Source organism: Schistocerca cancellata, chromosome 8, assembly GCF_023864275.1.
Source record: "Schistocerca cancellata isolate TAMUIC-IGC-003103 chromosome 8, iqSchCanc2.1, whole genome shotgun sequence".
NCBI classification, from domain to species: domain Eukaryota; kingdom Metazoa; phylum Arthropoda; class Insecta; order Orthoptera; family Acrididae; genus Schistocerca; species Schistocerca cancellata.
Window position 1 is genome coordinate 171,549,874 of NC_064633.1, and position 144,179 is coordinate 171,694,052.

The following is a 144,179-nucleotide window of genomic DNA, read 5'->3' on the forward strand; positions in this document are numbered from 1 at the left end:
CAAACAATCTAACACTTGACCAGCAAAGAATTTTAAATCGACTGAGGGCCCATGACTTAAAATAACACTAAAAACAATTCAACTTTAATTCAAAACCATCGACTATGAGCCATACAAATACACACAACAGGAAATAAGAAAAGGCAGTGCAGCTAACGGTTCTCAGAAGTTTCGGGGGTCGGCCAGCACTTGAAATACTACTGTTCACTTAGGTGAGACAGGAAGTCGGCCCAACCATTCTCGATCCGACGACAACTCAACCAACAGACAGTCAACGGCCTCATCGACAAGGTAACTTGCGCTCCACTCGATCAGTAGTCAACCGGGAGTTCAATGCAAAACGTAAAAGGCATGGACGCGCACAACCAAGCATACATTAAGCACACCGTGCTGGACAGCGACAACACGGTGAGGAAGGGACATTTACGTCTACGGACAGGGCAGGTAACCGGAACGTTAACTGGCCACGAGGCAGAAATTTCCGCTAGTGCACTTCAATTGCAAATAACCAAATACATTTAGACTCCACCGAACGTTGGCTAAACCTTAACCAACTCGAACACACACGTTGTTGCTCGTGGGAACGTCCCAACAGCCAACAATGAGGACCAGACGTCACAATGTGAACAGTCTTGAATTGCTGATAAATTAAATCCAAACTGTACTTTCGGGTCGGTGAGCCACGGACCTCGTAGCAATGGGAACAACCCCACACACTCCGACACTGCGTAGAGACCCACAGCGGGCCCGCCCAAACTATGCCCCGTGGAGATCTCGCTGCTCCACGCCAGCCGACCGACTGCCACACATCAGCACGGAGACAGCACTACAGTAACTGAGCAGTCGTCATCACAAACTACACACAGTTTCACGAACACTTGTACAAAGGATTAGACAATACTAACGGCGGCGACTGTGCAATAACAAGGACGAATCACGAGTCGGTACATGCAGGCTACCCATAAGCCATCACCGGTCAACATACACGTCGTCTGACAAGACGACAGACCGACAACAAACCAAAGTGGTCCGCAATCACGTGATATGTATCGGCAACCATCGTGCGAGACATGGCTGTCCAGACCTCACTCAGGCACGCCCCGACTGAACTACTGCCGCGTCAAATTCCGCCAGGTCCGAACTGCACTGCTAGCGCCTCCTAACTCATTGGCAGATCGGAATGCACCCTGAACAAACGACAACCGGGAAGTAATAGCAGTCAGCAAAATAATATGCCAGGGCTTATATCGATAAGCGCCGCAGCTGCCGCTCACGTGCAGAGAGGGTGGCAACTCAGTGACACCAGTAATTGAAATTAACATAACGAGGTGGCCGTAAGTCCATTTACGAAAATTTTCAGGCACCGTACGTGGCCAGATCAACGAGACTGATGGATCTACAGGTACCAGTGTTCGAATGCTGGTCCTTTTTTTGAGGAAAACCGAGGTGTGATCTTCATAGAGGTAGGTCAGGGGCCTGAAGGTGGCGTAGGGAGTCTAGTCAAATAAAATACGTTTGGAAACTAGACGGCTAAAAGGTGTTTGATTTGACACCATGTATCGAACAGCTGAGTCCCGCAAACATCACTTAAGAGATGGACACACAGAAACAAGATGGAAAGTTAGGAGGTGCCTCATATGCCCATAAATGTTCTGTACAGTCCTGTGGGCAATTTAGAATTAGATGATTTCCTTCTTTTTACTGTTAGTGGTAGGCTCCAGATATTTTCTTCTATTCTATCGATAAAATTAGATAATAACTTCAAAAAAAGTTAGCCAGAAAGCTATATAACTAAAGAAATCCTAATGGTAAGTTTGTGTCCAATGATCTTGCAGAATCTGCAACCTTGTTACTATCTTTGTTAGAAATTCGTCTTATTTTAGCCAATATCTGCTGTGGAATAGAACGAATCCTATACTACATAAAATGAATGAATAATATTGTAAGGTATTTCTTATGCTTTTGATCAACTACATCTACATCTACATCTACATCTACATCTACATGATTGCTCTGCTATTCACAATAAAGTGCCTAACTTTTCATTTGCCTTTAGAAAGTGATATCTCACATATCAGACTAAAATTTGTTCAGAAGCTAACCGAGTTAACGCTTAACACAAATTTCGTGCAACAGAACTGAAATTTATATTATAAGGGATCATTTGCTAACACATGTCACACAGCCGAGTTAGTAACTCGTATCTGAAGAACTTAAGAGTTCGAATTGGATTACACTTAAGTTTATCCATAGGGATGTTTAAGAATCCGTGAATATTTGTTCAATATAAATACAGATAACTGCAACCAGTCATTTTGCTAAATGTTCGTGTATTCCAGGAACCGTTCTTCGAATATTTCCAGATTCATCTTCGGGTGATGTACATGCGAGTTGCAAGACTGTTTCATAGCGTGAAGCGGAGTATTGGCTCTTTGAAAAGACAATAGAAAAATTCTTTGATGTATCAATATCAGTATGTTGCCATTTGTATGTTCAAACGAAGTTTATTGTTTCTACGACAGCATAGGCGGTCTTGTAATTACAATCGATCTAGCAGCTACCACTGAGACCGCCAGTAGTTACACATCACGTAGTTCCCACTGGACATAGATAAATACACCAACCGACGCGGCAGACTGCCAGCATCCAGTTTGTGCGGTACAACTCGTGCTTCTTACAAAGATGTTTAGGCAATGAGATGACATACTTCTCTCAGAGACGTTATTGCTTTTGTGTGAATGTGTGAGCAAATATTTTGATCAGATCGACGTTAAAAAAAAAATGGTTCAAATGGCTCTGAGCACTATGGGACTTAACATCTATGGTCATCAGTCCCCTAGAACATAGAACTACTTAAACTTAACAAACCTAAGGACAGAACACAACACCCAGCCATCACGAGGCAGAGAAAATCCCTGACCCCGGCGGGAATCGAACCCGGGAACCCAGGCGCGGGAAGCGAGAACGCTACCGCACGACCACGACATGCGGGCTTCGACGTTCATATTGATGCCCGAAAATAAAGTGAAGCCTTAATATTAACAGGTATTTGCTACTGTTTACATCTACATGAAAATCTCTTTTAAAACAAAATCAAAACTTCAAAGTGAACTGCTGCCTTACCTCCATTCTTACACTGTAATGAAATGATCGTAGGGCACTGCTGACCGGGAGGCCCCATGCGCCGCCGCATTGCAAGTCCTTTTTAGATGACGCCACGTCGGCGACCTGCGAGTCATTGATGATGATGAAGGACACACAACATCCAGTCATCACGAGGCGAAGAAAATCCTCGACCCCGGCGGGAATCGAACCCGGGATCCCGTGTGCGGGAAACGAGAATGCTACCGCAAGACCACGTACTTTACATTAATCTGGTTAGAGCAGCTGACATGATAGTATGTAGATGAGTAATAAGTTACTTCAACAAGAGAAGGCTTGGATAATTGACAGCATAGTGCGAGATTAATTATGTGGTATAAAGGTGGCCAAAATGTAGAGAGAGTGATAGATGAGAAGTTTGGGGGGGTGGGGGGTGTTTGTTGGCTGGTTAGCTGTTTTGAGCTGATAATTCTTCGAAATTCTCAAGGAAAAATCTGTATCTGGTTTAAGTCTCGACACTGAGTGGGTGGTCTAGTGTTCTATCTGTGTTGACATAAAGATTTTAATTTCTTAAAGATGACCAATATGTATATCCTTGTTAGCAGAATGATGTTCTTGGAGGTTATATTCTGTGCTGTTTCTGAAGTACAGAATGCCCATAATTAAAGGTTCAGTTTAAAAGCGCATTAGAAATAGAACCACTGCTCGGAATCAGGTCACATTTCAACAGCATAATTTTGACAGACGGGAAGACGTTATGGAAAAAGAACAACGAAAACCTGACCAGCGGTTTGGCACTGTAAGCGTCAGAAGAAGCACAACAATTGACGCGCGACGCCCGGATGTTCCTCAGTTCGTTTAAAGTGCAGTTTGGCAGGTAGAGGAAAGCAGTTGATCCGACGTCTGTAGAAGAAGCAGCCACAGCACTGGAGAAGGAGTTGAGTCATGGTGTACAAACACGCAGTGAAAGGGGAATTCCCGAACGTTGGACATGCTTGCGAGCACGACGCATAAAATCCTGCGAAACATCCTGTGTTGCTATCGGCACAAAATCACACATATTCAGCAGTTGCTTCCTGCTGACCTGCCAGCGGGAAAACTTTTGTTCTGGAATTTCTTGCTTGCATGTAAGTGAACAGTAAATGGCCGTGGAACAATCTCTGGACAGACGAAGACTCCAAGGACATGTAAATATGCAGAAATGTGGAATATGAGCAACGGAAAATCAGCACACACATCAACCAATGGCACCTCATCCTGCAAAGGTTACTGTGCGGTGCGGGTTTTCGACATCATTTATAGTAGGGCCGCAATTCTTTCGAGGAGATGAGTCCTTTCGATCTTTTACCTGTACCGTCACTCGTAGATGGTATGAGAATCTGTTGCGCACCAGCGTCAATCCAATGCTTCAACAGTGTGGATGTATGGATAGAATCATTTTAATGCTATATGGTGCTCCTTCGCACGTTGCTAAGCCAGTGAAGCAGATGCTGCAGGGGCATTTCGGGAATGCTAGGAATATCAGCTGACATTTCTTTACAGCTTGGCCGTCCGGCTAATCTATTCGTAGTCCGTGTGCCCTCTGGCTGTCTGGTTATCTAAATGATCTTGTGTTCAGTGCTCCAATTACGAACATAGCTGAAATGAAGACATGCATTGCGCAACGCCTCCTGAACCCTGTCCCCGATACACCCCAGTCTGTTGTGGAATATGGTGTATCTAGATTTCAGACCGTGGCAGGAAACGGTGGACTGTATACTGAAATTGCCTTGCACCAATCTCACAACACTTAAAAAGCCATATCATTTAGCGTTCTATGCGATTTTGGCCCCATGACATTTAAAAACCGATGTCTTTCGCTTTTTATGATGTTCTCGGCCCCAGGACAATCAAAAACCGACGTCACTTTGATTTTTGTAGAGTCTTTGGTCTCAGGGCAATTAAAACAATTTCTTCTCTTTCCATGTTGTGGACGGGCGTACTTAACTAGCTGTGCCACAACTTTTGAAGACCGAACTTGCGCAGTCATGCACATTGAACAGTAAGAACAATGTGATTTACAACCATAGCCGTCTTATTGCTATCATTTCTAGCCGACCTCATTTACGTTAAGATGCTTACAGTGTCGTCTGTTGGTAAAATTGTCGTTACATTGTTTTTGTTCCATGCCGTTTTCCCCTTCGTCAATAATATGCTGCACAAAGTTGACGTCACTTTGAGAAATGGTTCTCCTTCTGCGTCGCTTTAAAACTGGAACTTTAATTATAAACACGCTGTGTGTCATATCTTTGTGCGAAGATCTTTGTAAAAAACCACCAGTTCTACGGCACATTCTGCATGCCGACAGGATACCATAACTCTCGGTATTTATATTTACATCCGGCGAAAAATGATTGATCTATAATAAGTTGGCGATCGAAGTGGAGACTGTTAGATGAATAATAATTACAAAACCGCCCTTACTGTCGCAGTATGCCATTTAACCGTTACCCAATTCGATAGATTTAACTATTTTTTAATCTTCTTGTCACAGAGTAAGTTCTCAGCATCGCGCTATGAAATAGTCATGTAATCTTTTGCTACCACACTAGGTAATTATATCACTAGGTGTATTTCGGAAGTGCAGACTTAAATGTAGGAAGACTATCCTCACAGTGATATTAAACAACATGCGTCTCTCTGACAACGAGATTACAAAGTATGTTAGTCTAAAACACACAAGTGAAAGCATATCATCCAAGAAGGCAAAAGCACATTGTGAAATTACTTGGTTACATCCGAAATTTAACCTATTTTCCAGAAGAAAGCTCTACTCAGTTAACAACTGTACAATAATCTTCTAGAACTAAGCCATAAACTTATTCCCCATGCGTTCATGTTCCTTCTAGATTATGCCAATATTTATGTCATTGAGGGATAGACATAATACATTAAAGTCGTCCATGCGTTTATCACAACCAGATTATAAGGTTTTGATCAAAGTGGTAAATACTAAAGACACCTGCTTCAACGATAATCCCCTACGCGCTAAACAGATGCTCTAAGCATAATAGCCCCTCAAAGCAAATAAATAAGTATTAAATCTCAAATAGTGAGCATAAAATTAGTATGCACAGCTGCCAAACACAATAAAAAAAATTATTGCCCATAAGTTAAACAACATGATTATGATTAAAATAGACCAGAAAAAATTGCAATAGGATGAACAAGTGAAATAAAAAAGAAAGTTTCAACCAATAGTGTCCCCGTTGTTAAAAAAGACAAGGGTAGCGCACCATTTATCATGTAAGTATGAGTTTAAACTAACGAAACTAATGCATTCTGCAGGAAAGTAACACTAAAGATTTGGAATAAGACCCATCCCCCTATTCCAAGGTATAATTAAAAAGCATCTTTAACACTGCATCTTACAGTGACATTTAACAATATGCATCTCTCTGAAAAAGTTATTCCGAAGTATATTAGTCTAAAACAAACAAGTGAAAGCATATCACCCAAGACAACAAAAGCACATTGATACCAATAGAAGGAAGCATTGGATATTGCTGTATACCACAACCTAAAAACCACAAACTAGTATGTCCCATGCAGGCCATTGTGAATTCCATCAATAATCCAAGTTATTAAATGAACAGTAATCGTAATGATACTATCCATAATGCATACATATTTGAAAATAACTTCTCACTCAAAAATAGTTATGAGTTCATCAATACCATAAAAGATGTCGCCCTCACAGTCACAGTTAAATATGCTACTCACCTTACATCCAAAAATTCCTGACAAGGAAACAATCGATATAATAAAAAGCAACATACTTATGCATACAGCAATCGGTACAGCAGAAACCTATGAACTGGTTGAGATTCTGCAACTTATATAGGCGCGCAACTAATTTTAATTTAACCACAAGTTTATAATCAGGGATATGGCTGGCAACCGCAAGTATTTTTGCCAGCTTGGTAGCAGACATACATAGCAACAGTCTTGGAAACAACATTTTTAGATCTTAAATACATCTCTCTTTCAGAGTTACTTTTTTAAATACAGAATTACAGAATTCAGTTCTGAATACAACTCGTCATGTAACCATCACTCATAGGCCTACATTATTTTCCTTTGTTCACAGAGACATTACCCAGCATCATGTCATGAACTAGTCATGTACCGTTCACGTACTCCAGCTAACGATGAATCTGAAAATATGAAAATCTTGTTTATGTGGTGTCTAAAAGAAGTGACAGCATGCATTATTCTACACTTACATTGAATTAAAATCGAAGTTTCGTTCCTTCCAGCCAACGATGTCTAATCGTTCAGTTGTTGCATAGTTCGACTTCGAGACTATTTTTCTTAAGTGGAAAATTTGTTTAAAAGAAGAACATAGAAATCTTATTTCGAGCAGTCTGTCCAAATGCCGACTGAAATATTCCGATGGATACTTGTGCTTTCATAAAAAGCTTGATTTTAAATTTGGGACTATTATCTCTTCATACCAAATTTAGAGTGATAGCTGCCAACACAGGTTGTACGAGGTGCATTCAAGCTCTAAGGCCTCCGATTTCTTTTCCCCAGACTGGAAAGAGACAGAAACATGCGCATTGTTTTAAAATGAGGCCATGTTCATTGTCAATACGTCCTAGAGATGGCAGCACCGTACAGCAGATGGAATTTTACCGCCAGCGGCGAGAATGAGAACTGTTTTAAATACTTAATACGGCGACGTTTTCCTTACTTGAACAGCGTGCAATCATTCGTTTTCTGAATTTGCCTGGTGTGAAACCAATTGAAATTCATCGACAGTTGAAGGAGACATGTGGTGATGGAGTTAAGGATGGCCAGCTGCGGTGGTCTAGCGGTTCTGGCGCTGCAGTCCGGAACTGCGGGACTGCTATGGTCGCAGGTTAGAATCCTGCCTCGGGCATGGGTGTGTGTGATGTCGTTAGGTTAGTTAGGTTTAAGTAGTTCTAAGTTCTAGGGGACTTATGACCTAAGATATTGAGTCCCATAGTGCTCAGAGCCATTTGAACCATTGTGTTAAGGATGTGTCGAAAGTGCGTTCGTGGGTGCGACAGTTTAATGAAGGCAGAACATCGTGTGACAACAAACCGAAACAACCTCGGGCTCGTACAATCCGGTCTGACGACATGATCGAGAAAGTGGAGAGAATTGTTTTGGGGGATCGCCGAATGACTGTTGAACAGATCGCCTTCAGAGTTGGCATTTCTTTCGGTTCTGTGCACACAATCCAGAATGACGACCTGAAAATGCGAAAAGTGTCATCCAGGTGGGTGCCACGAATGCTGACGGACGACCACATGGCTGCCCGTGTGGCATGTTGCCAAGCAATGTTCACGCGCAACGACAGCATGAATGGGACTTTCTTTTCGTCGGTTGTGACCTGGATGCCATTTTTCAATCCAGAAACAAAGCGCCAGTCAGCTCAATTGAAGCACACAGATTCACCGCCACCAAAAAAATTTCGGGTAACCGCCAGTGCTGAAAAAATGATGGTGTCCATGTTCTGGGACAGCGAGGGAGTAATCCTTACCCATTGCGTTCCAAAGGGCACTACGGTAATAGGTGCATCCTTCGAAATTGTTTTGAAGAACAAATTCAATCCTGCACTGCAACAAAAACGTCCAGAAAGGGCTGCGCGTGTGCTGTTTCACCAAGACAACGCACCCGCACATCGAGCTAACGTTACGCAACAGTTTCTTCGTGATAACAACTTTGAAGTGATTCCTCATGCTCCCTACTCACCTGACCTGGCTCCTAGTGACTTTTGGTTTTTTCCAACAATGAAAGACATTCTCCGTGGCCGCACATTCACCAGCCGTGCTATTATTGCCTCAGCGATTTTCCAGTGGTCAAAACAGACTCCTAAAGAAGCCTTCGCCGCTGCCATGGAATCACGGCGTCAGCGTTGTGATAAATGTGTACATCTGCAGGGCGATTACGTCGAGAAGTAACGCCAGTTTCATCGATGTCGGGTGAGTAGTTAATTAGACAAATAATCGGAGGCCATAGAACTTGAATGCACCTCGTAGTATACAATCCTAACAAACCACTATTCGAATGCTGAGGAAACTATCCCGTAATGTAGTCTCTTTACCTATAGCGTTCTGCGTCAGAGGACTGAGAACGTGGAAAAGTAATCGTTAATATTTGCTACTATTTCCTATGTTTTCTTCAAGAATGTCACTGTATATAAATCTTAAGCTAGTCGTGTCAGTGCGCAAAGCACCAGTGGCATTCTATGACTAATTCTGCGGACTGTGTTTATCTGTGAGATAATTTAAAAAATGCATTAATGCTGCACCAGAAATTTCCACTGACTCCCGTTTATTAATAGCGTCGGACAGACCAACAGACAACGTAATTGCGCATACATAATCGGAACTTCTGATTAGACTTTAATATAGATTTACTGTGTTTTATACTCACATTATAAAATGAACCTCTAAAGCACTTTCTGAGTCTGTTTAGGTTACACGAACATGCTCAGACAATGTGGGGTTGACCACAACTCTATTGGTAAATTACGGATGCATAATTTTTATAATTATTGGCAGTCAAGACTTTGACTATAATTCTTTCGGTGGAATCACCATCACAGAAGTTGCCTCGGAAATTTTGACAGTTAGGATGGTATTTGCTGCAACACGATTTATGTAGAAGCTGCCTACGGAAGCACATTCTCTAAGAAATCAACTTAACAGTGAGTACACAGCTTGATTGTAAGTATTACTCTCAACAGAATATCTATCGAGTACTATACTAAATTTAGATCCTCCACAAAATGCTTCACAGTATCATGTGACATATAACCGAATCTTTCTTTTTGCACTAGAAAACATACTGTAACAAAGAATCCAGATAAATAAAAACTGTACACCTAAGTGGAAGCGGAACCTGAACCATTACTTGATATGTCACTTTGCTTGCTTCTGCCAGGGCCTCTTTTGCACTCACATAAGCCCTGTACTACTTCTCCTAACCTTTACTTGGGAAGTCGCTATCGAGGTCCTGCACAGTTTACCGTCTTGAAGTGTTCCATTTGATACCCCAGCACTTTGTCTAGTCTTTTCTAAGTGCCCGTCTAGTTATTTACAGTGGTGTTTTGTATCAATAAATTACAATATTTTCCCAGTCAGCTTCCAGTTTATTCATAACTGTGAATATTTGCACTCGACTACTGTCTTTTATTAAAACAGAAGTTAGGACACACACCTGTGATTGTGATAACGTTTGTATGCTCCTGCGAGAGCTTCTGTTAAGTTTGGAAGGTAGGAGACGAGGTACTGGCAGAAGTAAAGCTGTGATGACGGGGCGTGAGTCGTGCTTGGGTAACTCAGTTGGTAGAGCACTTGCCCGCGAAAGGCAAAGGTCCCGAGTTCGAGTCTCGGTCCTGCACACAGTTTTAATCTGCCAGGAAGTTTCATATGAAACAGATTCACAGGAATATCTGGCTGAGTGATCACTTACAAAAAAATGATGGTGATCCAGCCGTACTGATAACTCATTGAAAACGTCGCCCTATAAGTTTTAGGATACTAATCGGACATTTCACAGAACCTTTGTAAGTAGGCTGTTTAGATTTTTATATTGGTAATGCCACGTAGCGCTCTGTATGAAAATCACTGGCTGTGCTGCGTGCAGTATGTGGCTAGTTTGCATTGTTGTCTGCCATTGTAGTGTTGGGCAGCGGCAGCTGGATGTGAACAGCGCGTAGCGTTGCGCAGTTGGAGGTGAGCCGCCAGCAGTGGTGGATGTGGGGAGAGAGATGGCGGAGTTTTGAAAAATGTCATGAACTGCTGTATATATTATGAATATTGAGGTAAAAACATTGTTTGTTCTCTATTAGAATCTTTCATTTGCTAAGACTATCAGTAGTTAGTGCCTTCAGTAGTTTGAATCTTTTATTTAGCTGGCAGTAGTGGCGCTCGCTGTATTGCAGTAGCTTGAGTAACGAAGATTTTTGTGAGGTAAGTGATTTGTGAAAGGTATAGTTTAATGTTTGTCAGAGCCATTCTTTTGTAGGGATTTTTCATAGTCAGATTGCGTTGCGCTAAAAATATTGTGTGTCACTTTAGTGAATGTTTGAGTACGTTCAGTTTTGCTCAGCTGTTTGAAAAGCAAATAGTGTAAGAGGTTTATAAGGACAGTCTTGTATAAATTGTTCAAAGGGGACGTTTCACCTTTAAAGTCGTAATAGATATCTCTGATCGTCAGTTAAAATGCAGAGGAAATCTATCGACAATCATGCTGCAGCCATCAGGTCCGAAAATAAAACACGGTCTAGTAAATTATGGCGCACTATGATCAGTGCGCCACAAGCACTACAGATTGGAAAAACCTCACCCAAAAGCAGTATGCCATGCGTCATAGCGCTGTGGCCTATGCAAAGACGAGTAAGGAGGACTTGATCCTGCCCTCATGGCTGGAAGGAAATACGCCACGGCCACGTTGTGGACTTTACTAGACGCAGCTTATAATCTGTCACTTTCAGCCACTCTTTTCCCTAACGACAATTGTGCATCACGAGCGAGGAGATAGAATATAGTGGTATAGCGCATTGAAGTATCTGAAGATTTCCCCACTTCTCCTTGGCTGCTACTGCCGACCTTTCGTTCCCAACAGCAGAGAGACGCGTCGTTCCCCTCCCTTTATAAGTGGAGGAGGGCGTCCTGGATATACTGCACTACTCCGTCTGCTGGGTACTAACGTAGGAAGTGAAAGGCACTGAGGGAGTCGGAACAGATGAGGAATATAGCATTCGCAACTCATCTCATCTCCTCCAGTGACCACAAGCTCGCGTATAATTCCTCATCAAAGACAGTGAAGTCTTGAGGTACTCAGATCTCGAGGAAAAAATCAGGGAAAACTACAGAGGAACCAACGGATTGACCCTGCTTAGACCTTCAAAATGGCTCTGAGCATTATGGGACTTAACTTCTGAGGTCATCAGTCCCCCAGAACTTAGAAATACTTAAACCTAACTAACCTAACGACATCACACACATCCATGCCTGAGGCAGGATTCTAGCCTGCGACCGTAGCGGTAGCGCGGTTCCAGACTGTAGCGCCTAGAACCGCTCGGCCAACCCGGCCGGCCCTGCTTAGACCTATCGGTAAATAACGCTGCAGTGTTGTGGTTCTCATTCAAAACGGCGTTAAATAATGTATTGAAACGCATGCACGCTTTAGCCTCTCCTGCACTGCATAATATCTAAAAGTACTTTACGGCTCTCTGTAAAAAGGGTGGCAGGTGGTTAGAGCCATCAATTTGTGGTTGTACTGGCTCCACTCCAAGTGACTCGAGCTGACGCGGCACGCTGATCCTAAATGGCCTCGTTGTTAGCGAACGCTTAGATAAGGAGCGTCCCAGAACTGGATAAGCAGCAGCAAGTTATACTGATAAAATCGTAGCTTACATGCCTGATGCGTCATGAGGAGTTGCATAAAGATTGGTGCGGGGCAATTCCTGTAAGCAGACATGATCATACAAATCCACTAATCTAGGATAGCCTTAATGATCTTCAGATAAGAAGCTTCGCTCATCCATACACTGGGCACCTGTAGTCTAGCCACGATCGCTTGAAAACTTATAAAACGGAAGAGACTCTCCCTGCCCTCTCCCCAAGACCTGTGGTTGCGGCACATTATGATGATCGGTGATTTTTCGGTCCTGGCATTCAGCCCCATTGGGTGTGGAAACCATGGCAGTTTAAATAAAAAAAGGAGACCCAGAAACATCACCAAGTATTTAAAATGTAGTATGATGTCCATTATACGCAAGTAAGGTAAAGTAAAAATACTACGAGAACGATTAAAACAAACAAGCAGAAAATAATCGGCAGAAAACTGAAAACCAGCCTTTGAAGCCCATTCCTGTTGTAACCTCCCCCTCACTTGCCGACCTTAATGACAGTGAAAAATGAAACCGCGTGTACCTAATGGGAGTTTTGGGAAAGCAATCGTCACCGAAGTTAACCTGTCGGTAAAGAGGGAGGAAAGGGTTACATCTAAATGAAAGGAAATGTGCTAATGAAACTGGTGGAAATTAATTTTGAAAAGGGGTAAAGTTAATAAAGAAAGTAAATGTGCAGCCGTTACGTTAACAATTAACTAGCGGTAATTAGGTATTTGAGATTTGGGGGAAATCACGGTCGCCAGTCCTAAGGACAATTACTATAGTAACTGAAAAAGAAAGGTTATTACACATATAATTAACACTAGAAGCGTGGCAACTGAAGGTTGACACGCGTAGTGTGAAAACTGAAAGTTTGTCAGAAGTAATAAATTTCGCTACACCCAGACTTAATTTAGCAAAAGAATTAATAAAACCGGAAAATCGAAAGTTAATTTAGTGACTGAAGTTAATAGTGAGCTTTCTTTCTGAAGCACATCGAAATTCAGTAAAATACGGTTAGTCTTGGACTACCTCAACAATCATTTCAAAAGCTACTTGAATCTACGCAATTTAGAAAGAAGAGATTTAACTTTGAACTTGAATTAAATGATTCTGAACAATTAACAATAGTAAAATTTAGTACGTACCAAGCTGAGCTGCAGTCACAGGTAAGCTAAATATGCTAACAAAACTTGCACTCTTAATTCGTGCTTATGTAATCTGAATATTGTAGCCAGCTGACTTTGAAATTAAAGCAGTGAAATAGAATTAGCTATATTACTTTAGTGCTGGCGTTTAAATTTCAACGACACTCGGGTTCATTTCGGAAAAGGAAGGGACCCTGCTTGGTAATGCAATTGGGACAATGAGCAACAAAGGTTCATGCTAAGTTGCTGTAATTTTGCGAGGCAAATGGAACAAGATTAAAAGCTGAGGTCTGCCATACAGTTCTAAAACTTTACGTGCTTCCAGTCTTCCTTGTTGGTTGATTGAAGGTTCGAAGCCGTCGATCGAGGAGGTGGCGACAGTCCCTCATTGTCGGCCGTCGCTGTTGCAGAAGCTGGATGTTGGCGCGCCTTCTTCTCGACACGGTCACCAGGCGAAACGGGCTCTTGATGTGCGCTAGTTAATGTTTCCCATCCGCGACACCATGTCAGAAACTATCATCGCAAGTCGAGCGCAATTACATGCTGCCAAACCCCGAAAGCGCGGCAACTCGCGGGAGCGTCACACAACACACCTGCTCCACTCACTACTCCCGCCAGACTCCTTCTCTCAGCCCGCGCTCCACGCGGCAGAGTTAACACTACCAAAGATCCTACACACTTTGATTCTTCACACGACCTATCGACGTAATCGTTCGATAGCAGTTTTCCCTAGGCAAGACCCAGCGTAAAATTACAAATAATATTTACGAAACAAACCAATTATACATCGACATAAATGCATAAATATACAAATAGTAAAACAATTACAATATACAAAGAGACAGAAATGTCATATCTTGAGGTAACAAAGCAAGGAAAAAAATAGTACACTAGATGGAAATAAGAGGATATGCATTTCCAGCGTTACACGTGCCCCACATTGTCTGAGGATGTTCGTGCAACGTAAACAGACTCAGAAAATGTCCCAAAAAAAGAAACAGCGGAAATGCATATGCTCAAAACATAACAAAATTTAGCATTCGTCTAATTAATCGTAAACCAATTTTGAGACGATAATAATTGAGTGGAGACACTCCTAATCTTATTCCACTCTGTCATCTTGCACAAAATAAAACAGGTTGACAACATATCAAAATTCATAGAAATCATAGAAAATGGTTTAGCTATTCCAAAATCATTAAAATTCGTAACACTATAAGAAATGGAATACTATTTGCAAAATTAATCAGAGTACATGGTCATAAAAACAGGTATATCAAAATACGCAAACTAATAATTAATTACATAGAATAAACATTTTTATGTAACCTTTTCATAATTAATATTCTCGTCATGTCCAATTAACGCTAAACAAGAAAATAATATACAGCAGATCGAAAAAAACATAAATATTGACAGTAGAATTCTTTCAGCTGTCCAGGAAGAAAAACAGTTCCGCCTTCCGTACCCGCAAGTACAAAGAATGCCGACAGCGGCACAAGAGCCGACAGTGGCACAGAGCCGACAGCGGCTTCGCCTTGCAAGTATTGTGTTTGCCCGCCTGTGCGGCACGCTTGATCTCACCTGCCTGTGTGACGGCATTTCCAGAACGTCCGTTTCACCGAATTCTTTAGGAAAAACTCACTCCCGAGTAATCTCAAGGAGTCCATAAACACTATCACAGCGGATAACTCAACACTGTCTATCATGACATGCATGTACTAGCCTGAAACTTAGAACAGCGTCTAAGTACATCGGCAATGAATAATAAAAACACACATTCATGAAATATTACAGCAAGTTACAATATCATATTTACATTCCTTAATCTACTCTGACTCAGCTGAAAACTTAAACTAGCAGCTTGGATTTTTCAGATGATTACTAATCAGTTACTCTTAAATCATTTAGTCAAAATTAATTACTAATTAATTACAACTTCTTTAATGACCTCTAGGTCAGGCAAAAGCATCGTAACATGGCACATCCTTAAATCTTACACTCTATATTTACATAGTGTACAAATTACCCATTGTGTGGTATTAATCGATCCTAGGTTGGTACAATTTCAAGTCTACAATATTCCGTATACCTAATCGTTTTCCAGAGCTTGGATACTCTAAGCAATAAGCATTTGTGTGAGGTATACCGATGACTTTATATGGTCCATTATAAACAAACTTAAATTTAGAGATTTCATTGTCTATCTCGCTCGATTTCTCATGAGCTTTTACAAGTACTAAGTCTCCGATTGCAAACTTAGCAAAACGCGCTTTAGCGTCATGACGACGTATGCGAGCATCCGCTTTTAGCTTCATTACTTCTCGCAAACGATCCTTTTTCCACACCAATACTAATGTCAATCCGTGGAGGGAATTTGATTATCTCTTCCAATTCACTTTCTACACTATTGTCAATGCCGAGATTCCTCACATTACAGTAGTTCAAATTCATACCTACGTCAATAGCATCCGGCCAGTTAACAATGTGTATAGGCTGGTATTGCCTATGCACACCGTCTCCTGCCTCGTCAAAACTAACTACTAATTTTTTATCTTGTGACGTACATGTCAAAGTTTTACTTTCGCAATTAATCGCTGCACCGTACTTTAATAGCCAATGTAACCCGATAATTACTTCCGTAGTCAAGTCTGGCACGACGACAAACTCTTGTTGAAATCGTGCCCCACATATCTCGAAGTTGACAAAAATCTGTTTTGTGACCGGTTTTCTGGCCTTCCCAGTAGCACCAATAATTTTCACTCCTGTTACTGGCATAACTACGATGCCAGGTCTGTCTTTCAGTAACTCAAATATTTTCCCAGATACAGCACTCAATTCTGCACGGGTGTCAATCAACACGTTTAGTTGTAGGTCGTACATATTAACAGACACTACTATCTGTCTACACTTGTCCTCGACTGTTTCTTTATTTTCCCACAGTAAATCCTCGTCTGTATCCAGGTCATTCCAGAAAAAACCATCCAGCTTTGATCCTAAATCCGGCTTATCTGGCGGCTTTTTCAGCCTCTGTTCATATACAGTTTTAATTTCAACACGTTTGTCCTGAGGCTTAGTCTGTAGCTTCGCCTCAAATACCGAAACCTTTTCCCCTAACTCGTCAACTAGTGAGTGTTGCTTTGCTATCAATTCACTAATTGTCACCTTCGTTGATTCCACTTTGGTCAGATTGATCTCATCTGCCAATCTACCTGGAGGAATGTGCCCAGTAGTTTCTGCAATTACTTCCGCTAGATCTGCGCAACCCACACTGCTATCGTCTGACCGTATAATGCCAGCGCTAACCTCATACACGCAGTAATCTATGTGCTTTTCTACCAATCGTGTCCGGCTATCACTAAAATTTTCGCAGTCTTTCTCCTTAATACTCTCGCAATGTTTAAACTGGAGGTTTGCGTCGGATGGGTCGGTTACTTCTACCACTGAAACTTTCGGTAAGGTCTGCCGGTTAGGGCCAGAACTTTCCGTTACTACTTCAACATCTAACTCCTGCGGGACAAAACACGACGAATCTTGCTCGTGCTCCCCCTTAACATCAACTATTTCTGGTAAAGTCTGCCGGTTAGGGCCAGAACTTTCTATCACTTCACAAACACTATCTTCCTGCGGGACGAGACGCGGCAAATCCTGCACGTACTCCCCATAAACACTTCTCCCATACAGACCCCTATAATCTCTTAGTTCGTCGTATAAGCGACCGAACTGCCTTAACCAGACCTCATCCCTCTCTGCATCCCCTCGCTCGATGACGGACGTGTTATCCGACATCTGATCTTCTCTCAACAATTGCGAATCATTCTTAAACTTAATCTCCAGTTCCGCTGTGGGTATTACAGCTGCCACTTTATAATCGATTTCGGGAACACTACTTAAATTGTTCTCACTGACAGCGAATGTATTTTCTACTGCCGTGTATACAGCTGATCTACTACTTGTGGGCGCACTCTTTTCTCTTAACACTGGCACACTCTCCCGCCGTTGATTATTCCATACGGAATTTTCATAACGGCGACACCTGGGTTTTCTCTTGTTATTGGGCCGCCAAAATTTCTCCACGCCCGCTCGGCCCCTCACTGGCGCGGCTAATGGTTTCCCTGTCTCGTCCCAGCAGATACGCTCCCCTGATGCTGCTGAGGCGGCTGATCACACTCTCTGGCGTTATTACCATTCTGCGAAGCCCGTATCACGCTAGTGTGATACTGGTTTCCGTCATTCCTGTTATTATTTGCATTGTACCGATTGTCATTACGGCCCAACCACTATTGTTATTGCTGCCAAGATTGCGGTATGCATTATTCCCATAGTTATCATTGTTGTGGTTGCTGTGGTACTCGTTGTTGTTACCACGGCCTCTACCACTGTCGCGATTATTGCGCCAATTGTCCTCGTCCTCCACTCTTTCCAGGAAATCATTTATTGTCCTGTAATTGCTTCCTACGTAGCGTTTTGTATCATCTGGAAGCTTCTTGTGGAGTTCCCAGACTATTTCGGATTCCGTGCGGCGATCACGCAAATATTCCAACTTGCGGATCCAGCCCTCACAAAACTCCTTCATCGAACCGCGCGAATTCGCATCGAAAGGCCTCGATACGACAAATTCGCGCCAGACACTTTGCTGTTTTTGCTCTGACCAGTGTTCAGCCAGAAAGAAATTTTTAAACTCCTCAAAAGTCAGGTTCGTAATGTTGAGGTTTAAGCCCCAACGCTTGGCATCACCAGCCAGCACATCAATAACCGCATTAATTTTTCTCTCATTTGTCCATGATCTGGGTAAAACTCTTTCACAATTTTTAATGAAATCCGTCGCGTGTATACCGCCTTTTTTCAAGGGGTCGAACCGCTCCTCTTTCGTCAACAATTCCGAACTATGTGCACAGATTGGCACATAGCTCTGTTTTTCGTCAAGTTTCTTTTCTAATTCCGACACTCTCGTAATTACTTGGCAAGTGGTTGTCGCAAGCGTTTCCACTTCCCTCTTTTTCTCTTCGCAGGTATTACCTGCTCCCTCACTTTAGTGTCTACTTCGGACACTAAAGCCTTTAAAGTTTCCACCTTCTGTTGATCCTCTTTTTTCACTAATTGAATTTGTTCCGTCACCTTATTCTCGATGATCGGAGCAACTGCTTCTCCTACACTTTTCTCGATTCTGCTAATTTCCGAATCAAAACGAGTATTTATGCTCGCAATTTCCGCCTGAACGCCTATCATTTCCGGTTTAAGATTACCGATTTCGGTATTAATTACAACAATATCTTCTTTGATTTTATCAACTTTTGTATTAACAATTCCAACATTGTTGTTAACAACGTTAATAGCTTTGTTCTGATTGTCTAGCATCCGTTCAATTTTTTCAGACTGAGCTTCTTGCTTGGCAGCCTGAGCTTCTTGCTTGGCAGCCCGAGCCTCTTGCTTGACAGCCTGAGCTTCTTGCTTGGCAGCCTGAGCTTCTTGCTTGGCAGCCTGATCTTCTTGCTTGGCAGACAGAGCTTTAATTTCTGCCGATTGACTCTTGATTTCGTTAATCAAAACATTCAATAAATCAGTTAAATTCCCGGAAACTACCGGTTTTACTTCCGTAGCGGCTTCCTCTTTAATTGTCCCCCCGTATTCGTCATCAAGGGATTCACATTTGATTTTCACTTCCGATTCCGAAACATTTTCTAAAGTGTGGAATTCCATTTCTGCTCTTTGTTGCGTTTCGGCGGTCGCGTCTTTCATGCTAGCCGCCTGCCCCTGAACAATGGGTACCGCGGTGCGCGTTTCCCACTGTTCGACCGATTGTTCCGTATCCAAGTCTACCAAATTTTGGCAATTGTTGCCTTCACTCATTTTAATAATTTTCAATATAAATGCCAAACCTCAAATATAATTAGGATTACTCCCACTACTTATTCTCGCTGACGTAACGACCTGTACGTAACCAGTACTTTGTTACGAGATTTGCACAATGCAAAATTCGTGTCCAGAACAACCTCAAATCCAAAGATTGTCCTGTCACCAGGTCGCCACGTGTAACCTCCCCCTCACTTGCCGACCTTAATGACAGTGAGAAATGAAACCGCGTGTACCTAATGGGAGTTTTGGAAAAGCAATCGTCACCGAAGTTAACCTGTCGGTAAAGAGGGAGGAAAGGGTTACATCTAAATGAAAGGAAATGTGCTAATGAAACTGGTGGAAATTAATTTTGAAAAGGGGTAAAGTTAATAAAGAAAGTAAATGTGCAGCCGTTACGTTAACAATTAACTAGCGGTAATTAGGTATTTGAGATTTGGGGGAAATCACGGTCGCCAGTCCTAAGGACAATTACTATAGTAACTGAAAAAGAAAGGTTATTACACATATAATTAACACTAGAAGCGTGGCAACTGAAGGTTGACACGCGTAGTGTGAAAACTGAAAGTTTGTCAGAAGTAATAAATTTCACTACACCCGGACTTAATTTAGCAAAAGAATTAATAAAACCGGAAAATCGAAAGTTAATTTAGTGACTGAAGTTAATAGTGAGCTTTCTTTCTGAAGCACATCGAAATTCAGTAAAATACGGTTAGTCTTGGACTACCTCAACAATCATTTCAAAAGCTACTTGAATCTACACAATTTAGAAAGAAGAGATTTAACTTTGAACTTGAATTAAATGATTCTGAACAATTAACAATAGTAAAATTTAGTACGTACCAAGCTGAGCTGCAGTCACAGGTAAGCTAAATATGCTAACAAAACTCGCACTCTTAATTCGTGCTTATGTAATCTGAATATTGTAGCCAGCTGACTTTGAAATTAAAGCAGTGAAATAGAATTAGCTATATTACTTTAGTGCTGGCGTTTAAATTTCAACGACACTCGGGTTCATTTCGGAAAAGGAAGGGACCCTGCTTGGTAATGCAATTGGGACAATGAGCAACAAAGGTTCATGCTAAGTTGCTGTAATTTTGCGAGGCAAATGGAACAAGATTAAAAGCTGAGGTCTGCCATACAGTTCTAAAACTTTACGTGCTTCCAGTCTTCCTTGTTGGTTGATTGAAGGTTCGAAGCCGTCGATCGAGGAGGTGGCGACAGTCCCTCATTGTCGGCCGTCGCTGTTGCAGAAGCTGGATGTTGGCGCGCCTTCTTCTCGACACGGTCACCAGGCGAAACGGGCTCTTGATGTGCGCTAGTTAATGTTTCCCGTCCGCGACACCATGTCAGAAACTATCATCGCAAGTCGAGCGCAATTACATGCTGCCAAACCCCGAAAGCGCGGCAACTCGCGGGAGCGTCACACAACACACCTGCTCCACTCACTACTCCCGCCAGACTCCTTCTCTCAGCCCGCGCTCCACGCGGCAGAGTTAACACTACCAAAGATCCTACACACTTTGATTCTTCACACGACCTATCGACGTAATCGTTCGATAGCAGTTTTCCCTAGGCAAGACCCAGCGTAAAATTACAAATAATATTTACGAAACAAACCAATTATACATCGACATAAATGCATAAATATACAAATAGTAAAACAATTACAATATACAAAGAGACAGAAATGTCATATCTTGAGGTAACAAAGCAAGGAAAAAATAGTACACTTGATGGAAATAAGAGGATATGCATTTCCAGCGTTACACGTGCCCCACATTGTCTGAGGATGTTCGTGCAACGTAAACAGACTCAGAAAATGTCCCAAAAAAAGAAACAGCGGAAATGCATATGCTCAAAACATAACAAAATTTAGCATTCGTCTAATTAATCGTAAACCAATTTTGAGACGATAATAATTGAGTGGAGACACTCCTAATCTTATTCCACTCTGTCATCTTGCACAAAATAAAACAGGTTGACAACATATCAAAATTCATAGAAATCATAGAAAATGGTTTAGCTATTCCAAAATCATTAAAATTCGTAACACTATAAGAAATGGAATACTATTTGCAAAATTAATCAGAGTACATGGTCATAAAAACAGGTATATCAAAATACGCAAACTAATAATTAATTACATAGAATAAACATTTTTATGTAACCTTTTCATAATTAATATTCTCGTCATGTCCAATTAACGCTAAACAAGAAAATAATATACAGCAGATCGAAAAAAACATAAATATTGACAGTAGAATTCTTTCAGCTGTCCAGGAAGAAAAACAGTTCCGCCTTCCGTACCCGCAAGTACAAAGAATGCCGACAGCGGCACAAGAGCCGACAGTGGCACAGAGCCGACAGCGGCTTCGCCTTGCAAGTATTGTGTTTGCCCGCCTGTGCGGCACGCTTGATCTCACCTGCCTGTGTGACGGCATTTCCAGAACGTCCGTTTCACCGAATTCTTTAGGAAAAACTCACTCCCGAGTAATCTCAAGGAGTCCATAAACACTATCACAGCGGATAACTCAACACTGTCTATCATGACATGCATGTACTAGCCTGAAACTTAAAACAGCGTCTAAGTACATCGGCAATGAATAATAAAAACACACATTCATGAAATATTACAGCAAGTTACAATATCATATTTACATTCCTTAATCTACTCTGACTCAGCTGAAAACTTAAACTAGCAGCTTGGATTTTTCAGATGATTACTAATCAGTTACTCTTAAATCATTTAGTCAAAATTAATTACTAATTAATTACAACTTCTTTAATGACCTCTAGGTCAGGCAAAAGCATCGTAACATGGCACATCCTTAAATCTTACACTCTATATTTACATAGTGTACAAATTACCCATTGTGTGGTATTAATCGATCCTAGGTTGGTACAATTTCAAGTCTACAATATTCCGTATACCTAATCGTTTTCCAGAGCTTGGATACTCTAAGCAATAAGCATTTGTGTGAGGTATACCGATGACTTTATATGGTCCATTATAAACAAACTTAAATTTAGAGATTTCATTGTCTATCTCGCTCGATTTCTCATGAGCTTTTACAAGTACTAAGTCTCCGATTGCAAACTTAGCAAAACGCGCTTTAGCGTCATGACGACGTATGCGAGCATCCACTTTTAGCTTCATTACTTCTCGCAAACGATCCTTTTTCCAAACCAATACTAATGTCAATCCGTGGAGGGAATTTGATTATCTCTTCCAATTCACTTTCTACACTATTGTCAATGCCGAGATTCCTCACATTACAGTAGTTCAAATTCATACCTACGTCAATAGCATCCGGCCAGTTAACAATGTGTATAGGCTGGTATTGCCTATGCACACCGTCTCCTGCCTCGTCAAAACTAACTACTAATTTTTTATCTTGTGACGTACATGTCAAAGTTTTACTTTCGCAATTAATCACTGCACCGTACTTTAATAGCCAATGTAACCCGATAATTACTTCCGTAGTCAAGTCTGGCACGACGACAAACTCTTGTTGAAATCGTGCCCCACATATCTCGAAGTTGACAAAAATCTGTTTTGTGACCGGTTTACTGGCCTTCCCAGTAGCACCGATAATTTTCACTCCTGTTACTGGCATAACTACGATGCCAGGTCTGTCTTTCAGTAACTCAAATATTTTCCCAGATACAGCACTCAATTCTGCACGGGTGTCAATCAACACGTTTAGTTGTAGGTCGTACATATTAACAGACACTACTATCTGTCTACACTTGTCCTCGACTGTTTCTTCATTTTCCCACAGTAAATCCTCGTCTGTATCCAGGTCATTCCAGAAAAAACCATCCAGCTTTGATCCTAAATCCGGCTTATCTGGCGGCTTTTTCAGCCTCTGTTCATATACAGTTTTAATTTCAACACGTTTGTCCTGAGGCTTAGTCTGTAGCTTCGCCTCAAATACCGAAACCTTTTCCTCTAACTCGTCAACTAGTGAGTGTTGCTTTGCTATCAATTCACTAATTGTCACCTTCGTTGATTCCACTTTGGTCAGATTGATCTCATCTGCCAATCTACCTGGAGGAATGTGCCCAGTAGTTTCTGCAATTACTTCCGCTAGATCTGCACAACCCACACTGCTATCGTCTGACCGTATAATGTCAGCTCTAACCTCATACACGCAGTAATCTATGTGCATTTCTACCAATCGTGTCCGGCTATCACTAAAATTTTCGCAATCTTTCTCCTTAATACTCTCGCAATGTTTAAACTGGAGGTTTGCGTCGGATGGGTTGGTTACTTCTACCACTGAAACTTTCGGTAAGGTCTGCCGGTTAGGGCCAGAACTTTCCGTTACTACTTCAACATCTAACTCCTGCGGGACGAAACACGACGAATCTTGCTCGTGCTCCCCCTTAACATCAACTATTTCTGGTAAAGTCTGCCGGTTAGGGCCAGAACTTTCTATCACTTCACAAACACTATCTTCCTGCGGGACGAGACGCGGCAAATCCTGCACGCGCTCCCCATAAACACTTCTCCCATACAGACCCCCTATAATCTCTTAGTTCGTCGTATAAGCGACCGAACTGCCTTAACCAGACCTCATCCCTCTCTGCATCCCCTCGCTCGATGACGGACGTGTTATCCGACATCTGATCTTCTCTCAACAATTGCGAATCATTCTTAAACTTAATCTCCAGTTCCGCTGTGGGTATTACAGCTGCCACTTTATAATCGATTTCGGGAACACTACTTAAATTGTTCTCACTGACAGCGAATGTATTTTCTACTGCCGTGTATACAGCTGATCTACTACTTGTGGGCGCACTCTTTTCTCTTAACACTGGCACACTCTCCCGCCGTTGATTATTCCATACGGAATTTTCATAACGGCGACACCTGGGTTTTCTCTTGTTATTGGGCCGCCAAAATTTCTCCACGCCCGCTCGGCCCCTCACCGGCGCGGCTAATGGTTTCCCTGTCTCGTCCCAGCAGATACGCTCCCCTGATGCTGCTGAGGCGGCTGATCACACTCTCTGGCGTTATTACCATTCTGCGAAGCCCGTATCACGCTAGTGTGATACTGGTTTCCGTCATTCCTGTTATTATTTGCATTGTACCGATTGTCATTACGGCCCCAACCACTATTGTTATTGCTGCCAAGATTGCGGTATGCATTATTCCCATAGTTATCATTGTTGTGGTTGCTGTGGTACTCGTTGTTGTTACCACGGCCTCTACCACTGTCGCGATTATTGCGCCAATTGTCCTCGTCCTCCACTCTTTCCAGGAAATCATTTATTGTCCTGTAATTGCTTCCTACGTAGCGTTTTGTATCATCTGGAAGCTTCTTGTGGAGTTCCCAGACTATTTCGGATTCCGTGCGGCGATCACGCAAATATTCCAACTTGCGGATCCAGCCCTCACAAAACTCCTTCATCGAACCGCGCGAATTCGCATCGAAAGGCCTCGATACGACAAATTCGCGCCAGACACTTTGCTGTTTTTGCTCTGACCAGTATTCAGCCAGAAAGAAATTTTTAAACTCCTCAAAAGTCAGGTTCGTAATGTTGAGGTTTAAGCCCCAACGCTTGGCATCACCAGCCAGCACATCAATAACCGCATTAATTTTTCTCTCATTTGTCCATGATCTGGGTAAAACTCTTTCACAATTTTTAATGAAATCCGTCGCGTGTATACCGCCTTTTTTCAAGGGGTCGAACCGCTCCTCTTTCGTCAACAATTCCGAACTATGTGCACAGATTGGCACATAGCTCTGTTTTTCGTCAAGTTTCTTTTCTAATTCCGACACTCTCGTAATTACTTGGCAAGTGGTTGTCGCAAGCGTTTCCACTTCCCTCTTTTTCTCTTCGCAGGTATTACCTGCTCCCTCACTTTAGTGTCTACTTCGGACACTAAAGCCTTTAAAGTTTCCACCTTCTGTTGATCCTCTTTTTTCACTAATTGAATTTGTTCCGTCACCTTATTCTCGATGATCGGAGCAACTGCTTCTCCTACACTTTTCTCGATTCTGCTAATTTCCGAATCAAAACGAGTATTTAAGCTCGCAATTTCCGCCTGAACGCCTATCATTTCCTGTTTAAGATTACCGATTTCGGTATTAATTACAACAATATCTTCTTTGATTTTATCAACTTTTGTATTAACAACTCCAACATTGTTGTTAACAACGTTAATAGCTTTGTTCTGATTGTCTAGCATCCGTTCAATTTTTTCAGACTGAGCTTCTTGCTTGGCAGCCTGAGCTTCTTGCTTGGCAGCCCGAGCCTCTTGCTTGACAGCCTGAGCTTCTTGCTTGGCAGCCTGAGCTTCTTGCTTGGCAGCCTGATCTTCTTGCTTGGCAGACAGAGCTTTAATTTCTGCCGATTGACTCTTGATTTCGTTAATCAAAACATTCAATAAATCAGTTAAATTCCCGGAAACTACCGGTTTTACTTCCGTAGCGGCTTCCTCTTTAATTGTCCCCCCCGTATTCGTCATCAAGGGATTCACATTTGATTTTCACTTCCGATTCCGAAACACTTTCTAAAGTGTGAAATTCCATTTCTGCTCTTTGTTGCGTTTCGGCGGTCGCGTCTTTCATGCTAGCCGCCTGCCCCTGAACAATGGGTACCGCGGTGCGCGTTTCCCACTGTTCGACCGATTGTTCCGTATCCAAGTCTACCAAATTTTGGCAATTGTTGCCTTCACTCATTTTAATAATTTTCAATATAAATGCCAAACCTCAAATATAATTAGGATTACTCCCACTACTTATTCTCGCTGACGTAACGGCCTGTACGTAACCAGTACTTTGTTACGAGATTTGCACAATGCAAAATTCGTGTCCAGAACAACCTCAAATCCAAAGATTGTCCTGTCACCAGGTCGCCACGTGTAACCTCCCCCTCACTTGCCGACCTTAATGACAGTGAGAAATGAAACCGCGTGTACCTAATGGGAGTTTTGGAAAAGCAATCGTCACCGAAGTTAACCTGTCGGTAAAGAGGGAGGAAAGGGTTACATCTAAATGAAAGGAAATGTGCTAATGAAACTGGTGGAAATTAATTTTGAAAAGGGGTAAAGTTAATAAAGAAAGTAAATGTGCAGCCGTTACGTTAACAATTAACTAGCGGTAATTAGGTATTTGAGATTTGGGGGAAATAACGGTCGCCAGTCCTAAGGACAATTACTATAGTAACTGAAAAAGAAAGGTTATTACACATATAATTAACACTAGAAGCGTGGCAACTGAAGGTTGACACGCGTAGTGTGAAAACTGAAAGTTTGTCAGAAGTAATAAATTTCGCTACACCCAGACTTAATTTAGCAAAAGAATTAATAAAACCGGAAAATCGAAAGTTAATTTAGTGACTGAAGTTAATAGTGAGCTTTCTTTCTGAAGCACATCGAAATTCAGTAAAATACGGTTAGTCTTGGACTACCTCAACAATCATTTCAAAAGCTACTTGAATCTACGCAATTTAGAAAGAAGAGATTTAACTTTGAACTTGAATTAAATGATTCTGAACAATTAACAATAGTAAAATTTAGTACGTACCAAGCTGAACTGCAGTCACAGGTAAGCTAAATATGCTAACAAAACTCGCACTCTTAATTCGTGCTTATGTAATCTGAATATTGTAGCCAGCTGACTTTGAAATTAAAGCAGTGAAATAGAATTAGCTATATTACTTTAGTGCTGGCGTTTAAATTTCAACGACACTCGGGTTCATTTCGGAAAAGGAAGGGACCCTGCTTGGTAATGCAATTGGGACAATGAGCAACAAAGGTTCATGCTAAGTTGCTGTAATTTTGCGAGGCAAATGGAACAAGATTAAAAGCTGAGGTCTGCCATACAGTTCTAAAACTTTACGTGATTCCAGTCTTCCTTGTTGGTTGATTGAAGGTTCGAAGCCGTCGATCGAGGAGGTGGCGACAGTCCCTCAATGTCGGCCGTCGCTGTTGCAGAAGCTGGATGTTGGCGCGCCTTCTTCTCGACACGGTCACCAGGCGAAACGGGCTCTTGATGTGCGCTAGTTAATGTTTCCCGTCCGCGACACCATGTCAGAAACTATCATCGCAAGTCGAGCGCAATTACATGCTGCCAAACCCCGAAAGCGCGGCAACTCGCGGGAGCGTCACACAACACACCTGCTCCACTCGCTACTCCCGCCAGACTCCTTCTCTCAGCCCGCGCTCCACGCGGCAGAGTTAACACTACCAAAGATCCTACACACTTTGATTCTTCACACGACCTATCGACGTAATCGTTCGATAGCAGTTTTCCCTAGGCAAGACCCAGCGTAAAATTACAAATAATATTTACGAAACAAACCAATTATACATCGACATAAATGCATAAATATACAAATAGTAAAACAATTACAATATACAAAGAGACAGAAATGTCATATCTTGAGGTAACAAAGCAAGGAAAAAAATAGTACACTAGATGGAAATAAGAGGATATGCATTTCCAGCGTTACACTGTAACATCTGCAATCTTGTGGTTCTCGAGGACGAATCGAAAACTGCAAAATCGTCCACAAATAAGGACAATTACGCAGAGCCCTGCATCGAAAACGTGTTTGTGGCTAAGGCAAAGAGACTAACACTTAAAACACTGCGATGATGAAGATCGTTATCCAGTTCAAAACAATCCGTTAACATGACACCAACTCATGACCCAAAAAAGCGTTTAGATAGGTTGGACCGTAGGAAGGTGGAGAGGTGGCACGAGAGACCTACTGGACCCCACGTAGTGTCAAATACCTCCTGATGTCAAAGAATATACAAATACAGTGATGCTGGACAGCAACCTCTAACAGGGCCAAGTTTTCAGCAGTGGATCAGAATTTCCTGAATCCACACTGAGAGCGGCTAAGGACTTGCCTGGTCCCTAACACCCAGGCCAGACGACGTTTAACCATTCGTCGCATGCTATTCCCTACATTGCTAGTTACGGTGACTCTCTAGTAACTACTGGAGCAAATTCGATCAGTTTGTTGTTTGAGGAGAGATATCAAAATTTCCTCTCCCTGCGAGTTGGGAAAGTGGCCTGGCTGCCACAGCAAATTAAAACATTACAGGAGGATTTCCTTTCATGTTGTTTGCACATACCGAAGCGTGCAGTATTGTATTTGGTCGAGAGTATGACGAACCTCAGGCAGTGCCACATCCAGATCCCTTGCGGAGAAAGGGCGGTTGTAATGCTCGGAATTGTTGGCTCTGAAGTCCAACTTGCCCCTCTCCATGGTCCTACGTAGCGGCGGAAGGCTGGATCCTGGATGGCCTATGTTTCGGCACTTTTCCTGTTTGTAAATGACTGCAATTTCCCGAAATTTCCACATGGCTTCCCGTACATTTATAGAACAACTCATATTAGTTAAGCATCTAGACTTGGTCCTCACTACTCGAAAGGCTGGGAGTTTGTTTGCTTTTGGGCGGCGTTTAAACCTTCCTAGAAATGCACACCTGACATGAAACGCTAGCGGCACTCACCGGTTCACCAACGTTATAACGATGCCGTCGGGATTTACTATGAGAAATGAAAATTTATTGATAATATAACCGTGAAGACATCGGACTACACGGTGCCTAGATGTAACTAAATTCCGCTAAGCGCTGTAAAATTATTCCACTTTTATGCTGACGTATTGACGATAATTGGAGGCTGTTGTAAAACAAAATAGTTTTGACGAAAGACAGGTTGACATGGAGTAGCTAAGGATGTATAATACTGCAACACTGAACCACATAATAAATTAATAACTACAATAGATATTCACAACGTCATGTTCGCACGCTAAAATACTATTTGAGGATTCATCAAAATAACAACTTTCACAGATGAAATTGTGCTGTAACTGAACTGAATGGTTTTCTACAGTGCCTGAAACAGTATGCTCGTAATAAAACTTTATACCTGACTACCTAAATGATTAGTAATGAAAGTCTATGAAAACAGTTGATAAAAGGAATCAGTTGTTTACACGGGTTTTAATTCAGTAGTCTCAGAATGTGAACTCTAACTGTTTGTGAAAAACTGCATGTGTGGCTGATCCTTTCGGAGGTTCGAGTCCTCCCTCGGGCATGGGTGTGTGTGTTTGTCCTTAGGGTAATTTAGTTTAAGTTGTGTGTAAGCTTAGGGACTGATGACCTTAGCAGTTAAGTCCAATAAGATTTCACACACATTTGAACAAAAACTGCATTTTACAAGTAATCATCAGTTAACTGAATTGTTACTGTGACATCAGTGCTCGTTTCTCTTACAGCCATGTTACGTTAATTATTGCACAGCGGCATTTCTTTTTTTTTCAGTATCTCCATATAAAGCCGCATTATAAATCTTCTTCCATACACCACATAACGCTCACAGTGTCACACAGACCACAGACAATAGCTACAATAAACCAACTGCCACAAACTCTTTTCAAAGTTTTCATGAAAAAGAAACACTCTATCTAACTAGTGCAGCTCTCGTACAAGTACAAGACATGTTATACATTTTATTTTCTTCCAACACGCTTTCTACTTTCCGGTATAGTTTAACTTTTGAAACAACTTATTACACAAACAATATTATCCAGAAATACCAAGGTGATCAGATAGAAATGACAGTATTTATGCAAACAGTTTTTTGGGCAACTGACATATGTCGTTCCTGGTTACAATTTCAGAACATTGCTCCATACTTTGAAGTATGCAAAATCAGATTACGAATCGAAAGTAAAAACTTTTATACAAAAATTATGCTGTGATTATTTGTATTGCAAGTGAGTGAATTTAAGTGTATGTATCAACATAACTCTGTCGTTAAAAGCTATAGATGACCTGAGGACTTAGGTGTGGATAACTCAGCGGAATATTGGATTACTCGTGTGAAGCGCTCCACCCGTTTCTGTACGTTGCCTGGATAATCATTCACAGCAGCCGGCTGAACTGCGTCCAGTCGCTGTGTTGACCATCCATTTCAGTGGCTTCCCTCCAAGTAATGCTTCTTCCGGTAGTAGGATCCACAGTGGAATGTGGTCACTCCAATGGAGACCATCCGCACCTGTGGACTCGAAAGTTGCACAGGTGACACCAGTACTCAAGAAAGGAAGTGGAAGTAATCGGATAAATTACAGACCCATGTCAGTGACTTCGATTTGCAGCAGGATTTTGTAAAGTATTTTGTGTTCTAACAATATGAATTCGTCGAAGTAAAACGATCTGTACACACATGGCACTGATTCAGAAAAAATATCTGGGGTGAAACACAACTAACTCTTCATTCTAATGAGGTAATGCGTGCTGTAGGCAGGGCATCTCACATTCACGACGTACGGTTCAGGAAATGTAGAGAACAGGCATTTGAAACTTACTGCAGAACGATTCTCCTGCCACAAACGTACATTTTCAAGCATCATAAGGGTAAGGTTAGCGAAATTAGGGAACATATGGAGGCATATAAATATCCGTTTTCCCCTCGCTCTACTTGCGACTGGAACAGGAGGGGACATACGTCAGCCACATACCATACAGTAGCTCGCGGAGTATGAATACAGATGCAGTAGATGTAGAGGTAACAAATACAATACAGAACTGTGCTATGCATTTCTCGGTAAGATCTTGTTTCCTCATCCTGTATGAGTTTCTCTACTCTGTCGCTGAATAAGTGTTGCCCACAGTTAGAAGCACTTTTTTGAAAATATTGCAATCATTATTATTTTCTAAACTCTAAGCTCTGTGATGATCTGTTCATGGTAGATGTACAGTCCTTATAGACATTAACAGATTTCTTAAACACACAGGTATTATATATTAGTATATAGTTTCATTCGGTGTATTGTTTTCGTTTACTTCTGTCATTTCATTACATCAGCTGAGCCTAATCGTAGGATACTGTTTTCAGTGTAACTACAGATGAACCTTTTTGTCTTTTATCCCTCTCAGTCTTCTGTCTCCACTGACGTCAGTTTCGAGAGAACACTGCACACATAATCTTTATTTTTATTTATCACAAGGATCAGTGTTTGATGTTAGTGTAAATTCAGTTGTTGTTATTACATTTCGATTCTGAACACGAGAGCAGTAGAATTACACAACTCATCTTATGAGTGCTTAGCGCGATGCTGGACTATCATTTCATTTTGCACATTCTATTTCGTACACAAGAGTTCGGACAGAAGTACTAAGTATTGTAGCTTTAGTTTCAGCTACACACCGGTAGACTGGAAGTATGAACGAAGGATCCAAAATGTGGAAGTAATACAGCGATGAATACCATATCTGTCATGTCTCTAACAACTAAGGGAAGCATGGCAGAAACCGTGGTATGTACCATTGGTAGGAGTTAATTTCCCTTTACTGCCTAAAATGTGTTAGTGTCATTGAGGAAACGTACTAGTGAAATTGCTTCTGTACACAGTAACAACTGTCACAAATTTCAGCTAGTAAAATGAACCAAATGGTAGATGATAATGGTGAAACTTTTTTAGAAAGTTCGTTTTTCTATTTTTATTTACATTTTTTTTTTATTTTCACATCTTTGCACGAATCATACAGCCACCGTTAGACTGCTGTCATCATAGATCTAAGGTTTAAGACATTGAAGCACAACGTACTGTAATACTTCACTGCCGAACATTATGGACAGGACGGTCCGCCGCTCGTGGTCTCGCGGTAGCGTTCTCGCTTCCCGAGCACGGGGTCCCGGGTTCGATTCCCGGCGGGGTCAGGGATTTTCACCTGCCTCGAGATGACTGGGTGTTTGTCATCCAGGAAAGCGGCGAAATTGGACTGCGCAAAGATTGGATAATTGTACGGGCGCTGATAACCACGCAGTTGAGCGCCCCACAAACCAAACATCATCATCATTATGGACAGGACGGCCGTTTGGGAAGCAGCTGATAAGCTGCTATGAGACGCTGTGTCTCCCACTTCATAAGGCAGTGTCGGCATACCTGAAGTGTTTGCACACAGGAAAAGGAGTTACTCTACTTAAGGTCCGACGGAAAACCAGGTGGCTGCCGGTAAATCACGTACATCTGCAGACACTGTGCGCTTGAGACTTTCTCAGATCGTACCCAAGGGCGACATCTGCAGTGTTTGGCTCGCTAATAGAGAGTAGACCTTGGTGTAGTCTAACAGACGACAACAGGGGTGTCGCCTAGTCACGGATACTTACAAACTCTTGACGAACCACGGGCCTTCCAGTTACAAGTTAGTGGTTTGTTGTTGTGTGCCTGCTTCCAGGACAACTGAGGAACGCATCCAAACACTCGAAAAAGTTCACTGGGGAAATGACAGTGCTAGGAATTGTCACAAAATACAGAGATTCGTCTAAAATACAAACACAGCGAGAAATGCATGCCTGAACTTAAGTGCAGCTGCTAGCGACGGTTGAAGGTTTCTCTGTTTTATTGGATCACGAAAAGCACCTGTGCAATATGTCCAATACATTTCACGTGTCAGTCGTGATCAGACTTGTGTTCTGCGTAGTTGTGAGTTTATCATGTCGGAGCTATGTGAATTCGACCGTTTGCGAGTTGTTGGTGCTCTTATGGCGTGTGCTTCCCTAACCGAGGTAGCCGAAGTGTTTGAAGTTTGAAGAGGCAAAGTATCGAAGATTTGTACCACATTTAGACACAGCGGGAATACAGCATCCACTAAGTCACGAAACTGTGGGTTGAGTGATCGTGACGGACGATTTTCAACGAAAATTGTACCGAAAAATAAGAAGATGATTACCTCAGATATCACTACAGAACAGAATTTCGCACTCACGAATCCTGTCAGCACAAAAATGTCCGAAAGGCACCTACGTATGCAGTGAACTGCAGAGGAAGTTGGAACTCAAAAATCACCCATAGGGGATGAAAATGCCTGTGTCAGTAAGCGTCGAGAACGAGCTATAAATCCTGGACTATGATGCAATGGAAGAAATACAATGGGTGGGATGAGTCCCGTTTCACACTCTTTCCACCATCTGGCCGAGTGTACGTTACAAGAGTGGAACATGGCGCGGATTCTGTGATGATTTGGGCAGCTAGTACTGGTGGTAGACGTGCTTGAATGCTATTCTGCGTCGTCGCATCTCTGCCAAAGATTATGATACCATTATGATTAGTCAAGCCCATCCCAAGGTACAATGTTTGTTGCCCAATGGTCATGCTGTGCTTCTATATGACAGGCCCTTTGTTCGCACAGCTCGCGTCGTCCAGGACTGGCTTTGTGAGCACCTTAGCTACTGCAGTCACCATCCCTCAATACTGTTTTGCATTTGTGGTCTGCTCTGGTGAGAAGGGTGCCTGATCCCTATACAGCTGCCGGGGTGACCGAGCAGTTCTAGGCGCTACAGTCTCGAAACGCGCGACCGCTACGGTCGCAGGTTCGAATCCTGCCTCGGGCATGGATGTGTGTGATGTCCTTAGGTTAGTTAGGATTAAGTAGTTCTAAGTTCTAGGGGACTGATGACCTCAGAAGTTAAGTCCCATAGTGCTCAGAGCCATTTTTGAACCCTATACAGCTCCAAATTCGTTGCCGGAACATCCACTATTTTTCAGGAAGAAAGGTATAAGATTACCTTTGAAGCCGTACAGGACCTGTTCTTATCCATGCCGAGTCGACTGGATACTGTTTTGTAGGGCAGCGGGATTTGTACGTTCTTTTACGTACAGTTTTTTTCTCTTTCCATACTTTAGGCCTCATTCTGTAGAAATCACGGGAACAAGACGAGTGTTGCTGAGTCACACGCCGGTCATGGCAAGATCGGAAATTTTCTCGCTGCATGAAGACTGGAAACCACGGTCATGAAACGACAGTCAACCGTTGGTTAGAATTACAATTTCGGCCAACCAGTGACAACGAGATTGCTTCTGGAGGCATGGCAACCTATTACCGAAATGGTCTCCCGATTTAGAGTTAGATCCATGCTTTCATTCCCGTACTTGTCACCAGTTTGTGACAAAATTTTCCCGCTTCATGTTGAATGGACTAAACGTTGCCGTCCAATGCTGTCTCCTTATGCAGGAGACAGCACATAGCATTTTCCATGCCTCATATCTACCTCCAAACATTGCGATAACACAGTTTATGCGTGACAGATATGGCAGCGCAGGTACGCGGAAGATGAAAGCTGCCGGCTGTCAACTCGTCGCTACATAGCAACGAGATGTTCAGTGCAGCGCTCTAACCTCGCATCTGCTGTAACACTTGTGTGTATGTAAGTGTATATATGTATACTGGTTTCCTACTCTTTTAACTTTCCTGTGTATCTGTGTTGAAATGTGAACCTAAACGGAAACGCTATAGATAAAAAGAGTCACCAAATCCATCTGGAAGTATATAAACGTGTTGCAGTTAACGTCCGCCAGAAATAATTAGAAAACGTGAAAGTGTACGCTAAATAAACTGTCCTCCTGAAATTCTGTGTTGTGCAGTGCCGTGCTACAATACGTGAAATCACAGCGCTTGTCTTACAGTTGTAACACGCAAAACTAACAGGAAGAAATTCTACATAAAATTATAAATCGAATTTCGAAAGAACAGCTGTCCAATATTCTTTTGTTAAAATTCCCTGTAATTTTTCGTGTGGAGCTCCAAACAATAAGTGAAACACACACACACAAACATACCTACATGCAACACTGCACTGTAAGAATGAGAATGTCTGACCAAGAAATGAAATCTGCAATAAACTTTGCCTAAACTGAAGCTGGTAACAGTTTGGAAATGCAAAGCTTAACTGTAAATAATGTTATTGTGTCCTGACTATAATGTTACACTGGCTTTAACACACTCTCGTAACTTATCTTTTGGCGGAAGAAATTAGGTCTTTAGAGACCCGTTGGGACGGAGTTTAGTTTTAGTTTTTAAAACTCAGTAATGCTCGGAAATAGTGAAAATTAAAATTAAGTACAACAGAAAACCAGCTAAAGAGAAACCTTGCAAATGCAATTACAAATAAAGCAATGCAGTCATGTTTTGCTGTTCCTCCCAGTGCAACGCAACGCCAAAGAATTACAAAACAAAATTTTCGTGAGAACACAGTGGAGAAAATGTACTTAGTGCATGACTAAAACGCGACTGGCATTTAAAACTGTAGTATTAACCTCATCCTTCAGCAATTACAACCTTGTTTACAAAAATCGATTCTCATAAAAAATGATTATGTCATTTAATGAAATGAAAAGAGGTTGGTAAACCTATAACTATTTGCGCAGATAACTTTGCTTAGTCACATCTTAACACTCCGACTAACTGATCCGAACCAGTAACAGAAAAATCATGGTAAAAATACGCCTTTCTGAAACTGATTATGAAATACGAGCCAGCCAGCAATGCAGGACTGCATTACCTGAGTATCTTCACAGTACTCAAATCAGTCTTTACAAAATCATATTTCCAAAAAACAACATCATCTGTGTTTTCATTTGTCCCGCTAGTTATTTCCAGACCGTTGAGCAGAGTAACCAACACACAACTCTCTCTCTCTCTCCCTCTCTCTCTCTCTCTCTCTCTCTCTCTCTCTCCCTCTCTCTCCCCCTTGCTTGTCACTGCATACTACACTGGCAACGACAATCTTACAGACAACTAAAGGTCACACACATTCCCTATACTCAGATCCTCTGTGATAGAACTAATGTGGTAGTGAAATCTTCTGTTGGAAAAATATCCATTTTACGAAGTGTGACAAATCGAAAAAGCGGGAGAGCTCACATGACTTTCACTGAGAAGCAAAAGTGGGGTAGAACCTCACTCTGCCGTACATCTCTGCACGCAAAAATTGACTTTGTCGAGTGGTAAGATGGTCGATTCCATCTCTCACTTGCCAGTTACTGAGTCATATCTGTGCCTAGTCAAACTATGGCTGATATTTATACTTACATTAATGCTATGGCCGCGCGGGACTGTGCGGCTGGTCCCGGAGGAGTTTAGAGTCCTCCCTTGGACATGGATGTGTGTGTTTGTCCTTAGGATAATTTAGGTTAAGTAGTGTGTAAGCGTAGGGACTGATGTCCTTAGCAGTTGTCCCATAAGATTTCACACACATTAATGATATGGTAATAAACATAAATGTTGGATCTTTCAACTCTTAAGTAAACTGATTCATCTGTATGTCAATTTCCTCAATTTACCACATTCTAGCGCCCAAGGTGGGGTCTCTTGTTTGTCAACTGATTGTCAGATGTTCAATTTACTACATTTGGGTACCCACTGTGGGAATTCTCATATGTCATTTCTCATATCAGTTTCTTCAATTTACCACAGTATATACAGCACTTAATAGACTGTACCTCAACATAAACAAAGAACTGCATTAGAATTGTATTGAGTATAAGAGGGAAATATTCTTCAATGTTTGTATCAGTGCAGTATCGAGACACATGGCGACAAACCATTTAGAAAGTTTCATTTCAGTCAGATTCATTGAATGTAAGTAGCAAACTCAATCTGCTCGAGTCTCAGCAGTACCGTTACTATTTAGAAACACTGTCTGTCACGTGATATCTCCAAAGGGCATTCATTTATTTATCATATGGCATGATTTAGGAGGTTTTGAATCATAAGCATAGCTCTATATATATACAAATATAACCGAACTACTACATATCAGCATTTCATCACAGTTCTCCAGCATAATATACTCAAATGAAAACGGCTTTAGGCGAATATCAATGTTATCTATATTGTTTACTACACCACTCTTGAAACTTCCTGGCAGATTAAAAACTGGTCCCGAGTTCGAGTCTAGGTCCGGCACACAGTTTTAATTTGCCACGAAGTTTCATTATCAGCGCACACTCTGCTGCAGAGAGGAAATCTCATTCTGGATGCAATAATCTTCACTGTCAGGAAATCTTCGAAGGGATTATTGTGGCCACGTGCCGGACTTGATGATATAACATGAGCAGTTGTCTGTCATTCTGCACGATAGCCACAAAATATTGATAAATATATGCCCCACTTGTGGACAGTTTCTGCACGTCTTCCAAAGCTGGTACGAATGCGGTTCTGGGTGGTCCAAATTGCCTCAAGTTGTTCACATCCAGGAGGTTGTTTCGGGATGCACAGAAGTTTTAGGCTTTGAGGAAGAGGGTTTTGTTTCCAAAAGCGTTTCGTTTCATCGATTATACTGAATTAATTTTGAGTAAGAATTCTGGGTTTGATGAGAATATGACGTCTTGATGTTAAGCCTTTTCGACTCACAGGGAAGGTCAGCCTATAAGCAATATTTTGGTACTCACGCATCCGTGTACTCTTCCGGTACACAAAAGGTAAAATGCGATTCAGGATAGGTAACCAGTATGTGGCAGTAGATTATATTGAACCAATAAAAATGCACATGGTTTCCTTGAGTTGTACATTTATCTTCATCACATATGGACCATTTTCTTTATGTTTGTCTCCAGAGTTTGTACAACATTTAGCCATCAAACACCCAATTCTCTGCTCCCTAATGTATAATCGAAGAGTGTCTGCCGACAATCTTCAAGTAACGCCAGAGATTTTTTGGAGAATGACGTTCCAGCATTTGAGTTTAACTGATGTTCGTGTCACGTGCTTTTTATAAGAAAATATCTGGTTTAATGAGATCCTAAGGTATTTTGGATGCATGTTACGTCGTAGGTCGTCTTCCTGTAAGTAGACATTAAGGGCTGTGTGTGCCAATCTATTGGACAGGTCGAAACATACGATTTATGTTTTACTTACTCAGCTTGTAACCTCCATTTACGGAAATATTGCTTCAGATGTTTAGATCATAAATTAAGATCTCTTAATTTCTATTGAAGTTTTCGTGTTAGACAGCTATTTCCCATTCACCCGCGAAGTCAAACTTCCCTGACTGTGTTGGTCGAATATCAGATACACACAAATTGTGTTGGTCGGCTGACCACAAAACGGAGCTAGACGCCGTACCGGTAAATCAACAGAATTATTATTTATTTGTTTCGTCTAATGGTTGTCGGCTTACGAGCACATAAGCAGTCTTTAAATATCGTCATCAAAGATGGTACAGTATTCTAGAACAACATTGAAAGAGACTTTACCCATCGAGAGAGAGATACGAATACATCATAAACGTCATCTTAGACAGTTTAGTGATAACTGATTAAAATTCTAAAATTAAATGACAGGTAAATACAAAGGGAACAAACTAGAATATGTTAACCTTAAACCCCGTAAAAACAATAGCAATGTAATAAATAAAATTAAATAGAGCCATCCTTGTCAATGCACAAACACATTGTTTCAAAACTTATAGACGAACGTACAACTACAGGTAGTATCACTAATTGCTCATAACACCCAGTACCATCATGCAAAATTCTACTCAGTGATACACCGTCATTTATCTTTCCACATGTCTGAAGATAATCTCAGAGCAGAGCTACACAATAAAATCTGGTACTTCAGCGAAATCTGTAACCATATCCTGACTGACCACATCTTGCATTGGAAACAAAATCAGAAAATTATACCCGAGGGGGGGCTCTACCCTCCTCTTTTTTCCTTGCAGTCTTTGCAGGAAGTGATGCATGGTCCAAAATTTTTTCTTTTATCTTCCCCTCTCACAGTAGCACTTGGAATCTATGTCCTCAGTTATTTCCTGGATGTATTCCAATCTATGTTTTAGACTACAGTTTTAGCCTCTACAGTTCACTCTTCTTCCACGTAGATGTTCCGTGATGTCTTAACTGATATCCTAGTATCCTGTCTCTTCATCTCGTCAGTGTTATCCATATATCCCTTTTCTCGCCGATTTCCGGGGACCCTCCTCATTCCTTACCTTATCAGACCACCTAATTTTCAACATTCTTCAGTAACAGCACATCTCAAACGCCTGAATTATTTTCTTTTCTGGTTTTCCCACAGTCCATGTTTCCCTTACATACAATGCTGCGAAACGTATGTCTCAGAAATTTCTTATTCAAAGTAAGGTCTAATTTGGTACTAATAGACTTCTCTTGGCCAGAATTGGGCTTTTTGTCAGTGTTACTCTGCTGTTTATGTCCTCTTTGCTCCGACCGTCATGGGTTATTTTGCTGCATAGGTAGTAAAATTCCTTTACTTCGTCTCCTTCCTGGTCACCAGTCCTGATATTAAGTTTCTAGCTGTTCTCATTTCTGCTACTTATCAATACTTCAATTTTTATTCGATTAACTCTCAAGTCACATTCTGTACTCACTGCCCTGTTCATTGCATTTAGCATATCCTATAATTCTTAACTTTCACTGAGGACAGCATTGTCATGAGCGAATCTTCTCATTGATACCCTTTCACCTTGAATTTAAATTGCGCCCGTGCATGTGTCTTTTATTTCCGTCGTTGCTTCTTCGATGTGTAGATTGAACAGTAGGGTCGAAAGACGACTTCCTTGTCTCACATCATTTTTAAACCGAGCAATTGCTTCTTCGTCCCCCAGTCTTACTATTCCCATTTGTTTCTTGTACATATTGTATATTTTCCTATAGCTTACTCATTTTCTTCTCAGAACTACGAGCACCTTGCATCATTTTACACAGTCAAATACTTTTTCCAGGTCGTCAGATCCTATGAACGTGTGTTGTTTTCATTAGCCTTACTTCCATTATCAGCCGCTACGTCAGAATTGCTTCGCTGTTGCTTCTACCTTTCCTAAAACCCAATAGACCATAACCTAACACATCTTCAGCTTTCTTTTCTATTCTTCTGCATATTATTCTTGTCAGCAACTTGGATGCATGAGCTATTAAGGATAGCGAAAACAAACAATTCTCCAACTAAAGAGTTTCCGACTACGCGAGGAACACAGCCCAGTGCTCTCCTCACTGTAGAGGAAAGTGATTTATCCTGGAAGACGTCCACATTTTCACCTTTAGCCAGCCCTGAAAAGAAATTTATTATTTTTTTCTTACTGAGTTTGCAAATCATAGCAATCACTAATCTGTGCTGCAGTCTTTATCTTAAATTACAAAAGTCAGTCTATATGTTACGTTATTTATCTGTTACGCACCAGTGACCAGTAAGGGAGATCAAACTAAGCACAAGTATGATCAAAAACAAGTCACTAGTTAAAAATTTATAGAAATGAAACTATTGCCATCGAACATAAATTTTCATATACAAGCAAGAAAATTGTTGTTGAGGCATTTAATAAAATCAACAGGTTTTCAAATATCATATGTTGCATGGTAGAAGACCTTCGATTTCAAGGTTCTAGGGGGTACATGACCAATGAAGGGCCTCTGAAGAACCCACATGTTATTTAACCAGCTTTTAAAAACACACCAAAAGTTAATCAGCATAGTAGTCTGTAACTGAAGAATTAACAATAGCCAGCAAATAGTTTAAATATATTACACAGCAATTAAACATGTAGAACTTGTAATATTTACAAACACTGCGGTAACTACAATCTGGTATCCCACAATGACAAAACCCGTAGAAAATGACCGTTTTTAATGTGCATTCCTTTCTGAGTTTCTAAAATCAGGTTCTAGGTTGGAACACCTACTAGGATACACTATTTGTTCCTAGTTATGCTATTCCCTACGCACAACACTTCCCCCTACTTCTATCTCCAGGGTACCTGCGATCCATTTACTAAATAAAGGTACGATTATAAATTATTTGAATGTAATAGTATACTCTGAACTGTAACTACGTTTAACTCCTTTAGTTTCTTCCCCTTTTGGGCAAGGGAGATCCCCGCTGCACTTTTCTGCAGGATTCCAGTTAGGTGTGACCGGGGCAGGGGATAATCAAGTACTAGTATTTAGAGGGAAGAGCATCAAATACCACACAGTAACCTTGGTTGGTTCGGGATTATTTAAAATATTAGAATTATATTTAGCAAAATCCACTGTAGATCAATATATGCGTGACTGGTGAGTTTACATGCATTTAAGTGTATTTAAGTATTACGTAAATATTAAGGAAATTCCTAGAGGCGTACTGCATTGTACGTGTCGTCTGTGTTAGCAACTCCTATGAACATTTGCATTTCTTTTATATTCCCGTCTCTATCCAGAACAGTTTGTATGACTCGATGCATTTCAATAAAATTTCTACATGGTGAAAGAGGTGCTTAAATGTCCCCAACTGAAAATACGCAGCGGAGTTCTCTCTAATATCTTGTTCAGAACCACGAGAAATGGATACAACATAATCTGTCTCGAGGACATTTTGACAGCCACAAAAATATGTATAGAAGCCCTGTAAGAAGTGTGTGTGTGTGTGTGTGTGTGTGTGTGTGTGTGTGTGTGTTTGTGTGTGTGTGAAAGACAGAGAGAGAGAGAGAGAGAGGGGAGGGGGGAAGGGAGACAAATGTACGTAAGTTTACCTACATTGATGTTAGGAATAACATGCACAACATATTTTAAGTAGCAAACCAGTAACTATCAGAAGTCATCAGAAGTCTTTCCCTTACTCTCAGCAATATATATATATATATATATATATATATATTACTTCGGCCAGCTATGGACCGCATATAAATTAAGACTTATGGTGCTTCTTTTTCTTCCTTTCATTCCAGTACTTCATTTTTTCTCCAACTGCTAGTCTCTGCTCATCAGTCCACAGTCTCTTGGGTCGACGTTTTGGCTCATCGTCTTCAGAGTTTGAGTATTTTATCAGTAGCCTGAAGTGATTCCTGTCACGTATTATCTCTCCTGTAACACCTATTTTGCTGGGATCTTTCTTTACTGCTTCTATCCATCCCACTGTTTCTTTCATCCTACTAATACAATTAAAAATTTTCTTTGTAATCCGTGTTTCTTCCACTCCTTTTAAAGTCCATCAAACTTTAACCGTCTCTTCCTCATTGTGTCTGTGACCTTCTCTCTATTTTTGTATAAATTTTCATTTCTCCTTTTAATCCACCTAGTTTCATTGTTTTTATCAGGACCTAGAATTTTCCTTAGTATTTTTCTCTCTCTTTTTTTAGTTCTCTTAATTTGCCTTTCTGATTCAATTTCATGCACTCAGAGCCATATGTTGCTTGTGTCCTAATAACTGAATTATAATGTCTATTCTTCGCTTGTATCGATATACATGGCGTACCATCAATCTTCTACGAGCGGGTGAAATACTAGATATCAGAGCACTCAACAACAACAACAAAAAAATGCTTCTATACATCAAGTACAGAAATGCAATAACAAGCCTTTTATAGCGACGTTAAAAGCGGAATTTCATATCACGAACGCCATAAACAACACAATAAAGATTTCTAAAACTGGATTCTCTTGTTAATATGGCAGGAAACACCGTATTTCATGCTGCTCTATCTTTGCGCTATCATAAAACTATGATTCATAATAATGGTGAAAAGCCGCGTGTACTTCCCTTTGTGTACTGCTATTAACAACTGAATGCTCGCGAATGGCTATATGATTAAGATTGCTTCTGAGGCCTTCTAAGCAATTATGCAGGCTTCTGTCTACGGATCAACATTTCAAGGTATTTTCTCACTCCGTCGGCAGATATAATATCAAATGCAGCAAGAGAAAAGGATTGCAGCAGGATGTATTTATTCGGTTCTGGAATATAAACGAAGATACATATATGTCGCCAGACGTAGAAGTCGCAGATTTTTAGCTACGTGAGCATTCCATTTTGCTTATCATTAAATTACCAGATACTACCTAGGTCACTGGTTCGATCAAGGCTGGCGAAAGGAACTACCTGAAATGTTCTTCTCCGATCCGTCAGCGTACGGGAAATGAAAGGGGTGCCGTTGAGGATTGGGAGACATATTTCGATGGGTACGTGTTAACACGAAACAGCACGAAGCTTAGTCAACTGTGCTCACTTTGGGGTGGGGTTGAGGGTTTCCAAATTGCCGTCGTGTGAAACTAGTAACGGTTATCCGAAACAGAAGCGATCGCCATTTTCAGGTAGTCATTAAACACTAGATAGATATCCTTCTTAACTGAAGAACAAATTAATCTTCCCCTCTCAACAACAGTAAAGACACTGTAGAGAAGAGAGGGAAAGAGTGTAATAGCATCGTGTCACATGAACTGTAACTAACATTCCAATATTTGTGTTAATTCTTTGGTTTTAAAAGTTGTTTCTGATTTCAGAGAAAGGCTTGCGGTAACTCATTATGTAAGCTGCAAAGGAATACACAGATGAGTCAAACCATTATGATCATTTCCCACCGCGACGCTGGATGTCGCCTGGTGGCGTTGCGGGTACGTGGCGCGCTAAGAAAAGTAAGTAAGCATAACAGACACGAACCGGGGGCTCACCTTAACGAAGATATGGGTTGTAAATGGGCAAATCGATTGACATAAACGACTTTGACAAAGGACATATTATTATTCTAAAGACTTATGCAGAACCTGTGAATGAGTATCTCGAAAACGAAGAGGCTTTTCGAATATTCACTTGCTGCTCTCGTGAGCATCTGCGGAAGGAGGTAGAATGACATGGACAGAATGACATTGAAACTACCACTAGGAGCAAAATGGTTGGACGTCAACGACTCTTCGCAGAAAGCAAGGTTCTGAGGCTTGTCTCCTCTGTAAAATAGAATAGATGGTAATCTGTGGCATCTCTACCGAAGGAGCACATTGTTGGTGCAACCAAAAGTGTTTCAGAGCACAACGTTCATCGTATATTGTTGAACATGGAGCTCCGTAGTGGACCACCTTTAGTGTTGACCCAACGACATCGTCAACTACGATTGCAGTGGGCGCGGGACCATCGGGATTAGGCCCTCGATCAATGGAAAAGTGTTGACTCTGCGAGTGAATCACATCTTTGCTGCACTAGGTCGATTGTTGTCTCCAGGAACGCTATCATCGAGGTGAACGGAGGCTCGAAACGTGCAGAGCGCTACGGACGCAGGCTGGTGGGGCAGTATTATGCTATGGTAGACGTTGTTCAGCTCTTGCATGGGATCTGCGGTAGTAAATGAAGACTCGTTCACAGTTGCGAACCACCTCCACCCCTTTTATGCTTGATGTCTTTTCGCGTCGTTGTTCGTTCACTCTTTTCTATTATTATTATTATTGTTTGCGTAACAACGCATATATGAAAAGAGCCGCGAAATATCTTTTAGTAATGCTGTGCTATGAATTTCTTTATCATCATTACTTTTTAACAAAACAGAATATATTGAGTTCTTATTGTTCTGTATCTGGCCTTCTATTAAAGGAACATTTTTCGTGACTGTAACTCATTCTAAAAATCAACATATCTTTCCTACCTTATAGTTGTTGAAAATGACAATTACTTTGTTATGAATACTGATGTTACAGTTCGTATGATTGTTCAACAACAAGATTTTGCAGTGGATTTTGTTTCTCGGTAAAACACCATTCAATACCACGACTAGCACAAGAACATGAGACTCTTATTGAAAAAATCCGTTTTCACTATAAAGTTTGCCAGATCAGAACCGAGCACAGCAAGATTCCTATTAGATTTTGAAGGTACATTATCTTTTTTTTTGTACTGTTAGCTATATATTATCGGCAGCCCGCGTCAACCTGCAAGACATCATAAAATCTGCTGCTCTGCACTGCAAGTCCGGAAGCTAAAAGAAATAATATTATTTCACTGTTACCTTCCCGCTTCCTTGCGGTATGATAGATTCTATTTGAGGTAGTTTGAATACGCCGCGGCAGCGGCTCTTTCGTTCGCCGCGCAGCTCGGAACCACAGATAATATTTTAAATAACTGAAAAATGCCTCAACGGAATGGGATAATATGCAAGCAAGCTATAACAATTAATCATGCAAGTTTTCATTTAAATAACTCTATTCAAACATTTAAATACACACCTTTAAAATGCGAACGTAATGGCGTACATCTTTCAGTCTTGACAAAAGAATGCTACGCTAGCGTCCAATACAACGTCACAGGATATCCTACTCGCTTAACTCCAAGAAGAAGAAGACAGAGAAATTAATGTTCATCAAGTATTATATACTAGTTACCTATTCTAATCTTTGTTTGATATTTATCGTCTGTGGCGGTTTCATTACTCGCCGACGCAGATATTCTCTAAAATAAATAATAAAAAAAATACACAATTTTATACAATAACACAATATGATACATATAATTTTCTCGTTACTACATAATATATTTTTTTTTCTACTAGACGTTACAGTCTTCCACGATGGCAACGTCATCTTTCAGCTGTATAATTGTCGTTGTCTCGGAACCAGAACCCTGCTACAATGGATTGAGTAGCATTATAATGAACTCAAGTTGATATCTCGGCGACAAAATTCACCTGATGTAAATCCTAAGGAACCAACCTGGATCGCTAACGGGCTCCCTCACCACGCACGGAAATCAGCGGTTCGTTACTTAAGGGAATTACTTAGCTTATGTGTGGACATCTAATGCCACGTATGTCTGCAGATCTAGTAACAAACAGCCGTATACCTGATATGCAGAATCAGTGATGTGTTTCGTTCCAGAGATGGACAAACAAGCTATTAAACAAGTATTCGTGATGTTTTGGCTCATCAGAGTATGTTTTCAAAATTTATAATTACAAATTACAAAAAAACGACTGTCAGAGTGGCCTGTCTGTGGCTGCGTCTGGTTACACCAGTGTCAAATGTCAAAAGAGCTGCCATGGAGGCGCATCATAGCCCATAACTGGAACCAGAAGTCCCTAGGTGTTATTACCGATGTTGCATATCATATCGTCCATACTGTACTCTTAATGTAGTTGACAGCATTGAATACGTTTTATTGTGGTAAGGACAGCAACGAATAATGATTTGCGAACTGGGCTCATTTCTAACAGAGTGATTGGATTAGATGACTGTAGCGTGATCTGCACGGGAACGGATTAACTATTCCTACAATATAAATACAATTACAGCATACATAATGTCCGGGAACACTTCCAATTATTTACTGCACAAGAACCAAACATTGTGCAGATATCATACATATGTCATTTTCAAGAGATACATTGAAAGCTTATTTCGTGTATACCGTCACAGCGTAGTATGATAATTTGCCGATAGTCAACGGTAGACGCAGACATGGCGAGATCAAGTGGGGGGCGAGCTTTCTGTGTGTAGGAGATAGACAAAAACAAGTGTGTTACAGCTGTTCTACGGATGTTTAGAACCAAGTACGGTAAGATGCCACCAACAAGGAAGGCCATTTACCAGTGGCACAACAAGTTTGTTACGACAAGTTGCTTGCGCCCGGCAAAGAGAAGCAGACGCCCCAGTGTGAGTGTAGTGAATGTGGAGAGTGTACGACAGACATTCATTAGGAGTCCAAAGAAATCGGAGCGTCGTGCATGCCTCAAATGCAATCGGACTCTCCGTTCATCTTTCAGCGGCATGGAGCTCCACCCTATTTTCATCGTGAAGTTCGTGGGTACCTGAACACGGAACTGCCGCATCGATGGATCGGCCGTGCTACAGAAGGGGACAGCTGTTTCATGAAATGGGCTCCCCGGTCATTTCTCGCTCCGTGTGACTTTTTATGTGGGGACACATTAAAATCTGGTGTATGTACCGCCTGTACCACGTGATGTAGCAGATATCCGGGAGAGAATACGGAAAGCGACTGCCAGTGTTCACGATGCCATGCATGACAAGAATTCGATTAGCGTATTGACGTCTGCTGGTTCACTTATTGTACGCATATCGAATGTTTGTAAAAATCTTTCAGAGTTTATCTTCAAAAAGCAATATGTATGACTTCCTCACAATGTTTAGTTCTTGTGCGATTAATAATTCAAAGGGTTACAGGACTTTATGTATACCCTGTACTTATTTACAGAAACTATATAAAATCTCGATCATTATAACGATGCACTTAACAACTACGTGTGTGGAGCTGTGCTTTAGCACATAATTAAGCACAGTAAAACATTTCTGATAATATACACTCCTGGAAATTGAAATAAGAACACCGTGAATTCATTGTCCCAGGAAGGGGAAACTTTATTGACACATTCCTGGGGTCAGATACATCACATGATCACACTGACAGAACCACAGGCACATAGACACAGGCAACAGAGCATGCACAGTGTCGGCACTAGTACAGTGTATATCCACCTTTCGCAGCAATGCAGGCTGCTCTTCTCCCATGGAGACGATCGTAGAGATGCTGGAGGCGGGCTGCACGATGTTGGGGCGTGAGCGGAAGACGGCCTAACGGTGTGCGGGAACGTAGCCCAGCTTCATGGAGACGGTTGCGAATGGTCCTCGCCGATACCCCAGGAGCAACAGTGTCCCTAATTTGCTGGGAAGTGGCGGTGCGGTCCCCTACGGCACTGCGTAGGATCCTACGGTCTTGGCGTGCATCCGTGCGTCGCTGCGGTCCGGTCCCAGGTCGACGGGCACGTGCACCTTCCGTCGACCACTGGCGACAACATCGATGTACTGTGGAGACCTCACACCCCACGTGTTGAGCAATTCGGCGGTACGTCCACCCGGCCTCCCGCATGCCCACTATACGCCCTCGCTCAAAGTCCGTCAACTGCACATACGGTTCACGTCCACGCTGTCGCGGCATGCTACCAGTGTTAAAGACTGCGATGGAGCTCCGTATGCCACGGCAAACTGGCTGACACTGACGGCGGCGATGGACAAATGCTGCGCAGCTAGCGCCATTCGACGGCCAACACCGCGGTTCCTGGTGTGTCCGCTGTGCCGTGCGTGTGATCATTGCTTGTACAGCCCTCTCGCAGTGTCCGGAGCAAGTATGGTGGGTCTGACACACCGGTGTCAATGTGTTCTTTTTTCCATCTCCAGGAGTGTATAACGAATTTTGGTGATCATATGCAGCTGTAGTAATGTGAGTAAGTTTCGGTGGGTTAGAGATACACTCAAACTGTTCTACCATAAACATATCAGTATTTCTAGCATATGACAATGCGTTAACGTGGAATTCGTTTGACGTCGTCTCTGAAGACGTCCTTCTGCCTACAAAGACTGGAAACTCCATGATCCTACTTCAAAGTTTCCTGGAGTATTACGTGGGAGTGTTAACTGTTAAGTGATACATTTCATATGGCCTGCATTTATGTAAACATTCTCATTTAATTCACGAATCACTATTGCATTTCCAATAAACAATTTGGAATACATAAAGACGTTACTAATTTCAGTGGAATGAACTGATATTATCCCATTACTGCAGGCCACTCCTATATACCATATAGATAGTGACCCATCGTACAGATGTACTACGTGACTAAGGACAGTAAAAAATTAGTAAAGTTTATTTTCTTACAATTGAGATTCACCAAACTCTCTTAGTAGAATTGCATATCAGTATCCGATTTCATTTCGGAATCTAGGAACGAGGAAGAAGCCTATTAATAAATGTAACCAGTCTCCGCTAAAACACTCTCACTAAAAAGACATGACGATTTATTTCAAATAATTCTCTGCATGCGTATGATTTTAAGATTATTGTTTCGTGATCCTTTACGTCGAAAACCAATAACAGGACAACGTAGGTTTACTGACTGACAATTTTAGCTAAAAACGAACACACCATATTACTTCATTACGTAAGTTCTACCGGACCCACAAGACAATAACAAATGGAGATGGGAGATTATTTTTTGCACTTCATGCGGGACGTCTTCTTAAATGGACAGAATTTTTATACGAGTACGAAGTCGGTACCAAGTGTCAACATAGTTTCGAAGAGACTGAAAGAAAGAATAAATATAGAAGATTCTCACATAAGTGATGCTTTAGACAGCTTACATCTGAGCTTTTGTCTAAAGGACGGACAGAACCAAAACTGCCTATAAAATTTTATTGTTTCTACGTTTTCTCTTCACAAAAAATATCGAAAGCGCTATGTACATTCTTTAACATGCCATTCTCTTAGGTTTTCATTGGAACGCTATGTCAGTAACAAAATATTCCCTTTTTAACGTTTTTCTTATATGTAGTAAAAATTTCTGACATTTGTATATATGAAGGCATTACACATATAAATCGTCGAATCAGATAATGACTTTCCAATAAACAGTTCTCAAAAGTGACTGGTTGCTAGATATATCGCTTTCCTCTTATTTGATAAGCTGGTGCTTCATTGGTTGGATGCAGAAACTAACCAGTTGTTGACTTGATTTTATTGCTATGAAATACTTTATTAGCAGACTACGATCGAGCGTCAAATGTGCAATTATAAATGCTTAAATTCTTTGTAAAATGGAAGGAATAGACACAGTTTCGATAACGAACCCATGTCCGAAGATATATCGTTCGGAAGTAAAATAAGTTTGAAGATCGGAACACGTTCAAATCCCGGAGTGAGATCCAGAAGACAAGGGTTGTTGAGGGTTTCTTGACAAACGAATGGGTTACAGAAACTAACGACGCATGTCAAACTTACGGAGACCTCAAGTAGACATTCTTGTCCAAGTTCTGGTCAATGGGCGTGCAGGAACTTCTGTGTAACAAGGCCTTTAGCCCGGAATTATATAACGAGAGAAGCAGAGCCCTTAGTCAGTATATGAAAACTACGAGGCAATAACGGCAGGAGATATACTGCGACTTCTCAAGGCTAAGTTGCCGACCGTGCTATGTGAAAAATTTCTTAATGCGCCAGGTGATCCTTTCATGTCTGTACTAGACAACAAAGATCTAATTCACTGAGAGGCGCGCGCAACGCAAAGCACGCGGCAACAGAATGAGATCGTGTGCTAAGCAAAAAAATGGTTCAAATGGCTCTGAGCGCTATGGGACTCAAAATCTTAGGTCATAAGTCCCCTAGAACTTAGAACTACTTAAACCTAACTACCCTAAGGACATCACACACACCCATGCCCAAGGCAGGATTCGAACCTGCGACCGTAGCAGTCCCGCGGTTGGCTCAGCAAGGAGGGAAAAATAGAAGGGAGGTGTCATCACGTCACAAACTTGAAGCATACGTCCGTCTTCTTATTTCGACCAAAAATATTAAGTTCACTGCATTTATACCTCCATAGTTCACCGTGCTGATACTTCCCCGTGACGTCACTCAGACGTTGGGAATAACTGTCGGCTTTCGTTATCGTATCCCAAATAAAATCCAGTGCTTTCATTGTGTTGAGATGTAATTGGTACATAAAGATACTGTTCTGGAAGCAGTTTTGTTTCTTTGGGATCATTATAATCTTTCACTTTGTTGACAAGATAATAGTACCGTAGCATACCGTGCTTCTTCCCTCACTGCCCTCGTTATTGGACTAACAAGCAATCCACAGGTATGTTTTTTTTCTTTTTCTTTTTTTTTTCTTTTCTTTAAACATACGTCCTGAAAGGTGCAAATGGAACGAACAAGAAGCATAACCAGTAATCAAACAAACAGTGGTTTCGGTGTTTCTGCTTCATTTTCTACCAATATAAATACAGTAAAAGAGGAATTATACAGATTACGAAAGTATCATTTTGACATCCCAGCTTCCTTTCCTTGGTTATTTGAAATATATCATCTACAAGGCCAAATATACCGTATTACCAGGGAAACTATACATTCTAGAACAGAGAAACGTTCGAAACGGTCTTTTTGACACTATGTTACTCATTTAAGCATTGTCATTTTTTCTATTTAAAAGAGCTGTTGCGTACACATGACAACAGTGAACAAGAAGCAATCGTCTGCTATTGTTTTGGCGTACTTAAGATGGCAGCAGGCCCCGCCCCCTCCGACTTCAAAACAACGTACAGCACTAAGTCTATAGTGCCAATTCCCTTCCTTGTTTACCTCTAGGGTGCTGACAACAGTAAGCAAACTGATCGCACCGACTTCCGCTGCAGTAAACGTGAACGACGCCGATCTAACAAGCGGTCCCTTTCGCAAAGTCACAGCCCTCAAAGTCATGATAGAGAAAAAATCGTCCTTTCCACGGACTTGACCAACACCATGACCAAAATCAGAATAACATGACCGCCTGTCGCAACGACATGACAACCGTTCACTCGGCTGTGAACATGGAGACCACGTAGTAGAGGTTCACTCCGACAGTCCACGTACTAAATCTGCGAACTAATTGAGACTGGAATGGGCCCCACTAGGTCGGTCCCCGTGGACTGTACGGGCGTCGACAATAGCTTACAGTTACCACGTCATAATGAAAGTGTAATCATGACGGATGAACTGTGCCAAGTGCACAGCGCATGTAACCACCGTTAAAACACGAGGTGCAAAGCTATTCACACCACAGTAAATTATTTTCCTGTATTCATCATTTTGGACACTGGTGCGCAGGTAAGTTCAGTGTCAGCCGGATTGTTTGGTGAGAGAAATGAGCGTGAAAAAGTCCCGACATTAACAGTTAGTCGGTTCAAGATCCTTGGAACTGTTAGCCCAAGGTACGAAGCACTAAAACACCAGGCCCTGTGGGAAAGCAGGCTAAGGGAAATGAGGTGTAAGCTCTCATTCCTCGTGTTCGACGGTATAAGAACTAAATGTTTGTAAGGATTGTGTTTATGGCCATCTGGGACGAGTGATCAACCTCTGCACACATTAATGCCAAAAGAGGTTGCGTGCAAGTCGTTTTGGGCGTGATTACCTCAGTAACAAACGTGGCGAAGAGTGCCAGAGAATGCAAATAAGAAATGTCGGTGGGGTTTCAGACTCCAGTCCAGCATACGATGGAATACAGTATGAACAGTTACCGAAACTAACCGTTCAAAGAGTGAGAGTTAAGTTATCTTCACGCCACACAACACTAAAAATTAGAGCAGGTACTACTAAACCATAATAAAGTATTCGACGAGGACTCCGCAATCACCCTTGTGTACCGATATAAAATAACATTTTTCCACCTCAAACATATTGCCATACTTTTTACAGTGTTTCCTGGACTGATCGGCCAGTCATAACCAAGGAAATGATAGATTATTACTTACAGGCCAGAACACTAATTTCTATTTAAATTATCATTTTAGCTATTTACAAGTCTATCCAGAATCAGAAAGAATCAAAGGATTGTCCCCTTCTCACGATCTAAAACTAGACCACATGTCACGCCTAAACTTGAAGAAATCATTCCGTGACAGTACATTATTTAATATTTAGCTACACTTCTACATTGTTACACTTTGTGATCAAAAGTGTACCGACACCGCCAAAAACGTACGCTTTTCATATTAAGTGAATTGTGCTGCCACCTACTGCCTGGTACTCCACATCAGCGACCCCAGTAGACACGGTGATTGGGCATAATGTGGCGCTCCCCGGAACTCACGGACTTCGAACGTGGTCAGTTGATTGGCTGTCACTTGTGTCATACGTCTGTACGCGAGATTTCCACACTCCTAAACATCCCTAGGTCCACTGTTCCTGATGGGATAGTGAATTGAAAACGTGAAGAATCACATACAGCACAAAAGCGTACCAGCCGAACTCGTCTGTTGGAAATTCAAATGACTGACAGAGACTGCCGACAGTTGAAGAGGGTCGTAATGTGTAATAGGCAGTTATCTATCCGGACCATCACACATGAATTCCAAACTGCATCAGGATGCATTGCAAGAACTACGACAGCTAGAAAGGAGGCGAGGAAACTTGGATTTTATGGTCGAGCGGCTGCTCATAAGCCACACATCACGTCGGTAAATTGCAAACGACGCCTCCCATGGTGTAAGGAGCGTAAACATTGGACGATTTAACAGTGAGAAAACGTTGTGTGGAGTGACGAATCAAGGTGCATAAGGTAGCGATCCGATGGCAGGGTGTGGGTATGGCGAATGCCCGGTGAACGTCATTTGCCAGCGTGTGTAATGCCAACAGTATAATTCTGAGGCAGTGATGTTATGGTGTGATAGTTTTTCTCATAGACAGGGCTTGCTCCCCTGGTTCCTTTGCGTGGCACCATATCAGCACATGCCCACATTGATGTTTTAAACACCTTCTGGCTTCCCACTGATGAAGAACAATTCGGGGATGGCGACTGCATCTTTCAACCCGATCGAGCCCCTTGAAACATCCCCTTAGAAAAATTTATGAATTACTGTGCTAGTAAACCCCTTACGTTATTTTATTTTCAAACAGCTGAGCAGAACTGAACGGACTCAGACATACCTCTCTTTAGATATTCTGATCAAAACTAAACTGACAGACAATATTTTTAGCGGAACGCAATCTGACTTTAATTAATCCCTACAAAGGAATGGCCCTGACTCACAATAACCTATACCTTTCATGAATCACTTACCTCACAAAAGTCTTCGTTACACGAACTACTGCAATACAGCGAGCGCCAATACTACCAGCTAAATAAAGGATTCTGACTACTGAAGGCACTAACTACTGATAGGCATAGTTAGTTAATGAAAGATTTTGATAGAGAATAAACAATATATTTACCTCAATAGTGTTCCAAAGTCATAACATACATGTCAGTTCATGACATCCAGTCATACAAATTTCGTTTTCCTGACGGACACATGTCCAGATCGTCCGCTCTCAAAATTCTGCCATCTCTCTTCCCACTCCCACCACTGCTGGCGGCTCACCTCCAACTGCGCAACGCTACGTGCTGTTCACATGCAACTGCCCATCACTACAATAGCAAATATTCCAACAAAGCAAACTAGCCGCAGACTGAACACGGCGCAGTCAGTGATTTTCACATAGAGCGCTACGTGGTGTTACCAACATAAAAACCTAAATAGCCTACTTACATAGCTCCCATGCTCCCCACAAAAAATTTTACAAATAACATTGGGCACTGACCAATACATATTTGCTAATTTTTTGGTATTAACGTTAACAAATATAATAAATGCACACACTTATTGATACAATGTTGCTGAAAAGCTAAAATGTTCTCATCGTCCATAAAGACAATCCTGATCATTCACCACATTAGTAATTGCAGTTTTTTTCTCAAAGTCTGAGCAGTAAAAGAAAATCCTCACAGAAGTATAGTCTGTCTGTAAACTGAAGAGCGAGCAGTGCTTTTGATGGGGGAAGCGGCCTTTCCCAGAAGAACCCTGCCACTGGCCTACAGGGGCACCCAAAATCAGTTGCCCGTTACCTGCCTAGCGGTGTAGATCAGCGAGCAGTGATACACGTCGTTCTGTTCATGGGATCTTAATTGCCAGTGTCAGACAGTTAATTTTGTATGCTTACTGATATACTTCGGTATCCGGAAGTGATGGATAATCGCTCTGCATTGCAAGAAAATGTGCAGAATATGGAGAAGAGGAGGTATTAATGGAGTAACGAGCGTTCGATTGTCTGTAATGTTACAACATCATGTGTTAAAGAGGCGGCACAAAAGAACTGTGGGCTAATATTACCAGTCCCAATCAGAGGGCTGCAAGTTATGCAAACGTCAGCCTCGCCACAACAGGACGCATAAGGAAGAAACGCGAAAATAAACATCGTGGTTTACTGGTACCGCCACGAAAGAAAACTGATAATTTTGGGAGGAAACTCTTCGTTATAGGCAGTTTCACAAAATCGGTCATTCGACAAACGATGGAGGACTTCCACATAAACCAAAAAATAATGACGACATTATGGACATTGCTTACTGCCGTCAAAAAAAAAAAAATAAAAATCTGTTTTCTTTGGCAGAAAGATGTTTTACGTAAGACACAGCGTAAAATGGGATTTACCTGGAAATTTCTAGCTTTTAATAGAAACATAAAGTAAGAACAAGGCGTAAATTCTACAGATTGATTGCACCATACGGGGTTCGTTTTGCGAATAGCAGTAGAGGGTACATACATTCACATGAACAGGCATTCGGTTCTGTATTTGTAGCAGAATCCTGACTTCCGTTCCTACGTTAATATTTCTTACTCTATAATGTTGTGTTTCGGTAGAAGCTATCGTCTTTTGGATTCATTATGGTCTTAACGCATTTGTTCAAAAATAAACGCTGCCAGGACGTATCTGTACACGGCGTCGACAAAGATTTAAAACGCGCGCCGCGGCAGAACCGGTACTAAGTTGTGAAACAGCCTGTAGAAGCGCCTCGTGACGTAGCTGGGTAGGCAGAGTGCGGACTCGCTCGCTCGCTCTTCAGTTTACCGACAGACTATAGTGGCTTTCCTTGCAGTCTTGAAGAAGTAGTGTTGTCCTTCCAACGGACAGACAATGCTGACTCTTGACATGCAGACAGGTAATGGGCCATAACGGAGCAAACCCACAGCAGAGTCAGTTAAAGTTTTGAAGAATATTGGTAGGTAGGTCATCACAGAGCAGACACACTGTAGTCCTGGTAGAGAGTATGGTATTGGTGGGCCATCAAAGGTGCAGACCCACTGCAGTCCTTGTAGAGACGGCCAGCAGCCATCTGTTGCGACTGTGCAGGTGCACAGTCACCATCGAAATAGCAAGTCCATAAACCACCACTTGTACACTCAGAAAGTTTTTGAAATTAGAACCAGCAATGCTGTTAACCAGTCCTTTGCTGAATTATTAACACACATACAAACACTAGCAGTCCCAACTTCTCACATATTTTGCATGTACTATGACCAACTGAAATGTGTTCACTGAAATGAATGCTTACAAGTTACTTAATTGATGAACTGGTGTCAAGTACAATTTTATAACATGAGAATACAATTTCAAAATTACAGAAAGTATCATTAAAATACATAATAATACAGATAACATTTGTAGTAATACAGGCTTTACAAAATGACATAAGTAAATAAACAAAACAATGAGAAAAGTTTTTGAAACATTAATTTCACATATGACCATTAAAACAGAACAGAATAAATAATGTCTAGACATCTTTACAAAGAAAATAATATTCTATTAGAAAAATTATACAACATATCTCTTATCAGATAAACACATAAAGACAGGAAGAACACAAATACGCAAGGTTACACAAACACATAGCTGAATAACACAAAAGGAAAGGACAGCGTTTGTTTTCTGTGTAACATTTGGTACTGCAGTCCAACCCAAAACTTCATTCCATGGATCTTTCCTCTTATCCATTATCAAACTTCATCATTTGTTTCCAAGAAAATTCTACCTAAATCTGTTCTCCCTAAACCCTACATTTTTGTTCATATCCTCTTTCAAAATAATTACTCTTTATTGTACACAACCTGTTTGGCCAAACATTTTTCATATTGCTTCTCAACGCATTTCATCCAATTCAGTACAACTTCTCTCTTATACAGCCTACCCCTTCTTAAGCTATCATAAATCCACTGAGCTCAGAAGTATAAACTAGGGGACAAGGCAATGCAGCAGCACAAAACAATTAACACAAACAGCAAAGACAAAAAAATGCAAATTGGCAAATCTAGCAGCAATGAATATAAATTAGCAAAGCAAATGCCACATTACAACTAATATGAGCCAATGTGCAGCCACAACAAAAATAAAGCAGTTGTAAAAGTGAAACTCAGTAGCACTATGCCTGGCAAACAGCAGCAGCAAAATGCACTAGCTTATACCTAAATATGACATACCTCAAGCAGAAAAAATAGTACACTAAAGACCACAATACAGATAAGGGAAATGTCAATTCACATCTTAATGATTCAAATGGTTCTAATGGCTCTGAGCACTATGGGATTTAGCTTCTGAGGTCATCAGTCCCCTAGAACTTAGAACTACTTAAACCTAACTAACCTAAGGACATCACACACATCAATGCCCGAGGCAGGATTCGAATCTACGACCGTAGGAGTCGCGCGGTTCCAGACTGTAGCGCCTAGAACCGCTCGGCCAGTTCGGCCGGCTCACATCTTAATGTCTATGTCATTGAAGTAGTGCACCACAACAACTTTTTCTACAAAACAAATTTACCAAGTACTTGAAAAGAACATTATGTATGCAGTTACTGTTATTAGTCCCTTCTTATTGTTCTTTCCTTTCCAAGTGCTGCTTTTTTGAAGAATGTGGATCATAAAATTATTATTTAACAGATCTGTTGACAGAAAATGTTCACATTAGTAAATGAATTTATTTTTATTTTATAAAACCAATGCTGCAACACAGCTGGAGACCAGATATCAAATGAAATAAGCAACTATGTACAAAGCAAAGCATAAAAACACCATTCAATAGCAATGTGGCATTTCATAAGTCAGTAGACATCCTCTGAATTCTCGTAGAAAGACCCTTGTCATAATCAGGTGTGCAGATGTAAGAATATTTCCCATCAATTCATAAGAATTTTAGTAAGTAACATAAAGTACGAGCTCCACAGTATAGTCATATGTTTCCCAGTAATAGTGTATCATATTTCTACAAAGGAATTTCAATAGTGAGGTTAGTGGCCTCTTTTTTTCCACCTAATGGCTTTTTCTCCAGGTGACTGGCCCAGCTGGACGCTCACAACACATTACAGCTAGGTCACTTAGCTTTATTACCCAAAAATTTACAACAGCAGCTTCCGCTACAGTGACAGTCTCATATAAAAAATTTCACAGGTTGAAAAATTACAGTAGAAATGCGCAGAAGCGAAATCCCATGAGTAGCAGTGTTTTGATACATTCACACATTTTAACACAAGTCATAACTCTTAAAGTATGATTCTTGGTTTCCAACATCCTTTTTCAAAATACAGAGTGCCTAACTTCTATTCATAATTCATATACAAATAAACACATAATCACATTCCTCACATAGGGTAGCATCAGCTTATTGATCATACACATACCTTAACTGCATAATACACATCGTCATCGTAATTATAACATCATAAAACCTCAGCCAAATCTCAAAAACGTCATAGCTTTCTGCAATAATTTCAAAACATAAAAAATTCTTTGCTCATTTCAGTAGTGTCATCTACCTCAAACATACTTAAAAAATCATGATCCCTTACCAAATACACCATTCAAAGCTCTCATAGTATGACAATGGTTCCAAAAAAATATGAAGAGTTCACAAAGTACAGACAAAATACAATTTCATAAGTGTGACGTTATTTTACTGTGTAATTGCGTAAACATGTGTCACTGATGCAGTAAAAAAAATGTTTGTCTCTCTCAGTTAAATGATCAGACAGCTGTGTAATTATGTGTTAGAAAAATATGGTACCAATGTGTAATGTTGTATAAGCAAGTACCATGTTAGCTAGTGCTCCTTGTGCTTGTCACACGCATGGTACACAAAGTAAGCGTGTACCCCTGACGATTAGTGTTATTATACCCTCAGGTTTGGCTGTACAGAGTGGCCGTGCGGTTCTAGGCGCTACAGTCTGGAGCCGAGCGATCGCTACAGTCGCAGGTTCGAATTCTGCCTCAGGCACGGATGTGTGTGATTTCCTTAGGTTAGTTAGGTTTAATTAGTTCTAAGTTCTAGGTGACTGATGACCTCAGAAGTTAAGTCGCATAGTGCTCAGAGCCATTTGAACCACTTGAAACATACCCTCAGGTGTTACAGATTACAGCAATGGAATGAAATGCATCACGGGAAACCTTTGTATCTTTGTAATTCAAAAATCTTTAAAAATAAATGTTTTAAGTACATAATTCATCACTGAAAGACGTGTACTGTATCGCTAAACTGTGCGTCTTGTTGTAAGATAATCTGTGTCGTTACTTAAGGGTAAAAAATGTGCCAAGTGTCGTAATTGTCGTTGTCCACAAGCAAAGTTCTGTAGAAGTCAATGTACTTACCTTGTAATAAACAAAAGTTAAATGCTTTGCGAACAGATATCGCAGTTATTACGTACATTGCCGTGATGAAGAGAGTACTGTACTGCAACGTATTTATACTGCAACGTATCACCCATTAGTAGCGTCGTGATATCGTGTAGCTGTCAAAGAACCAAATACTAAGTCATCTTTAATCTCACACAAAGTATTTCAAATAAAGAATGTCTTTTCAAGTAACCAAAATGTCACATTAAAATCCATTAGCAGTATATTTTCTAAGTATGTAAGCCTTATAGTCGTTACGTAATCGTGCAACTAACAAGCAAGAATGTACAAACAACAACAATGTGTCGTCTGTTCACTATAACATTGCATTCGTAATTACTGTCTAAATAAGTTCTCTATGTTCTTGACTGGATAGTTAACTTCAAACGTTGTTGCATGTTAACAGTTTCTAAGTGTGACAAAACGTACTACTAACGTGAAGTGAAAAACTTTCTGGCAAAGACTAAGTTAAAAAGCAAATTATCTCTCAATAAACGGTTTTACAAGTGAAATGGGGTGCAATCTTTTACTCTTTCTAGTGTGCAGAGCTTCAACTTCAAAGCAATTTCTATTGTATACGTCGGTAAGGAACGCAAAAATTTTTTTCGAGGTTTAGCATCTATGTTATTTTTCCATGAGCGAGCCAGCGCACGTGGCTTCCTGCAGTGGGGGTCATTGTCTGTCTCTTTGTTGGCGCCCATCGTTATTAGAATTAGGAGACCTACCTTCTACAAATTCACCTTGTCGAGAGGGCCCTGCCCTGTTTGAATCTCGCCAGTTCTGATGAAATTCAGGTCTGTCGTTATGTTTATATCGTCTGTCGTCATGTCGGTAATTTCTGTAATTTCTTTCTTGTCGGTCACGTGGTAGAGAGCTTCTCCCTGAGTCGCAACCGCGCAGTGGACCGTTGTGTATGAAGCTATACTGTATCCCTTGATAATAATTGTTTTGGTTCAAATATTGTCTGTTTCTATGGTTGTCTCCGTCACATTCATTACTATGGAAATGCGATCTTTCTCGGTAATTATTTTTCTCTGCCAACGGTTGTCATACGGATGGTGTCTGTTTTGGTCATGATTTGCGTTGTAAGAACAGGCTTGTTATGTCCAGTTATTATTTCTGTCATCGCGAAATTGTAACGGATTTAGCCTGTAATTGTTGTGTTCCTGTATTCTCGTCCCCTGATTGTCAGTGTCAATTTCCAATTCTTGTAACAGTCCCTGAAACGCTTCAATGTCGTCTTTGCAACGTATTACACATATATCGTAAATGTTCAGGCAATTTTATTAAGCAAATGCGAATAAGTTTTGAGGGGCGGTATGGGTTTGAGAGATACTGATTCTTCTGCAACATGTCTTCAAACCATTTGACGCGACTGTGAAATTCAGATTGTTAGAAATGTTTCATCATTATGATGCTATGTTTTACTCAGTCTTGAGTAGCTTGAGTCCAATATGCTGAGAGGAAGGCATTATAAAATTATCCTTCACTGTGACAGTCTTGAATGACCGATCGCATTCTTACAGTTGGTTAACTCTCTAAGTAGCAACACATAAATTCTAATCTGTGCTCCAGTGACCAGTTGGGAGGAAAACGATGAGAGAATTGATGAATGTCGTTGCCAGATTTCTTAGATGTTTTTAATTTACATCTAGTAATAAACAGCTTATAGTCAAAATCATCATGTCGGCGAGTCGAATATTGGTCATTGTCACGTCGTGTCGGCGGTTCCACTCAAAATTCGATGCACCTTGCCAATTTCCTTCATAATTTCCGAAATGCCCTGTGTTATTATTTTGTGATTTTTCCGTATTTCTAAGTCCCTCTTCCCGTGTTGGAGCGCGAGTGTCCTCTGAAATGTGCAATTCTCGCATTACTTGTTCCAACTGATCTTGTACTTCCCGGATTCCTCTTTTGTGTTGCGTATTAATTTGATTTGGATTTTGTTTAAATTTCTTAATTTGTTCATACTCTTCTGTGTCAGTGAAGGCTACAGGTCTTGTGTCATTCAGATCATCATCTACCTCTGTAGATAAGTTAGTGATCTGATCCGAAAGTTCGGCTACTTTCTCCGATAATGAACTGATCTCCTCAGTGTGTTTTTCTGAAACCAGTTTCAGAGTGTCCATTTGTGTTGTAAACGTATCTACTTTGTCCTTTAAGTTTTCCTGAGTTTTTGCAGGTTGATGAACAGAATCGGTAGAGGCAACTCAGTCAATTTTAGCTAGCAATGTGTCGTGATTTTCATGAACAACAGATTGCAGTTCTCTTATTGCTGCCTCGTGATTCTGTAATGCAACGCGAAAAAATAGTTTGTAAATGCTCACAAATTTGTGTTTTTATGTCATTAACGACTTTTTGACATTTCGATTCGATTTTAAGTAACTCATCAGTTAAACCTTCACGTGTTTGTTCAAGTGTGGTTTCTAACTTTTGAAGCTGTTGTGTTTGTCTCTGGTGTTGTTCCATTGTGTCTAACATTTGAAGCTTTTGTCTCATTTGTTGCATTAATTGTAAAAACAATGCACTGGTGTCTGAAACATGTTCCTCAGTGCTATTCGGCAGTGCATTTGAACCAACAATATTCGCGTTTTGAAAAGCAGAAAATGTGTCTTGACTTATTTGTGAAAATGGTGAGGACGCAAAACCAGAACCTACAGTATTTGCAAGATTGTGTCCTGTCATTTCGGAATCCTGAGGCGAGCTGTTGCAGACCGAGCGATCGACAATGCTTCCCTGGTCACTAATTGTTTCACTGTCTACACAAGTAATTCCTGTATGGTCCATTTCTCTATACACAATTACCAAATTATAATGTTGAACTTTAGTTAATTCATTACACAGTGGCGCTAATACACTACTCTCGTCTTCACTGTCATTTCTCAGATTACTTTGGAGCCTAGTATTACATTTTTCACACGCCGTAATAGTCACAATATTTCACACGGTAACACAGAAAAGCACAATTTGAAGAGTAAAATAAGAAAACACATTAACATAGCACTGAAAATAATATCTAGTTAACTGCAAGCACAGCTGCGAAATATTTGGTGCAAATCTACATGCATGACACATCTGTTTTACTGTACAAGAATGTAAAAATGTAGCTACAAAGAAGATTCTCTCTACAATTACGCGCTAGCAATAAACAATAGCTACTCTAATTACACCAACTACAAGAAAAAATCAGAAGATCCCAGTGAGGTGTCCTCGGCTAAGGGCCGACATATGAAACATCCCCTTAGAAAAATGTTATAAATGACAGTGCTGGGAAACCTCTACGTTATTTAATTTTCAAACAGCTGAACAAAACTGAAAGTACTCAGACGTTTCTCCCCTTACTTATTCTGATCAACACTAAATTGACACACAATATTTTCAGCGCAACGCAATCTAACTTTCAATAATCCCTACAAAAGAATGGCCCCTACTCACAATAACCTATACCTTTCATGTTAATCACTTACCTCACAAAAATCTTCGTTACTCGAACTACTGAAATACAGCGAGCGCCAATACTGCCAGCTAAATAAAGGATTCTAACTACTGAAGGCACTAACTACTGATAGGCATAGTTAGCAAATGAAAGATTTTGATAGAGAACAAATCATGTGTTTACCTTAATAGTGTCCAAAAGTCATAATATACATATCAGTTCATGATATCCAGTCTTACAAATTTCGTTTTTCTGACGGACACACCTCCAGATCGTCCCCTCTTAAAACCCTGCCATCTTTCTTCCCACATCCACCACTGCTGGCGGCTCACCTCCAACTGCGCAACGCTACACGCTGTTGACATGTAACTGCCCAACAGTACAATAGCAAATATTCCAGCAATGCAAACCAGCCACAGACTGAACATAGCTCAGTCAGTGATGTTCACACAGAGTACTACGTGGCGATACCAACATAACAACCTAGACAGCCCACTTACAACCTGTTCATAATGTACAGCCTGTGGCGGGGTGGTTACACGACAATAACAGCCCTGTAATGGACTGGCTTGCACAGAGTCCTGACCTGAATCCTGTGGAACATTTTAGGGATGTTATGAAACGTCGAATTATGCCAGACCTCACCGACTGACATCGATACCTCTCGTCAGTGAAGCACTCCTTGACTTGAAGAAAGGGCTGCCATTCCCCAAGTAATCTTCCAGCACCTGAGTGAACGTATGCCTGTCAGAGTGGAAGCTGTCATCAACGCTCAGGCGGGGGGGGGGGGGGGGGGGGGGGGCAACACCGTAGTGAATTCCAGCATTCCCGATGGAGGGCGCCACAAACTTGTGAGTCATTTTCAGCAAGGTTCCGGATACTTTTCATCACGTAGTGTAGATTCCCATATAATTTTTATATCACCTACGGAACCACTGTTTCATACATTGTAAATGTTATCCTTTATGTGTTCTATGTAATGTTTTCGCACTCCATCTACATTTTTTGCAAATACACGTAGTCAACACTCATGTCATTAGGTATTTCAGTTCATTCTTCTGCTTGTAACACACTACAGGTTCTTTTATCAGACACTGTTGTGTTAGCGAACGTGCTGTTACACTAGTATTGTTAGCCACAATAGATCAGTCGAAGAGAATTGCTATCAGTTACACTCTTCCCGTTTTCACAGACTTTCATCCTGGAATACTCTGGTGAAATGCAACAGCACTGTGCTAAGAACTGAAGTATTGGAAATAGGTATGAGTTCTGAAGAGTTTTAGGATTCTAGACGTCTGTATTGTTGAATGCTGTTCTCAGTTAGCAATGATGATGAGGGCTTGGTCATTCATTTCTAATTGAAATATTAAGTAAATTAACGCACAGGTTCATAACTGAAAGTAAATATTTAGAGCCAGTGCTTTAGTAAGTGTTAGACTTTGTACAGAATGATTGGTACCCCTCAATCAGAGGTAGAGGCTTGATATATAATGTTATTCGGTGGAATATATTTTGTAACGACGTTACGTTTGGAAGTTATCTGTGCATATAGACCGTCTACGATAAGAAGTTGGAAGACTTGTGTTATCCATGTTGTGTGGCGTATGGTATTGTTTTAAATAGGTAGTGAATAGCGATGCCATGAGAGACAAATTTTGCTACAGCTCTGTGCCAAGCGCCCAACTGGTTTTGCTGCACGTGTCCTCAGAGACCGCGACTGTGGTGTAGGTGTGTGCAGTGTGTAATCCAAGCTTTTGTGTTAGTGTACTGTGGAACACTATAGCGGGTTTTGAAATGTCGCACCATCACACGAATAAACGCACTGGATATCACGCAGTACCGAGCGCATAACCCCACTGGATGTTTTGCTCAAACTGAAAACATGATTGTCAAGTTTCAAACGGCAGCACGGAAAGGACACCAAAGCTCTACCAGTCTGGTGGATAATCTGTGTGCTTAGTTCAAACGTTAGACTTGTGACGTCACGTCTCACCGACAACAAATGCCAGCGCAGCGTAGCGAGGACTAGGCAGATTGCGTGGAAGTGCAACAGCTGTAGACAAGTGACTGTGCCGTGAGCCAACGCCATCTAAGCGGCAAGGCCTCACAACTCAACTACGACGTCACGCAATCCAGGTGAGGCACTTAGTGTCAACCCTGTCTTTCGCCAAGTAGTTGCGCTAACACCGTTTTAGAGACGGATAAATATAAGACGGTAAAAGACGTTAAGACCATCAAACTTGACTGTTAATGAAATTACTGCGAGTTGATTTGTTATCTCGGGGAAAAAAGCTGAAGCATTTACTTGTTTTCTGCTGTGTCATACATAGAATCATATAAATTTTTTGCACTTAACACAGTTTTCGATGCTGAAAAATTTCAGGCACTAAAAGCTGTTGAGCCGTGACCTTACTCAAACTTAAAATAACATATGACACATAAGGAAATGGTGGAAGAATGTGCTCGTTAACAACAGAGTATTTTGAGTTATTGTATGTTATGTTTCATTAATTCCAAAGGCAAGGACATAAACAGAGTAGGAGGCGCAATCTGATGGTGCAAATGAGAGTGTTCAGATAAAGTCATCAGTTTAATCCCTAACCGATGTGTAGCATTTTATTCCAGCGACCCTTGAAATTGTACCCAAGTTTATATTTATGCTGACAGTGTTTTATTCTCGTAACATTGACGCAAACAAAATTGTAAGATATAGAGCCTACACATCTAAGCTATGTTCAACAGATTTACATCTAAAACATATTTCATTAATGAAATTACTGCGAGTTGATTTGTTATCTCGGGGAAAAAAGCTGAAGCATTTACTTGTTTTCAGCTGTGTCATACATAGAATCATATAAATTTTTTGCACTTAACACAGTTTTCGATGCTGAAAAATTTCAGGCACTAAAAGCTGTTGAGCCGTGACCTTACTGAAACTTAAAATAACATATGACACATAAGGAAATGGTGGAAGAATGTGCTCGTTAACAACAGAGTATTTTGAGTTCTTGTATGTTATGTTTCATTAATTCCAAAGACAAGGACATAAACAGAGTGGGAGGCGCAATCTGATGGTGCAAATGAAGCTACTACTTCCGAGAGTGTTCAGATAAAGTTATCAGTTTATTCCTTAACCGATGTGTAGCATTTTATTCCAGCGACCCTTGCAATTGTACCAAAGTTTATATTTATGCTGACACTGTTTTATTCTCGTAACATTGACGCAAACTAAATTGTTAGAGCCTACACATCTAAGCTATGTTCAACAGATTTACATCTAAAACATATTTCAAATATATGGTTTGAAGTAAATTGTAAACAATAGTCCTAAAAGTGGAAAAAAGTCTACTGATAACTTCCACTAAACCTATGAGCACAACCAAAACATATAGAAGTATCTATGAATTGCGTGAAATGGCCTATCATTTCTCTAACAATGAAAGTATTCATTCCACATTACGCTTATGGAAACATTGCACAGAATTACAAAGTAGTAGTCGTCATGAATGTAACCTTGTTTCCATTTGCTATGTTTGATTCACAGCCATAATGACTGATGCCACAGCCTTTTAAGAGTTCATGTAAGAACAGATGGTAATCATTACTCAAACTATGTCACATTTTCATTTCTAGACAGCAAAGTTTCTTCTACATAACATCTTAAATATTAATAGTGTGGTTCTCAATTAGTATGCTAATGGACATAGCAAAATATGTAGGGAATATCATAAATTTAAGTTTTCAAATGGGAGATCACATCCCACTAACAGATTTCTACACAAAAATAACTTTCACGCAAATAGAGGAAGAAAAACAGGGCAATCCAAATTCATGACACATAAAGGAAATACAAACATGACACCCTTATCCAACCACAATTAACTATCAAAGCAGTATCAACATAGAACATGGTCAAAGACATACAAATACTTGTCACCAAACTCTACGAAATGGCGATGTAGCAACATGAAAACATGAATGAGAGCCATCTTAGAGACAGTAAAGTTTCTATCATTGCATACTGAATGTGACACAGTAGTGTGCTATGTCAGTGGAAAACTACAAGCAGATTGTTGGACTAATGAAACAGCTTTAGTTTTGAATTAATAAGTTGTGATATATAGCAGAGAAGACCTATCTAAATATTAGGGTGAGTACACACAGTAAGTAAAATGTTCGGAAAACACACGATGCAGCACAAAAAGACACCTGAGCTAAGAGAAATTACGTATTAAAACATTATGGATCAAGGAATTTACTACTTCAAATGTCAAAATAAAAAGTGGTACATATCACCAGCAGAATATTTTGCAGAAAAGCAGACAACATTTCAGGTCACAAGTATGGAACAGCTCATTTCACATTTGCGTAACAAAATACATTTAACATCCTTCAGCATGTAGCCATATGTACAAATTAATTTGCTATGTGAATTTAAAATGACTCATTCAAAATAATTACAGTTTATCCTGCAAAATGATCCTCGGAACATGAAATTAACTAACTAGCACTGTAACACTTCACATCAGGTACAAGATTCAAAGGTATGGGAACAACAAGTGTCAGCAAAAGTACTCACCTCATCCATCCAGAAAGCAAAATTCAAATAAAAATAATATGGTTCAAATGGCTCTAAGCACTATGGGACTACACATCTGAGGTCATCAGTCCCCTAGACTTAGAACTACTAACCTAAAGACATCACATACATCCATACCCAAGGCAGGATTCGAACCTGCGACCGTGGCACCAGCGCGGTTCTGGACTGAAGCTCCTAGAACCGCTCGGTCACACCGGCCAGCTGAAAATAATAGAAAATGGACATTTCGTAAATAACCTGCTGGATATTAGGAAACAGTGAAAACAATAAGAGGAGCAAGGCAAGCAATTATGGCAGAAACACTTTTCTGCCATTCCACTTACCAACTAACAACTCACTCATACCATCCCACATCCACACCATTTGACATTTGCACACCGTCTGAAACTACAACACCTCACATCAAGGAAAAGAGTCAAAGCAACTGGATAAAAATGGTCAACAATAGCACAAATCTCATTCCTAATGAAAGCAGCACTCAAAGGATAACAAAAATTATAAAACTCTTAAATGACCAGTTGGATATCGGAAACTAAATATTTTCAAAACATATTCAAAATGATAGGAGGAACAAGGGAAGCAATTATGACTAATGCCACTTGTCTCTCCCTTCTCTTACCATACAAATGCGCACTCACACCACATTGCACCCACACAAGTATTTGACCATTGCATAGTATCTAAAATAATATCTTACATCAGAGACATGAGTCACAGATGTCGGAATTACAAGTGCCAGCAATATTTTTAAAACACTTTGAGAATATGGAATAAAAGAAACGTGACAAACACTTATGACTACATACAATTATCAGTCATTCCTCTTAACACCTAACAACTCACTCAACATCCCAGACTCCAATAAGTAATACTCATTACAGTCACAAAGTAGAAACTAAGTATAATCTCTCTGAACTGAAAATGGTGAAACTCTTGTAAAATAAATATGCATAGGGAGAGCTTACATGCAATGTAACTAAAACCAAGCAGTTGCTTAGTGATGTTAACAAAAGTGGGTAAATACTAATGAAAATTATGAACATTTCTTTTCATTTTTGTTAAAAATATGCTCTTTCACCACAGTTTTCAGTTTCCTTTTGCATAACGACCTACACATCTTATTATTTTCGATTTTATAATAGTTATTAAGCAAAATATTAATAACTGTCCACAAATAACAGATTTACACAATTCCTGTGCTGAATATTTATCACAGATGTCTACTGCAAAATCATCATTGGCCATAACACAATCAAGAATTAATTTATATGCTGTTTGCCGTTGGTTTTGAAGTCTGAGAATGGAATCACAGTGTTCAACTGATAATAGTTTTCCCATGAAACAAAAATAATACATTACTATCAGAAATGGCATTTACTGTGGATATTGGAAGCCACGTCTATCAATATCTTTAATTACTTTGTGCTCGGCATCATATGCCAGCTGCTTATATATTGTTATAACCTGAGCATAGTTACCATGCTTTAACTTCCTTATTGTGCTGTAGCAACAGTATCCAGCAATGAATGTAAGGACTAGTAATTCTGGACAGATCAGTTTCAAATCACATTGACTAACACTTAATTTACAAATACCTGATGCTGTGACGTCGCAGCGAACATCAAGGCAATCAGAAAAATCGCAGCTTTGTAGAGATCTAATTACAATTTTCGTAGCTGAGTCACCTTGTAAAGAAAGCTGTAATAAAGTTTATACTCTCATGTTGCCTCAAACATTTGCATCATTGACACAGGATACTGGGACCCAGATAGCTGTTGATGCAATCCAAACCTGGCTACCAAGGCATCAGTTTGAAATTTTCCAGGCAGGAAGTACGACATTTTTAGTTGTGACAGAGAATACGTGCTCAGTTCTAATAATGTGTGTTTCCTTGCTGAGCTTACGACTTGAAAAACTCATGGCGTTGCAGTTGTCTACCCAACTCAGTAAATTATCTAGAAATTTACACATCTCGACATCCTTGTGGCTTGTTTCAGGATTTTTCACTTTCTCTCCAAGTCTAAGGCATTTAAAAAGGGACTAAACATTTACAATTTTCACCATGTGCTTATAATTTTAATAAATTCATCAGTTTTTCATAATTTTTTATATTTGTAGGCCTAAAATCCAGTAAAATACACTAGATGTTGTCACTGAAAATCTGACAAACAAGTTTTACATTTGGTTTTTCTAATGAAGAGGGCCACAGATCTTTCATACTTAAACCATACCCAGATTCAATAATTTGTTCATTTCAGTGTCAAATATGGACCTAATAGCAGAAAATGAAGCTTGCATTCTCACAGATGTGTTTTCAAAGCTGGAGCAGCAAAATGTCCGATGTGTCATATTTCAAATTCACCCAGCTACTTCTGATGAATTTATAAATGTGTACTGGGTATACAACATAAAATAAGTATATGGAATGATCTGGAGTGTGTGGGTTAGCAATACTGAGTTGTGGTGGGTTTTAAAAATTACTAACTGCTTTTCTATTAATTGAGTTATTGTCAGAACAAATACAAATAATCTTTAAACCTAAGTCTCCTAAGCCAATCAATACTTTTTTATTACATTGAAGAACTGGTCAGCAGTCATTTTACCTACAGGAATGACGTGGACAACATATTTAAATGACGAAATTACACTTTGCACCATAAACACATGAGCAGTTGTTGCAAGTGTGTCATGCCAATTAAATTTCCTCCTCTGTAGTCCTTGGCTGGCATAATGTGTATATCATCTAACATGAGTGTCACAAAACATTCATGATGATTCAGGTTTGATACTTTGTCCCTAAGGTAAGCTAGAAAGCTTGGACTGTTAGGTTCAACATCAATATTAGCAAAGATGTTTCTGATATTGTTAGGCTGGGGCAGAATAACATTTCCACCGCTCATTAAGAAGCATGGCTTGAAATTTAAAAGAAAATGTCGTGTGACTAGGGCCTCCGTCGGGTAGACCATTCGCCAGGTGCAAGTCTTTCGATTTGGCGCGACTTCGGCTTCTTGCACGTCGATGGGGATGCAATGATGGTGATTGGGGCAAACAACACCCAGACCCTGAGTTTGAGAAAATCTCCGACCCAGCCGGGAATTGAACCCGGGTCCTTAGGATTGACATTCTGTCACGTTGACCACTCAGCTACTGGGGGCGGACACGGCTTGAAATAAAATACAACAAAGAAGCAAATACTAAAACATGTGGAGGAAACTGAAACTGGCTTCTTAAGAATTCAACAGCAGGTTTATTTTTCGCCACACATTATATGTTATCTAACAACGCAACAAGGATGTCTTGAAGATGTCATTCTTTCTTTTTGCACACTAACCTTTCAACAAATATTATAATCTTGTCTAGATCATGAATATTACTTACAGTTACTGGAACTTTCATGGAAGTGATATCACAACCCTTAACATAAATGCTTATACTGAGTTTCTGATAAGTAATTATGTACAAAATATGATGTGGCGTTCTTTCAGTGTCTACATAAAAAAATAGTATATATGAATCTGTCATTGTTTTCGATCACTTTTGACTAGAACACAACCAATCTTCTTTATCAGTTCTTGAAATGAACTCAAGGAAAACTTATTATATTCTTCTAGAGGTATAATACTGTCGTCTATGGATGCTTTCAGTCCAGCGGCTTCCCTTTTGTCCTGTTTTTCAGAAGGAGATTTTCTGTTTTTTGGCATCACTTTGGAGATATACGTTGGGCAGCTAGAAAATTTGCTTGCGACTGCGTTTTGTAGGATTTGTGGCTTGCTTAGTGGTGCAGTCAACGTAGCCCCAGGTTTCTAATCTACTACCTGTGTTTCCCACAATATATCGTCTTCGCAGAAGTCAAATGGCAGACCTTCGAACTGAAAAATAATATACCAGACTCATGTTGCTAAAACTTGTACTGATAATCGAACTTAAACTGCCACATACCTTCGTCAATAAGTGCGGCTTAAAATGAAAGGTACTCAACACAGAATGCTTGCCGATAACGAAATTTTCTCTTTTTATCGCAGATAACCACTTCCTTGGCGTATTCTCATCTGCTGGAAATATAAAAATGCGAATCTACCTCTTCTCGTCGTAATTACCGTCACAACCAGAACATAACACCTATTCACGATGGTGGTGATCACTTCTAAACTGTAACAGGCAATATACACTTCAAAGAGCAGAAAAGCAAACGATTTCACAAGGGAATTCAACTAACTAACACCACAGCTATATGGCTCCACATAGCATTCCTACAGACATCTAGGTCGCTCTGCTACCGGTAGGTGGCACTGGCTGTACGCCTGAAGTTGATAACGTCACTCGCCTATTGGAAGACACTTGTAAAGCCTTGTAATTTAAGTGGTGTTGTGTGAACCTGTCGCGTTAAATTTACATTTAAATGCCACGTGTGTTCAGTCCAGTCACCAACTCGATGTTAAAAATGTGAATGTTTAGTTGGTTGAATATTAATATAAAATAAATAAGGATGCTTATAAAAAAAGAAACCAATTTGAACACAGAATATCATGACATGAAAATGTTTCACCAGCAAGACATTTATATATGTATATTAACCCTTAGTAATATATTTTACATATATTTTACACCTCTGCTTGGCTAAAACTATGGTTTAATCAAACGACTGCTTTGCTGCCAGAATATGCGATTTTTTGTCCTAGCTAGTGCTTGTTGTGCGAAAGTTTTTTTTTTTCCTGTTTCATGTAAGGACGTACTCCAAACGCAGGCCGGCCGTGGGCAATCATCACCTCACTCCTAGCTGACAACATTCCTGATGCCTATTTGTATCTTTACTGTGCAGCGAATATCACCTACGAAATGTATGGATGAATTGGTATACTTCATAAAAGTAGAGGACACTAATGTAAATTCTGTATGGAAGCCAGGTTTGCCGTTGGTTTCCTGCTGGGAACAGGAGCGAATGCCTGAACACTGCTAGTCGAACAAAAAAAGAAGTATTGGCACTTCCACCATTCACTGCTACGAAGAAAATCATCGAAAGGTTGTAACCTTCAAACTGCTTCGGCTAGCAGCTTGGTAAAAGACGAACTTGATTTTCCTGTGCAACGTCAATTATTGAAGGAGGTTTCCTTTATTATTCATTTCAACGACAGAAAATTGGGTTATTTAAAGGTTAGTCACTAGAACCCGTAAATACAAACATTTACATGTACATACCCAAACCTTCAGATTTACTGTTTATATTTTTATATTTGTGTAAGCATTATTTAGGTATTCCATTTAATCACGCCACTTGTCACAGTGGTGAATCCTGTGTAACGTCGCCTGATTTCCTGTAGATCCTGTGGTGTAAAGTATACAAAGTAGTAGTTTGAATTACGTATTTAAAGCATCCACCTTCCTAGCCATTCAGACAGGCACATAAGATAAGGACACCACAGTGTTTATTATGATGTACAACGACGCAGATTGTATTGTAGGTCACGTATATGTCCCTATACCCAGCAATTCAAGTCAAATATCGACTGGTCTTGGGTGACCTGCAGTAACTTAACTATGAAAGGAGGAATCTGTAACACCTGACGAACTTTACATCAGATGTGATCATTATTTTGAAGAACTCTCGAATTGACTAAAATAAATTAGGTGGTCCTCAGGGGATATGTAGTGTTTTGATTAAATACAGTTAATATTTAAATCGAGACGTCTAGTTGTTAGCGCAGATGGTAAACAACAACATAGAAACACTGTGATGGAATTTCATCCAACATATGTTTCAGACGATTATCTTTTTATTTTCCTGGTTCTTCTGCATTCTTCTTTTCTCGTCAGCCATTGACAAAACGGGATGCAACTAGACACCATTGCTCAACTAGCTCACTCAGTGTTATACTAACATAAATATACTTATCCACTCGTATATGAGGACAAGTAGCACAGCCTGACACAAATTACTTTGAAGAGAAATAATAACATGAAGGCAATGAAATTATTCACCGCTATAGCGTACTTGCGTCTTAATTGTAGTAACCTTGATTATGATTTAAGGCACTCATAGATTATTCCGCTGGTGCACTTTGAATTCAAATAAGCAAAATAGACTTAAACGCCACCGGATGGTGGCCAACATTTCGCCAACTCGAACGCTCGCTGTTGCTTACGGGAATACCTCCAAGAGCCAACCATGAAAACCAACGGCACAATGTTCAAAGATTTGCATCGGTATTCAAACCACCACTCAACTTTGATGTCCTGGGTCGGTGAGCCACGAACCTCGTAGCAATCGGAACAGCTGCCACGCAATGTGACACTGCGTAGAGACCGCCAGCGGGCCCGGACTACTGCACCGCGTGGAGATTTCCTGGCTGACTGCCTCACACCGGCTACCCAGAAACTATAAGCACCAGTCCAAAGATAGTAAATGGTGCGAATATCGAAAACACTCCTGCTGCCACACGTTGAAAGAGGAAGAACCAAGGTATAACCGTGGGAAACCAGAGGCTGAGTAAAAGTCAATGTTTAATCCAACGCATAAGCCGGGGCCAGCACAGCTCAACTACATAATCAAGTATCTCTATAGTCCCTCTGAAGCAATAGTAAATTTCATTTTAATCTTTTGTCAAGTTACCCATAAGAAAGATGAGTTTCTCCTGTAGTTATCCTCTCGTTGATATTATGCACTGTTACCCGACTGTCCTCCATACTGAGAGCACTGTTTCCTACTAAAAATGAATTTACTGGATCGAAGAAATACGAAATTGGTCCAGGACTACTCCGCAATCACAAATCCCCTTTCGCCAGACTGCACTGCATCGTCTGCACTGCGAACGTGCAGCCGCTTTGGGAAAAGTGCACTCAATTTCATCGCGTATTGATCAGTGTAAATTCCAGCTAAGACCTAATCCGTGAGCGGTGTTTACTGTTACGTTTATTGAACTACTGTATTACTTTGTGAGAGAGACGATAGGTAGACAATGTCAAGCAAACACAAAGGAATCTCAAGAATAGTGAGAGACTGTCGTCGTGCGTGTGAGAGAAAATGATACATGTATAGCAACATCTTCAGACAGTGTTTTCATTGTGTAACACGGATTGGTTTCGACCCATATAGCGAGCCATGAAGCTAGAAAGACAATTATATTAAAATGGTTCCTGTCGTGGAATGTAAATTCGCAAAGAAACCTGAAAATTACGATGTGCTGACTGTGAAGTAACATGTTTATCATGTGGGCTGTTTGACACTGAATACGTTCTGTGTACAATAAACATTAATGTGTACCACGTTTGGTCGACATCGCAGACTACAGATTCTTTAGTCAACAAGTATGTAAACAACTCATTAATTAGTGTCTCGCTATAAGACTGGCCATTTCAAGGAGAAAATTACTGCGGCAGTTCTTGACCTGAATTACACCTGTGGTTTATGGGCAGCCAACATGGAGTAACGACACACATTTCCTGCTGCTAATGTTTATTCATCTGATATTAAGACGGTTGCTTACCACTCGTAAATTTATTTGAAACGAGCACCTGTAATAAAAATATTACTGTTTTGCTGTAACTACATTATTTCTCATTGTTCTCATTGTACTCATGTGTCTCACTTAACTTGAATCCAAGGTACTGTAAATCATAATTTCAGTAATTTAAAACTGTTATACTGAAATTAATTTCCTTTATTAGGGTACTTATAAAGGGTGGAAAAGTCGAAATTCTTTATGAACTTATTAAATTCTATAGCCATTCCTGATTACATTGATATATACATTATGGGTTTTTAAACGAGAAATGATATATATATATAAAATTTTACAGTTACGGTCTGTGACCAGTATTATTTCAAAAAGAAATGGGAGCTTTCTGTTTCCAGCGATTATACGTATGATAAATTGCATTTACTGGTAAAAGTGCAGGTTTCTAATGTCTGTAAAATGATTATATTTGCTAGTATTTACTTTGTTTCGCTGAAGCAGTTTGTTTACGTGTTACTGAATGTTTGTTGCGCAAGTGCTACATATATTTGTGGAAGTATATATCCTGTAGTGTGCAATAAATACGAACTATGTCACGCATCAAGAAATTCAACAAAAGAAAATTCCGTCGTAACTACAAACAGACCAAGCCACACTGTTGTAAGTAACCTATGTATCAGTTCTTCGGCGAAGAAACTCCCACATGTGTAACTTTCTGGTGTTTCAATTTTTTGTGTTAACGATGACGCTGTTTGTAGTGGATTTGTGGTTGTTGATGGGGGCATCTTATCTTCTTTGATAGAGAAAACGGCGAAATATAAGCTGGTGGTGTCGGCTATCTGTAAATAACTGAATAACCAAGGAGCAAGAAGGATTTAGCGTCAAAATCAGTTGTTCTGTGTAGATTCTGCAATAAATCTATACCGAAAATGACTTCGAGGAATGTGCATTATTAATATGACGTGAATTTGAAGTTAGTGTATACAATGCGTGCAATAGGGAAAGGAAAAAGAAAGGTTGCTCAAACGTTTTGTCGTTTGATGGACCTTCCTCCTCCTAGTAGGTTCAGTAAGTACGTAAAAATACTTTTAGGTGCTTAGGTGCCTTGACGGTTGTGTCTAAAACATTTATGAATCGTGCAGTAGAAGAAACCATAAATATTAGAGGAGCCAGGGACATGGCAATGTCGAATATATCGTCGTTTGAATGGTGTTGTAAGTGCTATTTCTCTGGAGACTGGAAAAGATGTTGATGTTGAGTGCTTATGTACGTACTGATACACCTTCCATGGTAGCACTGAAGGACATATTGAACATCAGTGTTGAGAACTATGATGGTTAGAGTGGAGGTATGGAGTGTGATGAAGCTCTAAAAATATTTAAGAGGTCGGTGCCGTTGGTAACGTTAGGTATACGAAGTACCTAGGCGATGAGGTCTCTAAAGCTTTCAATAAAATTACATAGTTCAATGATTATGGTGATACCTTCATAACAAAACTGGAGTGTTGAGGACATGTGCTAGATTGAGGAAGCTACGGAGTGATATGAAAGGGAAGCTGCTATCTGTGCCGATGTCATCATCGCCACATGTCCGATGCCTTTGAGGGCCGCGCCAACCTTCCCGCGCCGGTACTGCAGTGTCGCGACCACCGTCACTCAGGTGTCGCCCTCTGCCGACTGCATAGAGTGGCGACCGGACCCAGCGACGTGGAGAACGATTGCAGCCAGGGAGCGAGACGGAAGAGCGAGCCCCGGACTGCATCAACCTGATACACGACTGTTCCGGACAGAAGATGCCTTTGGTCGGTATCGGTGACACCGTAGATAGTACCGATCATTAACCTTTCTGAGTTATATATTTATGTCCGAAAGAACCGACACCATATCCATATAAGTATATAGTTCTGGCAATACCGGCCATAACCTTCTTCTTCCATGCGGATGCACACATATTCCCCGAACTCTTACGGGACTTTGTAAGAATGTCTTCCACGGGTAATGAGTGCGTAATGAGTGCGTTGGGGTTTGACTCTACGAATGTAGTGTGTCGACGTACAAGGTGAGAATGTGGGTCTCGCGGGAGGCTTGCGCGAGGTAGTCCCTGCAGTCGCGCTATCCTCTATGCTCTCGGTGGCTCAGGTGGATAACTGTTACCTTTTTACATTTTTAACCACATTCTGGCCCTCGTCAAAAAAAAAAAAAAAAAAAAGAGAAGGATAGAGCATCTGCGGTGTAAGCGGGAGATCCCGGATTCGATTCCCGGTCGTGGCACACATTTTCACCTGTCCTCGTTGATGAATATCAACGCCCGTCAGCAGCTGAAGGTATTAAATTAATTCTAATTACATTTCTGAATTATAGCGAGGTGTGGTGGTTGGAACGGTCGCCGCCCAGGGATCTGACTACCGTGCGCATACCATGTGGCTCACATGTGGCATATATCTGATAGGTGTGTTTATTTTCTAACTGTTTGCATTGAGCAAAGATAGACGAATGAGGAACTGCAGTAATTTTGATAGTATCTGCACATGTGTTGCATTCACGTCTGGTTGTAAGGTTTTCCTTGCCTAAGGTACCACATTAAACTAAACTAAAGGTTTCATTGTAAACTTTTTGTTTTGGCATATTGTTTTAAGTCAATTATTTCGTGTTCTCTTTTTTTTTAATTGTACTTAGAACTGTTGTATTGCGCCTACCTCCTCACCTCCAGCCCTTCCACTTAATGCCCTGTTACACTATCGTAGCAGTGAGTGGTGTGAGGCCGTAGGGGTAGTACAAAGTATATTATTCTTTTTATAACAGTTCACTAAGATTGAACTGTGTTGTATTTGTAAAGCCGATTGTACTTTGGTGATGTATTGTTTCAGCATGGCAGCCAGAGGTGTGATTGGGGTGTCGGAGTTGCGGAAGGAGGAACTATTGTACGAAGTAAGTGTACGGGGTGGCAATACACCGGACAGCGCGGTCTAGTTAGCGCTGCGGTTGCGGCAAGTTGTTGACAGTCCAGTTGTATAGCCCCAACTGGAGGAAAGCGAGGTCAGTGACGCCGTATCCAGAATCAGTGTACGCTAGGCGAGTTACAGTCAATAGTTTCCTTCTTTGAATTCAGTTAGGTGTCACGGTCACAGATTAATAGAGCGAGAGATCGGATTACACACTACATCGGTAGGTAGCAGGATCTGTGTACCATCAACCCGTCCAACACCCAGTATAAAGAGTTATCTGAACAGTTACACGCATTATTAGGATATATCCAGAGGATGTTAGTACTTGGAGGAGACACCATGGGCGGAGAATTACCTCAGCCTGCCTTAGGACAAGTTGCGACGAGGCACCTTCTATTTCTTCTATAAAATGTAGTGATATTTTTACTACGTTGGCCAAGCTGATGGGATACCAGTTCAATTTTACACAGAGTACGTGAAGGAACTTGCCCCCCTTCTTGCAGCGGTGTACCGTAGGTCTCTAGAAGAGCGTAGCGTTCCAAAGGATTGGAAAAGGGCACAGGTCATCCCCGTTTTCAAGAAGGGACGTCGAACAGATGTGCAGAACTATAGACCTATATCTCTAACGTCGATCAGTTGCAGAATTTTGGAACACGTATTGTGTTCGAGTATAATGACTTTTCTGGAGACTAGAAATCTACTCTGTAGGAACCAGCATGGGTTTCGAAAAAGACGATCATGTGAAACCCAGCTCGCGCTATTCGTCCACGAGTCTCAGAGGGCCATAGACACGGGTTCACATGTAGATGCCGTGTTTCTTGACTTCCGCAAGGCGTTCGATACAGTTCCCCACAGCCGTTTAATGAACAAAGTAAGAGCATATGGACTATCAGACCAATTGTGTGATTGGATTGAGGAGTTCCTAGATAACAGGACGCAGCATGTCATTCTCAATGGAGAGAAGTCTTCCGAAGTAAGAGTCATTTCAGGTGTGCCGCAGGGGAGTGTCATAGGACCGTTGCTACTCACAATATACATAAATGACCTGGTGGATGACATCGGAAGTTCACTGAGGCTTTTTGTAGATGATGCTGTGGTGTATCGAGAGGTTGTAACAATGGAAAATTGTACTGAAATATAGGAGGATCTGCAGCGAATTGACGCATGGTGCAGGGAATGGCAATTGAATGTCAATGTAGACAAGTGTAATGTGCTGAGAATACACAGAAAGATAGATCCTTTATCACTTAGCTACAAAATAGCAGGTCATCAACTGGAAGCAGTTAATTCCATAAATTATCTGGGAGTACGCATTAGGAGTGATTTAAAATGGAATGATCATATAATGTTGATCGTCGGTAAAGCAGATGCCAGACTGAGATTCATTGGAAGAATCCTAACGAAATGCAATCCGAAAACAAAGGAAGTAGGTTACAGTACGCTTGTTCGCCCACTGCTTGAATACTGCTCAGCAGTGTGGGATCCGTAACAGATAGGGTTGATAGAAGATATAGAGAAGATCCAACGGAGAGCAGCGCGCTTCGTTACAGGATCGTTTAGTAATCGCGAAAGCGTTACGGAGATGATAGATAAACTCCAGTGGAAGACTCTGCAGGAGAGACGCTCAGTAGCTCGGTACGGGCTTTTGTCAAAGTTTCGAGAACATACCTTCACCGAAGAGTCAAGCAGTATATTGCTCCCTCCTAGGTATATCTCGCGAAGAGACCATGAGGATAAAATCAGAGAGATTAGAGCCCACACAGAGGAATACCGACAACCCTTCTTTCCACGAACAATACGAGACTGGAATAGAAGGGAGAACCGATAGAGGTACTCAAGGTATCCTCCGCCACACACCGTCAGGTGGCTTGCGGAGTATGGATGTAGATGTAGATGTAGAAGCCTTTAGAGGATTTAATACGGGAGGCAAGTACGTTATCACTAGATTCAACTGATCAGGTACTTAGAGCTTTGTGTTTTCTATCAAGGTTACAGGATGGAGGAGAATGTTTTGACTTGACTGTCTGTCATTTTTATCGATAATTGAGTCCAATAGTGTGTGGGTGTCAGAAACAACTGTTAATGGACGCTAGACATCGTGGGCTGTCGTTTAGTGCATTTCAGGAGTTAATCTGCCATAATTATATGTTCCACCTGAGAGCGCCATGAACCTATTGGTATGGCATATCTTGAAGCCGTTAGAGAAGTATGTTATAAGGGAAAAGGGTGGTACCAGAAGTTTATGTCTTAATTATAGTGAAGCGGAGGTAGTCGAGATTGTTCTCCAAGTGATGAGACCTAGCGACCGTTGCATGGTTTTGTTTTGTGTGAACGCCCACAGAGCTTTAGGCAATTGAGTTGATCAGTAGGGTACAAGCTCCCGTCTACGCCAACCAACAACGGGATGAGGGAAAAGGTGCCCAACAGCAAGAGCTGTATAGCTGTAGCCTCATACGATAGGCGGTTTCAATAGGGGCAAAGTGCTTTGAGTGTAAGAGCAGGGGCATATTGTTAGGAAATGTCGTACAGTAACGTGTTTCAAGTGCAATAACAGGGGGCATACTGCCGAGAATTGTACTGAAACGGGAAAGGATAAGAATCTGACAGTATTGTAAGCGGGGATCGCGTGGTAGGGGATTCTGTAGGAGGATTGAAGCGGTCCCCAGCGACAGAGTTCCTTCTGTTTGCGCAGCACTCAATGAGGGACCTGTGTGTGCTCTACTGCACACCTGGATTTCCGCATGTTTAGTGGATGAAAGACGGGTGCCGCACGCCACGTACATTGCAGGTTGCCGGACATCAGACAAAATTGGCCATTATCTACTATCCAAATCAGAGCAAGTGCAAATTTGGGGGCAACAAAGGTTCAGATCCGAATCGGTGAGTTTACGTGGAGATTTCCTGTCCAAGTGTCGCGTAATCTGTCGGTACCAGTTATACTGGGTGCCGATTATATCTGGAAGGTATGCCTGCTGTAAACATCGTGTTCATCGCCGGATTAAAGGTTCCAGACACGCAATGAACGCAGTGGAAACCGTTTCCGTGTATGACCTGCAGCATTTGTTACCGGAGCAGAGGCAGCAGATTTTCTAGTTGTGTACAGAGTTCAGTAAAGTGCAAACCGTTCGGTTAGGTGAGATTAAAGAAGCCAAGGTCGAATTAACGGACAACATTCCCTTAAGGTACCCACCATATAGGTTGAAAGTAGGCTGTTAATGTTTTCTTTATGTAAGTAGGCTGTTTATGTTTTACTCGGCCTTGTGTAGCTTGAGACCAATATGCCGAGAGGAACGCATGGTAAAATTCTCCTTCACTGTGACAATCGTGAATGACCGATCGCATTCTTACAGCTGGTTCATTATCCAAGTAGGCACACATAAATTCTAACCTGTGCTCTAATGACCAGTTGGGAGGAAAACAATGAGAGAATTGATGGAGCCACGCTTGTGGATGAATGTCGTTGGCAGAATTCTTAAACGTTTTGAATTTACGTGTAGTAATGAACAGCTTATAGTCAAAATCATCATGTCGGCGAGTCGCATGTCGGTCATTGTTACGTCGTTTCGGCGGTTCCATCTCAAAATTCGGTGTACCTTGCCAATTTCTTTCATAATTTCCGAAGTGCCCTGTGTTATTATTTTGTGGCTGTTCTGTATTTCTATGTCCCTCTTCCCGTATTGGAGCGCGAGTGTCCTCTGAAATACGTAATTCTTGTATTACCTGTGTCAGCTGATCTTGTACTTCGTGGAATTCTCTTTGGTGTTGCGTATTAATTTGATTCAGATTTTGTTTCAGTTTCCTAATTTGTTCGCACTCTTCTGTGTCATTAAAGACTACTGGTTTTGTGTCACTCAGATTATCATGTACCTTCGTAGATAAATTCCTTAGCTGATCCGAAAGTTCAACTACTTTCTCTGATAATGAACTAATTTCCTCCATGTGTCTTTCTACTGTGTCCGTTAAGTTTTCCTGAGATTTTGCAAGTTGCGTAACCGAATCGGTAGATGCAACTGAGTCAATTTTAGCTTCCAAGGTCTCATGATTTTCATGAACAATAGTTTACAGTTCTTTTATGGCTGCTTCGTGATTCTGTAATGCATTTTCATGCCGCGAAAAAATAGGTTGGAAATGCACAGAAATTTGTGTTTTTACGTCATTACAGACTTTTTGACATTTCTATTCGATGTTATGTAACTCAGTAGTTAAATCTTCACGTGTTTGTTCAAGTGTGGTGTCTAACTTTTGAAGATTTTGTTCCATTGTGTCTAACTTTTTAAGATTTTGTTTCACTGTGTCTAACTGTTGCTGTGTTTGTCTCTGGTGTTGTTCCATTGTGTCTAACTTTAGAAGATTTTGTTCCATTGCGTCTAACTTTTGAAGCTTTTGCTGTGTTTGTCTCTGATTCTGTTCCATCGTGTCTAACTTCTGGAGATTTTGTCCCATTTGTTTCTAATTTTGTTAAGGCGTTGTGTCTAACTTTAGTAGCCTTTGTCCCATTTGTTGCATTAACTGTAATAACAATGCACTGGTGTCTGAAACATGTTCCTCAGTGCTATTCGGCAGTGCATTTGAACCGGCAATATTCGAATTTTGACAAGCATAAAATGTGTCTTGACTTATTTGAGAAAACGGTGAGGACGCAAAACCTGAATCTACAGTATTTGCAAAATTGTGTCCTGTCATTTCGGATTCCTGAGGCGAGCTGTTGCCGAGCGATCGATCGTAAATGCTTACCTGTTCACTAATTGTTTCACTGCCTACGCCATTGTTTGCCGCCCGCTCCATTTCCCTATGCACAATTACCAAATTACTATGTTGAACATTAGTTAATTCATTACACAGTGGCGCTAACACACTGCTTTCGTCTTCACTGTCATTACTCAGTTTACTTTGGAGCCTAGTATTACGTTTTTCACACGCCATTATTGTCACAATATTTCACACGACAACACAGAAAAACACAATTTGAAGAGCAAATACAGGGGAACACATTAACATAGCACTGAAAATAATATCTAGTTAATTGCAAGCGCAGCTGCGAAATACTTGGTGCAAATCTACATGCATGACACAACAGTTTTACTGTACAACAATGAAAGACTGCATCTACGAAGGAGATTCTCTCTACTATTACGCGCTAGCAATAAACAAAAGCAACACTAATTACACAAACTGCAAGAAAAAATCAGAAGATTCCAGTGAGGTAACCTCGGCTAAGGGTCGACATATGAAACGTCCCCTTAGAACAATTGATATACGACTGTGCTTAAAGTGACATACAATATTTTTAGCGCAACGCAATCTGACTTTCAAAAATCCCTACAAAAGAATGGCCCAGACTAACATTAACCTATACCTTTCACAAATCACTTACCTCACAAAACTCTTCGTTACTCAAGCTACAGCAAAACAGCGAGCGCCACTACTGCCAGCTAAATAACAGATTCAAACTACGGAAGGCACTAACTACTAGTAGGCATAGTTAGCAAAATGAAAGATTTTAATAGAGAACAAACAATGTATTTACCTTAATATTCATCAAAAGTCATAATATATACAGCAGTTCATCCCAAATACGATACGCTCAAACTTGAAAACATATGATTACACTGTGGAGCTCTTAATTTATGATTTACTGAAATGCCTAATGAATTGACGAGAAATATTTTATGTCTATACACCTGATTATGACTACTGTCTTTATACACTCCTGGAAATGGAAAAAAGAACACATTGACACCGGTGTGTCAGACCCACCATACTTGCTCCGGACACTGCGAGAGGGCTGTACAAGCAATTATCACACGCACGGCACAGCGGACACACCAGGAACCGCGGTGTTGGCCGTCGAATGGCGCTAGCTGCGCAGCATTTGTGCACCGCCGCCGTCAGTGTCAGCCAGTTTGCCGTGGCATATGGAGCTCCATCGCAGTCTTTAACACTGGTAGCATGCCGCGACAGCGTGGACGTGAACCGTATGTGCAGTTGACGGACTTTGAGCGAGGGCGTACAGTGGGCATGCGGGAGGCCGGGTGGACGTACCGCCGAATTGCTCAACACGTGGGGCGTGAGGTCTCCACAGTACATCGATGTTGTCGCCAGTGGTCGGCGGAAGGTGCACGTGCCCGTAGACCTGGGACCGAACCGCAGCGACGCACGGATGCACGCCAAGACCGTAGGATCCTACGCAGTGCCGTAGGGGACCGCACCGCCACTTCCAAGCAAATTAGGGACACTGTTGCTCCTGGGGTATCGGCGAGGACCATTCGCAACCGTCTCCATGAGGCTGGGCTACGGTCCCGCACACCGTTAGGCCGTCTTCCGCTCACGCCCCAACATTGTGCAGCCCGCCTCCAGTGGTGTCGCGACAGGCGTGAATGGAGGGACGAATGGAGACGTGTCGTCTTCAGCGAAGAGAGTCGCTTCTGCCTTGGTGCCAATGATGGTCGTATGCGTGTTTGGCGCCGTGCAGGTGAGCGCCACAATTAGGACTGCATACGACCGAGGCACACAGGGCCAACACCCGGCATCATGGTGTGGGGAGCGATCTCCTACACTGGCCGTACACCACTGGTGATCGTCGAGGGGACACTGAATAGTGCACGGTACATCCAAACCGTCATCGAACCCATCGTTCTACCATTCCTAGACCGGCAAGGGAACTTGCTGTTCCAACAGGACAATGCACGTCCGCATGTATCCCGTGCCACCCAAAGTGCTCTAGAAGGTGTAAGTCAACTGCCCTGGCCAGCAAGATCTCCGGATCTGTCCCCCATTGAGCATGTTTGGGACTGGATGAAGCGTCGTCTCACGCGGTCTGCACGTCCAGCACGATCGCTGGTCCAACTGAGGCGCCAGGTGGAAATGGCATGGCAAGCCGTTCCACAGGACTACATCCAGCATCTCTACGATCGTCTCCATGGGAGAATAGCAGCCTGCATTGCTGCGAAAGGTGGATATACGCTGTACTAGTGCCGACATTGTGCATGCTCTGTTGCCTGTGTCTATGTGCCTGTGGTTCTGTCAGTGTGATCATGTGATGTATCTGACTCCAGGAATGTGTCAATAAAGTTTCCCCTTCCTGGGACAATGAATTCACGGTGTTCTTATTTCAATTTCCAGGAGTGTAGTTGAGAGATATTTTACTACCTTATGAAATGCCATATGGCTAATGAATGATGTTTCATGGCTTCCTTTGTACATATTTGTTCATTTTCTTTAATATCTAGTTCCTAGCTGCACTGCAGCATTGGTTAAAATAAAATTTTATAGATGTACTAATATAAATATTTTATGCCTACAGATCCAGAAAAAAAGAATAACTTTGATGTACTTCAAAAAAACGAAGGAGCACAAAAACACATTTCCCTTCACAGGAATTGCATACAGAATTTTATTTTCAACTACTTGGTAACTTTTTTGTAGAATAATTTGTGGTGCACCACTTTAATTACATAGACATTAAGATGTGAATAGACATTTCCTTTATCTGCATTGTTGTCTTTAGTGTAATGTTTTTTTTTTCTGCTTGAGCTATGTCATGTTTAGATATAAGTTATTTCATTTGCTGCTGCTGTTTGCCAGGCATAGTGTTACTCAATTTGATTTTGTGTTACTCTGCTAAGCCAGTTTACTACTGATTTATTTTTCTTGTTTGCTGCTCATTGCCTTATATTAGTTGTAATATTGTTGCTTACTTTGCCAATTTGAATTTTTTGTCATTGCTGTTCGTGTTAATTGTTTTGTGCTGCTGCATTGCCTCGTCCCTTAGTTTAGCATCTGAGCTCAGTAGATTTAAGTTAGCTTAAGAGGGGGTAGCCTATAAGAGAATGAGTTGCGATGAATTTGAAGAAATGCACTGAGAGGTTATACGAGAAAAATACAGAAAGCATGCTTGGATAGGGTTTTTTCCAACACCGGAAAAGCAATACACCGAGGCTGCAGAGAGCATTTCAAACCAGGTCTCTCTGACGAGTCAAAGAACATCCTGAGGGAGTACGAAATGCTTTACAAAAAGGACTTCTTTAGTGAAGAAGTAGTCCAATGTGGAGAAACACTCATGGAAATGATTAGTGAATCAAGACAAAGGGAAGGGGTCGAAACTCTGGAAAGAATGGATATGACCCATAGTAGCAAAGTCGCTTGGAACTGAATAAAAAAACTTAATTGTGACCTTGGGACAGCTAAACAGTGCTCTTCAGTAACACCCAATGAAATTGCCCATCAGCTCCTACTAAATGGAAAACCCAACAAGATATGTCAGAAAATAAAAATCTGCAGAATTCAGAGTCAAGGGTCAAGCATGTTCGAAATACCATATACCATGAAAAATCTTAATCATGGAATGAACTCAATGAAAAACGGGAAAGCAGCAGGAGTCGACGATGGTGGAACAGATCAAACAGCTCGGTCCTAGTCCCAAGAAATGGATCCTGCAGCTCTTTAATCATTGCTTAAAATTGTGTAAGATCCCAAAGATATGGAGGAAATCAAAGGTAGTGGCGCTACTAAAACCTGGGAAAGACGCAGGTCAACCGAAGAACTACCGCCCAATAGCACTCCTGTACCATTTGTACAAACTGTACGAAGGAATAATCCTAAACCGCATAGCAAATATCGCAGACCAAAAGCTCATTCCCCAACAAGGCTGGATTCAGACCCGGGAAATCATGCCCCAGTCAAATCCTAGCACCCACAGAACACGTAGAGGAAGGGTTTGAAAACAAACAAATAACAGGTGTAGCACTGGTGGACTTACGTTCTGCATACGACACCGTAAACCACAGAAAGCTCTTGGAAAAACTGTACTGTACATTTAAGAATCATCAGTTCACAAAAATCACTGAATCTCTGCTGCAAAACAGACTGTTCTATGTAATGCTGGACGGAAAAAAAATCGGATGGCGTCGACAAAATAACGGTCTCGCCCAGGGCAGTATGCTGCCCCCCCACCTACTATTTAACCTATACATCAATGATCAACCAACACCGGAACGTACTACCCATTTCTTGTATGCCGATGATCTGGCCATTACAGCACAAGGAAATAGCTTCAAAAAATGGTTCAAATGGCTCTGAGCACTATGGGACTTAACATCTGTGGTCATCAGTCCCCTAGAACTTAGAACTACTTAAACCTAACTAATCTAAGGACATCACACACATCCATTCCCGAGGCAGGATTTGAACCTGCGACCGTAGCAGTCGCGCGGTTCCGGACTGAGCGCCTAGAACCGCTAGACCACCGCGGCCGGAGGAAATAGCTTCGAGGAAGTAGAAGGGAAATTAGAAAGCTCGCTACACGTAATGTCTGAATACTATAAAGAGAACTCCCTCAACCCTAATCCACCTAAGACACAGGTTAGCGCTTTCCACCTCCGCATAAAACAGGCAAACAGGAAGCTGAACGTCACCTGGAATGGCAACAAAGTGAACCATACGGACAAACCAACATACCTTGGTGTCGTGCTGGATAATCACCGACGTACAGATATCACTGTGAAAAAACCTGCCAAAAAGTTGCTACCAGGAACAATATTTTAAGAAAACTGACGAATAGTAAATGTTGAGCTAGTCCCACTGTATTACGAACAACTGCTCAAGCACTTTGCTTCTCCACGGAAGAATATAGATGCCCTGTATGGTCCCGATCCACACATGCCAAAAAAGTCACTACAGTCCTTAATGAAACTTGCAGGCTAACAACAGGATGCATGGAACCCACTCCACTTGGGAAAATATAAAAAACAGCTGGATTCTCATCTCCTGAATCCCGAAGAAATGCGCACGAACATACAGAAAAATTTAAACAGATTATCGACAAGCGCCACCCGCTGCCTGGTTCTTCATGTGGACGTAGCAGACTTAAATCCCGCAAGAGATTTCTCTCTATTGAATTGAACGAGACTCCGAAGGACTACCCTGCCTCACGAGAAATACCCAGCGGCAGTACATCAAGCTGGAAGATTTGGAGAACACTGAACCGCATCAGAACAGGCGTAGCACCAGTTAAAGCAAACCTAGTCAAATGGGGCTTCAAGGACGAAGGAGACAACAAATGTGACTGTGGTGAAGTTCAGGACATGGAACACCTTCTACAGTGTTCCATCTGCCCCACAAGATGTACCCTTGACAAACTATGGCTTGAGAAGAGAGAAACATTGGACTTGGCCCGACATTGGGCTGAAAGGCTTTGAAACAAATCTCCAGACACGAAAAAGTAAAGTAGGTCTGGGTCGCCACCCAGTTCAATTAAAATTGTGAAAATTTAACCCTTTGTTGCCTGACGGTACTTAAAAGTACCAGTAAGTTTTGACTCTCATTATTTTCTCGTGGTGCAGTTTCGTGATCTGAGAGCCTGTCGGTACGTAACAGTAACTCTGCTCTACTGTTTCATAGATGTTATTGTGCAATACATAGACCTCTCTGGCGGTCAGAGCTTGAAATTGTTTTTCGCGCGCTGCTGTGAAAACAGAAGATTGTATGTGCTTGTTTCCATGGTGTTGCCTGAATTTGTGCGCAATTTATTGAAACTTCCGTTGAGTTTCCCATTGCACGTACTTATCTTCTTTGTTTTTTTATAATAGTTTGAAGCATTACGTTAGATGTGAATGAGATAAAGTGGAAAATATAAGGCGGACTTATTAGTACCGTCAGGTTGTGTGAACACTTTTTGTAGCAACAATGCGTTACCTCTCACTAGTTGTTCTGTCCACTTTTTCTCACATAGAAATCGGTAAATACATTTGCCTGTGGAGCAATTAGAACAAACAGGAAAGGTTTGCCAGGCAATTTACCTAAAGAAAAATGTCTAAATCAAATCACAGAGAGTCATCTTTAGACCTAACAGTATTTCAATGGAAGGAAAATAATGTAGTGTATTTTGCGTCAAACTTCCATGGCACTGAACAGAGCGTAGTGACAAGAAAACAGAAAGATGGAACTAGTATGACTATACCATGTCCAGTTATTGTATGTGATTACAATAAAAACATGAGTGGTGTGGATCATGCAGACAGATTACGTTCAACTTATGGTCTTGACAAGCGATCAAAGAAATGGTGGCACCGTCTCTTCTGGGGAGCAATAGAAATTGCTTTTGTCAATGCTTACGTCATTTTCAGTGATCTACATGGGGCACTGCCACTGCTGGAATCCAGGCGTGCCGTAGCACTAGGGCTAATGAATGAACAGCAAGTGCCAAGTCTCAAAAAGAGAAACTCTGGTAAAGATGAAATAACTCTCCCAAATAGAAGGAAGGATAACTTTTCTGTTCCGAAGGATGTACGTCTTGGCAACAGAGGAAACCATTTTGTAGTGTTCAGTTGTAAAAGAGGACGATGCGAAATGTGTGCGAAAAATAAAATTCAGCCGAGACCACATTCACAATGTAGTACATGTAAAGTGTATTTGTGCTGCAATGAGAAAAAGAACTTTTTCCAACAATTTCATGAGGTATCACTAAATATGTGATATGTATATACTGTCAAAAATGTATAGCTAAGTTACTATGTATTGTGAAGTTGCTCTAGAATAAATCTACGTGAAATTTAAAAAAAAAATTCAGAAATATCATATTTCTGTTAATTAATTTTCTAATGTAAAAATATTTAATATTTATGTGGAATAAAGTACAACTTATAAAAATTGGAGCATTTTTCTGTGCATGTTGTGATTCTGTCCATGGAGTCTGACGGTACTTCTGAGTACCAGGAGAGAAAAAAGTTGTGAAAAATAAAATAAAATTTTACAAAAAATCCTGCCGTCATTTGAGGCCACAATAGCATAAATTCTGCAAAGAAAATGTTAAAAAGTAAATTTTTTCTTAAGTCAGGAAACAAAGGGTTAATATAATAACTGAATTAATCACAGAAGTTGCAAGCATAAGTAATGTGTTAATATTAATAAAAAGATGCAAGAGACTATATGGAATGAGCATATGGGAATAATTTAAGTGCATTATTTAAATTACATAATTCAGAGTGAGCACGCGTCTAAGCCTTGAAACCTCCCCTTAGAAAAATTTATGAATTACAATGCTGGTAAACCCCTTACGTTATTTGATTTTCAAACAGCTGAGAAAACTAAACGTACTCAGACATTTCTCTCTTTACTTATTCTGATAAACACTAAACTGACACACAATGTTTTAAGCGCAACGCAATCTCACTTTCAATAATCCCTACAAAAGAATGGCCCTGACTAACAATAACCTGTACCTTTCATGAATCACTAACCTCACAAAAATCTTCGTTACTCGAATTACTGCAATACAGCGAGCGCCAGTGCTCCCAGCTAAATAAAAGATTCTAACTGTTGGAGGCACTAACTACTGATAGGCGTACTTAGCAAATGAAAGATTTTGATAGAGAACAAGCAATGTATTTACCTTAATAGTGTTCAAAAGTTGTAATACACTCCTGGAAATTGAAATAAGAACACCGTGAATTCATTGTCCCAGGAAGGGGAAACTTTATTGACGCATTCCTGGGGTTAGATACATCACATGATCACACTGACAGAACCACAGGCACATAGACACAGGCAACAGAGCATGCACAATGTCGGCACTAGTACAGTGTATATCCACCTTTCGCAGCAATGCAGGCTGCTATTCTCCCATGGAGACGATCGTAGAGATGCTGGATGTAGTCCTGTGGAACGGCTTGCCATGCCATTTCCACCTGGCGCCTCAGTTGGACCAGCGGTCGTGCTGGACGTGCAGGCCGCGTGAGACGACGCTTCATCCAGTCCCAAACATGCTCAATGGGGGACAGATCCGGAGATCTTGCTGGCCAGGGTAGTTGACTTACACCTTCTAGAGCACGTTGGGTGGCACAGGATACATGCGGACGTGCATTGTCCTGTTGGAACAGCAAGTTCCCTTGCCGGTCTAGGAATGGTAGAACGAAGGGTCCATGATGGTTTGGATGTACCGTGCACTATTCTGTGTCCCCTCGACGATCACCAGTGGTGTACGGCCAGTGTAGGAGATCGCTCCCCACACCATGATGCCGGGTGTTGGCCCTGTGTGCCTCGGTCGTATGCAGTCCTGATTGTGGAGCTCACCTGCACGGCGCCAAACACGCATACGACCATCATTGGCACCAAGGCAGAAGCGACTCTCATCGCTGAAGACGACACGTCTCCATTCGTCCCTCCATTCAAGCCTGTCGCGGCACCACTGGAGGCGGGCTGCACGATGTTGGGGCGTGAGCGGAAGACGGCCTAACGGTGTGCGGGACCGTAGCCCAGCTTCATGGAGACGGTTGCGAATGGTCCTCGCCGATACCCCAGGAGCAACAGTGTCCCTAATTTGCTGGGAAGTGGCGGTGCGGTCCCCTACGGCACTGCGTAGGATACTACGGTCTTGGCGTGCATCCGTGCGTCGCTGCGGTCCGGTCCCAGGTCGACCGGCACGTGCACCTTCCGCCGACCACTGGCGACAACATCGATGTACTGTGGAGACCTCACGCCCCACGTGTTGAGCAATTCGGCGGTACGTCCACCCGGCCTCCCGCATGCCCACTATACGCGCTCGCTCAAAGTCCGTCAACTGCACATACGGTTCACGTCCACGCTGTCGCGGCATGCTACCAGTGTTAAAGACTGCGATGGAGCTCCGTATGCCACGACAAACTGGCTGACACTGACGGCGGCGGTGCACAAATGCTGCGCAGCTAGCGCCATTCGACGGCCAACACCGCGGTTCCTGGTGTGTCCGCTGTGCCGTGCGTGTGATCATTGCTTGTACAGCCCTCTCGCAGTGTCCGGAGCAAGTATGGTGGGTCTGACACACCGGTGTCAATGTGTTCTTTTTTCCATTTCCAGGAGTGTATATATATATATAGCAGTGGATGACATCATGTATTACAAATTTACTCTTTCTGATGGACACACGTTCAGATCGTCTCAAAATTCTGCCATCTCTCTCCACACATCCACCACAGCTGGCGGTTCACCTCCAACTGCGCAACGCTACGAGCTGTTCACATCCAACTGCCCAACACTACAATAGTCAATATTCCAACAACGCCAACCAGCCACAGACTACACACAGCACAGCCAGTGATTTTCATACAAAGCGCTACGTGACGTTACCAACATGAAAACCTAAGCAGACTACTTACAGCCCCAACAAAGAAAATAATACGTTCAGACGAAGTCCACAAATATAACGCCCGCCATTTGCGCTTCAGCAACGCCACATTGGATATTCTGAAAATAATCTTACTAAAGGGCATGGGCTAGTCTAAGAGACAGTCGTCACAGTTTAACAAAGTTTGTTAAAATGAAACACCATGCCCGTCAGCTTAGCCGTATAGTCTAATGCACTGATTTCCACGAGGGAAGGCGTGCCGGTCCCCAGCACGAATCCGCCCGGCGGATTAGTGTCAAGGTCAGGTATGGCGGGCAGTCTGTGGATGGTTTCTAAGGCGATTTTCCTTCTGCCTCGGCGAATGCGGGCTGGTTCCCCTTACCCCGCCTCAGTTACACTATGTCGTCGACTGCTGCGCAAACACTTTCTCGACGTACTCTACCACGCAAACATTGAATTTACACACGTCTGGTGTGAGCTGGGTGGGCGGAGGGGGGGGGGGGAGGGGGGGTGGTCCAATAGCGGGGGAAATAACTGCACAATGACCTTGGGTTTGGTGTGGAGCGGCGTTGGGGTCGTCAACCACTAAGGACTATGGTGGGGACGAAACCTCTTCGTCAGTTCCAGATCACCAGTACCATACAACACAAAACAAACATCATAATAAAAATTCACAAAATATGCTGTTTGAAGCTTTCCCGGCGCTGCAACTGCTTGATATGTTCCCGGAAATTACGCCGGATAATATTGTAAAAACCGCACAATATTTCAGCGAGACAACTGCCCGCCATCTTCAGGTGCTAATGTCGCGTCGCTGAGAAGCTTGCCAATTTATATGTTGGCTTTTTAGCACAGGCGCCCGCGGGGGCATAACGTCATCGAAGGCCAATCGTAGACGGCGTCGAATACCAGAGCCCTCTGCTGGAGGAACGGGTCGCGGTCTGCGGAAGCGCACCGTGGCACGGGAAAATGCGGCCGGGAGCGACGGACCCCGTTCGCGCACGCAGGGTGTTGGGGCGCGATTGAGGCATCTGCACTAAGCTTTCCCATCTGCGTTAACTCGGTGCAGATGCTAATCTGCGGCTGACGATCGCTTAGTGCCGCCAAAGCTTGTTCCCAGGCTTTGCTGAGGGTGACGCCCCATGTTACTGTTTATTAGGTCACTGCTTATACGTATTTTGATCGTCTCGTTCATGATGGAGTCCCAGTATGTGGAAGCATACAAGAGAATCTTGGTTTCTTCGTAGTTCGTGCCGTGTCCCGTGTAAAGGCAGCGTTAAGCAACCGCAGATTTCTCTGACTGACCCAACTTCGTTTGACGTTTGTGTTCGTCGCCTCTGTCTTCAACCGTACGACACGTCTCCTCAGGCCGGGGTTATCTTTAACGGAGCCCAGCACTGATTGCACTCGTCTTGGAGGCCGGAAAACACACTTAATCCGGTATTTCTTGGTAATTCTGCCCATCTTAAAAGACGCGCCACCGACAAACGGTAGAAAAACCAACCCCGTAGTGTTCTCTGCTTCTTCAGGCTGTTCTTCAGGTTAGGGGCGTGCTGGTCGAAATGCATTCCGGATGTGCTTCTCGGAGTACCCGTTCTGGGCAAACACAGAGCGGAGATGGCAAAGCTCTTCCGATAAGCTGTCCTGATGTGAGGTGGCTCTAGCCCTATGCACTTGCATCCGTAATACACCGCTGCGCTGTGAGGGATGATAACAGCTCGTAGCTTGTAAATACAAGTCTGTGTGTGCAGGCTTCCGGAACACACTGTGGCCCAAGGAGCCATCTCCTTTTCTACGAACCAAAATATCCAGAAACGGGAGCTCTCCATCTTTCTCTAGCTCCATGGTGAAACAGATGCTTGAATGGAAGGATTTCAGATGATTCACAAAAGAAGAAATCGTTGCTGTCCCATGCGGCCATACCACAAACGTATCTTCTACATATCTCCAATAACATTTGGGTTTCAAAACCTCCGTCTGAAGTGCTTTGTCCTCGAATTCTGACATATAAAGATTAGCTACTATGGGAGACAGAGGGCTACCCACAGCAACACAGTCAATTTGCTCAAAATACTGGTCTTGCAATAAAAAGTGAGTAGAAGTAAGCATGTGTTTGTAAAGGTGTAAGATGTCCCCTTCCAGCTTAGTTCATATGACCTGTAATCAGTCCGTCAGAGACAGTCGTGTGAACAAAGAAACCACATCGAAACTCACTAAAATTCGGTGGAATGAAGGCGCAGGTTCTTCAGTCGCCGTATAAGATCTTCTGAGTTTCGAATATGGTGTTCACATTTCCCCAACATGGGACTCAGAACAGAAGCCAGATACACTCCTGGAAATTGAAATAAGAACACCGTGAATTCATTGTCCCAGGAAGGGGAAACTTTATTGACACATTCCTGGGGTCAGATACATCACATGATCACACTGACAGAACCACAGGCACATAGACACAGGCAACAGAGCATGCACAATGTCGGCACTAGTACAGTGTATATCCACCTTTCGCAGCAATGAAAGGCTGCTATTCTCCCATGGAGACGATCGTAGAGATGCTGGATGTAGTCCTGTGGAACGGCTTGCCATGCCATTTCCACCTGGCGCCTCAGTTGGACCAGCGTTCGTGCTGGACGTGCAGACCGCGTGAGACGACGCTTCATCTAGTCCCAAACATGCTCAATGGGGGACAGATCCGGAGATCTTGCTGGCCAGTGTAGTTGACTAACACCTTCTAGAGCACGTTGGGTGGCACGGGATACATGCGGACGTGCATTGTCCTGTTGGAACAGCAAGTTCCCTTGCCGGTCTAGGAATGGTAGAACGATGGGTTCGATGACAGTTTGGATGTACCGTGCACTATTCAGTGTCCCATCGACGATCACCAGTGGTGTACGGCCAGTGTAGGAGATCGCTCCCCACACCATGATGCCGGGTGTTGGCCCTGTGTGCCTCGGTCGTATGCAGCCCTGATTGTGGCGCTCACCTGCACGGCGCCAAACACGCATACGACCATCACTGGCACCAAGGCAGAAGCAACTCTCATCGCTGAAGACGACACGTCTCCATTCGTCCCTCCATTCACGCCTGTCGCGACACCACTGGAGGCGGGCTGCAAGATGTTGGGGCGTGAGCGGAAGACGGCCTAACGGTGTGCGGGACCGTAGCCCAGCTTCATGGAGACGGTTGCGAATGGTCCTCGCCGATACCCCAGGAGCAACAGTGTCCCTAATTTGCTGGGAAGTGGCGGTGCGGTCCCCTACGGCACTGCGTAGGATCCTACGGTCTTGGCGTGCATCCGTGCGTCGCTGCGGTCCGGTCCCAGGTCGACGGGCACGTGCACCTTCCGCCGACCAGTGGCGACAACATCGATGTACTGTGGAGACCTCACGCCCCACGTGTTGAGCAATTCGGCGGTACGTCCACCCGGCCTCCCGCATGCCCACTATACGCCCTCGCTCAAAGTCCGTCAACTGCACATACGGTTCACGTCCACGCTGTCGCGGCATGCTACCAGTGTTAAAGACTGCGATGGAGCTCCGTATGCCACGGCAAACTGGCTGACACTGACGGCGGCGGTGCACAAATGCTGCGCAGCTAGCGCCATTCGACGGCCAACACCGCGGTTCCTGGTGTGTCCGCTGTGCCGTGCGTGTGATCATTGCTTGTACAGCCCTCTCGCAGTGTCCGGAGCAAGTATGGTGGGTCTGACACACCGGTGTCAATGTGTTCTTTTTTCCATTTCCAGGAGTGTATTTAGCTAGGTGGTTCGTTGGGGCACCTATGTTACTGACGATAGGGCGAAACGGAACATTCTCCTTATGTATCTTTGGCAGGCCATAAAGTCGTGGCAGAACTGGTGCTCGTTCTCTTAAACTCTTCTTCAGTTGGTCAGGAAGTTGGGTGGAGAGCGTGTGTCTTCCGTTGTACGGCATTCGTCGGATCTTTTTGGAGACGACGATACGATGTATCCTGTAGTAAGCCCATCATCTTGACAAAATAAGATGTAGCTGGCAGAAAAACAGTTTTGTTACCCTTGTCAGCTGGTAAAATAACTATATCATTGACTTCTTGTTAAGAACGGAGCGATTGACGGGAATTGTTTGTTTTTGTTGCTTTTGTGTTTATTTGTTTCTGTATAATCTTATTAGCCTTGTGGCCTTCTACTGTTTGTTCAGTGTTATTAAAGATAGCCAGTCACTTTGTAAAACTGAACACTGAACAAACAATACTAGGCCACAAGGCTAATAAAATTATACAGAGACATATAACAACAAAAGCAGGAAAAACAAACATCTTTGAAATAAAAGTACTCCACTCAATCAATAATAAACTACAAAAGCGTAATGCCCTGGCAGTAAAATGTGATAAAGTTTGCACAACAGTTATTATGTTTAAGGATGATTAAATACACAAAGCACTCGAATTCTTTGCAGACAACCACATGATGGGAGTCCACGTTGACCCCACACCAAAGTTTCCAGCTAAGATAAGAAAATGCCTCAACAACAGCAACTTCCTTTTCACTAAGAATGAAGTATGAGACCACATTGTGATGAACCCAATAGCCCCCAAACTCAGAGCACAACAAAAAGTACATAAAACCAACACACCTATCGGGCCTATTGCCTATTGTGAACTCAATTAATAGCCCAGCCTACAAATTAATGAGAGAACTAAATTACATACTTGTAGAAAAATTCACATTTGAAAAATCATGTTCCATGAAGAACAGCTATGAACTTGTTAACAGTTTGAAAGATTTGACAGTACCACCTCATGCCCTGCTTCTATCCCTAGATATTGTTAACGTTTACAACAGTATACCTGTAGATGAAACAGTTGAGATAATAAGAATGAACCTATTGAGAAACAAGACAATGAGCAAAGCAGAAATCGTAGAACTTGTAGATGTACTTTATCTAGTACTCTCACATAATTACTTCTCTTTCAACAAAAAATTTACAAGCAGGACCAAAGACTAGCAATGGGAAGCCCTCTCAGTGGCCTATTGGCTGACATATTTATCAACCATAAAGAAAAGAAAATTCTAACACTAAATGATAACATCACAAACAAAGTTAAATACTATAGGAGATACGTCGATGACACCGTCATTCTATTTGATGGCACAGAGGATGAAGTGACATACCTTTTTAACAAATTCAATAACCTACATAAAAATATTAAATTCACCCTTGAATGTCATACATTTTCTAGACATAAAAATATCAAAACAGAACCAAAATGTAGCTTTCAATGTTTACAGAAATCCTACTGGCACTGACACCCAAATTCCTCAACACATCCCTCTTCCCACAAAAAAGCTGCTTATAGATCAGTGATATACAGAGAACCCAAATTTCCACTTCAACATACAGAACTCCTACAAGAAATAGAAACCATAACATATACTGCAATAAACAATGGATATGGCCCTTCTCTAATTAATACCATGTCACAACAGATAAAAAATAAACTGAACAAACGACATCAAACTACACTCACAACACAGAAGTAAAAATCAGCTTCAGCGCCAACAACAACCTAAGTAGGAGGCTTATTCACAATATAAAACGACCAGATACAAGTCTTGATGCATCTGGCATTTACAAAATGACCTGCAGCCAGTGTAATAAATATTAAATCGGCCAAAGAAGCAGAAATTTCAGAACCCGATTCAAAGAACATTGGGATTGCTACCGGCTTGATAAATGTAACAAATCAGCAGTAGCAACTCACACTAAAGACACAGGCCACCCTTTGAAAATCGAAGACAACCTCGAAATTCTACACAAAATAAGAAAAAGTAAAACAATGGATATCATGCAAGAAATAGAAATTTTCATACATAACACAAAGCATGGAGATAACATTCTTAATGAAATAACCAAATTTAAAAACTCAGACTCCTTCAACAGTCTTAAGCCATTTCTAACTCAATAGATTCAAGATACGTCAATGTAAATAATTGACTATAAATCTGTCAGTACCAAGAATATCGATTGAAAAACTCGATAATCGATACAGACTCAAATGCTACAGTCCACCAGCTTGTGTTGTGTGTATAATATCGAAGCAATTTGTGCAGTGAATTACGTTGGCAATCAGTGGACAAATATAACGTGCAATGGTGTAATGTCAGTCAACAGCTCCACCATTACACCAGTGATGCAAGTGAATCAGCAAGAAGATGAAATCTTAAGCGATCAACTGTCATAAAAAAGCCTTTCACACTATTTTCGTAACACATAACTGATGCAAATCTATCTACATCCTATACACGCTGTGATATACATAGTAAACCACGAAGAAGAAAACCAGCAAAAGACATCACTGATTTCGATTTCTAGCCATACGCTGTCCCCCTCCTTCCCCCCCCCCCCCCCCCAAATGCCACACCAGCAGCTACAGAAAGAAACAATGGAAAAAGAGCCCTAGATTAATGTAGTTTAAGACTGTTTATTTTTAAGTAACATTTCTCTATATGCATGTATGTATGTACAAACGCCTGAAGATGAACATAACATGTTCGAAACGCTTTGCATTATGTTAGATTAAGCATAAAATAAAAAGTGACTGGTAGCAGAAACTTCAAATAATTAATTATCCCACACAGTCACGAAGCACAGTCATAGGCATTATGGCTGAAAATAAATAGCCAGAAGGGATGAGAGTCCTTTTCGCAACTAATCTAACCGCTGTCGAATGACTGCTTAACTGGTACAAATCTCTTTGCCTTGACAAAACTATGTTGGCTCCACTGTTGCTACCACAGTAGACAGCCAGATGTACTGCAACCATATGTAAGACAAATTCAACATATACTCTCACTCAGTCAGTCATTCAGATGATATACAGACAAAGGAAATTTGGCAGCACAAAATAATTTAGCTAATGTAAATAGGATCTGATGCTTACTGGAAAAACTGATACTCTAATGAAATTGCGTCTCACATAATGGGGAACCGCCGCCCTCTTCCCAGGAACGTCCCATACCAGACGAGTGTAACCCCAAATGCTTGAGTGTTAGAGTAATTATGGTGTATGCGTAGATGGACACTGTTTCCGCAGCAATTGCCGACATAGTGTAACTGAGGCGGAATAAGGGAAACAACCCGCATTCGCCGAGGTACATGGAAAACCGCCTTAAAAACCATCCACAGACAGGTCGGCACACCGGACCTCGACACTAATCCATAGGGTGGATTCGTGCCGGGAATTGGCACGCCTTCCCGCTCAGGAAGCAGCGTGTCAGACCACACAGTTAGCTGGGCGGGCTAGTACTAAAGTTACAAGTGGTTGAGTGTGACAGCTCGAAATACATCATAAATTGGATGAAACGAATCTAACAAAACGTTTCAAACTGTCAGCTCAGTATGACTGCTGTATGTTTTTTTTTTCGATCTTCACAAAATAAATTTGCCACTGAAAGTCTCGTAATTTGTTTGTCTGCAGAAAATGGAGGACAGCATCAGCAGCTCTTTGGAGGGTAAATTCAGTAAGAACCAATCAGAATGCTCCATTCACATGAAGCCCCATGACGTCAGAGTGCCCTTTGTGTGGAGCATAGGAGCATCTAGAGACAACACTCGTAGGACATCGAAAATTCACCGAAAATTCCACCCATTTGTCTCGAAGGACCATACTTCGAATTCTGTTTGTGGAATCGTTTTGATTTTCCTTTGTGTGCTTAGACACCAGGGCATGCATAAAGAAGTGAGGAAAACAGTTTCCTGATGGCAGCAGCAGCGAATATAAACTAAGCCCACACACTGTTTCAGAAAAGTGATGAACACCACAGTAACTGTATTATTCAGAAATTACTCTCTCTCTGGTAGTGCTTTAAAGAAGCAGCATAAACTCGAAAAGCGATAGGCGTTTTGTTTAGAGTTACAATGATATTTATTTCGACTTCGAAATGTCGTCTTTTCGGAGTGTATAATAAGATATAGCAGCTCATCTCGCTTTCGGGATCTGTTTCCCACAAAAGCGTATGAAATGTCTCAGGGTTAGTTTCACAGTTGTGCCGTGATCGCTTTTTACAAAGCGGCAATATACACTCCTGGAAATGGAAATAAGAACACATTGACACCGGTGTGTCAGACCCACCATACTTGCTCCGGACACTGCGAGAGGGCTGTACAAGCAATTATCACACGCACGGCACAGCGGACACACCAGGAACCGCGGTGTTGGCCGTCGAATGGCGCTAGCTGCGCAGCATTTGTGCACCGCCGCCGTCAGTGTCAGCCAGTTTGCCGTGGCATACGGAGCTCCATCGCAGTCTTTAACACTGGTAGCATGCCGCGACAGCGTGGACGTGAACCGTATGTGCAGTTGACGGACTTTGAGCGAGGGCGTATAGTGGGCATGCGGGAGGCCGGGTGGACGTACCGCCGAATTGCTCAACACGTGGGGCGTGAGGTCTCCACAGTACATCGATGTTGTCGCCACTGGTCGGCGGAAGGTGCACGTGCCCGTCGACCTGGGACCGGACCGCAGCGACGCACGGATGCACGCCAAGACCGTAGGATCCTACGCAGTGCTGTAGGGGACCGCACCGCCACTTCCCAGCAAATTAGGGACACTGTTGCTCCTGGGGTATCGGCGAGGACCATTCGCAACCGTCTCCATGAAGCTGGGCTACGGTCCCGCACACCGTTAGGCCGTCTTCCGCTCACGCCCCAACATCGTGCAGCCCGCCTCCAGTGGTGTCGCGACAGACGTGAATGGAGGGACGAATGGAGACGTGTCGTCTTCAGCGATGAGAGTCGCTTCTGCCTTGGTGCCAATGATGGTCGTATGCGTGTTTGGCGCCGTGCAGGTGAGCGCCACAATCAGGACTGCATACGACCGAGGCACACAGGGCCAACAGCCGGCATCATGGTATGGGGAGCGATCTCCTACACTGGCCGTACACCACTGGTGATCGTCGAGGGGACACTGAATAGTGCACGGTACATCCAAACCGTCATCGAACCCATCGTTCTACCATTCCTAGACCGGCAAGGGAACTTGCTGTTCCAACAGGACAATGCACGTCCGCATGTGTCCCGTACCACCCAACGTGCTCTAGAAGGTGTAAGTCAACTACCCTGGCCAGCAAGATCTCCGGATCTGTCCCCCATTGAGCATGTTTGGGACTGGATGAAGCGTCGTCTCATGCGGTCTGCACGTCCAGCACGAACGCTGGTCCAACTGAGGCGCCAGGTGGAAATGGCATGGCAAGCCGTTCCACAGGACTACATCCAGCATCTCTACGATCGTCTCCATGGGAGAATAGCAGCCTGCATTGCTGCGAAAGGTGGATATACACTGTACTAATGCCGACATTGTGCATGCTCTGTTGCCTGTGTCTATGTGCCTGTGGTTCTGTCAGTGTGATCATGTGATGTATCTGACCCCAGGAATGTGTCAATAAAGTTTCCCCTTCCTGGGACAATGAATTCACGGTGTTCTTATTTCAATTTCCAGGAGTGTACATCAGAAAACAGACGCAGACTGCTGTGCAGTGATCTCTTATATATTATTATAGAGATATGTTCAGTTAGATTTAGTAACTCCTGAAGCAGCTCTTGTTCAAAGACAATGGTATTTCCCACAACAGCCTGCGAAGTGTCTCAACGACGGTTTCACTAGCGTGTCACGATCCATTTTTTAGAATTAATGTTCAAGTGCTGCGGTGGTATCTCTCGGGATGAAACGAACAAATTTTTAAAAATATTATTGTGTATTTACATGTATATATATCTCTCTCTCTTTGCGCTGTGGTACATTTAGTTCATATGACATAATCAAGATATATACGTGATAGTATTCCACACATTGCTTAAACACCAGATGTAATAACTTGTGAAACAGTTCGTGTGCAATGACAAATGCTATCTTTGCGCCAAAGATTGTAATGAGGTATTTTCAATGTGACAGGTAGTACGTGACCGCTCATGTGGCTACTGTGTATCATGCCATGAACCTGGAGCATGGCCTCTTTTCCAGTGGAGCTCTTTCCTTCTTCAGACTCACTGAACTTTTATCAAATGATCTACAGATACATCACACACATTTATTAGCATGAGTTGCGAAATGTGACTTAGCTCCATCCTGCTTCATATTCATTATTTGATGAAGCATAGTCATCTTCACCGAACATCAATGCTGTTGGCACAGTCCTCAGATGCATGTTTACCACTAATATACCCGTGAAACTCGTGCTTCTCCAGCACAAACTACTCTTCTAGTAGCCACAGTAAACAATTATGTCCGTCCTCCCAGTCTAGCAGCTAGATACAGTCTGAGTCCTATTCCCACCTTTTTTCCCAGACCGCCAACTTGGATTTCGTCATGATGGAGAGGGGGAGGGCCGACAGCGGCCACTTGTGGTGGTGTTGCGAACTAGGTCAATTCGACTTCATATCTCGTGGTGAACACACTGGATGGAGCTACTGTCTATGACAACTCAAATTGTTTAAATAAACAATACATAGAAAGTAATGACTTACATCCAAACTATCTGGCAGTCCAGCCAAGTCTGAGTTCTTTTCCTGCCAATTTCAGGATGGGGTAGGAGAGCAACGCATACAAAGTAAAGATTTATGTCCAACCTATGTGGCTGCGCTGCACAGACTGAATATTTTGCCACCAATTTCCAGATGGGAAAAGGGAGGCGAGCTGGGGATGGGAAGGGGGATTGTGTTAGTGAAGGTAGCCCAACTGACCTATTTTCTCGCCAACATTTGAATTAACAGTCACAGTGTCACTGAAATGTTTCCACAGCAATGGCCGCCATGTTGGATCCACCATCTTGAATAAATCTGGCAACAATGCAAGGTGGAGCGATGCTCTCTTTGGCTTACTATTCTTGTGTCTTATGTACTTGGGCACTTCACAGAAGATACGGGACAGTCATGGGTCTGTTGATTACAAGGAAGGAAGGGATATTGTGTTTAACATCCCGTCGACATGGCGATCATTAGAGACTTATCAACATATCATGAGCTCGAATTGTCTCAAAGATGGGGAAAGAAGTTGGCCATGCCCTTTCAGAGGTACAGTCCTTGCATTTGCCTGGAACGATGTAGGGAAATGTTGAGAAACCTTAATCTGATTGGACGAATGTGGGTTCGAAAAGTGGCCCTACTGAATGCAAGTCTAGTGTGGGAACCACTGCACCACCTCGCTTGGTGCACTGAGTGCACTCACCATGAGAGTTATCGGGATCCATACAAGTTATGTATGCTATTTGGCTGTTGGCATCGTATTTTTACAAAAAAATTAGGGATGTAATTATGCATTTCATTTAATACAAAAACTGTCCTTGTGGAATGTGTTCCACACATAATCAAGCACTGTAATAATGACACACCACTGAGGGAGGTTAAAAAGCTCTCTCACAGTACACACGTCTTTCTCCATTTACTTTCACGGACTGAAACCTCTGCTTCATGTCAGACAGTTTTAGAATCTCTGCTCTCAGAACTATTAAATCAGAGGCCAGATTAGGTAAGGCTTCTTAATAAGGGCGTGCTCTGGAGAGCCAGTGAGAGATCAGTGGTTTCAAGTGGTAAACCACGCACCCAGAGCATAATTCGACGTTGTATGTGTGGCCAAGTTAAATTTATGCCTTGGTGCAGCCCTTTATATTGTCCCTAAGCAGCATTAGAAAAGGTAAATTTACTAATCCCCAGGTTAGACGTTGAGCTTGATAATGGATTCAACATTTAGGAAAAATCTAAAATTTTTCGTAGGGTTTTTCGACCCACAGGAACGTTTTCAGTAATATAAAATCGTGCAAGACGTTCTGAATTCAAATAAAAATAGGCGATATACCATCAGACATTCGGAAAAATATCATCCACACAATTCCGAAATCGCCGACAGTCTAAAAGTGCGAGAATTATTGTACAATCTGCTTAACTTGGTACGCATCCAAGTAACTGACTACAATATAATGCAGAAAATGGAAAAAAACTCAGGTTCTGTTAGACGACGACCAGTTTGTCTTTAGGAAAGGTAAAGACCCCAGAGAGGCAGTAGCGATGTTTCGGTTGACGGTGGAAGCAAGACTGAAGAAAATTCATGACACGCTAATACGATTTGTCGACCGGGAGAAAACTTTCGACAGTGTAAAATTGCTCAAGAAGTCTGAAATTCTGAGAAAAATAGGAGTAGGCTATAGAGAAAGTAGGATAACCTACAAGAACTCAAATGTAGCAAGTCTGGAACAACAAGAAGGAAGTGCTAGAATTAAAGAGGGCGCAAGAGAGCGATGTAGTCGTTCGCCCATACTGTTTAATCTACACATCGAAGAAGCAGTTACAGAAGTTCAAGACTGGTATTAAAATTGAGAGTGAAAAGGTAGCAATGATAGGATCCAGTAATGACAGTGAAATCCTGAGTAAAAGTGAAAAATAATTAGAGGACGTGTTCAATGGAATGAACAGTCTAATGAGTATACAACACGGTTAGAGAGTAGGAGAAGTGAGAACATCGATAAACTTAACATCAGAATACGGGATCACGAAGCAGACGATGTTGTGAGTTTCTGTTGACAGCAAAATAACCCATTCAGGAAGAAGCAAGGAATACATAAAAAGCAGACACGCACTGGCAAGAAGGGCATTCCTGGCCTAGAGTAGTCTACTAGTATTAAACGGAGGCCTTAATTTGAGGAAGACGTTTTTTCAGAATGTACATTTGGAGCACAGCATTTTATGGTAGTGAAACGTGGACAGTGAGAAAACCGGAAAAGATGAGAACAGGAGCATTTGAGAATTATTGCTACGGAAGAATCATGACGATTAGGGGGAATGATGTGTTAAGGAATGGTAGTACATCGCCGGCCGGTGTGGCCGAGCGGTTCTAGGAGCTTCAGTCTTGAACCGGTCGACCGCTACGGTCGTAGGTTCGAATCCTACCTCAGGCATGGATGTGAGTGATGTCCTTAGGTTAGTTAGGTTTAATTAGTTCTAGGTTCTAGGGGACTGATGGCCTCAGATGTCAAGTCCCATAGCGCTCAGTGCCAATTATTTGTTAGGACGTCTATTAAAACATCAGGGAATGACTCCCGTGTTACTAGAAGGAAGTCAGAGACTGGAACACATCCAGCTAATAATTGATTAGCTAGGCTGAAGCTCCTATTCTGAGATGAGATGGTTGGCTCAGGAGAGGAGTTCTTGGCGGGCCGCATCAAATCAGAAGACTTATGACTCAAGAAAGAAATACTGACCAAGAAATCATAAAAGGAAGGGAGGCCCAGAGGCCCAAAAGCGAACTGCTCGGCCTGAAATGGTGTAAGAGAGAATACTGCCTTGCTCTATACCTCAGCCTGTACATCAAAGAAGCAATGACAACAATAAAAGACAGATTTACGAGCGGGATTAAAATTCATTGTGACACAATGTCAACGATATGATTGGTTGATGACACTGCTTTCGATAAGACAGAACGAAGGCGAAAATAATATGAGTGATAAGGTTCGGAACAACGGAAACATTAAAGTTAAGGTATTCTGTTACCTTGGAAGGAAAATAACGTATGAAGTCGAAGCGAGAAGGTCGTGAAGAGGAGACTATGGCAGGCAATGATTGCCATCCCTGGGTAAAGGAAGTCTGCTAATAATCAAGCATCGGCCTCTGCTCTAAGAATATGTTTATGAGGTTGTATGGTTCAAATGGTTCAAATGGCTCTGAGCACTATGGGACTTAACATCTGTGGTCATCAGTCCCCTAGAACTTAGAACTACTTAAACCTAACTAACGTAAGGACATGACACACATCCTTACCCGAGGCAGGATTCGAACCTGCGACGGTAGCAGTCGCGCGGTTCTGGACTGAGCGCTTAGAACCGCTAGACCACCGCGGCCGGCTTATGAGGATGTAGGTCTGAAGTATTGTACGGAAGTGAAACATGGATTGAGCTGCGAGGAAAGTCCAAGCATTTGAAATGTGATGCTATAGTGTTGCGGTACCGACCGCTATCCCGTCGTCTCACTTTTAAATACGTGCGCCGCCAGTGACGCTGCCGCGTTTGCTGCAGCCGCCAGGGTGTCACGACGGCGCTGCCACGAACGACAACGGTGTTGCCAATGAGATGCAAGCATCCACTCTACGGAGCTCCAGTAGCGATGGTACTTAAGTTCGAACATTCATGAACTAGGCCTTTTTGTATGTTTACGGGTTGAATAACATTTACAGACCTTCATAGTGCCCAGGGCTCGATATCTTCTGCATAGAGTGACAGATTCATAAATCTTGTGTATCGGTATATTTTCTAATATTCAAAGGTACTGTTAGCGTCTGACGCTGGAACTACACCAACAAAGCAATATATTATTTTTGCTATTTGATATTAGGTGCTCCTGAATCCACTAAAGAACCACACAGTGCGCAAAGAAAGTCATAAAAAGAAGGATGCTGAAAATTAGATTGGCTGATAAGATACGTAGATAACAAGTTCCGCAGTATCGGTGATGATAGACGTATGTGGAAAGCTTTGACTAGAAGAAAATTCAGGACATTTTGACACGTGTTAAGACATCAGGGAATAATTTACATGACGTTAGAGGCAGCTGCAGACGTTGAAAACTGTAGTAGAAGACAAAGATTGGTGTCATCCAGGAAATAATTGAGAACGTAGGATGCAAATATTGAAATACTACAAGAGCGAGATGAAGAAGTTAGAGCAGGAGAGCCGGCCGCGGTGGCCGAGTGGTTCTAGGCGCTTCAGTCCGGAACCGCGCGACTGCTACGGTCGCAGGTTCGAATCCTTCCTCGAGCGTGGATGTGTGTGATGTCCTTAGGTTAGTTAGGTTTAAGTAGTTCTAAGTTATAGGGGACCGACGACTTCAGAAGTTATGTCCCATAGTGCTAAAAGAATTTTTTTTTTTTTATTAGAACAGCAGGAGAATTTGTGGTGGGCCGCTTCGAACGAACAATTTGTTTGGATGACAAGAAACAAGAAGACACCGTGCTCGATAGAGACAATAAATGTCCCTTCATTAACGAACCTCATGTTTGAAATGTAGCAGATCACAGGAAAGAGCCAGTCAGCCGAAGACATTAAAAAGGAAACGATTACAATCTTCTCCAAATAAAGACTACACTGACTGATGGAGTGTGGAATGAGGACTGCTCGCAACAAGTCGAAGAGAAACATTGTGCAATAGAGAAAGTAATGAATCGAAGAGACTGGTCACATGTTTCAACGTCATTCATTCCAGAAAAGTCTTAGTTAATTATATGGTGTAGATAAAGTATCGCTGATGTGGGATAGATATGGATACGCATAGACGTTGTGATGATGTGGAACGCACGTTAGCTGGCAAGCAAGAGCAATTAATGAAAACTGCGATAGTGTTTATGAGCAAAACTATAACTTCCGCACTTACTGAAACATCTGTATGAAAGCACTGCGTAAAACTGTGTGGCCCGTGACGAGAAAAGCCAGAAGGTAGAGTTGACTCCGTTTTAATCCATCGGCACCCATTACGGTGAATAGGTGCTCGGCTGTGCCAACAACTCCTTCCCACCGGCTACAAAATTACGGGAGGGACCCGATCAGAGGCGCGGCGAAAATCGCTTTAGCGCAGAAGCCGCTCAGCTCCGGAGCCGACGCCCTCGGGAAGGAAAACAAGCGGCGCGGACCCCGCGGGCCTTTCTGCGGCGCGCGGTCGCTGGCGCGGACAGCGCCGTCGGTCCATCCGACCGTGATTTAGGACGCTCGTCGCAAACAGGCGAAACGCAACGCGCGGCGACTGCCCATCTCTGCGACGCGCCGGAGAGTAATGGGTTTTGTCGCAGCCGTCGACGGCCGCGTCATTAGCGCCGGCGAGCCCATTTGTCCGGCGCGGCGCCGAAACCGCGGGGCCTGCGGGCGGCGCTTGTGGCGGCGCGCGGCGCGGCGCAGTGTGTGGTCGCGCGTGGGCGCCGCGCGCCTATCAAAACAGTTTAGCGGTCGGCGCGCGGCTGATTGCTCCGTCGCCGCTTTTGAGAGCTGAAAGGCGCACTCATTACGCTGCTGATATTTACGCCGCTTGCGAAACACCGGGCAGAGCCCGTGGGCGTCCCTGAATTACACTCGCGTCGCCACAAATTCACAAAGGCCCTGCTCGCCTATAGCTTGGACCGCTTTGTATCACACAGGCGCCCCACACACGAGACTATCTACCTGTACATTTTATTCCCTAATAATTTATTTAGTGGTCGTCATCACGTACAGTGTTTCACTTTTGTACGGTATCTGTGCCGGAAAACCCCCGCAGCTGGTTTCAGACGTTTGCAGAACGTGCATTGTCGATACTGAAGCCTTCCCTGAAGGAACTCGTCTTTTTTGAATATACAAAATATTTCAAAGTGATTTGCTTCAGTGAGTATGCACGCTTTTCTAAAGGAAATGTATCGTGTTGTGTGTGCCCGCATCTCGTGGTCGTGCGGTAGCGTTCTCGCTTCCCACGCTCGGGTTCCCGGGTTCGATTCTCGGCGGGGACAGGGATTTTCTCTGCCTCGTGATGGCTGGGTGTTGTGTGCTGTCCTTAGGTTAGTTAGGTTTAAGCAGTTCTAAGTTCTAGGGAACTTATGACCGCAGCAGTTGAGTCCCATAGTGCTCAGAGCCATTTTTATCGTGTTGTGTATGAAAAATGTAGTACAACGTGTGTGAACTGCGAATTCCGATTATCGATATCAGAGAAGTCAGCCTGTGGTAGAAACGAATCGGAAAAATTGTATTTTAAAACGCAAGCGAGGAGCAAAGCGCTCTTTTCTCTCGTCTCCATTCAACTGAGCACACGTTCTGTAATTTATATGTCCCTTTGAAGTAGGATTGGGGCAACGGCCTTGCCGCGGTGGATACACCGGTTCTCGTCAGATCACCGAAGTTACGCGCTGTCGGGCGTAACCAGCACTTCGATGGGTGACCATTCGGGCTGTCAAGCGCTGTTGCCATTTTTCTGGGTGCACTCAGACTCTTGATACCAATTGAGGAGCTACTCGGCCGAATAGTAGCGGCCCCGGTCAAAGAAAAGCATCATAACGACTGGGAGAGCGGTGTGCTGACCACACGCCCCTCCTATCCGCATTCTCAGCTGAGGATGACACGGCGGTCGGATGTTCCCCATGGGCCACTGTGGCCTGAAGACGTAGGGATTTTTGAAGTAGAATTAGTTTTCATGTATAATTAGGTATGATAAATACACATTACATTTATGTTTAGTTTAAAAAGAAATATACTCTCCGCAGTTATTAGGATGTACATGATTTACGATTTTTTGTAATATTTGCTTAGACATGGTAGCTTGAAATCCGAGCTCAAGGGGTCATGGTTAACAGACACAATGTGCCGAATGCAATTTGTGTTCAGCCATTGATTTCATTCTTCTACAAGCAAAGCGCGTCGCTGAGATTAATTGCGGATCATTTAACAGTGACCTCCAATCATGTAGAGCAGGCACAAATTACGTTTGATCCGTCCACCGTCTCAGAACAGTGAATCTGCTGCTCTTTCTTCTGTCAGATACAGGCCCCTCAGAACTGCTGGTAGTGTTAAATTACTGCGGCTCCTAAACGGTATCGGCTTCAGGAGACAACTTTATTTTGACATCATTGCGTTCTTGTTAAGAAGAATGCGCGCCAACATCAAGAATGACTGTTGTTCCATTGTTCAGTGATAAACTACATTTCTTTGCAACTTTGATTTTCCAGAATTCTGTCGTTTTAGGAACCAACAACACGACATGCATATTTTTTTCATCACTTTCGTTCTTCTGAATGACTGAACACTGATTTCGGCGATTCAGTTCATGTGAAGGTAAAAATTAGTCGTACCGTAAAGGTATTCCTGTCATCATATAATGTTACTGTACTTCGACTGTACTTATGTAACTTCGGTGGATGGTGATTTCTGATAATGGAGCACATAATTTCCACGAGCTTGGTGATTCCTCTTGCCTGCACTGTTTTTGGGCAAAAGGTTCCTGCCCAATTGTACGTTATTGACGATTACCTGTTCATTTTTCTTTCTATACTGTTGTTTACCAAGCAAGAGGTACACAACTAATGTTGCGAGAGGCCGTCAACGCCAAGCCACAACTGCTAACTCACTGTCTCTCAGTGCCGTGCAGCAACGCCCAGGTGGTGCTCACAAATACGGACCATTTTCTGCTTCCGCAACACATCAATCCGTGCGCCGTACACATCCACCGATAGTGTGGATAGCTACCATTGGAATCCCTGTCAACTGCAGATTACATCGCATCCAATTAATCAAAGGGGTAACGACATACAAAATAACAGATACAAAAAAAGGGCCGGACCAAAATATAGAAACGTCGCGCATGCTCGGAGATAAATGCTGATGCCAGCCAAGCCAGTAGCTTTCACAGTTCTATTTGACCACGAATGTTATTTGCGGAATGTCCTTAACACGTTTCAAGTGCCAGTAGTGGCCATAACTGTGTTTTGTATAGCTATGAGTGCATTATGTTGGAGCTAAGTGAATTGTATGACTTCGTACTGTCGTTGCTTCCGTAACCAAGTGTAACCGCTCAATGTCATTCAATACGATCACGACGACACCCCTTGATCGGCGTTAGCACTTGTAGTGTCGCTCGCCTTCATGCATGGCAGTGGACATTTAAAAATTCGCGACTTTAGCTCAATGGTCGTCAATTGATTTAAATGTATTTCCCGGCTGACTCTTATTTCAATTACTGCCACGGGGGTGAGGAGAAAGAACACATCCTGCTGTTACCAGCATTATGCGTATTTAGATGTTCGATTAATCTGAATGGTTTGAAATGTTCCAGCGATTCTATTCGAACTCTATGCTGATGTACCGACAAGGACAATTTTCGCAGGTAAACATGCAGGTACGTAATGGATGTTCAGTTTCTCAATATAGTTCGTCGCACTCACACATTATACATCCGCTGTAAGAACAATTTGATCCATTTACATTTTTGGTGTCCCACAATATTGGTTGCCTAAATATTATGACGATACGTGCGTACAACTTCCACAGATATTGTTTATCATGTAGTCAAGACTACTTAATGAAGCCGAAATCGTAGATAAAATTGAAATGTAGTTTGTTCATTAACACTTCCCTTTTCACTAATTAAATATGAAATATGAATCGGGATTGGAGGTGATGATCCTATCGTTCTTTTTTTAGTATTTTAGGTTCCCGTTAATTAATATCTGGTACTTAATAAGCGAAGTATTTTTTATTCTGGCGCGTTGTTTGTATCAGTTACCCCCGCAAGCGTCCAAGGATAAGAATCAATTAATGTTCCGCGCACACGCGTTTCACCATTTCATAATATGCAGAATTACGTAAACTATAGCTTTCCGTTGCGCACAACTTTCGTGGGTTCCACAACCATAATTGTTTCCCAAGAATATTTTTCCCAGCTAACACAAAGTTGAAATGATGTTGTCGGATTCATTTTCACTTCACCCGAAAATAAACGTCTCTGATCACTTCGTCGCACGCAATGTATTTTAAACGTGCTTGAAGAGTCTTTAAATAATCTCCTTAACGAATTTCGCAGTCGCGTACCACTTTTTCATCGACTAGCCCGATCACGATAACTGAAGGTAGAGAGCTCAATAATGTGTTACATGTTCTTTTGTATATATTAAAAAACAAACGCGCCCCTATATCTTTCTGTCCCGCTTGGTCTTTGCCACTTTACTTTTTATTACTTTTCATTATATTGCATCTTAGTAATACTGTGCAGTTATTAAAGTTTCGTATTTCTTTCCCCCTTTAATTCTTCCGCGAATTTAATTAATATGATGCTAATTGACACGCCTGCCCGCAAAGTACCGTTATACAAGGTAGCCGAAATGTTGGTTCTTTCAAGAGGCAGCTTATAGATGATTTACATTGAAAAGCCAAAGAAACTGGTACACCTGCCTAATATCGTATTGGGCCCCCGCGAGTACGCAGGAGTGCACCGCAACACGAAGTGGCATGGACTTGAAAAATGCCTGAAGTAATGCTGGAGGGAACTGTAGTGCTGTACATAAACTTGTAAGAGTACGGCGGGAGGAGATCTCTTCTGATCAGCGATATCCCATCAGGCATCCCAGATATGCTCAATAATGTTAATGTCTGGAGAGTTTGGTGGCCCGCGCAAGTGTTTGAATTCAGACGAGTATTCCTGGAGCCACTCTATAGCAATTCTGGACGTGTGAGGTATCGCGTTCTCCTGTTAAAATCGCCCAAACCCGTCGGAACGCACCCTGGACATGGATGGATGCAGGTGATCGTCAGAGTCGTTTCTAGGTGTATCAGTGGTTCCATATCACTACAACTGTACATGCCCAGCATCAGACTCTGATGCCTCCCAAGTTTTCTATTTTAATATTTTGTGACTATAGCCTTATCGCTTGATATTTATTATATACGTGGCATGCCAGTTTGAATGTTTTACTTCTGATGAAGGCACTCTTAGTAGCTGCCGAAACGTCGGTAAAAAGACTTCATTTTTGCAAAAGAGGGCTGTTATTGCTTTAATTTTACTTTGTAACCAGTCGCTGACAACGCAGCCATGTTCAAAACTTTATGTGTTATAACATGGCAAACGGTGCACAGAAGGCTTCGGCAAGTGGCTTCCATTGTTGGAGATTTGCTGTGTGTGTACCTGTGACAGATCTTCACAGAAGGGAAGGTGTATAGTCGAGTTGTCAACAAGCCACCAGGACAGTCGAACGGTGGGCCAATGTCCTCTTCACAGATGGTTCCCGATTTGTTCTGGAGTGCGATACTCGACGGATTTGCATCTGGATGGAATGTCGAATACGATGACAACATTGTGGCCAGAGACCGATATTGAGAAAGATCCCTAATGGTGTGGGCAGGAATTATGTTGACCACTCGATCACCTCCTCATGCAATTGTACAGTTGAATCGGCAAGGTGTAGCCGCTGTCAGGTATCATGATGAGATCTTGGGACCTCAAGTGTGGTTAATGTGAGGTACTGTAGGCCTAAACATCCTAGTGATGGACGATAATGCTCGACCTGAACGTGCACGGGTGGTTGATGTTTTCTTGGAAATGGAAGACATTGTACCCATGGCTGTGGCCTGCTGTTCGCCTGATTTTAATCCCATAGAGCATGTCTCTAATGCGGTAGGAACACAGGTTGGATCACGCCAGCATCCATCAACCAAACCTAGACTTGCGAACAGTTCTGCAGGAAGAATGGGCGTTACCGCGTGAACACGAGATTGATGGCATCGTTCACAGGGTGACCCATCGTTTTTAGGCCTGTATTACTGCCAGAGGTTGTCACACCCCGTACTGAGAGTATTAGCCAGTTGTCAAAAAGTGTGTGCCAATACGTTAGTTTGGAAAGAAGAAGGGCATGTCACACTTGTTTATGTTCTGTGTTCTTTACATTATTTCTGCTTATATTGTTTTGTGACAAAATAAACGCAACCTTGAAAAATACCCAATTGTCGCTTTAATTTTGGACAGCACTGTATCTGCAACTTTGATGAAACAACATAATAAACAATAGCAATTCATATTAGTACTGGTAAGAACAAACTGTTACTAAGCTTTCGACTACTTTTCAAAACCATTCAGTTATAGTGGTCCCGTTCAATTGTATTAACTTTATCTTACAGTACGAAATGTTTGTCATAATAACATTACAAAATTACGCTGTCGCACGATAGAGACGACATGTGACTTCACACCTCCATACATCGCCTTGTTACAGTAGATTGCCCTCCGTGTCACAGTGAAAATGAAACAAATTGACCCTTTGTTAAAAAAAATCTTCAAATTCACATACATGCTACAGAAAATTATAACATATTGGTCCATGCTACAGCAAAATTCTAATAAGCTGCCTTATGTTACAGCAAAACTGTAGCTAACTGCCAAACAAGCTACAGCAAAGTCATAATATGTTTTAGTAAAATAAAAAATGGCCATGAATGATGCAGGGAAATAATAATGCATGACCATCCACAATAAGGCATCATTATAACAAAGTGTCGTCTATATTTATATATCTTGGCCCTTCATCTGCATGATATTTGCAGACTCACTCTGACAGACACGCTGGTTGTGCATGATTGTACACCAAGCATAAGAAGTGTAGCGACAAAGGAGCGCTGCAATTAATTCTAATCACTTTTATTTGCGTGATAACTAAATTAAATTGATTGATAGTGGATCAGCTATGCTGCTCAGAAAAATTTTATTCTGTCGCCCGTATTGATAAACAGCGGTTTATGAGATGATTGTTTGAGGTGGTGCTGACTACCTCTCCGTGAATGAATCCCTGAAGACATATTCAAAATCTGTACCCTTGTTGTAAAATTTTTAATTTCATTATTTCTGCGATGAAATAATGGTTACTACATATCTGAACATGTTGAATGCCATGCATTAAGTAATGTCTTCCAGATTATTTTTATGCAGGTTGTCACATCTCATTAATGAAGTGAAAAGACACTCTACACCCAGTTTTTTATCTGCTAAAGCACACTAGAGTTCTTAGTAGCCTAGTAAAGGTAAATTTATACACTTCCATTTACCACCATCTGCAATTTTGCAGGTGCTACAGAGTGAATTTTCCGATGACGTCAAGACACTACTGACTTGCTATTCACTCATAGAACTAGAACATCAAACAATAAACTTCCACGATAACTATGCAGAATTATCTGATAACAGGCTGAACACAATGATCTGACCACCACAATTAAGATGCAGAAGACTAAGAAGAAAAACGGAAACAAAGAGAATAAGAAGGAGAAACGGACGCCACAACGATTTCCAGCTAAGTATGTAGTGGTACAATGTGTAGATATCAGTCACATGACGGAATAAACTCTAGATATGCCGAAAGGCAAAGTTTGTTTCATACTGGTGAATGTTAAATTTTTGTTGTAATTTGCTATGCACTATAATTTGGAAAGTTATTATTAATAGACTGTGTTAAAAACAATCAGACCAAACCTAAAGTGTGCTTGGCTGAACAGCAAGGACTAAGGTATTTTTTTATGTTCCTCACTCGCTGTTTGGGCACTATGTTCTGTGGTGCACGCATCATGAGGATACTGCCTGCACTTGTAAGATGATTGGTATGATATTCCGCTGCGAAGGCCATTTTCATGGAGCAACGCATTTGAATTTATTATGAGACCGTTGCTACCTAGTACTGCTTAGAGCAATATTTCGTTGCTGAGTTTTAAGTGTCATCAATATACTTTGTCTTTTGTGTATCAACAGCATCGTTTCGTTATTGAAAGGGACATAATCTAGAATAAATATCTATAGAGTATGTGTTGGTCTGCTGGTGTAGACCATGGCACACGCTAACCTCTCTTATTCTAACAGTATTTGAGTTTTTCTTTTATACTGATTTTAGTGTTAGCTGATTTGTTCTCCTACTGATCTGTTGAAGGGCGACTGCAATCTGGTTATTACCATTTCTTTTTGGGTTACTGAAGAGCAACAAAAACCGTTTATAGATTTTCTTGATTCTATTTCATCCAACAGAAATTTACAGGCTTTATACTGCTTTAATGAGATGTTCACAAGTGGTCTTATATTCTTATTTCAATTTTCAGTTGGTAAGCGCACAAACTGTTCATTGCGTTGGCCTTCAGCAAGGAAGTCATTAGCAGCAACATTTCTCAGTTCATGTTGTACTCATTTAAAATATATTTTAAGCCTTATTTGTATTCTTCATTTCATTGCGACAGTTCCCCCAACTTCTTAATACATCAGCCAAAACAAAGAAATCGAATTCTCGGGTCAAAATTTTACACAAAAAAGGCGAAAAATATCATAACACTTCACTAACGTCTTTTTCGTTATACACAAAATTTTAGTTCAAAAGGAGGTCTGAGGTGTTCTAAAATATTCCTATGAACCTGCTCACTGTTCGTTCTGTACGGCCGTGTTATAATATACTGAAGTCGAGTCGGCAGATTTACTGCCAAGCTATCTAACCATGTACATGTGCCGTTTTTGCATCAATCCAAGAATATCAAATTGTGTTAATTTGAAAGTCAGCCACATATAGGCGGAATCCCAAACAACTGACATGAAGTTTATCCAGCGTAATGAGTATTTATTTGAAATTTTAAAAAAGCAATCACATTCAGCAATCAATGTTTTGTTTAATGAAGGCGTAGTCACGCGAAAAATTGGTTCCAATTTGAAGATACATGTCGAAAGTGAACACAAACAAATTGCGATCGGCAGGAAAAATTCACCAGAAAATAAATAACTCATAAAATTATTAATCTTTTCTGTGTATGTATGTTTATTTCAGTTTTAAATTATATTCATTTATTTTCCTTTAACACATATGTCTCCATCTGGTTACCTTACACCAAATGACAACCTTCTCATATTAACAAGAAATGCAAGTTTTGTGTAACCACCTTTCTTCCAGGAGCGCTAGTCCCCCAAAACATATACTGGAGAACTTGTGTGAAGTAGGAGATGAGTACTTGTGGAAATAAAAATGAGAGCGCATCGTGAGTCTTGCCTGGGCAGTTCAGTGACTACAGCATTTTCCAACGAAAGTGAAACATTCCTGTTAAGTTTTCCGGTCTGAAACATATATTTCAACTGCCAGGAAGTTTCAGATAAACGCTCATTCCTTTGAAATATTTTCTATACATCAGCACATTTCATTGCATTCTATTGAAGTTTGCGCACATTTATTTCCAGGGATGCATTACAAAATTTAAATGAGCTACATTAAATTTTTATGGAATTTCTAGCAGGATAAGAAATAGTTTTCATGCGCTTCCTTGTGTTTTACTAAGTGGGGTGGTACAGTGATTATGATACTAATCTCGGATTTTGAAGGCCCAGTTAATTTTGATGCTTCCTTTAAATGACTTGCTGACATTTCTGGTATGGTTTATGCCAAAGCTATAAGCCAAATGCCCTGCTCCTTACCTTGTAGCTCTGCTGCCCATGACAAAGATGAAACCTTCAGCTTCAACCATCCTCTTTTTGGGGTGATAACGAGAAATAAAAGCATGATGGGAATATAAATCCATTTCCAGATTCAATGTTTTCTTCTGCATACTCTGGAATTAAAATTTAATCTTACAGGAAAATTAATTTGATATTTCCCGTGGGAAGCCCATTCCTGATTTACAGTTAGTGTCTCAGTAATACCTGCGAACCTCCACAGCACATATCCATGGTAGTGTAGTAGTGTGACAATCAGACCTGTTTATTTCACGAAATGTTCACAGCTGCGTTACACATGTTCTCACTGCTCTCAAAGAACTATTTCGGGTTCATGCGATACAGTAAGCAAGTAAAATGTAAGGGCGTGAGGAAACAGTAAACGAAGTACGTAAGCAGAAGTCGTGGATTACACCGCTGGAGTGTAACTGCGAGCCTCAGGTCTTTCCTGTGGCACTACAGTTATTTGTTGTCATTTGGAAAGAGAAGTTTGATCGCGGGATACGCTTAATGGGCGCCTACGGCGGCTGTTGAGAGCAGTGGGAGAAGACAGCGGCGAGCGAGTATCAGCAGCAGATCGCTCCAGTGGACCTGTCAGTTGCAAGCGGCTGGCGATTACGTCACGTCACCAGGGTTCACCCCATTCCAGCGCACAGTTTTAAGACAAGGCTTTATCCACGTTCGCGTTGATCACACGCAGACGCAAAATTAGTACAACAAAGTGCGAAGTTACAAGTGAAGGAGGGGTCTGAGACAAATTAACCCAGCTGCTAACACATCAAAAGATACTGAATACGCAAATCTGCAACATGTGCAATTTATCGAGTAAGTTTTAACTTCTGAACCAGTGCAGGTACGGAGCAGAGCAAGCGCTCATTTTGAGGGCCTCGTAGAAACGCAACAACCGACATACTTGTATACTTTCCGGCACTAATATTCCACTGATAAAACACAAATTTTATTAATTTGGTGCTAATATTTAATTAAAACAAATAAGACAAGACAGATACACGAGCAGCAAGGCACTGTCTGGAAACGGGTGGTGCTATACACGTTTCAGCGTGTTTAGTTTGTGATATTTGTTATTATTATGATCTGTCATCTTTTTTTATTGATAATTATGGCATAATTTTATCCATATACATTTTTTTATACAGAAATTCTGATTAGCACATGAAAAAGAGCCCTTCAAATCCGTATGGAAAGTTGTGTCTTATGAAGAACTGTAATGTTACTCAGCGGCACAGACGGACAAAAACTATTTTCACACTCAGCAAATACGTTTGGAAAACATTAAAACAAAATTCTGGGCAAACCATTGCTGCTAAAAATTTGTGTAATGTATGTTTTTGATGAGAATTTGACCTCGGGCATAGTGATACTAATAGAGTTAATGTTGCTCTTCTATGTCAAAGTTATGCAAAGAAGTGGTGATCAGTGGAAAGCAGTTACGTGACGTAGGTTGGGGAATTTCGGATCGCGGGTCTTTAAGCGGAGCTGATACAAAGCTCCAAGTCAGAGGTCTGCGCGCCTTTGCCGACGACGGACCTGTTTTGCTCGACGCAACACTTTCGTGGTAATTTTGCGACTCCAGAAGTGTTGAACTCAGTCGAATTTCACGTGTGCACGCAAACGGAAGATAGAATTTTTCGCGAAGAATCCAGACTTAGAATATTTTCGATGTGGAACCCAGTAGGGACTTGTGTTTTTTCACGCGTTGTGCCTTTTGGTGGTTGCTTTTGTAACAAACGGGACGTTACTGCAGAATCGTAGCTGTCGGACTCTTTTTCCTTTGGAGTGCCGTCACACTTAGCTGCTGAAGTGCTACTGTGGAACTCTATGTTTGAGCATTCCGAACTGTGTTTTGGGATATTAACGGGACTTAGATTCTGATACGGTCGGACTTGACTCTTATTATTTTCACAGCATTTAGATGAGAGATTCGGAAACAGTGTCACTGGACTTTAACTGTGTCCAAATCAGTCGGAACTTTGAATACTTTGTGGCATCCGACACTGAGGAGTTCGCGTTAGTGTCGAGTGAACTTTAGGTCATCGGGACAGAGAACTGGTCACTTTACTAAATTTCAATCGATGTTCTTCAGCGTTCAACAACTTTTATTAAAATTTATAGCGTGTTCAGTATCACTAAGGGGGCGCTCGAGCAATAATTACAACGTTACGTAACTGGAAGATATCAATAGTGAACTGTATTCAGTTATGAATAAAAACTTGTGAATTTTCAGGAACTCAACACACAGATTGGATTGCTCATTTGATTTCAGCCTGGTAGACTGTTCCCTGGTTAACATTTGTTCTTGTCGGTCAGCAGTATCGACAGTATTTTATTTATGCACTTTAGCAAGTGTTAAGCGCACGTGTCTGGCGGGAGAAAAGGTTAGACATTATCCGCGAGTAAGACGTCGAGAGCCAGAGAGCACGAGCATCTGCAGCTCCATTCCATTCCGCCGACCGTCGCAGTCCTCTTACTAGTCACAGAATCTCTACACCAGACACGACGTTTTACAGGGCGGTGTCTCAGAAGGATTGTAATGTTCTCGGTTAAGACTATTATCAATATGTCACGAGAATCGGAAATACGAACCACATTGTGCCTCGAACACGGAATGCTTGGTTTTCGCACGCAGTCACAACAACCAGTGGGGCAACCTGGAATCTCTCCAGCCCTGCTTCAAACGTTAATTCTCACTGATTTTTAAGCAAAATATTTCCAAAAATTGAAGCCATTGATTCTGTCAAGGAGTATACGAGAATAAATAAGCATTACCAGTGTCTCAGTGGGTATGTACCTCCTGAGAAAAGAGTGAAGCGCGACATAGCCGGATATCAGTGTAACTTAGTACTTTCAATATATCGGTGGCTGTGGAAAAGATTATAGTTGCAGTTTTGTGTGAAACGTAGAAATATCACCAGTGAGCATCTGTGTTGTAAAATTGAAAATTTTTCCGGTGAATCAACTGTTCAAAGAGATTTCAGAGTATCAGACGGTCGTCGTAAACTTAATTCCACGATATTTGGGCTGGGCAACTGCTAGCCATCCTCAGATGAGCCGAACGAGGACCGACGAAGACGTTCTCCGCTCCGTCTTATATAGGGCACTGATGGTACTGCCGCGCATGCGTTGAAGTCGCGGAGACAGAAGGCCACACCGCCCAGCGGCAGCGCCCTCGCAGGTGCAACTGCAAGACTCAGCTATCGTCGGTATTATAGCTGGCCGCAGCTATCGAAGTCTCCTGGAGTCTTCGACTCGAGCAAATTTTGGAGATGATGGGATTCCACGCGTTATTCATTTGGTAACCACTGTGACGGTTCATTACATTTTGCGCAATGCGTATTTCAACGGATTTTTTGATAATGGAGTCCCAAAAGGTTGTTGCTGTGGCCAAAATCGGAAAATTAACATGACCTTCTCAACCAAAGCCAAGTGGGAAGTTGATAAAGAAGAGAATGCGCCAACCAAGTCCCTAGCTTTTCTTATCTTCGTTGGAAATATCTCATTCAGAATAACGAGGATTGTTAATAATTTTCATGTGAAAGAGGGTTTTCGTCCACCTTCTAAGATTTCGGATCTGCCGGGATCGGTGATGGATGATTTGTTACTGCGGAAGGGGAGAATTTATAAAATATCGTGTCAATCTGGTAAGGCCTATATAGTACAGACAAGACGCACAGTGGAAGATCGTTGCACGGAACATCAACGCCGCAGTCGCCTACTTCATTCCAGTAAGTCTGCAGTAAGGTGTATTTCCATCGGACATTCAATGGAGAATGACAAAACTTAGATTTCAGTCACAGCTACAACCTTTTAGGACTCCATTATCAAAGAATCCATTGAAATACGCATTGCGAAAAATCTAATGAACCGTGACAGTGGTTAAAAATTGAATAACGGGTGGAATCCTGTCATCTCCGAAATTTGCTCGAGATGAGACGCCAGAAGACTTCGATAGCTGCGGCCTGCGACAATACCGACCGCAGCTGACTCTTGCAGTCTTGCGCCATCAAACAAGGGCGCTGCCGCTGGGTGGTGTGGTCCTCTGTCTCCGCGACTTCAACGCATGATCGGCAATAGCATCAGCGCACTATATAAGACGGAGCTGAGGACGTCTTCGTTCCTGCCATCCCATCAGCCTCACCTCGGTCTTCAGCAGTGTCCTGGAATCCATCCTCAGCCGACGCATCCTCCAGCACCTCCACCTGCACCGCCTCCTTCCCTCTACCCAGTGTGGCTTTCGGCCGTCCTTCTCTGCAGATGATCTTCTCATTCATCTCATTCACCTCCTCTCGGAACAATTCAACAACTCAATTCCTGTCGCTCCGCCATCTTCCTTTCTCGCGACCTTGAACGTGCTTACGACCGTGTATGGCATTGCGGTCTCCTCTTCAAGCTCCAAACCTTCGCCCTCCCTAATAACTATGTCCGTCTGTTTTCCTCCTTCCTTTCTCATTGTTCTTCTTATGTCACCATCCATAGCATAAATTCCTACACCTCCTACCCCTCCGCCAGTGTGCCCCAAGTTTCCGTCCACTCAACTCTTCTCCACCTCCTTTATACGACGGACATGCCGCCACCTTCACACATCATACTTCTCCAATACGCCGATGACATCGCCTTCCCTGCCCTCGACCCCACCCTGCAACTCTTCCACACATTCTCCAATTCCATCGTGACCGGTTCACCACCTAGTGCAACTAGTGGCTGCTCAAGAACAATCCTTCCAAAACCCAGGCAATCATTGTAGGCTAAACCAACCCTTCCCTTCGTCTCCTTGATTTTTATATCACTATCTACAGCCGTCCTGTCAACCTTACCCCCACCCTCAAGTACCTTGGTGTCACCCCTGACCGTCGCCTTTCCTGGACTCTCATCTCCGGACAATCCAAGCCGAAGCACGCTCCCGACTCCACCTCCTCAAACCCCTCTCTGGCCGCACAATGGGTTTGGACCCCTCCTCTGTCCTCCACACTTATAAATCCGTCATCCGCCGCATCCTCTGTTATGCCCATCCTGCTTCGACCTCCGCCCCTCCTACTGACTACAAGTCCCTTCAAATCCTGGAAATCCATGTGCTCCACATCGCCTATCGCCTCTGCCTTCCATCCCCCATGTGGCTCCTCTACGATTTAATTCCTTTCCCACACCTCTTCCTCTTCCTTGATCGGATACAGATCCCTTACACCTGTAAACTTGATCCCCCTCACAGGCTTGTCTCTCCCATCCTTTCCCACCCCAATCCACCGCCGCACTTGTGCTCCTGCATCCCAGCAGCTCTCCATCTTACCACCCTCCATACCCTTGCCCAAGGTGGCTTCCGCCAACTCCCCCTCCTGTATGATGCCCTCGTCCACTCCATCAACCCCTCCTACCACATTTGATCCTCCCCTTCCTCCTCCAGTGCTTTTCCTCCAGAGATCCCTTTCCCATCTCTCCCTTCCGTCTCCCTCTCCTCCCCCCCCCCTCCCCCACAGGGCTTTCATACCCACCCCTACTCTCTCCTTCAGTTTCGTTCTTTCTCTGTAAAATTAACATACGTGTAACACTGCTAGTGCAGTTTATTGTTTCAATAAGAATAACGTCCGTCGTGTAATTACCATGTGTTTTACCATTACTCTGTTGTAACCGTGGGGGTTTCATGTACAACTTGAAACAGAAATAATTAATGAGTACGTTGTGCATTCGTCAGTCTGTTTTGTGTTGATTTTCTGTGCTTGTAGTGTGCCCCAGCTATCAGCTACATATAAAATGACATAATAATGCTACTCTGGATATCCCATCGCCTCTAATTTTGACCACTGCGAATAAGGCAACGAAAACATTGCAATTAAATAGTTAAGGGCAGTACAGCGCAGAAATCCATTAAACAACAGATAAAAATGCACAATGAATTAAACGTTTTATCTGGAAAACTCGCTACAGGAGCGAATTTTGTGTATATGAGTAATTGCTAGAGGCAATTGCGTTTGTGTCCTACGAAAGTCATCAGTCCAGTCTGGTGTTCCACCGTCGTTACTTATTTTCGCGCAAGCTGGTTGCAATAAATGTGTGGATTATCCGAATTCAAGAAATCAGGCAGATAGTTCTTCTTAGTGATTTTTGTTTCCATGTTGTTATTGAACTAACGTTCAGTTTTACAAAATGTTTCGCATTTTTGAACCGCATTAACAGACAGTGCTTTCGTAACAAGTGACATTTACAATAATATTGCAGTTTCAGTGAACCGTTTCTGGTTAACAAATATCATTTGTTTGGATATTATAGTGGAATCTGACTCATGGTTGAGATCTGATACTGAATGTCTTTTATACATGAGCGGTAACGTGGAGGCGTGGGGTATATTAGATGAGAAGTTGAATTGTATGTTCAATTGTATCAGTCCTTCTTGCTTTATCTCCTAAACATTTTTTGATGATCAGTTTTGGTCATCTTGCCATTGATTGTAATACAAATATTTTGTTGCTGTAGTTAGCAACTTAGTGTCCTATTCTTCTAGTGGTGCCTAGGAACTGCGTGAGTTATAAAAATAAGAAATTGGGTATGAACGTCTTGCCTCGTATTGTGCAATGATGGGGTTCACGGTGCGTTCTTGTTGATTTATGAATGATCAGCTCGGCACTCCACTAATTTTTGAGTTTGGGGCAGGGAAGCATGTGTCATTTGAATGGTTTGATAAGCCCCGGAAAGAAATTCTCCCCTGTGTCATACACATCATGTCAAATTGGCACTTGTACTCAACGTCTTCAATTATTTTTCGGACAACTCTGGCTTCCCCTAAAGTTTTTATTTTACGCACTTCCTAGTACCACTGAATTATAATTTGATGGCTCATCAATTATCGTATTATAGTCTTCTTTATACTTGTCGATATTTTCTATATGTTCCCTTTTACTCGTTCATTCTGTAGAGAACGCCCCCGTTTCTGTTCATACTAATCTAATAAGTTTTCAACATCCTTGTATAGCAGCACAAGTCATATACTTTGGTCCTCTCTTTTTCCAGTTGTGCCAGCATCCGCAATTAATTTCCATACAACACTACGTTCCACATGTACATTTCCCGAAATAACTTCATCACATTGTAGCCAATGTTCGATTCTGGCAGAATTCATTTGGCCACGAATGGCCATTGCTTCGCCCGTCATAGTTCACATTCCTGGCAAGGTAGTAGATTTTCTTCACTTCTCCCATTTCGCGGTACCCATCTTTAATGGTGAGTTTTTCACGAAAATGCTGTTTCGTTATTCCTTATTACTTTCTCTTTCTCCGGTTTATCCTCAGTTCATGTTCCGTGCTCAGACTGCAGACTGTTCATTCCATTCAGTGAGTTCTTTAATTCTGTCTGTCTTTCACTGAGGTCAGAAATGACGTCAGGAATTTTAGAAGCTATACGTTTTTTCTAGTAATCCAATCACTTTGATCGTGGTGTTCCATTTCCCTACAAATTTCGAATACCTTGCTCCTTTTTCGCTCCTGAACGCTTTCTCTAGGTAGACAAGTCCGACGAAGGCGCCTTGATGCTCCTTAGGTCATGCTTAAATTATCAAGCGCAACTTGAAAACCGTTTCTTGTGCCATTGCCTTTCCTTAAGTCACGAATAACCGTCTCCTAAGTGATTCCTATTTTTCTTATGCATTCCTCTGTATGTTATTCTAGTCAGCTTCTTAGATCCTGAGTTAATTAAGTTGACTGTGCGGTAGTTCTGATACTTCAGTGCCCCTGGTATCTTCGGAATTGTGTGGACGATGTTTTTCCGTGAGTTTGATGATACGTTTCCTCCATTCATCCTGAAAAATGGCTTGGTTACCACTTCCTCCATTGATGTTAGAAAGAGAAAGTTATCAACACCTTCTGGAAAGAAATCACATTATATGCTGATAGAAGTTTATCATTTTGTATTTATATAATAGTTACTGGTAAGGAATTAATCAATATATGGTTACTCACATGTACATTGGTGGGAACAGTATGATTACAATTACATCTAAGGTACGTAAAAACACGTAGTGCACAGATAACAAGTTTTGTAATGGTTTATGTAACAATCACCATATACCTACAGTTATGGAAGTACATTGTAGTTTCATCTTTGCTAATACCACCAAACCTTTTGTAGGTAATGATTTCAATACGGACGTGAAGGTCCGAAGCTAGTAACCACGATGAAACGACTGTTATGGTGACGGATACTGAAGAAAAGAAAAGGATTTAACAGCGCTAGTTGCTGGCCTATTCTCCATCAGTATGTTGGGACTTCATAAACGTATGTCTCTTCCTTTAACACGTTGATTCGTTCATGTCTGGAACCACAAATATTTCTATTGCTTCTAAATTTGATGATAAGCAACCATTGCCTTCCAAATGCAATATATTCGTACTTTTAGTGATACTTATTACTCTCTTAAAGTGCTTATCGCCGACAAATCGTTATTTTTATTATTACTTTCATCGAATCTTGTTTTAAACTTCTTTCCCGCCCGACCCATTCATTTCATCTCTTTATCTAGGCATTCTATTTCGAATGCTCCCACTGTTCCCACCCAGGTTTCACTTGCGCTAATCTCTCTTATTCAGTAATCTTGCCAGTGTTTATGACGCAATCTCCCAACATGGAATGACGCTAAATTTCGGCTGATTTTTCGTCCTTTGATGGTGTCTATGTCCTAGCTTTAGATTAATAATATCTTTGATAACCAAGTTATAACAATTCTCTACTGTTACGCGGATAACAATTATCATTTCTTCATTTTCGTTCTTAGGGTTTAATGGTTTACAAGATTTTATTGTATTGCATTGTATTTCAATCGCAGAAACTTGTAACCGCTTCAGCTATATCTGCTCCATATATACCCTTTCGTGAAATCCTCTGCTGACTTCTTCCCGCGAAGAAACTACTTCTGCAGTAAACTGCTTTCTTTATACAGGTAAACTGCTTCTTATAAATCTTCTTAGTGTTCAACCTAATGTTGACCAAATTTTATTACTCTTCTACACACAAAAGGACGAGGAAGACCAGCATGGGTAAGATACTAACTGTCTGTTATAGCAGTGTCTCTATTTTGACGCATATCCTTTACATGCAATGCTGTCGTCCATTCACTCAAACACGCCCACAGATACCCTGGATAAATTTCTGTTAGAATTTAATCGCCTGGTGACATCCATAACAAGTATGTTTGTAAACTGAAAAATGAAACTGTTGTGTCTGGAGTTGGCGGTGCGTAAATACTTCTGATGATAGCAGAATTACGATATTATTCGCATTTACACTTTCCACTACATCTGATATACGAGAACGCACTTAGTGCATAAAAAGTGGGCAACATCTATTACAACACACACTATCAATAATTCTGATAAATAATATGATTTTGGCTGTGTTCATGTAATGGTATTGTGTCGCCGTTGGGCCAACGTACGTCCTGTTATGGTAGACACTATTTAGTCAATTTTCCTCTTTACTGCTGTGGGCGGGTACAGCAACGTGACGTGTACGTTCAGTGAAGTTCTTCAGGGTCTGAGCGATGTTGTTTGTCAGACAGCAACGTTGATTAGTAATTCCAAGACGTTGTTTGTCAGACATTCTGGTTGATCTGCGCATGAGCGACGTTGTCATTGTGGTTTTTACAACGTTGTCCTTTTCACACGTGTCTCTTTCGTCGGGTTGGTGTCAGGGTTTGGTCCGGTTTAATGTTTCCCAGCATGGGCTCGTATTTTGTTAAACTGAATGCATTAGTATCTTCGTCTCTGGTGTAAGTGCGCGGTTGTTTTGGATGCAGATTTTCTTTCTCGTACGTTGTCAGTTTAAAATTAGTATTCTTTGGCTTTTCTTATTTAGTTCACATGATAACTGTGTTTTGTAAGTGATGCAAGACAAAGTTGTGTTTGACTAAAGGTTAATTTATGAAGGTTACAACCATCTGATGTCTTGTAAACATTTACTGCGCTCGTAGCTCCGAGACAGTGTAGCAGCTGGTGGAATACATACGAGAGCTATAAGGTCAGATTGCTACCATTTAAGTGTGTCGATTTTTAGTGTGCTTGTTGCGCTAAGACAACTTGAAGGTTTCAGTTTATCTGAAGACATGTAATACATGTTCGCTATGTATATTTTCAGAGTCATGTGTGTCGATGAGTGGATTTCAAAGAGATCGTGAACCAATTTGTAAATGTCTTAAGGGATTCGCTAGGAGAAATGTGATGACCGACACACGGCTATCAAACTTTGCTATTTGTGATAGACGGTTTTGAAATTATTCTTACCAGAAATTGCAATATGATAATTGTATGTTTATGAATAACTGATGACTGGAATTATGCCCACTCTTCACGCTCACAGTGCATACCTGCACAATACATACGGTCATTCATTCAAATGTACCATAACTACATTGAATAAACTTATGGCAGAATTTAAACGTGTAGTAATATATGCAGGAAATTTAAAAGTGAGACTGTTGTGTCTGGAGATGATTGTATGAAGACATCCTGATAACTGAATGTGGTAGTTATTCGGGTTTACAAAATGGCTCTGAGCACTGTCGGACTTAACATCTGAGGTCATCAGTCCCTAACTAACCTAAGGACATCACACACATCCATGCCCGAGGTAGGATTCGAACCTGCAACCGTAGCAGTCGCTCGGTTCCGGATTGAAGCGCCTAGAACCGCTCGGCCACCGTGGCAGGCTATTCGGGTTTACTCTTTACGCCAGTTTTTATATACTAGACGGACACAGAATAAGAAAGCACAGCCGCTTAACATCCATTTTCAGATAATATTATTCCACCACTGTGAAACAAAACACGATTCTTCTTTTCATTCTCCTCTGAATGGAGTGGAGCGGGCTGCTCGAGATCTGGACCTTTTCATGGCTTATGGCTTTATTCAGACAATTATCAGACAAGCTGACAGTAGTGCAGATGAGGTATCCTAATGAGGAACAAAAGGTAGGGACTTACCAGTTGGGGCATTCACGTTACATATTAGCGAAACCTCACAGAAACATTGGTCGGAACTGGGTGACTGGGACATCGACCTTCACTGAGAACATTGCCCAAGGCAAAAATTAACATCAGTACCTGTAAAACGTAGATATGTTGTGTGTGTGTGTTCGTTAACAGAGAGAAGTGTTGAGGTATGTGTGTAGAAACGTAATTGTAAAAATGAGTATATAATTATATACACATATACACTTGAGATGTATTGTTGTGGATTGCGAGAATACTTCGGCCGTATATTAAGAAACAAAAGAAACTGGTCATAGCTACTATGATTGTACCGTAGAACTATTCATTAGGAAATTATTTTATTTTATAGTTTCCCATTTCATCCAAACGTTCGGTCGGGCATTAATAGTTTAACTGTAACATTCGCTATGGTAATTAACTGCATTTTCTGCTTTTTTTTTTTTTTTTTTTTTTGTCGTTGTAGGGCGCACAACTTCAATGGTCATTAGCGCCCTGACTACTCTAAAAATGCACCGCGAGGCACAAGTTGACAACAACAACTAAAAGGGAAAACACAATAAAAGACAGACGGACAGGCAGAGGATTAAAAAACATCATCAAATGTCCTTAGCGAGGTTTGTCAAATTGATAAAACAAAGAACACGAGCAGCTGCTCGTGGGTCATCCGCTAAAATGGCATCGAAAGTATTAGGCAGGTTAAGATCGAGGCGCAGTGTGGTAAGATCTGGACAGGACATTAAAATGTGCCTAACCGTCAGCAAGTGCCCACATGGGCAGAACGGCGCCGGCGCAGCCGTCAGCAGATGGCGATGGCTGAACCGGCAGTGTCCAATTCTTAACCTTGCTAAAACGACCTCCTCCCGCCGAGAAGGGCGTGAGGAGGACGTCCAAGCCACGGGAAGAGGTTTTAAGGCCCGAAGCTTGTTGTCGGTAAGTGCAGCCCAATCGGCATGCCACAGCGACACGACGCGCCGACAAATGACCCTGCTAATATCGGACGAAGGGACACAACAAGAAGCTGTCCGAGGCTGGAGGACCGCAGCCTTGGCCGCGGCATCTGCAGCTTCGTTCCCAGGGATACCGACATGGCCAGGAACCCACATAAAGCTAACCGGCGTACCGACGTCCACCAGCTGCTGGAGAGAGCGTTGGATCCGGTGTACGAAAGGGTGAACCGGGTACGGATCACTGAGGCTCTGGATGGCGCTCAGGGAATCTGAGCATATGACATAAGCAGAATGTCGGTGGCGGCAGATGTAAAGAACAGCCTGGTAGAGGGCAAAGAGCTCTGCTGTGAAGACCGAACAATGGCCATGGAGCCGGTATTGGAAACTTTGTGCCCCGACAATAAAGGAACACCCGACCCCGTCATTGGTCTTAGAGCCATCTGTATAAATGAAAGTCATGTTGATGAACTTCGAACGAAGTTCCAAAAAACGGGAGTGGTAGACCGAACCGGGGGTGACCTCTTTTGGGAGCGAGCTGAGGTCGAGGTGAACGCGGACCTGAGCCTGGAGCCAAGGTGGCGTGCGGCTCTCGCCCACTCGAAAGGTTGCAGGGAGTGAAAAATTAAGGTGTTGAAGGAGGCGACGAAAGCGAACTCCAGGGGGTAGCAAGGCAGAGACATACAACCCGTATTGAAGGTCAAGAGAGTCGTCAAAAAAGGAACGATAAGACGGATGGTCGGGCATTGACAGTAGCCGACAGGCATACCGACAAAGCAGTATATCGCGCCGGTAGGTGAGTGGCAATTCGCCAGCGTCAGCATGAAGACTCTCTACGGGACAGGTATAAAATGCTCCGATCGCAAGTCGTAAACCCCGATGTTGTATGGAGTTGAGGCGGCGTAAGATGGATGGCCGTGCAGAGGAGTATACGAAGCTCCCATAATCCAGCTTGGAGCGGACGATCGACCGATATAGACGAAGTAGGACGGTTCGATCCGCTCCCCACGACATACCACTGAGAACACGGAGGACATTTAAAGAACGGGTACAACGGGCGGCCAAATATGACACATGTGGAGACCAGCTAAGTTTCCTGTCAAAGGTAAGGCCTAAAAATTTGGTTGTCTCCACGATTGGGAGAGCAACGGGACCGAGTCGTAAGGACGGTGGGAGAAACTCTTTGTAGCGCCAGAAGTTAATACAGACCGTCTTCTCGGCAGAAAAACGGAAGCCATTGGCGACACTCCAGGAGTAAAGACGGTCAAGAGAACGCTGAAGACAGCGCTCCAGGACACGTGTACACTGCGCGCTGCAATAGATGGTAAAATCGTCCACGAAAAGGGAGCCTGATACATTAGCTGGGAGGCAATCCATTATTGGATTGATCGCGATGGCGAAGAGAGCGACGCTCAAAACTGAGCCCTGTGGCACCCCATTCTCCTGGCGAAAGGTGTCGGACAGGACAGAACCCACACGTACCCTGAACTGTCGATCCAATAAAAAGGAACAAATAAAAAGAGGGAGGCGACCTCGAAAGCCCCATGTATGCATGGTGCGGAGAATGCCCGCCCTCCAACAGGTGTCGTAAGCCTTCTCCAAATCAAAGAACACAGCCGTGGTCGGGCGCTTCCGCAAGAAGTTATTCATAATGAAGGTCGACAAGGTAACCAGATGGTCAACAGCAGAGCGGCGCCTTCGAAATCCACATTGTACATTGGTAAGTAGGCGTCGAGACTCGAGCAGCCAAACCAATCGAGAGTTAACCATTCGCTCCATCACTTTACAGACACAGCTGGTAAGCGAGATAGGTCGATAACTGGAAGGCAAGTGCTTGTCCTTCCCCGGCTTAGGAATCGGGACAACAATAGACTCGCGCCAGCATGCGGGAACATGTCCCTCAATCCAGATGCGATTGTATGTACGAAGAAGAAAACCTTTACCCGCAGGAGAAAGGTTCTTCAACATCTGAATATGAATAGAATCAGGCCCTGGAGCGGAGGACCGTGATCGGCCAAGTGCGGTTTCGAGTTCCCGCATGGTGAATGGTGCATTATAACTTTCACAATTCGAGGAGCGGAAGTCAGGTGGCCTAGCCTCCTCTGCCTGTTTGCGGGGGAGGAAGGCAGGGTGGTAATGAGCGGAGCTCGAAACCTCGGCGAAAAAGCGGCCGAAGGCAGTGGAGACAGCCTCAGGGGCCACAAGGACTTCATTCGCGACCTTCAAGCCAGAAACTGGGGAGTGGACCTTAGTGCCAGATAGCCGGCGCAGGCTACCCCAGACAACAGAAGAAGGAGTAAAACTGTTGAAGGTGCTTGTGAAAGCAGCCCAGCTGGCTTTCTTGCTTTCTTTAATAATACGACGACACTGAGCACGTAATCGTTTATAATTAATACAATTCGCCACTGTAGGGTGGCGTTTAAAGGTGCGTAAAGCACGTCGACGAGCACGTAAAGCGTCTCTACATGCTGCGGTCCACCAGGGGACCGGTACGCGACGTGGAGAAGAAGTAGGGTGAGGGATGGAATATTCAGCAGCAGCGAGAATGACTTCCGTGAGGTGTGCGACCTGACGATCGCAGCTTGTGAAGGTTTGATCCTGAAAGGTCGCCCTGGAAGAGAAGAGCCCCCAGTCTGCCTTGGAGATGGTCCAACTAGAGGAGCACGGAGAGGGAGTATGCTGCAGGAGATGGATAACACACGGGAAGTGGTCGCTCGAATATGTATCAGCAAGTGCATACCACTCAAACCGGCGTGCAAGTTGGGGAGTACAGATAGAGAGGTCTAAATGGGAATAGGTATGAGATGTGTCCGAAAGAAAAGTAGGGGCGCCAGTATTGAGGCAGACAAGATTGAGCTGGTTGAAAAGGTCTGCTAACAAGGAGCCCCTCGGGCAGGATGCTGGAGAGCCCCAAAGGGGATGGTGGGCATTGAAGTCTCCAGTTAACAAAAATGGTGCAGGTAGCTGAGCAATAAGTTGCATCATGTCTGCCCTGGTAACGGCAGATGACGATGGAGTGTAAACGGTACAAAAGGAAAACGTAAAGGTGGGGAGAGTAATGCGGATGGCAACTGCCTGCAGGCCGGTGTGCAACGTGATGGGATCGTAGTAAATATCATCCCGGACCAGCAACATAACCCCTCCATGAGCTGGGATACCTACCACAGGGGGTAGGTCAAAACGCACAGAGGTGTAGTGTGCCAAGGCAATTTGATCGCATGGGCGTAGCTTCGTTTCCTGGAGGGCTACGACGAGTGGACGATGCAAGCGGAGCAGCAACTTCAAGTCCTCTCGGTTGGAGCGAATGCTGCGAATATTCCAGTTAATAAGTGCCATCGTAAGAAAAGGAAGATGAGAGAAGGGGTCACCTCGAAGGCCGCTTAGGGCCTGGCTTCGAGCGAGCACTGCCGCCGCTATCAGTAGGCGGACAGTCATCGTCCATGGGGTCTATAGGGTCATCGGCCATCTCGGGAGGATGGCCGGGAGGGGGAGCTTCCTCCGCCGGTGAACGGCCAGATGTTCGGCTACCAGCGGTGCGGCCAGGCGAAACGGATGACGTCCTGGGTCGGCAACCGCTGGGTGGCGCAGGAGAAGAAAGGCGCCGTGGCGGAGAAGGAGAACTGTGCTTCCTATGCGCCTTTTTAGAAGGATGTTTGGTGGAAGTACCGGTCGAAGGCTGGGAGGTCGAGGGACGGAGGAAGTCTGCACGGGATGGTTCCTTCTTGAAGGCCCGTGCATCTGACTTCGGGGTCTTCGACTTAGCAGAAGCTGAGGAAGTGGCTGGTGTCTGTGTGGTGATGGGAGGAAGAGGAGACGTCGACCGCGCGATCTTAGCACTGGCCGAACGGACGACCGTGGTGCTGAAGGTCAGATCGCATGTCTGGGTTGCTACCTCCCGGGTAGTCCGAGGAGAGGCGAGGACAGTGCTGTATTTCCCCGCTGGGAGCAGCGTGGGCTTCCTACTAGCCAATAGCTTGCGAGCAGCCGAGGTGGACACTTTCTCTTTGACCCGAATTTCTTGGATACAGCGTTCTTCCTTATAGACAGGACAGTCGCGGGAGGATGCGGCATGGTCACCCTGACAGTTCACACAACGAGGAGACGGAGGTGGACAGTCACCCTCATGGGCATCCCTGCCACAAGTGACACATTTAGCCGCATTGGAGCAAGACTGTCGAGTGTGATTGAAACGCTGACACTGGTAGCAGCGCGTAGGTGTCGGGACATAGGGGCGAACAGAAATAACCTCGTAGCCCGCCTTGATGCGCGATGGCAGCTTAACACTATCGAAGGTCAAGAAAAGTGTCCGGGTCGGTACAAGGTTATTGTTGACCTTTTTCATTACCCTATGGACAGCCGTCACGCCCTGCTCAGCGAGGAAAGATTGAAGCTCCTCGTCAGTCAAACCGTCGAGGGAGCTACTATAGACTACACCACGAGACGAATTCAAAGTTCGGTGGGCCTCCACCCGGATAGGGAACGTGTACAAGAGTGTGGCCCGAAGCAGTTTTTGTGCCTGAAAGGCATTCTCAGTTTCTAGTAATAAGGTACCGTTACGCAACCTGGTACAAGATTTGACAGATCCGGCTATGGCATCTACGCCCTTCTGAATAACGAAAGGGTTGACAGAGGAAAAATCCTTTCCGTCCTCAGATCGAGAAACTACGAGGAACTGTGGGGCAGGCGGTAGTACTTTTGTCACTGTTGGCTGGTCACGTTTCCGTTTTTGGGTCGAAGTCGAAAGCGATGGAGTAGAATCCATTGCGGAGGAATCCCCCATGATTGCCAGCGTCTCCGATGGCGCGCTCCTTCCTTGTGGGGACCCTCTCAGAGGGCACTCCCGCCTTAGGTGAATGTTTACACCTCAGGTCACACCTCCCGAGAAACGGACGGAGGGACCAATCGGCATGGTCAGAAGGTATCAGCTCAGGCAATCACCCCTCCCCGGGCCTGGCCTTTACCAGGGGGTACGCGCGTGCCTTACATGTCTACCCAGGGCGGGGACTTACGCGTTACCCCGTCACCGGCTACGCGTGCGAACGCGTGGGTCGGCCTTCAGACACGCACAGGGAGGAAGGAAGAAGAGGAAAAAGAAGAGAGAGAGGGAGAAAGAGGACAGACTGTCTCAAACGCCGAGGCGGAGACCAGAGAAGGCAAGGAGAAGAAGGCAATGATGAAGCAAGGAGAAGAAGGCAATGAGAAGGCAAGGAGAAAAAGGCAATGAGAAGGCAAGGAGAAAAAGGCAATGAGAAGGCAAGGAGAAAAAGGCAATGAGAAGGCAAGGAGAAGTCAAGGGAAAGAGTAAGGAAGACAGTGAGGTGGAGAAGAGCAAAGAAAGGAACCAACAAAAGGAAGGAAGAAACGAGAAGTGAAAAATCAAAAAGACCACGATTATAGGTCGTGAAACCGTCCGTCTCCGGACGCAGGCGCTAACTACCCCCGTGAGGGGGATGGACTCCTTTTAGTCGCCTCTTACGACAGGCAGGAATACCTCGGGCCTATTCTAATCCCCGGACCCGCAGGGGGAGCATTTTCTGTTACTGACCTTTGAACAGGTTCTGTATCCAGACTTCTGTTGTTGACATTTTTTCCTTGGCCACTGATGTACTTTTCGTTGCGTCCTATTTTGCTGACGTCACAGGATGCAGCGATAGGATGCTGTGAGACTACTGCTGCTCCTTCGTTGTAGTCGATCGCTGTAGCTAGGAGGCCCTCGGCAACCTTTTACGAATAATTTCCGTTAAAGTTCAGGTGAACGAGTGTATTACTCCATATCGTCTTCGGATGATTTTTCTTGTACATTTTTTCCTTTGTTCATAATTTTTCTCCAACACAACAAATACCCAAAAATTATTAGAGCCGTTACATAAGATCTTAGTTTATCTCGTCAGGATGTCCCTCCCGATGTTTCGATCTTGTATATCTTCTCCCTCTGCGCCAAGTCTTCTCATAGCTAATCGTCATTTTGAAGCCAGGTGGTCATAGGGCGAGCTCTTCTCTTCTTTCCTTCCGGTTCCCAATCCATGATCATTTTTGGTATTCTGGCTTCCTCCACTCTTCTAACATGCCCTTACCACTGTAAGTTTCTTCTGTCTCTCGCACTTTCTCTTTATTATTTCGTCTTTTCTTATTTTATCATTTCTATAAATTCTTGCTGATCTTACCCAGAAGTTCACTTCTACTACTTGATGTTTTCTTAGTTTCAGATTAATAGGCAAAGTCTCCACTCCATACAAAACTATGCTCTCTATTATCGATTTGTATATGATCATTTTATTTCTGTATATTATATTTCTGCTTCATTGGATTGAGTTGAGCATCCTAATGACCTTCCTTTCTATGCCAATTCTTTCGTTAGTTTCTACCTCTGATTTTCCCTCCAGCTCTAAAATGGATCCCCAATAACAGAAAATATTGACCCTCTTAATTTTCTTTCCGTGCATGTATAAGTCATCTGTATCATTAGAGAGGTATTCTGTTTCCTGATAATTGGTCATCATTTCCCAGTTTCTGTATTCCATTGCTAATGGTTACGTATGTATTTTGTATCCTGCCCGCCTTGTGCTAAACTGCTTCATCTTCACCAAAAAGTAGGTGATGTAAATAAGCTCCGTCTTTCATTTCTAGCCCCATCCCAATGCATTTACGAGAACATGTCTAAAGACTTATATCTATATGGATTTTAAATCATATTGGTAACATGGGGCAGTCTTTTAACAGACCCATACTTGTACTAAATTTCTGTGGAAGTGTACTACTAGCCTTTACTTGACTTACGTTATCTTCATATATTTCATGTATTATTTTGGGACAGATCCTCACTCGCGTGAAAAAAATTAAAATGAAAAAAACCTAATAATAAACGTCGGAAAAATGCAATCTTCGACGACTACCTGGTGAAGAAAAAAAGAAATTGACATTTGGACGCCGGAAACTCTGATGAAACTGATGTTTTAAGCGATATCAGGAAACTGCTTGTCAGTATATGGCGTGTGGTGTTTGCAGAGCATAGTTTTGACATGGCAACAGTACCCAGAAGATCTAATTTATTCCTTTGCTTGTGTGCACATCTGTTTGAAACGTTGCCTTGTACATAGTCAGATCCATGCTAATCGATAAACCTGTTAGTTGAATTGATTGTTGTACTGCTGCAGACGTACGAGTGTATTTACTGGTAGTATATCATTGCTACGATTAATTAATCTCTGCAGAAACAGTAGCCCCATAAGATTCAAAATCGCATCGTTCGATGCAATTCTGCTCTCATTTATTTGAGAAATGAGAACAAGCATTAGGACCGTCTCCTTCTTTCTGGTGGGTGTCGTTATAATTACAGGTAGGACGTGAGTGCGACTGATGTACTGGTTACTGCACAGAGATCGCATTTTTAGTACAAAATATAAACATTCTGACACGTCGATATGCGCTCAGTGGCGAGCACCTAATGTAATTTTACTGTTGAGAAACATTGAAGCTCATGTACATACATTAAGATAAATACTTCTCTGTAGTCTTTATTTCACATTGTTAAAAGAAAAAAATGCCCAAGTTATTTAATTTTGTACAATTCTCTATATGTCTTTAAGATAGTGCAGAGTTACTTTTGTACTGGTGTTCTGTTTTTCATTAACGACGAAGCGAGAGTGCTATAAGATAAATATTTCCTACCTCGCTGACCGTCACGACGATAACCCAGAGAGAAATCCTGCAGACGGCCGTCGTTAATACATTACTTTTGCCTAAGGTACCCAATTTAATCAATATTACATTTGCACAATGTATCACATGTAAAAGGACCTTTATTTTAATTTTCTACGGACGCCAAGCTGTTCTAGTAACATTAAATTGTCTGTGTACACATTTAATTCACTTGACACAATTCGTACACTTGTTTTCTCCTTTTTGATGAAGCTGTTAAATCTTGATAATGACCATCAGTTTACCTTTTCCCCATCCGAATGTTATGTACTTCTCTCCTCGCCAGCTAATACTCCTACAGAAAATATTTCTGTCCATTTCCAAAATTCCTCACCACCTTTATGCCTTTTGGATTACTTCAACAATAGACGAACAGATTTACATACACGTTGGAGCCACGCGGAGTTCAACAACTCGTGTTAGTACAATGCAATGACACAGTACGTGACAGCACTCTACTCCACACCTCCGCATATTTCTAAAACATTTTTCCTCTACGCGAGTCATGACTATCACTCCGGAAACAACTGCTTTTCACCGAGGTTCTTTGACAGTTCCCTCAACAGCGTACTTCCATTACTCTCTCAATTCTCATCTCTCATCGTCCTTCGCCTCGCTTAAAATAACAGATTATTATTTACTCCTGTATGGGCATGGCAACTATTTCCTACATTGTACACATTTTCGTAGCTAGTACATTTTCGCTAACAACTATTTTGCTTAACAGAATACGTTCATAAATAGTTCACACCTGTATGCACAGAAACAGGCCAATAAATGTTAAAACCTTTTGTACTGGATACAAAAAGCACTTAATGAGTTAAAGAATAACGTCTAACAAGAAAAATAATTTCCATTTTATAAAATTTCCACCTCAAATTGTTAGGAATTAGTGCGGTGAGAACGTGGGATTCAAAGATAATCCTTTCACTATCTCTTCACTCTTATCATCAACAAATGAAGATTACTTAAAATTATTCTTAGCCCAAGCTCAACTATAAAAAAAATATTCTTATGCATTCAATTAACGTTGCTATTTTTGTCGGGTCTATGCGACACGAAATGTCTATAAAGTTCGTTTCTTATCATTTAAATACCAAAGTAACTTTATGAAATTTTTGGTCTTTGTATGAAAATACAAGGGCAGTGCGTGCTTAAAACTTTTTTAAAAATATTTTGAATCTTATTATATACTTTAATACTTACATACGTAATATTCGGGCCAATGTGATCTGACATTAATAAGATTACTCTAAAGCTAAATACTTTTTGGTTTTCTCGTTTTTATAGTAGTAATGACTTTCATCGTTCATATTTACTATAAACATTCACTAAGTCAGCAAATGCGCGGCGTTGGCAACAATGGACTGGTCATTACGACTAATTAACTGTTCGAATTATCCATTGTTTCTGCTCAGTTTACGTTCTCTATCGCATGTGATCAGTCTGAATTATAACATCAAGGTGATTGCATCAGTGACTGATGGTGAGTTGGAGGAGTTAGTAAATAGCTCAACAGACGAAGGGTCACTTCCGAATTCGAAGATTATGTCAGTAATGCATCTGAAAGCAAGTGTTCTGATGACACAGACGACAGTCCATAGCCTGTTCAAAGTAGTGTGTAAACTTCTGTTTCTAAAAACGGGAACACAGAATGGCAGATGTAGATGTAAATGCTTCGAGCGCGCCCCGGGTATTACCAGGTACGTAAGCAGCAGGATAAGTGTTGTCAGAAGTTGATTGGAAGAATTATTTTCTACGTCACATCAGAATGAGATGTTTCGACAACTTTGTTATTGAGAAACAACGATTGCTATAAATTAACTCAGTACTAAGAAAACAGTCTTAATCGCGATTTTTTATCGCCCTGAAGATAGCCCTTGCGATAGGCTGAAGCCGGTCGGCACTAAATAAATAAAAAATCTCGATTAAGACTGTTTTCTTAGTACTGAGTTACATCAGTATTAAATAATGGAAACTTCAAATATTGAGGGGAAATGACTTTATGATAAACAATGGAGAAACATCGATGATTCTTTTTGTTTCCAGCTTACATAGGACTCCTATTCCTTGCGTATGTATATCGCTCATGTGGGGCATCTACAAATGTTTGTTGGCTGAGTATACTAGGCACAATATACACTGAAGCGCCAAAGAAACTGGTACAGGCATGCTTATTCAAATAAAGACATATGTAGACAGGCAGAATAAGGGGCTGCGGTCGGCAACCCCCATAAACGACAACAAGTGTCTGACACGGTTGTTAGGTCGGTTACTGCTGCTACAATGGTAGATTATCAAGATTTATGTTAGTCGGCGCACGAATGATGTGTCACTCCAACTCCGAGGTAGCGATGAAGTGGGGATTTTCCGGTATAACTATCTCACGAGTGTACCGTGAATATCACGAATCCGGTAAAACATCAAATCTCCGACATCGCTGCAGCCGCAAAAAGATCGTGCAAGAACGGGACCAACAACGAATGAAGAGAATCGTTCAACGTGAGGGAAGTGCAACCCTTCCACAAACTGCTGCAGATTTCAATGCTGGGCCAGTAACAAGTGTCAGCGTGCGAACCATTTATCGAAACTTCATCGATATTGGCTTACGGATCCGTGCACCCTTGATGACTGCACGATACCGTGCCCGTCAAAACTAACATTGGACAGTTAATGACTGGAAACATGTTGCCTGATCGGACGAGTCTCGTTTGAAATTGTATCGAGCGGATGGACGTTTACGAGTATGGAGACAGCCTCAAGAAAGCACGGACTCGGCATGCTAACAGGGGACTGCTCAAGCTGGTGAAGGCTCTTTAATGGTGTGGGGTGTGTGAATTTGGAGTGATATGGGACCCCTGATACCTCTAGATACGACTGTGGCAGGTGACACGTACATAAGCATACTGTTTAATAACCTGCATCCATTCACGTCCGTTTTGCATTCAGACGGACATGGGCAATTCCAGCAGGACAATGCAACGGCCCAAACGTCCAGAATTGCCACATAGTGGCTTCAGGAATACTGTTATGAGTTTAAATACTGCCGCTTTGACCATACCTCAGATACCTGCTGGGATATCTGCTGTTCGGAAGAGATCTCCCCCTCTCCCACTCTCTTTGTATTATTAGCGATTTATGGACAACCATGCAGGATTCATGGTGTCACTTCCTTCCAGCAATACTTCAGATAGAAGTCGATTCCATGCCATGTCGTGTTGCGGCATTTCTGAGTGTTCGTGCGGGTCCTACACGATATTAGGCAGATGTATCAGTTTCTTTGGATCTTCTGTGTATTTTGAGCAACAATGTTCCTAGAAACGTTCTGTAAAACATAGCGCGTCTTGCGATTTGACAAGAAATCCAGAAGAGAAGAAAAATGACATACTGATAAATTCGCTGAAATTCCCAGCATCTGCGAGAAGTGATTAGAAGTCCTTCCTAAACCGTATAATCCCGGGTAATATGTGACCGTCGACGAGCAGCTGGTGGCATTTAGAGGCCGCTGTGCATTTAAGCAGTATATCAAAATCAAACCGGCAAAATATGTTATCAAGATGTGGACTCTGTGTGACAGCAAATCTTCAAGTGTACTTAAAGCCCAATTTTAAACAGTAAAGTAGAATGAAGCGGTACCATAATAAAATTAGGGAATGAGAGTAGTTGCGGATCTTACCTATGATTTGCGAGATCACAATGTAAAATGTGACAAATTTTCCGCTAATACAACTTCGGACATCTGCTCCTGAAGAGGAAACTGATAATGTTGGGAACCATATGTAAAAATAAGCCAGAGCTTCCCCAAAATATGACCAACAAGGGAGTTGATAGCTCTTCCTTTTGATTCGCAAATGACACTACGGTGGTCATCTACATTCCTAAGAGAAATAAGAATATTGTACTAATGAGGACTATATACCATCGAAGTAAAATAAGTGACAGTGCTGATGAAAAGCCAAAAATGATTTTAGAATATAATTCAGTCAAAGGGGCTGTAGAAACTCTCGATCAGGTAACATGTAAACGAAAATCCAACATATGGTCCATGATAGGTTTATTACAATATTCTTGATGTTGCTGCTTATAGTGCATACGACCTGTGGACTTCCATCGACCGTAACTGGAATGCGAGAAGTTTGACTAGAAGGAGAATGTTTCGGGAGGAACCTGGAAAATCACTGCTTGCGGAGCACTTTATACCAAGCAAGCATTTTGCATGAACAGAAGATTCTTTGAGAATTGTCACGAGCATCCAATACCCTAAAGGAGTGTCAGGGGCGACTAAATCAGTAATAAAAAGAAACTCTGCTAAACGTGCACGCTGTAAGTTCTGTCCTTCAAGCATTGAAAATAAAAAAAGACATGTTGTGTGGAAAGTGTAATAAACATGAATGCAAAACACACGTCACCTACTTGTGTCCAAACCGCAGTGGGTAAGAAGGAAATAAAGTGATATGGGCAGACGGACAGGTGGTCCAAACTACAGTGAGTAATAAGGAAAGAAAGTGATATGGGCAGACCGACAGGTGGTTGTGGAGAATGACTTTCTGCTGGAAACGTTTGTTGTTCCTAATATTCCCTTTATGAATATTAAAGTAATAAATTTTCTACAGTGAAGTTCTAGTATTATTGTTGTTATGATTATTTCTATTATTATTCTTATCGCTATGATCATGAACGACTTACTGTAATATAACAACAATGTCGACGTCTTACAACTGTACGAAAAAAAAAAAGTGTGAGCAGAAATTTCTCAGCATTTTATTATGTCAGGTCGTATTGACCCGAACAGTACATTTCTATAGTAAATGTGAACAGAACAGCAGGGTTAAGGTCAGTCACCAGTTTATTAACTTATACCTAAGATCCTTCAAACGTTATAAATAATTCATCAATATACCTTCTGTACCTAGGTACTATTTGGCTGTACTTCAGATTACACTTTATTAACTATGTCCCATATGCTTTCAGAAAGTTGTCCCAATCTGCCCTGATAATGCACCATTCATGGTTAAGCAATCTTCTTTTACGGAATACTTCCCACAGTCTTAAAATAGTTGAACTATAAGGCAAACGGGGTGTAGAAAATAATGTAAATCGCATGTGTGTAATGAAGGATTTTAAGATGAATGTAAACAACAAAATACGTGTGCAGTTAGCGATATTAGAAATGGGTATATGAAGAAGTCTATGATAGACGATAATTTCTCCATTTACGCTTATGGGGATACCTCTCTTGTGCTATACAATTTCACGAACTGTATACAGACATCATGGTTTTAGTTCTTAAATACAAAGATACACACAAAAGGGCAACACTTGATTTAGTACTGAAAAGGTTTTCCAAATGTTTATAATTTGTAATTTGTAGTGTGTTTTGCTGTTGCTGTTGCATTCTTCAGTACGAAAACTGGTCTGATGCAGCTATTCTATCCATTGCAATCCTCTTCACACCCAAATAACTATTGCACCCTACATCCTTCCGAATATCATTACTGTATTCATCTCTTGGTCTCCCTCTATGGTTCTTACCTCCCACGCGTCTCTCCAATCCTAAACTCTTGATCCGTTGATGTCTGAGAATATGTCTTGTCACCCGATCCCTTGTTCTTGTCAGTTTGTGTCACAAATTTCTTGTCTCACCACTACTGTTCAGTACATATTTATTATTTATGTAATACATCCATCAAATTTTTAGCACTTTTCTCTAGCACCACATTTCAAAAACTCCTATACTTTTCTTGACTAAACTGTTTATCGTCCAAGTTCTACTTGCATTCATCAATACCTACAACTCACACAAATACCTACAGAAAAGACTTCGTAAAGATGAAGAAAGGTCTTTGACAGCTGTACTGGCACTGAAGCATGCATAATAAGGTATTTGTAGGTAAATGGAGGCTGACGTTCATCAGTCAGTGAACAGATTTCAGTGAGAGTGTTAAGCACCACCAGTAACTAAGAACGTTATAACGTCTTGTATGTCTGACAGGGCATTTTTAATGCTTCAGTATTTTTGACTCTGAATAATGCCACAGTATTTTTAATACTAAATATAACACATTGAGTGATATCCATTATATATATATATATATATATATATATATATATATATATATATATATTAGTTTGCGAAATAATGCGAAATAATGGCAGAGTTTCCTTCGTTTATGGAGCTTGATACGTGGATCATTTCATCAGCGAATTTGTGTTTTCTAATAAAATATAACACTGGTGGGTCATAATCTCCATCCCAACACCCTGACATAGTTACACTGCGGAACAACGGCAGAAAATCTGTATACAGGGTGTACATAAAGTCCGGGAAAACATTCAGTTCTTTATTGCACAAGAACTAAACATTGTACAGATGTCAAACATACTGTATTTTGAAGAGAAACTCTGAAAGTTCATTTTTGGAACAAAACCATATAGACAGAAATGATGACACGATCTGCAGGACCTCACCATCAGTTTGCAGGACAATGCTCAAGGACGTACAGAGCAAGCTGTTACTGATTTGTTTGACTGATGGGCTGCTAAGTGCAATACCACGTTCTGCACTCCCAGACTTAATCCCTCGTAAGTTCAAATCGATTTCTAAATTGAAGCAAACACTTCACGGCATTCGCTTCAGAACTGCTACAAATTCCTCGGGCTATAGACCGCACCGCTCAAACTGTGAACACAACTGGCACTGCTAAGAGTATCCTACGACATCCACATCTCTGGCAACGAGTTATACACAATGCTGGTGACTACTTTGAAGGACAGTAAGACTTTGAAACACATATATATTTCGTATGAGGTGTAAATAAATAGTTGCCACTATTAAAGTTCCTAGCCTCATGTACAGGGTGGTCCATTGATCGTGACCGGGCCAAAAATCTCACGAAATAATCGTCAAACGATAAAACTACAAAGAACTAAACTCGAATAGCCTGAAGGGGGAAACCAGATGGCGCTATGGTTGGCCCGCTACATGGCGTTGCCATAGGTCAAAAGGACATCAACTGCGTTTTTTTTAGAAAAGGAGCCCCCATTTTTTATTACATATTCGTGTAGTACGTAAAGAAAAATTAATGTTTTAGTTGGACCACTTTTTTCGCTTTATGATAGATGGCGCTGTAATAGTCACAAACCTATGGCTCACAATTTTATACCAACAGTTGGTAACAGGTAGGTTCTTTAAATTAAAATAAAGGAAGTAGGTACGTTTGAACATTTTATTTCGGTTGTTCCAATGTGATACATGTACCTTTGTGAACTTATCATTTCTGAGAACGCATGCTGTTACAGCGTGATTATCTGTAAATACCACATTAATGCAATAAAGGCTCAAAATGGTGACCGTCAACCTCAATGCATTTGGCAATACGTGCAACGACATTCCTCTCAGAAGCGAGTAGTTCGCCTTCCGTAATGTTCGCACATGCATTGACAATGCGCTGACGCATGTTGTCAAGTGTTGTCAGCGGATCACGATAGCAAATATCCTTCAAGTTTCTCCACAGACAGAAATCCGGGGACGTCAGATCCGGTGAACGTGCTGGCCATGGAATGGTGCTTCGACGACCAATCCACCTTTCACGAAATATGCTGTTCAATGACGATGATGATGATGATGTTTGGTTTGTGGGGCGCTCAACAGCGTGGTTATCAGCGCCCGTACAATTACCCAATCTTTGCTCAGCCCAAGTGCGCCACTTTCCTGGATGATGATGAAATGATGAGGACAACACAAACACCCAGTCATCTCGAGGCAGGTGAAAATCCCTGACCCCGCCGGGAATCGAACCCGGGACCCCGTGCTCGGGAAGCGAGAACGCTACCGCGAGACCACGAGCGGCGGACATGCTGTTCAATACCGGTTCAACCGCGCGCGAGATATGTGCCGGACATCCATCGTGTTGGAAGTACATCGCCATTCTGTCATGCAGTGAAACATCTTGTAGTAACATCGGTAGAACCTTACGTAGGAAATCAGCATACATTGAACCATTTAGA